We start from the raw sequence: 113,557 nt of genomic DNA on the forward strand, positions 1-113,557 counted from the left end.
TTCGTCAAATGTATAAAAATGTTTTCAAATTAAATACTTAAGGCTTGACGTTATGCCGTGGAGTAAAGACAAATTGTGATAGCTTAAATCGAAATTTGTCAAAATTTGTCTGAATTTTTATCAAACGATATTTGTTAATTTGTTGTGATTCAAAAAATATTAATTATAGGGACGCACAACTTTTCATTGCTACTAAAATTTTTCAATCATATTCAAATTAGAAAAGTTTAAGTGAAAAATTCTAAAATGAGAAATTGTTGTCGAAAAATCAATTTGTAGGAAGTAATGAGTATCATTTATTTTTAATTTGTTATGAACTTATAAAATGCATCTCCAAGGTTCATGCCAAAATTTGCTTCGTAATACTATACTTGTAACTATACTTTAAATACCATATAAAAATAATTGATTTCAATCAATATAACATGTATGTAGACGTCATCCAATGGATGTCAGGGCTAACACATTTATGAGTATGCCGCAGACGCGTAATAAATAGTAAATGCAATCAGTATAATTTTGCTAGTTTTATTGTTTTTTGTGTTGTAATTAACTATTTAGATAGATTTTTACTTAAGATATATTTAAAAATATTTTTGATATTTTAATTGAGTACCTACTAAATGCCATTACTTATTAGTTATTACGTAATAATATTACTCTGGTTCAAAATTACTCAAAAAAGTCGTTAAGTACCTATTGCGATTGATAAAAATTATCATAAACATTTATACTTCATATTGTGAAATATTATATTTTCGAGATCATTATTTTTGTATCATGATTATTCAACTTCGGAGTTCAACCAAATTCTGTAAACCATTAAGAACAATATTATGAAGTATGTATTAATAACATTTATATTTGTTTTTTTGTGTATATACATAATTTGAAATAATATGTTATATACTCCTGTGACCTCCTAATATTTTATTTTTATTTATTTTAATTAGTCATTATTCATTTTTAAAAATGTCATCGAGTATAATAAATTATAATAACATACGTAAGTTAAAGTTCCATGAATATGTTTTAATTCCAAAAAAATTACTTACACTTATTATTTATTTAAATGTAGAAGTCCGTCAAAATTTAAAATTCAAAATGTCTGTTAATAAATTGTAACATTAAACTTTTTTAGATTTTTGGGTTTTAGTAAGACCTACTTATGAGGAACCGTGTAGGTATCAAATATTAAATAGTCGAGCATTAGTTATAAAAATCTAAAAAATGTACACATTTTAACTACAAAATAATTTTCAAATAGGTATTCAGGAATTTGGTAATTTTTGAACTTAAATCACTTACTGTGCAAATTTTTTTTAATGCAATAATGGCTAAAGAAAAATGTATGCAGGATCTTGTATTGAGTATTCAATTTTTTCGACCAAGCCTAAAACTATATTTAAGAATAAAAATCAACTTGAAAAATAAAAATCCCTATAAATAGCTTACAATTAGTCTAAATATTTTTTAAATATTATTGAGTTTTGAATTTAAGTTATATTAGGTTTCATGTTTGTAAGGTTAATACTCTTCCAGTTATATAAAAACAAAACTTAAGTCTTTATTTTATGCGTCAGTATCATGGTATACTCCCACGGTGTTATTCGTCTAATACAAACGTGTTTCTGCACTCCTAATTATAATATATGGTTTTCTCCCATGAGGTTAAATTGCTCATAATTTTATTTTGGCTGCTCGTCTGCATTATATGTATTACCTCACGACCATAAGTGTCACTTTAAAATATTGAGTAGATACCTACCCAAATTCAAACACTTTAATAAATCCAATCGACGTATAGAGACCATACATACTTGAATTAAATACTCTAATAAATCTTTTATTTACTCTGCTTACCAAATTACCAAATTTATGTCACCCTAATTAAATCGTACCCGAATTATCGTTTTTTCAAGACTATTATAGATTCGCTGGTTTGCTAATGTAGCATCTATAAATGCAAGTATCCTTCAAGGTGGTATAACTACATCAATAATGTATAAAATATTTACCTTAAACTAGCCTACTACACCTACTATGCAAAAAGCTAAATTTTGCAAATGAAAAAGATTTATGATTTAAAAATGGACTCTCATACACATAAAAAAATATTAAAACCACTTGCATCTTGATAAAAATGGTAAAATGAGCCTAACATATTACATCAAATAGATTCTTATTGAACAACTGATTTTGCATGCAAAGCAATCTTTAAATAATAATAATTATACAAACTTCAGAATAAAAAAAAAATAATTTAAAAACCTTCTCTCCAAACTTAATGAACCTATGGCCTACACTCTACAGCTTACATCTCTGAAAAAATGCTAAAACTTCATTATTCAAAAATTTCATACTCTTAAAAATAGAAGTCTCAAAAAAGGTACTTATGTCCCATTCTAAATGTCTACCACACCCTCAATATAATTTCAGATTAATTCCAGTACACGACAGAGCTCAATTTTCTATAAAAGTTTTCACAAATGACGAATAAGTAATAACCAATGTTCGGGACTAAAACACCTAAAATCATTAAAATTAAAGCTTAAAAAAGAGCTTAAAGACATCATTATAAGTACTTGAATAAGCATTTGAAAAACTTAAATTCAGGGGGAAATATTTATTAAAGAAAAAAACCAAAAATTAAAAAATTAAAAAATAAATCTTTATCTTTATATTACAAAAAAAAATTAAACTTCACTTTTGAGACTAAAGATTTTATTAATTTTCCAAGGGATTTCTGAAAAATAAAATGTAAACAATATTTACAAATAGTTGAAATAAAGTTAATGAATTAATTAAGTACTTGGCAACGTAGATAAAATAAGAATTATTTTTAATTTTAATTCTACCAAAAACAACTTTGCAGGATAAAACCATAAAAAAGAAGAAAAACTGGTCATAAAGCAAAAATAATCAGAAAAACTGGAATTTTTTTGAAAAATCGCTGAAAAAAGCACTCTCAAATTTCATAATTGAAAGTGTTGCAACATGAAATACACTTTCTTAGCACGCTGCTACATTTTAAGTTAATCCATAAAAATAAGAAAATGTTTTGTGTCCCGAGTCCTGGTAATAACTATAGTCTATGACACCAATCTATCCTCAAATTAAAAAAATTATAGTTGTAATGCATTCCGAGAAATCTTCTTTTACGACCGAAACATAACATTGATTTATTGATTTTCTCGATGGCTTAACTAAAGGTATTAGAAAACTGTCACGGGAGTTGGCAAAAGGAGCCACGTTGAAAATCCAGAAACTAAAATTAATATAGCCATTTAATAAGTATAATTAATGTAAATATTATTCATTATCATTAAAGCGATTGAGGAAACAATAATGAAACACATGTGAACATTTGTATTAGTTTTATTTCTAGCACTCAAGTCATTATTATTATCACCCATATTGTATCCACATGTTCTTTCAATTTTTCAATTTCTTCTTAACAATTTCGGGGCTGTCAAAATAATCATGAACACACAAAGAATGAAAAAGTTTGAATATCTCTGTACTACACTACTACAAGTATAAGACTAATCCCAAGTAACTTGTCAAAAAAAGTAGTGTCACTGATAGGCAGCTTCTAATGCTTATCTTAAGTTTCAATTCAATAAATCGCCCCTTTACACATTCGCTTTTGTTCTCTACACATGGTGAATATCATATTATCATATAATATATAAACGTAGTTCGCTGAAAATTAAACTTAAGACGTCCATTGGAAAAAAATTGTGCAATTATAATCAAATTTTATTCAAAGTTTTCATACGCGAATCCTATATGAAATCTTGGATTAATTAATGTTAAATCCATGGGTATTAATACGAGTACTAAATATTGTATGCAATTTTAAATTTAAAATAATGTACAAAATATGAACTATGCCTGTATAATTATGCATAATTATTTGGTCTGAATAAAAAATGATCGTGAATTTACCGTACCAACCATAATTAAAACCACCGTACTTACATTAATTGTTCAAATCATAACTGTATCTCTAATGCATGGCGAATGCGGAATACATGGTTTTAAAGTGCAAGCCACTAAACACAAAAATGTTCATATTCAAACTTAAATATCAATATAATTATATGAATCATTTTAAAATTGACGATTAAATAAAACTACAACATTTCTAAAACTTAAATCCAACTCTAAAACTATAATTAAAAAATCTTTTATTAATTTATACAAAAACGAATCAAAATAAATATTTTTAGTTCATACTTGTACAATGTATGATACTAATTAATTGGTTTGAGTAAATATTCAAAATCAATTTTTAAAAATTGGGCAAGAAGGTAGGTAACCACTCTTATGTACAACAGTAGGTGTCGATACTCGATTGTACCTCGTCATTGAGTAGGTTACTGAAATGTACGTATTTTATTTGATTACAACCATAAATCGTTGCTTAAGAAAAACGATTCTTAGCGAGAACGGTCTATCAGCCTATATCATATTAAGTAAATTGTACTATAATATATTTAAAATTCTATCATAAAAGTATTTAATAATTATATCAAATATTAATTTTGTCACTCATTAAGTTTCGAGTCGATACAGACTTACCCTAAAATGGTGTGAATTAGTCCTCGGTATAAATAGACAATAGTTTAAAGTTAGTTTATAGTAAAAAATATCATATAAAAAAATGTAATTTTATAGAGTAAAGTATAATGATATTCGTAAAAGTTACAAGTCACCGCGAGCAATTTTTTTGAATTTCAACAAAAAAACTAAATTCATTATCTTTCGTTTAAGTATTCAATATTTCGTGGATTTTACAAAAATGTTAAATGTATATATTAGGTGACCTTAACGTCCTTAACTGATCAAAAAGTTCTCTCCTAATTATTACTGTTAATATACCACAGTTTCCATCGGCTCTTTGGTTCAAAAATACTGTTTGTATATAATTATAAATGACTTTATAATTGTAAGAAATTATTAACTATTATTTAGTGTTGTATAAATTTGTTGTACATTCAATTTAATATTTATTTAATTGATTCACGACTGTATAGTTTCTCTGAACTCAAAGTTAAAATAAAACACATGCACCTACGTCATTTATTTTCATTATATTTAAAAATTAAAATGAACATTTACAATTTTATCGAAATAAAACAACTCTTTTATCTACATTGACATAACAAACCTATACTTATGTCAAAGTCACAAAAGACATTAAATTCAACCATTATATAATATGGTTGGTATAGTAGGTAAAGTTATAGAACATTATATAACAAAAAATCCGGTCTTATCTAGGTACCTAATATAGAATTTTCTAGAGGTATAGAAACGAAATTTAAAGAGCAAAGTAAGTTATTAATTTGTTTTATGCACCAAGGATTTGTTACATAAAATTGTATACTGCATGTTTTTGAATACTTTAAGCACGTCATATTTTTAATGTTCTCACATTTCCAGTTTTACCTAGTGTTTTAGTAATGTGCATTTTATGTATTTTTTACTGAAAAATATGATTTATTTTTGTGTTTTTTATAAATCTTGTTAAATAATTGAATAAAAATATCATAACTTAATAAAGTATGCGAATAGATAAGTACTGTCTTTCACCCCATAATATTACTAGGTAAGAATATTTGATTTTATAATTGTGATTGTTTAGTAATTTATTTTACTATTAGGCACTAGTTGTACGGTAGGTTAAATACATTTTGACAAAAAAATTGCATTTAAAAATGATTATGTATTTAAAATATTATAATGTATTTTAAGAGTTTCAAGTGCAAAGAAATAATATTTTTTTAATTGCAGAGAACCAATTACAATCTTTATTCTTCGTTTAAATATCTATTTCCATCCAAATTTGAACTGAAAATGTCTACATAAAAAACTGTGTTTAGGTATTTTGCAAAATTGTTTGGTTACAACATTCTTTAACCCGGTCTAGATTATGAGGTAATTTTTCAATTTTTGACATTTTAACTTTTTTAATTGCTGTAATAACAGCTTACGTGCAACCTTGTACTAAATTTTCTAGCTTTTTGACAAAATTAAATTTTTTTTATGATATTCCTAAAAATAATCTAAATAAAATTAAAATTGAAAATGTCTGTAAATAGCTCAAAACGAATAAAAATATTTTAAATATGATATTATGTATAGAAAATGATAATACTTATAAACAATGTATATACATTTCAAACATCTAAAGTTATTATTTTTCGAATTACGACAAATAACAAAATCGTTGTATGAAAAATCGAGTGAATATTCGAAGTCGTAAAAATTTGAAATTCTAACTCTCATAAAAAAATTATTTGACCTTCTGGTAAACTTTTTTTTTATTATTAAAGGTAGGTGAACTTATGAGAAACATTTATTACAATATAAAATCTTAGATTTAAATATGAACATTTTTATGAATTCCCAACTCTAAATAATTTAGATTACGCTCAACTTTGTTTCAATTCAGACTAACAACTATTAAGAAAAATTCTATTAAATTTTTTAGCTCTTGAATGAGCAAAAAAATTCTTATAGACTTTACCTAGTTCAATAAAAACTAATGAAAATCGAAATTTGAATGACCTTACAGGCCTAGTCACGTTTACAAAAGAGTTAGGTTGCCTAAATCTGGAGGGTGAAGGGAACATAATTACTAAGTAATAATTGATAGAAAAATGTATTTTGAAAACTTTTCTCACGAATTTTTCATATGGGAAACAAAATTGTATATTTTAATTGTTCATAGTATAGGTAGTTATATAATACTCGTTTTAGTAGGATTATGCAATAAACTGCTATTGAATTAATTTCGGTCGTAAATAATACATTATTAAATAGAACTGAATATATTATTTAATATGATTTAAATGTTATTCAATGCCGAAGGCGTTATTTATAAATACCACGGATTTGTATTTTAATTTATTACTAAAACTCTGCCAACCACTCCAAGTTCAAAAATATATAATTTAACATTTTTGTAGAGTATTTAATAGTTATCTATTGGCTATGTTCGATGAAAGAATAATTTAGAACATTCCATGCGAATTAAAGGGATTTAGATTTATTGTTTATTATTAATTATAGGTCGTTAAAGAACTCTATGAATGGCCAACACGTCTTATTTGTTCCCTTCAAAAAACTTGATTAAGGAGATAAATGGGACCAACCAGATCAACAGAAATGATATTAATGCATGTACCTACACAGAAACAGTCAAATTGATATAAAAATAATAATACATTTGTCGATTTACCTAAAAAAAATTAAAGTGATACATACTTAATTATATAATTTATATTATGAACAACGCGCTTAAAATAACTATTTTATTTATTTTATTTTTCAATTTTTTTAACATACCTATAATATGTACCTATTCTAATTATATTTATACTGCATAATTTGTGCCTTTTTGTTGTGTGTGTACCAATTCATATTTTCTAGCTATAAAGTAAAATGTTCCAACTTAATACGATATTAATTAATGATGCATGTATAAAAAATACACTTTTTTACTTTTACCAGCTTTTAAATGTAATTATTGGATTAATATAGTTTCAACACTCAAATAAGAAAGTCTAGGGTCGCCCCTGCACTAACGTGAGGGAAGTTGTTGTTGCTAAAGTATTAGTGCGTTATATTATTTTACCATTTTCTATCATAGTTATACTGTCAGAAGAAAAAAAATACACGTGTAGCTATAATAGACTAACAAGTGCCATACATTTATTGCCCAGCCGGTCTGGTCCAAAAAAAATGTTATGAAAAAAACCCCAAAGCCGTTCCGTAAATCACCCTAAGCTTTAAAAAAGCCCGATCTGGTTCAACGATATTTCTTATAAGCCCTGTCCGATCTAGTCCAAAATATTTTGTTAAAAAAGCCCTGGCCCAGCCTGAAAATTATTCCAAGCTATTAAAAATTCAGTCCGGTCTGAGATTTATTTTTAGCCACAATTAGGACATGGTATTTAGTTACGTAGACCACCAACTAAATCAAAAAGAAAATACTTTTAAATTTCTTACTGAAAACCAAACACATAACCATTTTTATTTTAAATTATGATTATTTGTCACATAAATAACTTCAAGGTGAGCCAGAAAAGTTTTACCAAAAAAAAAGCTTGATCTAGTCCCCCTTCCTTTTTTTATGCGCTCAGTCTTAGTTCAGACCTGGTTTTTGTAGGCCTTTCTGGCCTGTAATATTTATGAACAAGGTGGTCGCAAAGTAATAATAAACATTTTTCTCGTTACAGTACTTGGTTGCTTTCAGATCAACGTTTATGTTATGTGCGTCAAATCTAGGCAGTTTCTTTTTTTTTTTTACCCTTAATATTAAGGGGATCGGTGGCGGTGACGACTGTGTTTGTCTAACACACGCGTTACATAAGAATTCAGAGGTGTTTTTTGGCAAACGTACCGATTGATAAAGTGAAGCGATAAGAATTCTGAAAACAGATTTGAATTTGTCGTCAAGTCTACTTGAGATTGGTCAGTCTACATTTTTTATTTTAGATTTTGAGTGAAACGATGAATGTTTTTTTATTTTTTTTTATCATTTCACTCAGATTCTAAAATCAAAAATGTAGACTGACCGATCTCATGTAGACTTGACGACAAATTCAAATCTGTTTTCAGAATTCTTATCGCTTCACTTTATCAATCAGTACGTTTGCCAAAAAAACACCTTTGAATTCTTATGTTGCGCGTGTGTTGGACAAAGACAGTCGTCACCGCCACCGATCCCCTTAAGAAAAAAACTAAATAGTCGACTGCAACTCTTTAGGTCAATTTTGAAGTCAAACTCTCAAAATGATTTAAAAATCGAAACGGTATGTCATTATAAGCTACCGAATACTATTCCAGATTTCCCTAAACATTTTGTACACATCAAAACCTTTGAATTTCGACACTCGTATAATTCTATTCATGAAAATTCAACTTACCGCTTCTCACGTAAACTTTAGACGGTCGATTCTACACTGTAGAGACTATTACTAAAGTCAAATTTTAATAAAATAAAAACCCCGTTGGATTCTATATCAACAGAGGCAGGTTTTCTTCGCAGCGTGTTTCTATGATATATTATTTGTTATTATTTGTACAATAGAACTATTTACTTATTGTGTTCGAAATGCAAATCGTTTATTGTACATAATTTATAATATTTTACATATTGCGTCACCACTTGGGTGAAAAAAAACCCAACTATTATCACGTAAATGTATCTGCGTATGAGGTAAAAAAGTCTATTGTCAATAAACATAATAAGCTATTATAATATTATACGCTAATGCACAACGGTTTGTATAGGTACAGTTAAAGTTCAATTGTTGAAAACTGAATCTCATTAAGGGATTGTTCTGCAACCGTATCGTAAGTACGACTCACAATCGAGACAAACTTAAAAGTTGAATAAAGCATAATATTATGCATGTATTGTCTATTTATATATTTATTATTACATATATTTTATGTTATTTTTGTACAGCTCGATTTGGTTACGTACAATACCATTGTGCAGATATTTGCTCGACATGAAAGATCGGTCGATAGGAAAAAAAACCCATTGTCACTTACTCACTTACGATATCTAAACAATTACCATTCAATATACATCCGTCTGAAAACGCACAGGCTAAAAATAAAATCCTTTGCCTCAGTGGTATTATTAGGTTATATACGACAGCTACAACAGGTGTCGTCGTCGTCATCATATTATTATTATAATGGTTATGTCTTATGTCATATCGTTGCCACTGCTGTGGTATATTATACACGTTGGCTTTTAATATGATTGCGCATTGGTATAATATAATAATTGATGTAAAACAGCAATTTTAAATAATTATACTATATTCTGGCTCGGAAAACAAAAACTACAATCAGTCACGTACACGGAAAATCGTTTTTTTTTTTTTAGAGGGGGAGGAGGGGGTGATTGATTCCCAAATTTCTTCCTTTCTTCCGTGTGTACATGCCCGATCTCCATAATCCATTTACTCATAATTATACATGCCGAACAATCATCGTTAATTTTATTCCAATCAACTCAAATCAACCGTTATTTTCGTTGCTGAAATAAAATAATAATATAATGCACACGAATCGTGTGCAAAGAATAACTGTATTCAAATAATAATATCGTTATTTTATTACTAAATTAATGTTATAGCAATCGATTTCTATGTTATTGAAATCACGGAAATAAAGGATGGATGTCGGATGAATGATAATATATAAGGCAAACCACAACTCCTCTCGTATATTCATATTAAATACAACGCATATTTTACACAACTATTACTGGTAGGTACTTAAGGTTATCACAATATTATATTACTATGTATATTAACTTTTAATATTATACATCATACACAAAAAAAATCCATAATTTATTATAATAAATAAATAATATAATATATTGTGTGCCTAAAATGTCTCTGTGTTCAAGGGCAATATTATTATAATATTTTAATGACGTTAACATTGTTCACCTATAATATTCTATTTGCTAGGTAACAACTGTTCATTTATTATAAATAAGTCATGTACATTTGCAACCAATAATTACCAAGGTATCTACTTTTTTAGCCAAACATAGCAGGATAAAACATTATAAAAATATGTAGGTACTAGATAGTTATGTTTATGTATATAATATTACGATCAGTCATTCATATGGAATCGATTACGTGTAAGCACTGTATCATTCAATATCGTAATAATTGATTGCTAGGCCGCTTTATCCACAAAAGTTACATCATTTTTCATGATAAAATTATATTTTTGTCCAAAAAACAACTATTTTCGTACATGTTCACTGTGTCATGTAATTGATGAAGTACACTGTTCAATTATTGAATTTTAATTGATTATCGATTTTGTAAGACAAAAAAAAAAATTGAAAACCTACTGCATAACTGGAAAAATCGAAAAAGTGTCTTAAAACAAATTATTAACAGAAAGGTGTGCTTAACGTTAAAATACTAAAAATTAGATGGTATTTTAAATAACATAAATCAAGTATTATGATTTTTAAGTTAAAATATGAACATAATGCATTTTTTTTAAACGATATCTTACATGGATCGTACTTTTTTGTACGAGTAATTTAAAAAAATAAAAAGTTAAATGAATCAAATTTTTTCAACAATATAATGTTCTTTTATAATTTATACTTGGAATATTTCAATACATAACACTGGAACTGGTTTATTTTTTACTGCAAGTGACAAAGAATCGTTAAGTATGTAATGTTTTATGTGAATATTATATTATATAATTACATAAAATCGTAATGCCGGTTTGACTTAATAGCTCTGTTACATAAATTATAATAATCAGTTATCATCTATCACACATAAATAATTGTTTATTTAATTCAGTCATATACCAACAGATTTTTAATTTATGAAAATTAAAAATAAAAAAATTGTTATTGAAAACTATTGCTATTATAATACTGAAATGATATTGACCTTGTGGATTTTCGGTGTTATTGTTCAAAGCAAATAAAAATATTATCAAAGAATAATTATAGCAACTATAGTCTATAGCATGGATTTGCGTCTTATAAATTTTATCAAAAACGCCTTAGAAGCATTCCATAAAGTAATTTATTTTTATAAATTGTATTCATCCGAACAGTTTTTTTTTAGTACAGCCAACATTTTTAATCTTAAAATAACGTCACTTTTTAAATTAAAATTTATGTTATTGAAGTACTAAAAAAATAAAACGATTAAACGACTCAATGACGAGAACATTGAAAGCTACTATTATAGGTAGTTCAGTATGGCTAGTTCATCAATTTTCAAGTTCTCGATGTTAGTAGCTGATATCGTATCGATGGAATAATGTCCCTGATTCTGAGTAGATCCTAATTTGCCATATTAGCCTATTTGCTGTAGATAAATTTTAAGGGTTATAATATATCATTCGTGCACAGCGTGTTTACCTGTGCCAATACTATATAGGTAAGTAAGGTAAACAGTCGATGAGCAAACGATGCTTTACCCAAAAAACTGTATACAATGCGCAACTGTCTTAAAAAATGGTCAAAACTAACATTAGTGATGTTCAAACGACAACAGGCAATTTTAATTTTAATTCTAAGTGTTAGTAAAGTACAAACTATAATGTTGGTGGAATATTTTTGTTTGGAACAATATTTTATTGCATGTATGGAAATAACTAATTTAAATACGACAAACGTCATTGATGTGTTCAGGTTTATGTTTTGAATAAAAAAAAAGTAAAACAATAAAAGTTTACAAAAAATTATTTTTGATAACTTGAAAGATAATTTAATATCCTAAAATATGTTATACTATAAATTGAATAAATCTTGGATGTAAATATAAACGAAAAAACTAAAAAGTAATAAATATACGACAAATTCGTCATGAAACTGAAATACAAAAATATTTTTGTCTTAATAAACTATAACTTCAGATGTACTTGAAAACATATCCCTACTGTTTGAAAAGTATGTAACGCTTTATGAAATCTAAAATAAATAATTATTATAATCAATGTCACGTCTTTAGGGATTAATGTTTTTTTCTTGCGTATAACAAAATTGGTAATTGAAATTAAGTTTACTCAAAACATATTTGTCATAACACACTGTGAGTTCATTAGTGTAGTAACTAAAATCGTAAGGTTTCGATAAAGATTTGATAATAGAATTTTGAATTTTTTTACTATCTTAAGTCGCTGATAAAATTATGAATACAAAAGTATTTTATGATTGAATGATTGAAATTTTGGTACATATTATATTATTAAGAGTGCTTAAAACAAATCTATTATGTATAAATATCATCTGTTCAACACGTTTTTCATCAATTAAATACATTTTAATTACAGCAGTATTGCATTTTAATATTTACTTAGAAATATCTTATAGAATGTGAAATTTATATTAGTAGAGTAACTAAAAACAAAAAATAAGTTGTATTTTTAATGTAGTCCTTTTCATAAATATTTTAATACTAAAAAACATTTATAAATAATTTATTATAACGTTTACATGTATGATATACTCATTATACCTTAGTGAAATTAGTAATAAAATTAAAATTAAAAACCTTTTATAACCCTTCGATACAATAAACTACCTATGTCATAATTGTGTTATTTTGAGATGATACACTAATTTAACTGTAATTTTAAACATACGATTGTGCAATACAGTATTAACTCAAAATAATACACTAATGCATAATGCGCATTTATTAATTTCCTTAATGTTATACTGCAGTTGTGGTCGAAATTCAATTTTTCCAGTAAGACATAATAATACACTAGTGCAGGGGTTGACAACCTTTTTGACGTCCGGAGTCAAAAAAAAAAAGTATACACTTTTTCACGAGCCATAATATTATTATACCTTATTTTATTTTAAACAAAAATATATTATGGTATTAATTTTAGTTTATTTAAGCTCATATTTTTTTTTTAATTTAAAAATACTCCTCAACTACCAGGGTTATTTTCGTTTCTGGAGAAACACATAACATTTTATAATTTCCAAATAAGCTCATTTCATTAATCTAACAAGATATCTACTGACTACTAGCAAACGGTGTTTTGATAAACATATAACAGTCCACACAAGCTTAGTTTGTGATTTTATACAAATTATAAATTTAAATCGCGGAACACATAAAATTGATATGATTGGCACATGTGGCCTGGGGGCTATTGGTTGCAGGCCCCTGCACTAAAGCTCTATAAATAATGCTATTTTTACCACAACAAAATATGTAAAACTCAAATTAGTCAATTGTTGAGTTAGTATACACCAATGTACTCACAGTGCTATAAACCTCACAGTTTTTTCGCTTTTCAAGCTTTTCACAATTTTTAAGAAAAGTATTGCACATTACTTCTTTAAATTACTGTTATTTTGTCCAATTTTTCTAAACTGTAAAAAGGAGAATCTTAGGTGCAAATAATACGCCATTGGAAAAACAATAGCTCAATTTGGAATCTAAAATACCAGTAACACATTAAGTACATGATAATTAAATAAAAATAAATCTAATTAATTTGCTTATGAAAAACTAGTTGACTTTTCTTAACCTAGATAATTGAGTCTTTAACTTTAAATGATTCAGAAAATAATAATATGAACACATAAGACACGTATTTTTTAAATTACGAATATTATGATTAACATAAAATCAGTGGAATTTTGAAATTGCAAGATTTTAAATGAACTATATACTTAAATTTGATCACATTTACACATATGTCACATAGTACCTATATTATAGGGTAACGAATAACAACAATACATTATTATAATAAATTTATAATTAATGTTAATGAAATACCTATCTAGTCATTTTACTCACATAATGAATAAATTGTGATGTTATAAAATTTCTATAACTCTCACGTATCGTTTTGAGGACAATCATTATTGCGATCGACGAAATTGTAAACGTCTGAAATGTTGGGTAGGCACATGATTCGTCATACATATATGTAACTTCTTTACCCGTTTTGTTCATCAGTAATATTGAGTAATCTAATCATGTCTTCAAAATAATAGCATCACCAGTCTTAGTTAATTGGTATTGTAAATAGGGATTCCCCTTGGTTAGGATTCGCTAATTGCAACACCTCCGGAATAAACAAAAAGACATTCAAATTCTGTTTTTGTTTCTTCTAATTTACAAAACTAAATAATTTTAAAAACTATACACACTTATTGATAAAATGTATTTAATGAAAAATGTTATGGTCATTCTCATAATCCTAATGTAGTATCAAACCTATTCTGGACAAAAATTATCATAGACCGTAATTTCATCATTATTCTAGGTAAAAATTAAATTTAAAATAGAGACGTACCAGTAACGAAAATATGAAATCAACAAGAATAATTTAAACATTATATAAGTTATTAACTTTTAATTCAATACATTTTAATAAAAGTGACGTCTTATATTGATGACGAGAAATTAAACCACGATGAACACTTGCACATGGAAATAAAGTATTTAAATAAGTAGCCTGAAAATTTGTTTTCTTTCTTAAAAACCTCGTCAAATGTGACCATTGGTCCGACAGTGACTTCATTTAATACTTTGTTTTAGAATTATTACGGTATAAAATATAAACGTTTAAATTTGTTTACCGAAATTGTAGTACTTACACGTAAAATAAATTATACCTGCACCTAGTCTATTATATTCTTAAGCTACTAGTATTTATATGGTTAAACCCGTTTAAATAAAATCTACTATGGAAAAAATCTAAAGAAAATTGCTCAACCTCGTAGTTAATAAAAAGTATTAAATTCTGTTCGTTTTTGATTTTTAAATATAATTTATTATTATTATTATTATATTTGAAATATAAAATTTAATTATGATATTTTCATGTATCATATTCGATTTAACAGTGTAATAAGGAGGCCAGTGAAAAGTATTTCGTCAAGTTCCTATGAAAATAATTTAAATAAATTTCATAATGAAATAGTACCTTACTCACCATGTCACCATGTCATTATGTAGCCATCATGGTTATTTAAAAAAATAAAAAAATAACTATTCGACCAGAGTCATTTGTTGCCAAAATAATCCTTCCAAAGGGAAGTCATCCTTGTATTAGTATTATAATTATTAAACGTTGTTATTACAGGAGTGCGGGTGTGAGATTTTGATACTTCATTTTTCTGACTTATGTGTGAATTGTGAAAACCAAAAAAAAAATACACTATTTTGTCGTCACCGTTCGTTTTTTGGCTCCTCTTCTTGTAGCATCCTCTTGAGAATTTCGAAAAAAAGACATACCATGATCAGGGTTGGGGCATTTCCATATTATTTTTGATAAATTTTATTGTAAAATCAAGGTATTTTTATTTTTAAAATAAATCTGATTTGTGAATCTCAAACATCAAAGTGAAAATTTAATGCAAAAAACCTTTTCACGTTTTATAAATAGTTATAAAATATAAGTACTATCTTTTAGTTTTACATGCTTTTTACAAGGCTGGGCATTAAAAATTTAAAAAGTTAAATTACTTTTAACTAAGTTACTTAACTAAGGAGTTACTTTTTCACTTTTAACTTAACGAGTTATCTTTCTTACCTTATGCTTAATTAATATTATTGTCACGTTAAGTCAATTTTTCTCACGACCGTAGATTTAAAATATATTATATTTTGAAAAATTTTGTTTTATATATAAAAAAAATAAATTACTTTCGGAGTATCAAATATTATTTATAAATATGATAATTATTAAATAATAATTTACAATAATTTTAATATAATATATTATATACATGTTAGAAACAGAAAAGTTATAAGAATAATCGGGTCATTGATAAAAAAAAAAAACTATTTACTTAGTATCCCATACAAGTTTGTAAAATCATTAATTTTAATTAATGTAAATATAAACGAAAATGATTATTATTAATTATTATATTTGCATTCATTCATAGAATAATATTTAATATTCTATGTATTGGTAATTCGTTATATTCTAATAATTAATTTGGTAATAGTATAATTTAGTATAGTTGCGGAGAATAAGTTAAAAAATTCAGAAAAAATAATTACTTTGTTGGATTTAGTCATTGATTAGAGTATATAAGTACACACTACACATAAGTATAAAAGTACTTCAGCAATTATTTTTCATACATACATTTATTTAAAACCGTGTGACCTCTATCAAATTACTGTGGTATTTGTTAGCTTTAAAAAAGGTATAGTTTTTAATTTTATATAAAAAAAAAAGTACTTAACTGATTTTTAACTGTATCATGTTACTCATATTTTCTTGTTAACTTGTAACTTTTACAAGCTTCAAAAAAATAAAAGCAACTTAAAATTTTAAACCTAACTTATATTTTTATTTAATAACTTAACGAGTTGAATTGCCCAACCTTGGTTTTTTATTTGTTTTGCATTTTAATTAAAATTTAAGACTTAAAAAAAAAAATTAGATGGAGTTAAAATAATAACAAATTCACACTTTTTTCTTAAGGTGCTTATTACTTATAATAACTAGTCGCAAAATTCGTACGACACATTATTTATATTCAATAATTTAATTTTTACTTTTTCAAATGACAAATGTAATGTATTTCTTATTTCATGTCTACTACACAGTAAGTTGTAACGTCTCGTGTTTATGATTTTAATTTTCTTATCAATATTAAAAATAAAATAATTTGGCTAAAAAAAAATGTATCCAAGTATCAACCATTTTAATGGTTTTTAGGACTGGTACAATACACATATTAAACAATTAAAAAGATGTTTCCCGAACCCTGATCATAATACTTTTCGGCCCAAGGTCTTATAACCAGCCAGACACGTTTTGTCGTGTCTATTTCCCTCAACAGTGGCGTTTTCGGTCTTCCTGCTGTAGCCGTGGTAGTCGGTGTAGGCGGTGCAAAGGCGGCAAATATAAAAAATTAAACACAAATATACCATCGGACGACGATGATCCACCGGACTGGCTGTCCGGATCGGTTGATCGTGCTCAGTAGAAATAAATCAAACATTTCACGTCGCACCGTGATACATGCACCGGAGAAATATATCGGAAAGACGTTAGAGTTTTGACTGATGAAAAAAAAAAGCCTTAAAAGTTATGAATCGGCGTTGGATTTAATTTTTTTTCTTTTATACTAGGTCTTTGTCGTACTACTGAATAGACGTAAATAGAACATCGCGAGGTATAACATTATAGTTTATCGTCCACACAAAGCGAACGGAATCGTTCTGACGTGAGTACATAGAAATTAATTTACATGTGAACAATATTACAACAATTATTTATATTTCTCAACGGTGTCAATGTATTCAAGTACATGCGACGCGGCAGTTTGTAGTTTTGTCTGGTGAAACGCCATCGATAATATTATTATAATAATGTTGGTGCGACGAAAACATATTTCGATCGCCGCACAACATATATTATGTGTGCGATACTGTGTTTTGGCTTTTAATTATTGTTTTCTTATTTTTCTCGATTTCGTGAAATCTAACGATAATCGATTTTCCATACAAACGCAGGATCGCGTCATTATAATCATTATAGTATAATAAGCATACAATAATATTATATCGTTAAAAGGTCACGTATTCGGCGGGTATCCAATAACATTATGCGTACCACCGACGAACGAGGCATCTCCATTCTCCACCAATGTGTGGTTGGAGTCAACCGTTTGCGAATTTTACGACTTAAAGTTTAGGTAGGTAATCGTAATAGAGGCGTGTAAACTGGCATGCTCGTGTATACGACGACTTTTGACGATTTAGACGACTATCTACTCGACTTGACGAGTTGCCCGTGTGTCACACCATGCCACGATTAATAGTGAATATTATGCACAAGCTGGACATACGTCGTGTTCGATAAGCGATATTATTATTTTCAATACTGGCCAAACTGGTGAAAAATCTATGTCATTGTATTGTGCGGTTGTTGCACACATTATTATACTATTTAAATTTAAATCGATTGCATGGGCTTATAATCAAGACGAGTCTACATTTTAGTTCTCGGCAATTTAATATTAAAATATAACGGTACGCCGTGGTGGGTTGTGCAGTCGAGTTCGACGCACGCTGTTTAAACGTAAGAGAAAGTCCAACTATTTTGGAGCCTTTTTCCGAGAAGTCGACGATATTTCAAATAATTATTAAGAGAAAATCGCGCGTCCAGACACATTCGTCCGACGCTAAAATGCGTAAAATGCTTGAAAATCGATTGGATCACCTAAATCGAGCACACTGTACAGGTAAGTAAAATTAGTGATTTATTAAGTATGCGTTTTATATGTAGCCAGTGTTGAATGAATCACTAATTACGTGTATGTAAAACATAATTGTATTAAACTTAATGTATTTAACTCTCATTCAAGACAATTAGTATAATTATGATTGTAATCGTCATCGACACTGGTCCTCGCGTGTAGAAATGCACACTGGTCACGAGATTATATTAAAATACTTAAATTTAAATTGTCCCTGGATACTTGTGACTAAAAGAATTCTTATATTAAACATTATTGTACCTTGAAAATGACTCGACGAGAGTGTAGGGAAAAAATAACTTCTTACCCATTGTAGCATGTTCATGCGCTTATCGCACACTATCAACTCCAGCGGTTTGTCTTGGTCCATCTCGAAGTGTGCGCCCTTCAATAATCCACGTCTGTTTTTTTTCATAGCTGTACTCAAAGCGGCGATCAATGGCGGCCTGTAAAGACAATAAAATATAATAATATTATAATGATACGTTGCCTGCAATATGGTTTTACTGCCAATAGTAATAATTCTATTGTTATTATTAGAACCACTGCGAGCGGTAATGACGTGTTTGCTTGTCGGGTAAGTGTATAAAATCATGTACAAATCGTACCGACTATAATTATTCCTACTCACTGCTCAATGTTGCAAATTATTTGAGCATTGATATTCAAATTATTTGTCGAATATAGCTATAAGTTATTAGTTAACGAATAATAAATTATAAAGTGTAACAACTAACAAACAAATACTAATAGTATTACTTAAGTACTCCTACCTAGCACCTGTTAAGTGAATAATTTAAATTTACTTGTAATACTTGAGCTACTCAGACAACTTAACTGATTCAAAAATAAGGAAAGGTATGATAACAAATAAGCATACATTATAATAACTTTAAAAAAATAGTATTTAAAATTTGGCTCAAATATACTTATGTAATGAAAAATTTTAATAATATATCATATTATATTCAATTTATATTTGTTTCTGCTACACCACACCTGAGAGCTTGACGTACTAACTGATAATAATTATAATTCACTTCCAATTCGTTATGTCAACTTCGATTTTAAATGACCCAATAAACACACCGTATATAGTTTTGACTGGACGTAATTCACTATTTTTTTTCATCATTTCAATTATTTGACAAAACAACGATTCCTAGTTCTCTTTTTGTTACACTTAAATTAATTTAAGTCTTGTTTGAATTTTTACAGAACGTACCAAAAAATCTGGGAGTTTTGAGGGAGGATCGCGTACCTGATTGTCATTAGTAAGATTATTTGGATAATTAAACTATTATAAATACGAGATTTCGAATGGGTTACTGTAATTCAATGGCGTATATTTAAGTAGTAAATACCTATATATATTCTTGACACTACACAAATCACGTTAAATGATTGTATGTTGCCTATACAATAAACCTTGTACTCACGATAGTATATTTAAAAAAAAAAATTTAAAACACGAACAATGTGGTTGTCATAAAAGTGTTGTATATTACTCTTATCATAATACATTTTAAAAACGGTATGATAAATCATGGTTAGTGGTTTAACGATCTCTTCCTACGATATTAATTGATTGGCGTAATAATAAGAATATAATACGATGGCCGTCACATTAAACGTTTTGCCGTGTTTCATATTTTTGTTTTTATTTTTCGGGAATATAATATTTTGAAAACTTCCTTCAAAATGTCTAAAGCACAGTAATTATTCCCAGATTTATAAATAGAATCCATCATTATTGATTTCTATAAAAACGCAGCACGAACCTTGTCCAACATTCGTGCATTCTCAAAACGAGGTTACCGAAAACGAAAGATGAGGAGAATATAATGATGAGCCCCTATAACGTGACCGACGTGCTTATCAAAAACCACATCATAGTATGATGATACATTTTCTACGACGACATTATTATACTGAAGAATCATTTTTATATAGAACTAGATTGGTCGATTTCGGCGTCACGATTAGTTCCTACTGCTACTGCGGTTTGGTATCCAAACGTGTTTTTATAACTTTTCAAGATTATCGAAAACGTATCAATTGTTTTCGTTTTGTAATAATTAAAATGTGTGTTGTGAATATTATGTAAACAAAAATACAAAAAAGCACCTTCCAGTATGTTTATAGCCTTTTTCATTTAGTCGTCATCGATGCACGCATTATCGTCGTATAATAATAAATATGATAATAATTTAGTTCTCAAATTGAGGGAGCCGCAAGAGGACAGAGTACTACTTTAAAAATAAACTATTTTGAAGTACCTCTTCTAATTATATCATAATCAAAAATTAAAAATTTGGGTAGGCAAATTTTTTTTTATCGTTGTGTACCACCCTACTATATTCTCCCAATTCAAGCACTTTGGATACCAAATACCAATGCCATTATATACAACCGTAGTATAATATATCTATTGTATAGTAGTCGTTTGAGCATATTTGAGCTTATTATGATGTCTCTATATGAACATTTGTCATGAAATCACGTTGCAGGTACCTGCCTATAACATGATTTATGTTTGTGGGCCAAGGGGTTTCAAATCTACCAGGACGATCGGTTTCGATAAGTTAAGCTTTTCGAACCGTCTCATCAAGCTAACTTATGTTTTGACCCTGAACTCCAAGATCCTGTGCCAATGTGTGTATCTGATTTGTTATTGTGAAAAACTCGGTCAAATTCAACAATAATAATATAATTACTATGTTTATCTTTCGTACGATATAATGCTGTGAAACGATATAATAAGTTAATTGTTTGGACATTCTCGGTAGACTAAAAAAAAAAAATAAGCCTATGCCAGAAAAACTGAAAACGTCGAAGTAGGCCTTCACCTTGGCGACTCGACGGTTATGGTTTAAATCACAATAATAACACAGCGACACTGGCTTGTTGGTCGGTTGAGCGGAGCGAGACGAGTGCCCGCAACGACAATCGTGCCGCCTAGGCCCAGTGCAGCAAGTCTCTGCATATTATTATATCGTTTTGGTGTCATTATAATAATAAAATATAATGTGTCTCGTTTACTTATTTAACATTCGACGTTACTTTCTACTCTGTCCCACATAATATTAATCCCGCGACGGTATGACCATAATAATAATATATAATAATATTATAATATTATAGTGTTATACCGACTCGATATAGGCACGAGATCGTTATTGTTGAGCCGTCAGTCTGTTGTCTGTTTTCATTGTGTACATGTACGATTTTTGAATGAGCGTGTAATATTGTGCAGATCATAAATTTAGACGTAAAATCTTACTATTGCTCGCTTTAATTATTTGTTGCTGTTTGCTGTGCCAGAGAATTCATACTTTAAAATCATTTTTACTAGGGACGGGTCTCCCGAAGTGGAACGAGGGGGTGGCATTGTCTCCCTCTAGAAAGGTTTTTAGTTATGTTTTCCCAAAAACGTATTTTATATTTGTATTACCACTAGCTGATACACTTTGTTGCCCGTTAAAAATGCCAACTCAATATAAGACTCCGCTTGTGATAATGCGAACAGTATATTATCGAGTAGGCAATCCTGCACCTGCAGTGGATTGATGACCCCGATATAGGTGTGATGTATGAATAATATGTTTTTTTTTTTTTATCGAAGACACGGTGATGAGCGGCTATAAGTAGGTGCAACTCGCCACCTTGGTACCTAACCTAACCTTGGTAGGCAGTATGTTTTAGATCTACCTATATATTATTATGCAATTGTAACCTAATATTAATGTTAAAGAGTGTTCTTGATAAAAAAAAATGGCCATTTAGTTTTTAAATGATCACTGCACCCTCCATCCCATAGAAAAATGTCTGAGAACGCCCTCATTGGCTTATATTATAAGATTATAAAGCCGCATACCTATAAAAATTAAAATACGCAACGTCAGTTCTGACGTTTTTCCTCGTCAAGAGAGACTGATGAATATTAATTGCTCAGGCAGTATCTTATATGTTTTTATAAGCACAACAATGTGAACACACGTGGTTATACTTACGGTTTTAATCCACCCTCATCATTGAAGTTTAGGATTATGCTCAATTTAGTCATTTTCGTGCAGTTTATCGAATTCTTTTGGTAATAGCAATTCGGCATTCCGCCGCACGGCCATAAATCATTTACGGATATCGAGAAGACTGTTTTGGAGACGCCATTGTTGCTAACACTGCCTGTTAAATCTTGGCAAGTATATGACACGATCTAAACAATATAATATATGCAAACAAAACAAGCGTTGATTATACATGGCATGCGGTGAAGTATAGGATTTGACGACATTTCAAAGGTACAGTAAGAATAAGGTAGGTCCATCGAAAAAACTGTTTTCATTATCCTACAGAAACTGTCCTCCAAGCGCATTTATATTTGTATGATTGTTATGTTTTAAAACTTATTAAAAATATTTACTGTTAATAATTATATTATTATAGTTATATACTATTGTTTTTATTGAAAAAATAAAAAAGTATATTGACGTAAAATAATTTTTTTAACTAATTAGTCCCACAGAGGGGACAACCGTCAAATAAATTGATTTACATGGTCAGTTTAAAAAAACCGTTAATCGCCAATTCGAAGTTTGATATAATTATAATAATAAAATAATATTATTATGAAATGTCGTACAAGAATCAATCATTTTAAATTTTAATGACTTGGTGTTAAAGTAATAAGGTACTAGTACTTAGCATATACATGATAGGTATATGGTGCGTATAATTGGTGTTGTACAATCGACATGTGTTTTTTCCTAAAATTTTTTATTAGGCTATCTGTTATATCATTTTGAACAATGATAAGCTAATTTGATGTTAATAAATAAAATAAAACAATGACATGGAAAACAGAGTAGAGAAGCCTTGCAGTGGAGGTACTTCTACGTGAAATATAATGTCCACATGTCAGAGGCATATAATATGACATATTTATTATTACTATTGTTGTTGTCGGCACGTGAATATTGTTTTAGTCAAATTGCATCACATCGGTGCATAACGCTGAGCGTGGTCGCTTTCTTTCAGGGAAACGCGTTTCAAAACGAAATAGAGAAACACTTCGAAAATACGAGTTAGGACTCGTTGAGTAATAATCGGTAGAACGCCGAGGTATAGGTATAGGAAGACTATACACGGTTTATACCGTACACGGTTCGTGGGGATATCGAACTAAACTTGAAAATCGAAACGGTTAGAGTATGTTGTAGTAAATGGTTAAAATATATTTTTATGATGATACTTTTGTATATTTCTAACAAAATAGTGAAATTATTATACTATAATATAATATTATACCTTGTGTATTATGTTGGTGGTCTTTGATGATTTTTTTTTCTGTATGGTGTTTTTTCTGGCATGAACTTTTTTACGGGGTATATTTTTCTTGTTATAAGTTATACCTTAATTATTCATTAATATATATATATACATATACATACACCATGTACTTTTAATAATTATGAACTAATTTTGCTACATTGATTATTTTGATTATTTCAAATTTATTGTTCCTTCTTAATTTTACGAAATTTTGTGCAATTTATTTTTAAAGAAGGGTACGAAAATTCTCAACACAAGTCTTGGCTTAGTTAAAATAGAAAATTCTGAGAACACGGAAAATCAGTATTAGTTGCAGTTATTATCTCTTGTAATTCTCATAATTGCATTTTAAGGCACTTTTTGACTTTTGACAGCATTGAGCCAAACGTTTATCGCAAGCAATAAAAATAAAAACCAACTTAATTTCATACCTTCATCATAACTATTATCAGGAAGAAAATCAAACATATCATTTTGTATTGAAACCGTTTGGAGACCACACTGTTTCTTTTTCTCTTTCTCTTTTTCTCAACAAAGTCCATTTTGGATGACTGAAAAAAAAAACATTATTTTCATAAATATATATTAATTATTGATCATTTTTTCTTATTTAGAAAACATAATTTTCAAAGTATTATGATATTACCAAAATCAAACGAATGACAAATAATACTATGTTTAAAACGTTCAGCACACTATAATGAATTTATGATGAATTATTATGATGACGCTGTGCGTACCTATTGGTTATACAATAATAATATACATCTGATATCTAAATCAATACCAATTAATAATACAACAATAAAAGTAATGTAATAATAATAAACTATCATGATGTCGCGTTGTTTCGCAGCCAAACGATCTGTTTAGCGTCGGTGTGCGGGCGGCGACCGTGGACGAGACAATCGATGCCATAACGATTTAGGACTTTGAACTTGAACCGGGGTTTCCCGTGTACGCCTGACACGGATAATATATAATATCGTATTATATATATCGCGGGTACTTTCACGGCCGACTTTCTTCAGGCGTCGACGACCGGGCGGGAGAACGTTTTCTCCGTAACGTCGTTTACGTAAACGAGTGTGTGTGTGTGTGTGTGTGTGTGTGAGAGAGAGAGAGAGAGAGAGAGAAATTATTGAAGAAAAAAAACCGTCTGCGGCGGGGCGGCGGTGAGTACCGGCAATATAATAATCTGTAATATTATGCGAACGAACGTGGCAAACTCGGGTCGACGACCCGGTAGTAGATATCTAGTCCGCGAAATCCTCGATGATGACGACGAGCGAATAGTGTCCCTCCGCGATCCGTACGCCCGCGTTACCACAGTGATAATTATTATATTCATTGATGACGGAGATGACGATGACGACGATGATCATCGATTGATTGATTCATGATGATGATGATGATGATGATGATGATGATGATGATGATGATGATGATGATACACAAGAGTAATAATGATGTGATTATAATGATGATAATAATATTATTATAAATACGCATGTATACATGTATTATGCTAATGTGCGATATGTGTGACGATAGAGTGCTATGGAATTATGTTATCATCTGTACGAGAGACCATAATATAATAAGCGTTTCCTATTTAAAATAACCGATGCACATGCGATTTATTACACGACTTCGCGGTCACTTTATAATAATATAATATTATACGACGATGATAATACACAGGTAATTCCGTATACGGACCGAGCGAACGGCGATTATTATTTTCGTTTGGCACGTATCTACCCCCACACCGTTGGGCATATCATTTCGTAGAGAATACTGCATTCGAGTCTCGATCACTCGAAAACCTCGATATAACTTGAATTTTTTATTGTCCCCTTAAGCTTGTTTTCAAGTTGAGTTTGAGGTGCAAACAAGTTTCTGATACACAAGTCGAATTTATACTTTTGTTCCCCTTGAAATTCGAGTTATCGAGACTCGACTGAAATAACATTTATTTCGATTATTTTACGTGAAAACTGACGGGGCGTCATCTCGAATATTGCGGGAGATCAACCCCAGACGATCTTCAACAATAATCGGGGGTTGCATATCAATCAAAACCTATTAGGATTACTAGTTATTTCGGGTGATAGACGTATTTGGATGCTGTTCAAACACTGGAATAAAACATTTTAAAAAAAAAGGTTGATTGTTAATTATGCTAGGCAATATTTGGGTTAAAATATTATGAATTTGGATATATGTTCGCTGGGTTAAAATCCGAGAAAAATAGAAAAAGTCATCAGGTACGTGACGTAAATTTTTTACATCACATAAGGAAGGAATTATTTAGGTATCATCAAAATAACTTAGTACCCACACTACTTGATAATATATGTGCCTATATAATTGCATTTAATGATTAATAACTATTTAATAATATTATTCATCTAAATAATTGTTATTTTTTCAAATTGTTATACACATTTGTAAAATAAAAAAAATGTCCTGGTTTATTCGGGTTAACCGAGAAATGTTTTATTCAAATTTCGGATAACTTGGGGGTTTTTAGAAAAAATAATCGTTCTGGTTATATCACGGGTTTTGTCATGGGTTTTTAGGCGTGTTTCGGGTTCAGGGCGATTCTGATGCAAAACCCTAACATATATTATGACTCGATTTTTGCAATTGTGCGCGAATTATAATAGGAATGCAGTCTTCGTCGAGTCGAACTCGAAAAAAAAATTAAATTACCCAATTTATTTTTCACATCGATTTTGTTCAGTTTGGAGGTGAATACCTAATGACGGTTAATAATTGTAATTGAACCTTTTAAATATAGGTTCGAAGCGCCGTTTACCGTTGATCCCATATGATTATAATATTTAATATACCGATTAAAGACGTCTTGTCATAACCTACACAATAACTATGTTGAAATATTATTATATTATACCGCTCGATAACGATCACAGTTGGCAGTGAAATTATGTCAAAATGATTTGAAAATCGATTCAGAACCACGCGACGGCAAGACGAGTAACAACCTGTAACCTGCTCCGGTCCACGACGGATGCGCCGACGTCATAACCGGCACATTGCACGTTTAGGGGGACATCGAGACGGTGTCGTCTCGTATACCGTATGCAAATACGTGTAGGTATACATATTATTATTATTATTATTGTAATGCGACGACGGAAACAATACAAACATTGTCGTTTCCGTCCGGTCGAAAACGGTCCCGTAGAAGATGATATGTAACATAATAATAATAATATATAATATCTGCACATAACATTATATACATTGTTATAGTACCTACGCGAACCGTGCACGATGACGTGGCTCGCGTATTGTGTTCCGGTTGTGCGTATTTTTTTCCGCTTCTCCACCTCCTCCTTCTGCTCGTCTATTCCTCGTCGCTCATTGACTCATATTCCTTCTCCTTCTCCTTCTTCTTTTTCTCCTTCTCATTCTCCTCCTTCTTCTTCTCTTACTCCTCCATTTCGTACATCTCCTACTCCTCGCGAGTTCGTCTTCCACCACCGCCCTGGGTACTCGGCTTCTCTCCCCCCGAAACGGGGTCAAACGCGGATCGGATCGGTTGCGGACCGCCGCCCGAGAGAAAGACGGTCAACGACCTTAACCGGGATATGTGACGCGAACGGCGGCGAGTTCACGAAACGCTATTATTAGGTGTGTGTGTGTGTGTGTGTGTGTGTGTGCGTACAGGCCGACGAGTATCGTAATACTTTCACCGGAGTAGGTGAAATTTCTTATATTATTCTATTTTTTTGCCGACGACGATTTTTTTGAAATCTTTATTTTCTTAGGAACTCGCGAGCGTTACACTTTTGCGTCCCCGCCGCCACCGTCGGCCGTAGGTTCGATGACGACACCAAAAAATCGTAAAATTTTCGACGGCACCGTGCACTACACGAGAGATCGTGAGTTGTACCACCCTACTCGTACATAATACGTCATAACGGGCGAAAACCCGTTCGTCGCGGACTAGTAAATGTAAAATAATAATTACAATATTGTAATGTATTATTACAGTGATAAATATTATACTGCCGACGTCGTACGATTCGCTTCCTGCTAGTAGTCGAGGTTTTTTTTTTTAAATTTTGGGTTTGGTTGCATACCAGTATTTTTTTCCTCGTCGTCGAATATGTATAAGTAGGTACTTACATCAGCCAAGTAGTATTTTAAGTGTAATGCCAACGACATCGAAGAGCCAAAGAGTAAATATTCAAAAATGTTTAGGTTCTCGAAAACTTATAACGACCCGAATGCCGTTTCTGCCTGCTGTGGGTTAGGTCAATTTTGGTGGTCAATTTTAACGAAACGATTAAGACATAATAATGATGTGGCAACTATAATTAAAAACATTTTCAAAGTTACATTACATTATATTATATTATATGGGTACCTATGATAGTCATTAGTCAGTTTAGGTACCGTTATTGGTATATTAGGTATATTATATAGGTTATTAAATGTTGAGCAACCGCGAAATTATGTATGGGAAAAATATTGCTTCACACCAAGTGTTTACACGATTTAATAATATCGAATACTCACCCATATAATATATTACAACTGGATAGCTTCAGAGTCGGCCAACGTGAAAATAGTATAGTTATTACAATCCGATAAAATAATAACTTGACCTGCAGTCGAGGTATACAAACTATATGATAATTCAATAATAACTATAATGTTATATTAAATAACAACTCATACCGCGGTATAATAACTTTTCCACGGCGAAGTGAACTGGCAGAATTTCTCCCCTCTGCGCGCTAATTATAATGCATATACATCATTGACTACCTGTTAGAAGACATTACGCAAATAATAATAACATATACCTGCTAACACACATAACAAATCGCCCCGAAGACGACGGCGACGATCTTAATATTCCATTTATAAACTACTATAACGAGCCATCGGTCAATGTACCTAATGTCCTAATCATTATTAGGTACATGTAGGACTGGGGTTTGATGCAATGTCATTTTTTTTTCTGTTGTCTGAAAACATAATTTATAGTTACGTGTACTTACTAACACTGATTATTTTAATGTAATTTTCACTCCGCATTTTTCAAGACATTTTTAATTTCTTCTAAAAATATTAAAAATATTTTAATGTAGAAAGATACATTGTGTCAACATTTTGTTGGTCGAACGTGAGTTAAATAATAACAGTTATTTTTAATTATACTGCACAACACGTTTCCCGAGTAAACTCATTCATGGATTATACTTTGCCCGGTAGTTAAACCTGATCAACAGCAAGACCAATCTATTTAATTGAAATATTAGTATTGTGTACCTATTTTATTTATGACATTACTATGTAGCCATAATATATAGGTATACTATACCGATTTATATATACATAGGTACATATTATGATAATCCGAATAATCACTTCGGTGTTCCGAATCATAATGCTCTTAGAGGATTAAAAAAAATAACGTCGTGGTACAGTTTTTCACGGATAGACATGTTTTTGACTTTGTTTTTTTTTTGACGTCAGCTGGAACATTATACATTTTAGTAGAGGTATCTCCACCATGCGTGTCCGACGTATATCACAAATATCATGACGATGTCGATAATAACAATAATGTGTACCGTCGATGTTAGGTTATACGGTAAACACGAAATGTACCCAAAACATTATATTATTATTGACCGCGTATCGTCAGTGGAGCTATTTTGACCTGCTCAATTATTTGGAACGCGTCGAGATCAGTGGGACGATGCGGAAAAAAAAAGCATATCGCGTATTACGACCGACAAGAATATTCGGCTGGCCGCCTTACGAGTTACGACGTTATAATAAACATTACATTTTGTAGACTCCGGAAGAGTGGGTTTATTATTATTATTATCGATCGTAACGCGTGGGTTTACAAGCCGATTATTTTTTATATCCCAAAAAGCATTAACTTTTTTTTCAACTTTTTTTTCACATTAAACGGAAAGATATTGTTAAACAACATTTCCAAAAAAAAAAAATGTTATGTTTTACACTTTTTATTTCTCTGAACGCAGCATACGTTTTTAATTTCACACTCTTAAGTTGAATATTTTCCTGTGATCAATATTATAGAAATAACGAATTTCGAAGGAGTATTGTTATAGTTACTTATTGATATTAGTAGACTGCAATATTTAAATTTTGGTTAAATGGAGTGGCGCTGGAGTCACCCGCTAAAGGTTGGTGCATTATTTCGCTCATCAAAACTTGAAATACTAATATAACCTACCTATATCTTTTAAATTAGATTTTATTTGTCCGTCTTACACCAGTTTCGACCCCGTTACAGTTTCCATTTCTTGCCCCGCGCAAGAGTAATCCTCCTGTAAGTTAACTTCTGAGTCCCGGTCTCTTCCGAGCACGTCATTTTGCATCTTTCTTTAATCAAATTAAATATAGTTCTGAGCATGACTAGGTATTTATTGAGATTATTGTAAGTCGCGTATATGGATTGGGTATACTGATTTATATCAAATCTCAAATGTAATTTTATATGATGTTCATAAAGCCACTGTAATTATTCAACTAGTCTCACTATTGTCCGTATGATGAAACTGACCAATAAGGACCCAAAATTCCTTAGTAATTAGTGTAATTATTATTGTCTGTTCATTCTTAAATATTTGTAATTTTATTGTTAATTATAATTTAATACATGCAATGCAATTTAATTGAGCTAATATAATGTATAAATAAATAAACAAACTTTTTTGTACTTAATGATTATTGCTATATTATGTTATTATTGTTATTATTGATACTGCATATTATATTATCATCATTATATGAATTGTATAAATTGTGTTTTATGAATTTTATCCGTATGAATTGGCTTCGTAATAATAAATCAAATCATTAATTATTAATCAACTACTTACTAGATATTAGTTTGAAATTTGATTTTTAATCATTGAAATCTTCAAAAAATTATTTCATTTGTGAATACGAAATCAAAAATGCATATGCTGTTCAAGGCGAGCAACGATGCAGATGAAAACATAGTATATAAATACAATTTATATTCAAACATGTTGTTTTATAATGACTTCAAATTATGTAAAAAGTATTTCCAAAAACGTTGCCTAATAATTTTCGAAAAATTAGCGTTTAGCTTTAAAAGAATCACCTTGTATGTTTATAATATGATACCAGTTACAGGTGTATTACATTAATGACGTGTGCGTTTCGAGTGTGGAATTTATGAGGTTATTGCCTAACAGCGAAAATGTTTTGTACCCAAATTCCAAACACTCGCGACGGACGTTTCTGGGTCGGAGGTACAAAGATAATATTATAAATATTATAATACTTATGTTTACGAATTATTTACGATTTGTATCCGACACGTCGTACCCACCTATACAGTAATATTGTATTTTTATCGACATGTAATGTTGTATATATATAATAGAATTTTGTATGAGACGTCCGAGAATGGCGTTGGAAAGGGCACGTGGCATCATTATTATTGCACTGGTTTTTCGAAATTCTACGGATTATTCGCAACAAGTATTTTACAACGAAACAGTATTTAAGCTCTGAATTCCGAAATACTCGACCCTCGAAAATTGTTTAGACGTTTTTTCACGTTACGAATATTATTGCAAAGAATCACATCGGAATTTGCATTAAGACTGAAAATAATACGCGTTGCGCTTTTCTCAACATAATTTCGTACACATTTTTGAATTTTTCTGGATAATTGCGTCAAATAAGGGCTATGGAAATGCTCACACAAATAATCACTTTAACGTTAAAATACAAATGCCAACGGAAATCCGACTTACGATTAGAATACTAATATTTCATTTCATTTCATCTCAAGATTTCAGCGAACAAAATTTTAGGCATTTTATTTATTTTTAGTGTGACAACAGGTCAAATAAAGTTGATATTGTTATACATAAATTCACATAACAAATATGCTAATTCTCTCTAATTAAACTGTATTAATTATATAACAGGTACTTGTATTGTTACATTAATGAAAATAATGTATTGTCACTTGTTTAATGAATATTATAACACATTATCAAGGGGTGATATATCAACCATCAAATCGTTATCATTATTAATTCAAATTTTGATTTTCAGAATTTTCTAGTACACTTAAAAATTATATCATAATTTTCAAATGGGTAATTTGATTTTTATACCATCATTTTATAGGGTCTGTCGACGATACAAGCTTCTTTTTTTCAAATTAAAATCACCCATTTTTACAGCTCATTGTTAAGCACGAGNTAATGACGGTTAATAATTGTAATTGAACCTTTTAAATATAGGTTCGAAGCGCCGTTTACCGTTGATCCCATATGATTATAATATTTAATATACCGATTAAAGACGTCTTGTCATAACCTACACAATAACTATGTTGAAATATTATTATATTATACCGCTCGATAACGATCACAGTTGGCAGTGAAATTATGTCAAAATGATTTGAAAATCGATTCAGAACCACGCGACGGCAAGACGAGTAACAACCTGTAACCTGCTCCGGTCCACGACGGATGCGCCGACGTCATAACCGGCACATTGCACGTTTAGGGGGACATCGAGACGGTGTCGTCTCGTATACCGTATGCAAATACGTGTAGGTATACATATTATTATTATTATTATTGTAATGCGACGACGGAAACAATACAAACATTGTCGTTTCCGTCCGGTCGAAAACGGTCCCGTAGAAGATGATATGTAACATAATAATAATAATATATAATATCTGCACATAACATTATATACATTGTTATAGTACCTACGCGAACCGTGCACGATGACGTGGCTCGCGTATTGTGTTCCGGTTGTGCGTATTTTTTTCCGCTTCTCCACCTCCTCCTTCTGCTCGTCTATTCCTCGTCGCTCATTGACTCATATTCCTTCTCCTTCTCCTTCTTCTTTTTCTCCTTCTCATTCTCCTCCTTCTTCTTCTCTTACTCCTCCATTTCGTACATCTCCTACTCCTCGCGAGTTCGTCTTCCACCACCGCCCTGGGTACTCGGCTTCTCTCCCCCCGAAACGGGGTCAAACGCGGATCGGATCGGTTGCGGACCGCCGCCCGAGAGAAAGACGGTCAACGACCTTAACCGGGATATGTGACGCGAACGGCGGCGAGTTCACGAAACGCTATTATTAGGTGTGTGTGTGTGTGTGTGTGTGTGTGTGCGTACAGGCCGACGAGTATCGTAATACTTTCACCGGAGTAGGTGAAATTTCTTATATTATTCTATTTTTTTGCCGACGACGATTTTTTTGAAATCTTTATTTTCTTAGGAACTCGCGAGCGTTACACTTTTGCGTCCCCGCCGCCACCGTCGGCCGTAGGTTCGATGACGACACCAAAAAATCGTAAAATTTTCGACGGCACCGTGCACTACACGAGAGATCGTGAGTTGTACCACCCTACTCGTACATAATACGTCATAACGGGCGAAAACCCGTTCGTCGCGGACTAGTAAATGTAAAATAATAATTACAATATTGTAATGTATTATTACAGTGATAAATATTATACTGCCGACGTCGTACGATTCGCTTCCTGCTAGTAGTCGAGGTTTTTTTTTTTAAATTTTGGGTTTGGTTGCATACCAGTATTTTTTTCCTCGTCGTCGAATATGTATAAGTAGGTACTTACATCAGCCAAGTAGTATTTTAAGTGTAATGCCAACGACATCGAAGAGCCAAAGAGTAAATATTCAAAAATGTTTAGGTTCTCGAAAACTTATAACGACCCGAATGCCGTTTCTGCCTGCTGTGGGTTAGGTCAATTTTGGTGGTCAATTTTAACGAAACGATTAAGACATAATAATGATGTGGCAACTATAATTAAAAACATTTTCAAAGTTACATTACATTATATTATATTATATGGGTACCTATGATAGTCATTAGTCAGTTTAGGTACCGTTATTGGTATATTAGGTATATTATATAGGTTATTAAATGTTGAGCAACCGCGAAATTATGTATGGGAAAAATATTGCTTCACACCAAGTGTTTACACGATTTAATAATATCGAATACTCACCCATATAATATATTACAACTGGATAGCTTCAGAGTCGGCCAACGTGAAAATAGTATAGTTATTACAATCCGATAAAATAATAACTTGACCTGCAGTCGAGGTATACAAACTATATGATAATTCAATAATAACTATAATGTTATATTAAATAACAACTCATACCGCGGTATAATAACTTTTCCACGGCGAAGTGAACTGGCAGAATTTCTCCCCTCTGCGCGCTAATTATAATGCATATACATCATTGACTACCTGTTAGAAGACATTACGCAAATAATAATAACATATACCTGCTAACACACATAACAAATCGCCCCGAAGACGACGGCGACGATCTTAATATTCCATTTATAAACTACTATAACGAGCCATCGGTCAATGTACCTAATGTCCTAATCATTATTAGGTACATGTAGGACTGGGGTTTGATGCAATGTCATTTTTTTTTCTGTTGTCTGAAAACATAATTTATAGTTACGTGTACTTACTAACACTGATTATTTTAATGTAATTTTCACTCCGCATTTTTCAAGACATTTTTAATTTCTTCTAAAAATATTAAAAATATTTTAATGTAGAAAGATACATTGTGTCAACATTTTGTTGGTCGAACGTGAGTTAAATAATAACAGTTATTTTTAATTATACTGCACAACACGTTTCCCGAGTAAACTCATTCATGGATTATACTTTGCCCGGTAGTTAAACCTGATCAACAGCAAGACCAATCTATTTAATTGAAATATTAGTATTGTGTACCTATTTTATTTATGACATTACTATGTAGCCATAATATATAGGTATACTATACCGATTTATATATACATAGGTACATATTATGATAATCCGAATAATCACTTCGGTGTTCCGAATCATAATGCTCTTAGAGGATTAAAAAAAATAACGTCGTGGTACAGTTTTTCACGGATAGACATGTTTTTGACTTTGTTTTTTTTTTGACGTCAGCTGGAACATTATACATTTTAGTAGAGGTATCTCCACCATGCGTGTCCGACGTATATCACAAATATCATGACGATGTCGATAATAACAATAATGTGTACCGTCGATGTTAGGTTATACGGTAAACACGAAATGTACCCAAAACATTATATTATTATTGACCGCGTATCGTCAGTGGAGCTATTTTGACCTGCTCAATTATTTGGAACGCGTCGAGATCAGTGGGACGATGCGGAAAAAAAAAGCATATCGCGTATTACGACCGACAAGAATATTCGGCTGGCCGCCTTACGAGTTACGACGTTATAATAAACATTACATTTTGTAGACTCCGGAAGAGTGGGTTTATTATTATTATTATCGATCGTAACGCGTGGGTTTACAAGCCGATTATTTTTTATATCCCAAAAAGCATTAACTTTTTTTTCAACTTTTTTTTCACATTAAACGGAAAGATATTGTTAAACAACATTTCCAAAAAAAAAAAATGTTATGTTTTACACTTTTTATTTCTCTGAACGCAGCATACGTTTTTAATTTCACACTCTTAAGTTGAATATTTTCCTGTGATCAATATTATAGAAATAACGAATTTCGAAGGAGTATTGTTATAGTTACTTATTGATATTAGTAGACTGCAATATTTAAATTTTGGTTAAATGGAGTGGCGCTGGAGTCACCCGCTAAAGGTTGGTGCATTATTTCGCTCATCAAAACTTGAAATACTAATATAACCTACCTATATCTTTTAAATTAGATTTTATTTGTCCGTCTTACACCAGTTTCGACCCCGTTACAGTTTCCATTTCTTGCCCCGCGCAAGAGTAATCCTCCTGTAAGTTAACTTCTGAGTCCCGGTCTCTTCCGAGCACGTCATTTTGCATCTTTCTTTAATCAAATTAAATATAGTTCTGAGCATGACTAGGTATTTATTGAGATTATTGTAAGTCGCGTATATGGATTGGGTATACTGATTTATATCAAATCTCAAATGTAATTTTATATGATGTTCATAAAGCCACTGTAATTATTCAACTAGTCTCACTATTGTCCGTATGATGAAACTGACCAATAAGGACCCAAAATTCCTTAGTAATTAGTGTAATTATTATTGTCTGTTCATTCTTAAATATTTGTAATTTTATTGTTAATTATAATTTAATACATGCAATGCAATTTAATTGAGCTAATATAATGTATAAATAAATAAATAAACAAACTTTTTTGTACTTAATGATTATTGCTATATTATGTTATTATTGTTATTATTGATACTGCATATTATATTATCATCATTATATGAATTGTATAAATTGTGTTTTATGAATTTTATCCGTATGAATTGACTTCGTAATAATAAATCAAATCATTAATTATTAATCAACTACTTACTAGATATTAGTTTGAAATTTGATTTTTAATCATTGAAATCTTCAAAAAATTATTTCATTTGTGAATACGAAATCAAAAATGCATATGCTGTTCAAGGCGAGCAACGATGCAGATGAAAACATAGTATATAAATACAATTTATATTCAAAAATGTTGTTTTATAATGACTTCAAATTATGTAAAAAGTATTTCCAAAAACGTTGCCTAATAATTTTCGAAAAATTAGCGTTTAGCTTTAAAAGAATCACCTTGTATGTTTATAATATGATACCAGTTACAGGTGTATTACATTAATGACGTGTGCGTTTCGAGTGTGGAATTTATGAGGTTATTGCCTAACAGCGAAAATGTTTTGTACCCAAATTCCAAACACTCGCGACGGACGTTTCTGGGTCGGAGGTACAAAGATAATATTATAAATATTATAATACTTATGTTTACGAATTATTTACGATTTGTATCCGACACGTCGTACCCACCTATACAGTAATATTGTATTTTTATCGACATGTAATGTTGTATATATATAATAGAATTTTGTATGAGACGTCCGAGAATGGCGTTGGAAAGGGCACGTGGCATCATTATTATTGCACTGGTTTTTCGAAATTCTACGGATTATTCGCAACAAGTATTTTACAACGAAACAGTATTTAAGCTCTGAATTCCGAAATACTCGACCCTCGAAAATTGTTTAGACGTTTTTTCACGTTACGAATATTATTGCAAAGAATCACATCGGAATTTGCATTAAGACTGAAAATAATACGCGTTGCGCTTTTCTCAACATAATTTCGTACACATTTTTGAATTTTTCTGGATAATTGCGTCAAATAAGGGCTATGGAAATGCTCACACAAATAATCACTTTAACGTTAAAATACAAATGCCAACGGAAATCCGACTTACGATTAGAATACTAATATTTCATTTCATTTCATCTCAAGATTTCAGCGAACAAAATTTTAGGCATTTTATTTATTTTTAGTGTGACAACAGGTCAAATAAAGTTGATATTGTTATACATAAATTCACATAACAAATATGCTAATTCTCTCTAATTAAACTGTATTAATTATATAACAGGTACTTGTATAGTTACATTAATGAAAATAATGTATTGTCACTTGTTTAATGAATATTATAACACATTATCAAGGGGTGATATATCAACCATCAAATCGTTATCATTATTAATTCAAATTTTGATTTTCAGAATTTTCTAGTACACTTAAAAATTATATCATAATTTTCAAATGGGTAATTTGATTTTTATACCATCATTTTATAGGGTCTGTCGACGATACAAGCTTCTTTTTTTCAAATTAAAATCACCCATTTTTACAGCTCATTGTTAAGCACGAGAGTTTTTCGAAATTCGAGTAGTGACAATGGGCAGTTTTTCTATATTATTAAACTCTGTTTAGGAAGGATTAATAGTCTTGCATAATGTCTACTTAGTAAATAAAATATATGTAATATTTTAGTGTAGCCTTTATTATTGTTAACAACATTTAACTAATAATTGTTACAATATTATAGTCAATTAGATAGTATTAATATAACTGAAACTGATAGACAATCATAAATGATAAATCACATGCACATTGAAAACCCGAGATCATGAACATTGTACTTTATTTAAACTACTTAATTATTTAAATTTATTTATATGCATAGACATTAGATATTATAGAATCATATAAGTATTATGTTTATAACAATAAATAGTATAGAAACTGCTTTTGTTGTTCGTAAGAAATGTGTGTATCGTTACAGTATACTCGTTAAATGGCATAAAAAAAAAATCTAAGTTTTTGAACTTAAATTTGACTTTATGGTCATAAAGTAGACGTAACTAATCCAAAAATCAGAATTTGAATGAGCATTAAACGAGCATAGTTAAAGGGAAAAAAATTGAAGGGAATGCTTAGTGAATCACACAGTTTAATCGCAAAGGAATCATTAAATTACTTATGTATTATATAGTGAAAATTTGTACGATACTTCCCTTATCTTAAATAATAATATTTACATATTAGTATGTACCTACTATAAAATATATGGCTGACATGACACAAGCTGCAGTTTTATACCAAGTACCAAATTATTTAATTATGTTTTTTATCAGCTTTAGTGGTTTTTACGATCATATTATTACATACCTAGGTAGGATTTATTTTATCAATTAGTCGGCTGAAGATTATGGGTCTTATTTTATTATAAGACAAACAAAACTATATCTGACTTTTTCATGATTTGGTTTTTCGGCTTCACATAATCAGTTAAAAAAATGCATTTACACCCTTGAAATGAATATCACACATCTAACAATACACTTGATACTAGCGTAGTCGAAAAAAAGACAAATGTTCATGGAAAAACCCATGACGAAAGAAAATAATGTTATGTAGTAAGTATCTGCCCTAAATCCTAGTAAATCTAATTGTTTTACTCAAAATTTCACATTTAAATTATGAAAATTGTATGCATTACTTATTAGTTATTACTTATTAGTTACTACGTAATGCCGATTGCACACTTCAGTTTAATGAAAATCACCAAATTTAATTAATTATAGTTTTAAGTACATGATTAATCTCTATACGCGTTTGTTGAGTGGAAATTAATTACATTTTCAATTGTATGTTTTTACAGTACCTACTGTTCATTTCATACAATATAATTAATAATCATGACTCGATTCTTGAGCTATATTTATTTTACATCGTTATAATTATGACTAATAGCAGGTATACACTGTGTGATCACCTCGCTTGACAACCCCTCGACACAAAACAAACGAGGAAATTTGTGAAAACGAACTTGTTAAACACACCAGTTGATTGGTATTTTTAACAAAATCTAAATTTAAAAAGAACTGCAAAATTTAAAATAACTTTTATCAAGTTGTAAATTTTAACAACGCTATTGACAAAATTTGAAATTCTACCTCATGACTATTGAGTTATTGTCATTATAAAAAATCACTTGATCCAATGTCAATGCTGAAATATCGTTGCAACTTTCCACGACAATTTACATTTGATTACTAAAGATTTATTTTTAGGCGTTTGATATAGGCAAAATAATATCAGTGTTCTCTGTGTCACATTTTTAAAATGATACAAACCGTAGTAAGCGTAGTACAATAAAACTTATTAAACTATAGCACACACCGGTTGCCTGATTAGTGATTATAAGTTTATGGGCACTACATTCAAACGTGTCCCATTGAGATTAGTTGCTTTAATAGTATTATTTAATTGGATTCATAAAACAATAAATCTACACATGAGTGAAAAATGTCAATTTTTCGTCAAAAATATTGCACAGAAAATTAATCTGGTAGACATAAATTCATACAGGTGTTAAATATGTATATCTAATAATATATTTGTTTTTTCTTTTCTTATATAAAAGTAACTAAAAACTCAAAATCCACTATTGGTGCGGACAGCGAATACTTGAATAACAACCGTGAGATTTAAGTTAAGGCTGCACATAATATGTAAGTATGTAATTAAACATGTACCTACAACAATCAATCATTTAGGACTGTTAGTTACCTATCGAAATCGGGAACATAAATTTCGGTGTTTATCACTACACCATTTGTGGATTTATTATATTATTGAGAACAAAATACGATCTCTTAGATTATCATAACAACTCACTGCGGGAATCTTCGGTAAAAAATGTTTGCATTAAAACTATTTATAAAGTCTGTTTCGCCGTACTTGATGTCAAACCTACCCGATTCCCCAACACGAGTTTGTTATTATAATCACCAACTATATTATATGGTTAATGGAAATTGGAAATTCAACTTTTAAAATACCTACATAAATCAGCTTTTTTAAATTAGCTGTCTCAAGTTTTCGTGAAATACGAAGTTGGATAATAATGTATGGATATCATTTTTTTTTCATTTCATGTTGTTGTAGATATAACATGGTATAAATACAATGTATGAATGAAATTAATAATTGTAGTCCTCAATTTAAACAGTTAAGATTTTTATATGGAACTAAAAAAACTAAATATTAACGGAAAATAAATTATCGATAAAGACAAACATGGTGAGATACCCTACACCTTAAAGACCATAAAGTATAAACAAAATAAATTATATTTACATTTTATATCATGTTTGGGTATTTATTTTCAGATGTACAAAGAGTAAAAAGAGAATGTAATTTATCAGTCGTTTCTACGGGAAGGAAACTATTGAAATAATCGCAGCTATACTCCGTTTTTAAGGAAATTGGCTTAATGATTTATGTGATTCAAAAAAACAATTACTCTTGTCTTGAAATATAATAGATGGAAAAATTTAGAAATTGTAAATTTGTTTTAAATTTCATTGTTCGAGAAATTCAGAATTTGTGACAAATGGTTAAATTATTGAACTATATGTTTGATAAATCACTTTTTCGATAATTTAAAGAAATATAACACTCAGGTATGTATTTTTTAAATTTAAATAATATAAATTGTATTATCTATAAGTAGATATGCTTAGGAATTTCAATAATCAGAATTTGAATAAATGCAAATAGAATACACACTAAAAGTTGGATGAGAATACTGCATAACCATGACTCTGTATAAAAATGTAATAAATAATCTAATATAAGTTATAACACAGTTGTTTGGTGACGAAAATAAAGTTGTTTTTGTATATAAATTTACATGATTACCTATACTTTTATAGTTTTACAGTCATAAATTAAAGGACAGCTGAGAAAGAGAGAAGACGTTCGTAGTTTAGAAACAGAGACTTTTTAAAATGTTTCAAAATGAATAGATCAATAGTATTTTTATTTTGTTTTATTTTATTTATTCAATTATTTAAGCGGCAGTTTTATTAGTAGACAACAAATAATATAATATTAAAAAAATAATAAAAATCAGTTACAAAGCGCCTACCTAAAATAATTGTACTTATTTAAATTATCAATATGATTATCCTCACAGGTTTTATCATAGTTACTAGTGAAATGGGAAGGATCAACAACTTCTTCTAAAATAGTGAGAAGGAACAAGCTGCAATATTCGATAATGTGTCGTTGGTAGTAAGTCCAACGAACAACTGAGTATTATATGAAAGACAATCATATAGTATTATTATTGATACAAGATCGTTTTTTGGGTGCACTATACTTATACCTCCTCAGTTTACGCTAAAAGTAGAAACTCTAAAAATGAAAGGCGTCTAGCAAGAATTAATGACGTATGTACTACTACTGCTGTGCACATGGAATGTTCAAAAATTTGGCGTTGTAGGTAAAAAGCTAAAACTAAAATAGTTCATTGTTTAGTGTATGATATCGCGCGTATTTGGCACTCGCTCGCTCACGCGAAAACATCAATCGGAGTGCTGCGAAATGCCGATACGCGATGGAACGCGGGGGAGGGGGGGGGGGCAAACAATTCCGTTGCACAGAGCAAACAACACTGAAATAAAACGATGAATGCCTAGAATAAAGAAAAAAAAATCCGATGGAATATTGTTGGAAAAAAATCTCGTCGGCTAGTCACACTAGTGAAGTCTGCAGCTGTGATTGGCCGAAGTATTATACACGTCAATGTGTGATTGACCGCCCGCCCCGAAGTCGGGACCTATTCGTAAATCGCTTAGATAATATTATTAATAACATGAACGCACGCGTCACTTTAATACGTACATATATATTACTATTATATTATAGATGTATTTATTATAATTTGTTGGAATAACGAAAAAAATACAAATCGTCCAGAAACGATTCAATACGCCAAACCGGGTACCTACTGCAGCTGTTTAGATAATAAATTACAAACATAACGTTAATGCGATGCAATTTGAAGTTAATTTTTTGAGAAAAATCTCATTCTTTATAATGTGATTAATATTTTATTATCATGTTCCCAATCACACGAGCCATCGGCTGACTTTTTTTTTTGCTGTCAGCTGCTTGTTTGCTATGCTCCAGCAGCTGTCATAACACACTCGTACACTGAAAGCCGTTCATTTCGTTTAGTACAGTTTTTTTTCAATAGTATATAAAATAAAAATAAACTTATATTATGATGTAAGTATAATAAAATGATATAATACACTAAGATATTATTATTCGTTTTAATAATATTGTATTAGAAAAACTGAAATATTGATATTTCACCGTACATTGTGCATGGGTAAGCACGTAGGTACTCGGAATCAGAGATTATGGCCATCATATTTATAAAACAATAAACAACACAGGAACCTACCTAGTTTTAGTTATTAGGCAATCGCACATAAATATTGACTACTGCTAACACTTTAATTTTATCGAAATAATTAGACACATCGGAGTCATTATTATTATGATAATTATTTCTAATTTAATAGATAACTATTTTAATTGTATCATTAATAATCAAAAGGAAAAAAAGGGTGTGTGTGAAACTATAATATTTAATTTAATGTTTAGACAACGATAAATATAAAATGCTCTAATTGAACAACTGTTTTGATGGATATGTTTAAGAGCAAACAAAATAATAACAATTAGAAGCAGATTTTATTTATAAATTAAACAGATAAAGAACACGGTTCAGCGATAGTTAAATTTGTAGATTATAACACATAATGTTATAGTATTGAAATGAAAAAAAAAAAACTTATAATTTATAATCAATGAACATATAATTAAATTGTTTTTAATTTGATTTAATTCATAGACTCATTAATACATTTAAATCATGTTTATATATATATATATATATACACCAACCGTTAGCTTATAACGGGTAATAAACGAAAATGACTTCCACAGTAAAAAGATTAGAGCCCGGCCGAGTTATTGAATCGTACACAAACGAGCATGCAGCAAGAAAAATGAAATAATGACGAAATATAGTTGAATTTTTTACAATACGATTCAATTAAAATTTAGTGATTGTAGTGATGACAATTATTTTATCCGTGTTTGATTTGAAAAAACAAACATCCTACTATAGTATTTGAATACAAATAGAAAATTATCGCAAACTGAATTGTAAAAAAAAATATTATGTTTGTTATTCGATTTCACTTTACCGTCTAAAGCTCAATATTCTGCAGCAGCTTACGTCGTCAAAAATTATAATTAATTGACTTGTAAACACAAGGCGGGCGGAATAAAAGTTATCGGTAAATTAATCCGACCAATGTTTGAATTTGAAACCATATCAAAAGATATACAACAATAATATATTGCAGTAGGTATTTTTATCAATCGGTTTCGACGCCCTTTCGTACGTATTATTATAATATGGAGGTACACGTAACACGAATCTCGGTTGTTTACAATTAATTTTTTTTTATTTAAAAGAACAAAACCACTATCTCCGCATTGTTATCTGTTATTTTTCAATTATTAGACTTGAAGGTTGAAATACATGTTATTTTGATTCGGGAATGTTCAATATTTGAGTTTCGAAATTGTGCCTAATCGTTTTGACTTTGAGCGATACCGAATATAATACCAAAGTGACGATAAGGTCGTTCGTGTAATGGGTCATCGTACCCCGGAATACTGCATAATAATAATATTATAAATATTTTAATTCCACCGCCTTACGTATAAATACATCATACTGCCATATCTCTATTAATACCTACTTTTTTCAAGCCTCCACGTCGGAGGTCGTGTGGCATCATAGCGTAGTTGCATTCAGATTATATCGAAATATTACGATTAATCAATATTAATATTAAAAGTACACTATTACGATAAGATATTATCCGCGTAAATGGGTGCGCGCTTGGCGTATATTTCGTTGGCGATTACAATTTCATAAATCCGTTCCGAAACGACTCGGCGAGATTACAAAAATATTAGCTATAATCGGTTTTTATTTTCCCAATGATCACTATGATATATGATACAAAATGCTCCAAAACGTACTGCGTGCGCGTTCGCCGGTGCAGGTGGTATCATAACATTTCATTGGTATAAACCGAGCTAACCAAATACGACGTACCACAGACCGATACTCGCGAATTTCTCGCCTACCACATATACTGTCTATGGTACACTGGTACACTACAGTGGTACCTATAGTTGACTGCAGAAGCAGTCGCCGATGACCTCGTGAAACGAAAACGAAATAGCAGAGCCGCGTTGGCGATTTAAAACGCTGAGAATAAGCTGCTCTTCAGAGGACCCGCCTGTACATCATTTATATTTTATTATATCGAGTAGTGGATGCTACGATGATATACTTATTATATTATATTATTATTATTATTATTATTATTATTATTATTAATTATTATTAATAATATTATTATTATTATTATTATTATTATTATTGCATGTGTGTGTTTGACGGTCGGTCTTTTTCGTCGTCGAAGTTATACCTATAGGCTATAACCTATATTGAGTTATTATTATATCGCAGTGTGGTATATATATATATATACATAAGTACAATGCTCTCATGATAGGTGCGATGGAAAAAAAAATACGCATAAAAACGTGATGCTCGAGATTCCGTCGAGTGGATTTTCGGTCATATATATTGTATTGTAGATATACACATATATGTACAGAGAGAGAGAGAGAGAGAGAGAGAGAGAGAGACAAACACGACGACACCGCGGTACGAGCAGCCTTTATTGCAGCACTATTTTTATATGGATAGGTATAATACGATGTGTATTATTATGAATTACGATTACATTGATTGTTATATTGTCATCGTTTCTTTACAATCATTATTTCGCTTGTCTAGTGTTGCACTACAAGGGCCTCTCGCGATTCAGTTCATCTCGGCGGTTGTGACAGTCAGATCCACCATCACGTGCTCAATTAATACCCGGCCGTGTTCCACATTATGATATAATACCTATATTATCGTACGAAACTAAACTTTTAATGCTAGTTTTGATGGTACTCACATAATATGTTATGTATATAAATATATAATATGCAGTGTGTCTACGATAATTGGAAACACTCGATTTTTATCTATCGGAGAGTACATAGAAATGTAAAATTTTGATCACGATTTTTTGTTTTTCGAGATAATACAAACCACGTACTACATAACTATGTTTCTTTTCTTCGTGTATGCGAGTTTTGTGCATGTGCAAAGAGACACCTTTTTTTCTAAAATGCAACAACTTTAACAACTGATAATTTTTCTCTGTATACTTTCTCATGGATTTTAGTGGTCAAAGTAACACTGTTATCTCTCATCGTAGATTTTGTTGCCATGTGTAAACATATAAAATATTATTTATCAATCGATCATCTTTTAATTGAGCGAGCTATGGGTCTCCTACTGATTTTCTAGATTCCTTCCATTGTGGCATAGTCTATTTGCTTATGATTGCAAATAATGTGATGAAAATAAGTTGATTATTAAGTTTAAGCAAAATGCATTACATCATAAAATCAAAATCAAATAAACGCCTAAATTAAAAATTAGATGAACTGTAATATTATTTTGAAGATATGATTAAAAAATATAATACCTAACTACAAAATAGTGTATTTTTGAGTATTCTTAAAAATGTATGTACAATATACATAGGTAATATCAAAAAGAGATTAGTAGGAAGCTGATTTCACTCGGTTAAAATATGTCCGATTAATCTAAATGATTCCACACGTTGCGCTTGTCAACAAGTTTTAAATTTGGTTTAAATTAAATAACTCTTCGTTGCGATGTTGAGTGTTTTCAGTCATTGTGGGCATACTGTAAAATATACTTTATATAATATAATATATTATAAAAAATGAGTGAGTTGTAGGTACCAAGACAATTCAAATTTTACAAAAGAGTATTATAATGTCTATCGTCAATATAAAAAATGTAGTTGTTAACTTTTTGCACGCTATTTTTTAAAACAGAAATAGCAATATTATATTAAATATTACAATTATTTCATTGTAATTTATTCAACGGATATAAAGTGTTTTGGGTGAGTGGATATAGTGTAACCATGTCTATAAATTGAACTCAGTTATCGTTCACAAGATGCAATGTCGTCTCGAATGGCAATTTTCATGTTCCTAATCAGAAAGTTGGAATTTTGAAAAAATCTAAAAATAAATAGGTATTAGAAGTTGGTGCCTGGTACGTTCGGGCCCAGCAAGTAGTGACTACTGACTTTAAGTACACCCAGAACACAAAGAGAACACAGGCAACTTCTGTAAGACGATTATATTATTATGTATGCCGATTGCCGAGTCGCCGAGTCAAACGAATTAAAAATAATTTAATATCAACAAAAGTACATAGCGAAGGCTAACTGGTATTTATGTGAGTACTTATAGTACGTCAAATGTTATAATAACTGAAATGTTTAAAGAAACTTAAGTACCCACGTATAATCGCTTTTAAAACATTTCAAAATACGAACAAATCGACGTTATTTTGTAAATATTGTCATTGACATTGAAAACGTTCTTGATATCATTACAAGAGGGCGAGTCGAAATAAATCGTGACACTAAACGACTCAAGTGAAAAGGTAAATAAAAAAATGTTAAATGTATATCATGGTTGCCATACGTACAGCAAACATAAACCATCACTATAAATCGTGACTATAAATTACTATCATTGTACATTTAACTGTATAATTTTTACAATAACTACGATGTAGAACCTAATCAACCACCTGCTTGTGGTTATAGGTACACTGTATAGGTACCAACTGTATTAATTCTCACTGTACGAATTATAAACGATTTATTCGAAATACGTAAGACTTTTGACTGCCGAAAGCCGTGTTCGCCGAAAAGCTTGGACTTAATAGCTGCAGTATATTACACGAGTCTCTTATTATTTGATTCGGAATAGCTCTTCTCGCTCACCAAAGTAATTTCGAAAATACATTTTGGTTTTCATGGGACTGTTAAAAATCTATTTCCGTACCTGCTGTATCAGCTTACGACCGTGTATATTATATGGTGTAGGTACTAGGTACCTATCTATTCGCTAGACTTACGTATTTCCGAGGAACGAATAAATGCATTTAAAAGTAATGGAACACTGACAAAGTGATTACAGTAAGAAAAAATACGTTGAAATAAAAATGAAACGAAATTATATGTATAAAAAAAATATGTGGTAGTAGCTTTATATGTATATACAGAGCTCACCTCTTCGTGTTTAGGAACTAAACAAACAATATCCGACGAAAAGCGTAATGTAATAAAAAGAAAAATTGGAAATGTTAAGATTTGTACCTACGTATATGGGTGTACCAGATCGTGTCGTGAAGGGGATTTCAAAGGAGGATAAATGCAGTGTATTAGAGAAGTTCCTTTTTTGTTCTGGAAATTTAATTACATTTCGAATTACTTTTCAAAATAATATTGTAATTAAATTATTCTTAAGATACCTTTTTTTTACTTGGTCAAGTAACATTACTTTTGAGTTTAGAAGTAACTTATTTAAAATAGATATGATAAGCAAAACTTTTATTTTTTATTTTCAAGAATATCACTATAGTTTAATATTACGTCGTATTTTAATATTATGTTTTCAATACATTAACTAAGTAATGGCATCCGACAATATACATGTATACTTTAATTTAAGAACCTTTTATGAAAATAATTAAAGTTATTTGCTTAGCACATTTTACTCTTTATTTTTTAAATTTATTTCAAATAATAAACGCATTTTTAAATTTCTACTCATTGAAAATAAAACTTTTTTCGTCAATTAGCTATAACAAAAATCTTACTTTCAGAAAATCGTGGTTACTTATATGGTGTATTAACATAAGGAAATACTATCAATTCGTTCGTAAAATGTGTTTATAAATATAAAGCAACTAGCAATCTGTTGATTTTGCATGTAAAAAAGTTTCATCAATCAACTACAATAAAATGCAATTAAATTACCGTCAAATTACGTCTTAAAAAATAATTTCCTCAAAGTTGTACTTGTCACCTAGTAAGGTACTCGCAAACACTGGACGATAAACGTGTGCACCAAACTCTCATGTCGACCATACACTGTTTACCTACATCTATACCTGTCTACTATTGAAACAGTGCTCAAAGTTGCCAGAAGGGCACATTGTCTGCTCGTGCATGGTCTACGGCGGTTTTACTTCGGCGAAAAACATTCAAAAAGCGACAATTTCATTAGATTCCTAGCACGCAACGAATAACAATAATATAATGTGTTAGTTTTAAGGCAATGACTACGCGGTCGTGTGCCTTTCTTCATCTCTGTTCCGAACGGAAAACTCCGTTTTCGAGGAAATTGAAAGAAAAAAAATGTCAAAAAAATGAGTGCGCATTGAAAACTCACGACGTCTGAAGGTGTGCCGGTAGCTATTGTCTTCGAGTCGACATTTTCATCTCTCGGTGTCTTTGTCAGGTCCAGTGGGTCGTTTATTTTAGCAGTTTTTGGCAGAAAAACACCGAAGCGACGTGACTTTGAACGTAGCATAATATAAATAAGACGTCTGCCTCCGTGACCCACCCGACTTCGACATTTTCAAAACGTACCGGATAGATGGTATATATTTTATTATATTCCTACTCTTCAGTCGAAAACAATAAGTACCTATAGAGGTATTTTTTTCTTTTATCTGACATCGAAATAACAAATGAACGCGGTGGAAAAAAAACACTGTATGCCCATCAAATCGAAATGGTGTACGAAAATTAATTGTTTTTGACAATTTGAAGTGCACGCACAGGTAGACTACTCCAAATGGAAAATAAAAAAATCCAATTTAAATCGTCAACATATACCAGAAAAGCTGGCGATGGCGGCAAAACGTTAAACGGATTAAGTCGTCTATAAATACGCTGTTATCGAATAATAATGATTATTGAACACGTCGAAATTTTGAAATCAAACACTTGAAGTAGGTATATAGAGTACACCTATACGGTAGGTATGTGTTATTATTATCATCGTGACGTATTTACCTATAGGTTATGATATTATTATGTGTAAACGGAGCAGAGAAATATCCTTATGCGTAAAACGTATTGCAAATGTTTACAGAATGAAAAAAAATATTGTAAATGTATGGGTGAGGCTAACCGCAGTAGTTAATCAGTTTTGAAACACTTGTAATCGTAAATTGCGATTGCTAATAATCATATTATTATTATATTAAACGGTTATCAAGATTGAGTGCCTACCTAATAATAATATGATACTGTGGCTCTCTTTATAACGACGTGCAGCAGAAGAAATGGCTAATGTGTGATAACATTATGAATATCCTTTATCCATATATTATCATCGTAATCAGACACGGTGTGAAAAATCACGCTCGATTTACCCGATTTTGAATTTTCCGCAAAACATTTAATATTAATACTATATTGTAACGAAATGTGCACAACAATAGATGTGTTATTTATTTTTCATTGATATTGCTATAGGTAACCTATAACGTAATGGGAACGATAATAATGGCGCCGAAGTTTTTAAAATGTGATCTGACAATCTAATATAGAGGTAGTCGAACATGCATTCGGGTGATTTGGTACTCGCTATCAAGGTTTCCAAATACTCGTGATCGTAAAAAAGTTATGGTATAAATAAAATGGGGCCACATTTTTCAAAAAAGAGGTGAGGCCTGCATAGCCCGACGTTAACACGGACTTCGGCGCCACTTAATCGATGAAACCGATGTACATAAATGTAACGATGTCGAGGTAGATTAAACAAGGTAAACTAATCGAGGAATCTGTCGTTGAATAACGATGGTGAGCAAACGGCACAGCTTATGAGTTTACGAAAAAAAGATCCATTCACTTATAATGATAATAAGTAAATCTATACCAACAATAATTAGTTAATTTAAGCAAACCCTGCAGATAATAATATGTGTAATATGCAGGTGGCCAATCGAAATAATCTTTGTTGGCCAACGCATTTCGGCTTACTTTAATTTTATTTACACATATTATGTATTCATAGCCAGGACCCGGAACTTTCTGCGTAAAAAACAATGAAATATGTGCGCGTGTAATACATACGCACTTAAAAAATCATAAATTTACAGAATAACGTGTAATTATTTTTTTTATCTTTAAGATTTGCATTTATATGGGCATAAACTTCAAAAAATGCATAATTATTGAAAAATAATAATAATATACAAAAATATCTATCTGATAGGATATACTATAATATTATTTTGTAATATCTATAATTAAAAAAAAAATTTACTTTAAATATAACAATGCACAGTAAATCTAATTATTAAGACTATTGTATGATTTAAAATATCAACTACCATAATAACACTTGAAGGCCCTTTAAAAAATTAAAAATTCTTTTAAACTCGATTTTTTTTTGTTTATTTATTTACAAAATGTACATTGATATTTATGTATAAAGTCATAAACATTTGGAAAATCAATTAAATTTAATAAAATATGCAACACACATTTTTGGATTTAAGTTGTATGTATTTTGAAACGAACTTGTGTCAAATCAGGTCATAATAATATGCAGCTTTCGTAGAAGTATTCAAATATATAAAGTTCCAAGCCCTGAAGTTATAACTTTTTTAAGTTTTGGTTATCTCAACATTATAGGCTGTCTGTTATTCATCCAAAAATGTTGACAAAATAAAAGTAATGTACCAAGTATACCAAATGGTCGAAAAATGTAAATAGCTTGACGATACCGTCAAAATATAATATATAAATCGAGGACTTTAGAATTTCGTGAGTTTATGTATATTAACACGTTTCATAAAGTGTTTTGTCAAGAAGTCCGTTGTAACTTTTAGCATAAAAAACTTGTATTGTATGAATTATTAAATGTACTTATCATAATAATATGTTTTCTATACGTTACAAAAATATCCTATCCAATATAATATATTATTATTTAATATTTTCCAAGTATAAGAAAACTATGAAAAAAAGCTGTTTAAATGTTGAACATAACCTAAACGTACTTTTACATCCATCGATATTGAAAACTTTAATAATTATGACCCCCGGGTATCGGATACAATGAAAATGTAATTCCAAACGCAAACCTATGTATTAGTTTTTGATAAGAATTTATGATATTATAGAGATAGCGTATTATAATTGTTTGTAATCAGAAGAATGTGAAAATTATACATTTTTTAACTACGGTTTATTGACAACAGTTAATATATATAATATTAAACATGTTATATTCGAGTTATCAACATACAGGTGCTGTATAATCATTGTTGATGTAACTTTTCACACGAGGAACAAAGAACAAATCACGGAATTGATGATATGATATTATATATTAACGTTCAAGGAGAAGTTCATATCTACCGAGGTGAATAACAATAATAATAATAATTGTAAATAATTTGACGGTAGGTCACACGTCGTAACATTTTACTTGTCCATTACAACTACATTATACCTGTTTTTACCACAGCCCGTGCGTTCGTTAAGTCTGCGCTGGTCTTGGCTATTCACGCTGTCTTTATAGCCAAAAATGCTATTTATTATATTTTTTTATCGTCGGCGAGAGCTGCAGACTTCATGAAATTGGTTTTGTGTCGCACTCAATCCCTATCGTGGCCTACACGCACTGTATATAGGTACACGCTGACACCGTGTTTATGTTTATGTTTAATTAATCGTGCCAATGCGTCAATAAGACAAACGACCAGTGCGATTTAATTTAAAAGTTAGTTTTACAGGGATTCGACGCACATCGCCATCGTAATGTTATTATACGTTGCATTTTAGCAGTGACGTATAATCCGACTTCACCAGGGAAAAATGAACAGACATGAGACACTGGGCTTTATCGGCGGAAATGTCGGTTTTAGAGTACCCTCAGCCCTCGGGTCGCGGGCCAATCGGAATCGGTGTTCATCTGGCTGTGTAAACTGGGTATTCGACCGGGGTGGGCAATTAGCCCGTGGCGGATCGGAAAATATACGACTCATTTTTGAACGCGGTTCAAACTATATACTTCTTAAACTTTTCTGATATCTCCGAGAGCGATCTGTGAAACTTTTGTCGTCGATATTTGTAGAGCAGTTGTTGAGTCTATAGGCTACAAACATACACAAATTGGAAATTGCTGTTTTCATACCTAACAAACAATTAATTAAATATTATTTTCTTGATTTCTTTTTTATTGAACCAAACGCTGCAATAGCAACTGTTACTATTTCGCTAAATTAAATTAAGTTATATAATTCTGACATTTTCAAAAAATGTACAACATAGGTGTTCGTTTCTCTACCGGGTCTCTGGATTTCGAATAGTCGTTTTATTTTCTAAATTCTTCGTATTTTAATTTAATTATAAATATTATGATAAATCATTTAAAAATAGTTCTTGCATCAATATCGAACCCAAAACGGTATTTTTAAAATAAAAATATTTAATGTGAAATTGTATATTATGAAAATATTCTGAAAACTGTAGGTTTCGTCACTATTATCAAACTAAGAGTGGGCGAATATGTATGAATTCGGAACTGCAAACTTTCTTAGCTGAATTTCAAATGTACGAAATAAATATTTATATTAAATTGGTTCGATATGAAAAATATTACATAATTATTTATCAGCTTAGTGTTGAAAAAAACACACCACGTCAGAAAATCAACGATTGTGAGTTTATATGAAAAAAAAATTTAGAAATCCTAATGGATCTTTAAAATAAAAAATAAATTTAAAAAAAGTTTTCGCAGTGCTTTGTAGTGCGTAAAAAATAGAACTCCGAACACCGAAACGTAAATTTTCTGAATGTGAATTATTAAAAAAAAATATATAAATGATATTAGTTTTTTTTGCTTTTCTTAATCTATCTAAAATTTGATTTTGATGACTTCATAACAGTAAACATCATGACCGCATTGTGACGGGTATTATTAATTATTAAATATTGTTCTCAGCGCTGTTGTGTGTATGTTTATTATTATAGTTATTACGCTGTCGTTTTAAACTTGTCGTACATAATATACTTTTTTGTTTGCAGAATTATAATACGCCACTGCAATGACACGGAATATGAACAACAATAGACACGAATTGAGCGTTCTCAGTTTGTTTTTCAATTTGCAAATGAATTGGCGGAATAAATTAATATAGCGGATAACGTTAAAAAAACAAGGAGAAATTTGACAACTCTCAATAAAAATTATTAAAATATTAGAACATAATGACATTGTAATTATGTCTTATTAAATTAGTGTCCGTCTAAAAAGAGGTAGGAACTATCATGAAAGAAATCCAAACAAGAGTCTTATCGAGATCGTTTGGTTTACATCCGCGCACGACAGTGAAGTCGCATATTATTATATTATTTTCTGGTTGTGTTAAGTTAGTCAAAAATCACCTGTTGGAAGTTCACCATACTATGCATCACTGAGAAAATCAAAAATTATCTTTTCAGAAAACGACCGAGCACCTTCGGCTGCCTAAAAAAAACTGTTGTAATAAGATACCCATGCACATTATTTTTACATGACTTTTTTCAGTATGGCTATTTATAAACCATAGCACGCTATCGTTATTTTTCCTTTACAAAGAAAATCTATGAATCATGAATATGTTTTTGTTAATAAGTAACCATAACAACGAAAACCGTACGAAAAATCAATCAGTCACATATTTATGTTAAAAAGTAAGAAAATATGCATAAAACAGTTTTAAACATCATCTCGACAGATCAATTTAAGAAAAATAAATTCATAATAAATTAATAAATATAAAATAGGTACTATTATATTATATCATATAAATTGGCTATTTGAAATTATTCACTGTGCATATTTTTCATTGAAACTATGTTACTATTATTATCTTATAGTGGCTCATAAATCTTTTTTGCCAAGTACATACATATAATTTATAATACAATATCCCCTCAATAAGAACTCGGCCCATGAATATTTTAAATATTATTCTTCGTGTATTTTATTACTATGGTTCTGCTTATATACACATAATATCGAATTCCAATCGATTCTTCTTTTCCGTCCATATTATAAAATATGATATAGGTACTTAATACGTAATTCGTATGTCTGAAGGCACGCGTTCAACAAACCCATTAATACACCGTATAACGAAACCACATGTTGCACGATTTTCGTATTATTAATTAATTGGGTACAGATGAGATGACTGAATAAAACGAATCCATTTTTCAAGACTTCGTGATGTGCTTAATGCCTCGTTTGGCAATAACGTATTGATAGAGTTTGCATTGCCTCATACATCATGTCATCTTTACGTCGACTGTTTTTAACTCCAAATCCATAATGATTGGTAATATATTATTATAATAATATTGTAACATATTGTAGGTACCTATAAACTCAACTACCAGTACGAAAACACTTTGTAATCAATGTTTGGCACGTTCCGTACAAAATTTTTTTTTCTTTCCTTCACGGGACATAAACGAGTTCCTTTTTTAGTTAAAACAAAAAATAATGGTTAAAATAATAGATATGTAAATTAGAAAATTAAATCTTCTATTTAATTTCTAGTTTTGAGTAAACTAACACAACATGTTTTACATATGAAACCTTTTATAAGTAACTGTTATAGGTTTATTTTACCTCCACGATCTTTATGACAATTTGAAAAAAAATAGATATCACTTGGTGTTATGTGCTTGCAGCCTGCACTTTAGAATATTTAAATGTTTGTATATTAGTGCCAGAAATTGATTCATATATTTTGATCTGTTGGTATTGATCTGTAATTGACCGAAAACATGTTATAATTATTTATACCTATTTTCCTTGATAAAATAATTTTGTTCCGTTTCTCTTTCTTTTTATAAAAATCAATTTGTTCAACATGTCTACTCTCTTAAAAGGAACTCATTTCTTCCAAACAGTAGCATCAAACTTCTTAAAATGAACTCAGTCCAAATGAAAATAAAACGGATACAAGCCGCCACAATAAGTCTACATTTTATATTTCATAAAAAAAAAACAATTTGTGAAAGTCTAACTTGCTTAACTCCCAAAGGAAACGTCGATAACGAAATACATTGTCATTCATCACACGTAATTCGATTTGTGCCGTGTACGAAATATCTATAACGGTATGTATACAATTAGTACCTATTATAATAGTAATTAGACACGTCTTATTGTCTGAACTGAATAAATAAGTATTTATCATTTCTTGATTGCAATCCATCTGGTGATGAATCGCCGTTCGTCCAGCTATAAGATATCTTCAGTCAACAACCACATTTAAAAATTAAAGTGCAATCCCTAACATCGAGTTACACTGCAACTTCCAAACAATGATTTTTTATTATACATTTTAAACCGTTCATATAAGTAAATTGCACAAGAATTGTGATTATTATGTAATTATTATGTTATATAGTGCGATTTTGTCTCAAGTCCCGAGGAATTCCACCTTATATTACGGTGTATTATTACTGTCTCGTGTCAGTCTCGTGTCACTGTTTTAGATTCTAAATGGTCAAGTGGAACAATCAATGAATGTATTGATTGTACAATTATGTGTGTTTTGTTTTTGTGAATACGTGATTTAAAGTAGAAAAAATACTTTGATTTTCAACATTAAGGGGTGGTTTCTGGTAGAAAATTGGATCTAGCTAGTACTTTTGAGGGATGGAAATTTAACTTCTAGTATTTTTCAAAATATAATCGATGAAAACAAGAACAAAAAAATAAGGACAAACACGGAATTTTCCGTGAGTCCTCTTAAAGATCTTCATCTACCAACCTCATATGAAAATCAGTGGTCAGGTCGTGCGGCCTAAACCTAAACATTGAGTGCCATTGCTCCCAAACACTGATTTATGAGACGTTTTAAAACGAAGGTCTAGGTACATAAAGTACATTGCACTGGGATTTATTGTGATGATGTCATAATTATGACGTTATGTAGTGCAATTTCGTTGCACGTGCCGAGGAATTTCGTCGTGTACCTATACAATGTATTATATTACTGCTTTTCAGTATCATATCACCGTTTTAGATTCTGAGCGGAACAATGAATGTTTAGATTTTACAACGATGTGTGTAATTTTTTTTTGTGTATTCATCAACGTGATTTATAGTTGAAAAAATTCTTCAATTTTCAACAATAGGGGAAGTTTCTGCTGAAAAATTGGATCTAGTTAGTACTTTTCAAAATAATCGGATTTTTTTTGATGTACCAAACACAAAAACGAATAAACATAAATTCTTTAAATTACGACCAAATTTTTGTATTAGCATTTTGTATACATGATACATTTTTTAAAATCTTTTGATACTTTTTGAGCTACATTCATAGTCATTTGAAATTGTTTTTATTTATAAATGTTGATAAAAAAAAATTGTTTTGGTAAAGAACCTTGAAAATTAAATAGAAGGTTCCTCATAAATTGTTATTGGTGGGATGAAAAAAAATAATTTAGTGTAAATCCATAATTATTTTTTATGAATGTCTGAAGTTAAATATTGAAGACATTAAAGTGATATGGTCTTGATAAGGTAATTATTACTTTTAACATATTATATTAGTATACTTTATGCACATAATTACACTGGGAAATGCAATGTTATCGGCAACAATTAATTCAACACAAGTCGTATTCCTATAAATGTAAAATAAAATATAACTGTGTAGCTAAATTATCTTAAAATATATTTAGTTTACTTTGTCTGATGGACACTCTCCTCTCAGAATTGTTTTTCATATTATGCATTGATACTCTGCTCTGAAACATTGTTAGTAACACTGAATTCAATTTAACACACCCATTACAGTGTCCTATACTGAATGACGATAGGTACTCATGGGAACACCCACGATGTGGCGCGGAATACCCCAAAATATAGAACGATATTATTCAATATCGTTACATCGATATGCTCAAATACACCTCTGCATAAGACATAAAAGCAATGTGCAATTTGGTTGCACCGTGCCGAGGAATTCCGCCGTACATTACAGTTTATTATATTCTATGTCATATGTGTACCTACTGCATTTCAGTCTCGTGTCACAATTTTTGTTGTTTTTTTTTTTATATATATATTTTTAATTTATATTTTTTTTTACCTATAAAGTCGTTTTCACGTCGAATCAAATCCTGTTACACTCGACTGTTTTTTACCTGCGTCGGAATCGCCTTCGAGTTCGATCGACCGCGACTAATCACCGTGTAACCACCAATAATATAATATTATTATAAAACTGTATACGACATACGTATTAAGCCGAACATTATATATATTATCATTATTATTGTGTAATATCTGTACGAACGTAACGATGTATAATATACTTGTAACGATAGTTGGCAACGATTACAATACACTATGTAACGAGGAAAAAATCAATACCGACTTGTATATTATACTCGGACCTAAAAAATAAGCGATGATGATAATGATAATGATGATGCAATATAATAGGAGATGATACAAAGATAGAGAGCGAATAAACTTGGTGAAATTAGACAAATAATATATTTTATAAATAGTCGGTAAATAATCATATTGACAGAAAACGAAATATGGATTAAAAATAGATGATAACGTAGAAAAATTAACCATAATCACTCGTACTCACCAAGTGTCGGAAATATGGCCACTAGATAAAAAGCTAAAAGCTGATGATGAACTAGCTGAGTAGCTGACAACTTCACGACATATTGTACTGCAAGGACCAAACGTACAGTAAAGTCACCTGCAAAAACAAAAAAATCATAAGTATTGAAAAAAAATCGGAATCGTGCCAATTGTTTTGGTCAAGGTTTTATTAAAAAAATATTATAAATATACAAAAATATAATATGTAAAATGAAAATAATAAAAATAAGTGTATTATAAAACTAATGAGTTATGCTCATTCGTGACCATAATTATATTATAGAAACTCTAACACTCGAATGAAAAAATGTACTATGATTATTAAATATTATGATTTTAATACACTGGAAAGTCGGTGTACATTGCGGAAGAGTACCCACGCGAGTATGTCGCATACTCGCATAATATATTTGAAGCCACTTCGTCTGCAGATAATAATATTAAGTCACCGAAATACGATATATTTTGTTTTTTTGCCAATATTTCGATATTGTGTTCTCGGAGGTCGTATAGTTTTCTCACACAAGGTACAACGTACAAAGTGCAATATTGAAAGTGCCTATAATCGATTGATACTAAATATTTGTTCTACATAAAAAACTGGCATTCTCTCCCATAACACAACTGAAGAAAATATTGATTTTTTCAACAGTGGTAATATTAATAAGTTCAAACCGTGTTTAATTTTATATAAAAATAAGAATTCAAAATGTCGTAGCTATATCTATTAATGAATGTTATTTTTAATTTGGTCTAGTATATTAATATATATTTTATTTTGCACAGGGAATACGGTCACTTAGAAGGTCAAGGGAAGAAAACGTCAAAGAAAGAAAGTGAGACCCGGGATGGGTTGGAATGAGTTAGCATTGGATAGGGAAATCTGGAGACAAATTTGTTGAACGACATGGTCTTGAAGGGAGAAGTCACAGAAGAAGTAGTACCTATATTAACATATTTTTAAATATTTTAAGCTATTATTGGCTTATTCTATACATAATATGTTATTGCTATTATTATTATTATTATTAAATACGCTGAAGACTGTGGCTGTTAATAATAAAATCAAGATAATAGACAGATTTAAAAACCCATTCTAGCCCATTGACTATGTTGACTATGAATAATACAATACTAAACCCGAGTTTAACCAAGGTCTAAGAATTAAACCAAGTTTTTTGAAACATAGGTTAAACCTTAGTTTTTGACAATGACTATGGACAACGCTGAAATAGTTCGGGTGGTCCATGGACGTGATGGAAACCTCGATGGCACATTAATGGCGAATTTCACAAGACGTGCACGATTCGGACTTAGGGTGCATATATTATAATATGTATTTGAATTGTCCACATGGAAGTCGAATCGCTTCAAACGGACTTGTGTGCGTTTGTCTCAGTTAATTTCGAAATGCAACTAGTGAAACGATAATTGGATTATTATATTATTTGACGCATGCCGTCGTCCGTACAACAGGTCGATAATGATATTATGTTTTGCGCACTTTTCACCCACAGTTACGAAAAATAGTAAGTACCTTAGAATAATAAATAATATTGTAATATCGTAAAACGTATACGTCCGATACAATATTATTACGATATGTTTTCCGTCTAAAATGTTGCATCACTCATTCGTGGCACTTGTTCCAAATAGGTTTTCGTGTTTATTTACAATACAAATTGCACATATATTATTATTAATAATTTGTGTTTACTCTTTACAAATGTACAATAACTAGACACCTGCTCATCGAACATTAAGCACTCGAGTCCGTAACAAGATACTTTTGAGCGACCGTATCAAATTATTTGTCAAATCGATTCTTTAAAAAGGTTTTTCATAAAATGTCAACCCGTGTGTTTTAAACTAAAAATTCTGAAACTGAATAGAGTTCTATGAAATGGTCGGTAAAAAAAATGTACTCAAAAAGGGACAGAATAGTATCCATAAAAATTTCAAAATTTAGATAAATTATAGTAGAGATATCTTATAGAGACTTCAGACTACAGACTATAGTGTATCTGACAATACAGGGCGATTCGCCAAGCACCCCTTTTCCCTCTAATTATGTAGTTATCAAAAACTGATTTTCGGAACTTTTAAATACACCTACTATAGAACCGTATTTTTAAGTTCTTAAGATTTTTCGAACTTCGGAGTGTTTTGGAGAGATATAAACTCCTAGCTGTTTTTCAAATGAGAAAAACCCCCTTTTCTATTATAGATAAAATTACCTATTAAAAGTTAGTTTTTCCGAATATTTTATAGCATCAAAATCGATGTTTAGATAACTTTTAAATTATTTAATGTTGTGGACTAAGAATAAGGCTTGGAAGATAATATGAGGTCTATGAGGTGGTTTGAAATTTTTAGTGAGTTATATTAACCGATCAATTTTGAAATATAAATACATCAAAATTTTAAGCAACAAATGTCCACTCAATAAAATTTACGGTAAAAAATGATGGTTCTCTTTTGGGAAAACAGAAATTTGTATTTCCACAATAAATTTACATTAAATCACGTTATGTACGGAACGGATTCGGAAACTATTGGTTAATGGTTTCTGTTACCAAAATTCAAAGTCTATTAATTATTCTTGATTTTCCCACTTTCTACATATACCTACCTACATAGATATTAGGTACCACTGTTAGGTATAGGTATGTAAGAATATACCACGATCTAATGCAAAATATATAATCATTATCATTCTTCAAAAATACGTGCATTGCACCAGTATAGTAATGCGTGTAAATGAAAACTCTTATAGTAACACGATATTAAATTACATTTAAACGAATGAAACGCCTATTGCATTAAAAATTTATAAAAAGTGCCTCAAAAGAAACTGTGCGTGACCGGTAGTGTACCACCGACTACATTTTTACTATTATATACACGCCTCGATTAAAAATTACGAAATCGTTTCTGCACCAATACCTAGAATACGCATACAATATGTTTATTGTATAAGTATGTATACTAAATTGATTTTACCGAAATCGGTGTGGGTCAAAATCAACTCTCAGACTTTAGATGCCTAGCACTAAAAATAACTATAATAATTCATGATATAATATATGCTTTAATAGTCCCTAAAAATATACAAAAAATATCCGAAAAAAAAGTTTTGTGTATAGTAAATAATATTATGGTATAAGCATCTCATAAAAGGTATACCTATGCAATTATTGACATTTTTAATTTGTTATATTGTTACAAAAAAATGAATAAATGATTCACTTTAATTAATGTTGAAAGCAATACTCATCTGAAAAACGTAATATACAAAACTTCCCATTACTAAACTACGATTTAATGAAAAACAAAATTATGAATGTGTACTAATTACATGTTATTAAATGTCTTTATAAACTAAAGATAAATATGAATCAAAACACAAATCATAAAAAATAGCTCCAAAATTGGGAAATGGCACATCAAAGTTCAAATTTAAAATGCGTAAAATATACCCAATAACATTTTATACATATTTGGAATCCTTGATACATATAACAAATATATAATTATTACCATGGTACTTTTATCTGTATTTTATAGTAAAAAGCAACAATTCTATAGAACTAGTCAGAGCCCTGGTCATATTATTACTACTTAAAACGAGTTCTCAAAGGACAAAAAGTTTTGCTTGAAAAATTTCATGATATATTATTATATTATAAATAACATATTAATATGTTTTTAAATGATAAGTCAGTAAGCGATATTTGTTAGTTTTTCAACATAATATTATGGTTTTCGTTTGAAAATTGTTTTTCTGACGTAACTACGTTTTTGAAAACCAATTATTATGTTTAGGTATAATATAGTTTATTATAACAACTATGACCGTCGACCAACATACCCTCCCCCAAGAGAAATATGTTCAGAAAATTAAATTCCTTCAACCATGACTAGATATGGTGATATTTTTACGTTAAAGGAAATCATAGTGGCTTTATGCCATAAGCCAGCTCCAATATGATTTTCAAGTCCTATGACTTAAAAAATAAATGTTATACTTTTTCTTTACGAATTCTGTCCATTATATAACAGACATTTAAATATTTTTTTTGTAGGAGTAGAAAATATTTTGAGTTTTTACTTAAAAGGTATTCCTATTGATGCTTGCGTAAAACGGCAACCGTCGATTTAGTCTTAAAAATGAATTCCGAAAAAATGTATTGAAAAAATCACTATTGATTAATAAATTAACAAATTTATGCATATTATATAAGCATCTATTAGAACAAAAGTATTTTTTTAAATACTTATATTATTAACAGTAATGAAAATATAACAATACTATCGCATATCATTGTTTTTTTTCGAGTGAAGCAAGAACATTCTCTTATAGTTACGTATTATTTTGGTGTGTCAAAATGTTAGCCACACCGAATAATGATTGCAGTGATCGATTTTAGTCTAATAAACCAAAGTCTAAAGCAATGCATATTGACTCGAAACAAACAAACTTACCTAATCTACAAAATTAACAGTTATAATAATTAGGATTTCTGTTTGATTAATATTTAGCGGAACGATAAAATCCGGATAGATTTGTAATTTTGTAAATAATGTCGGTCAATGAGATAACGTAATACAAATAATAATTTTTTTAAAAAGACCAAAACGTTATGTTATCATCATTGTGTAAATCCAGATATAACAGACGAATAAACACAAACCATTTTAATGGGAATAGTTTAATAATACACGAGTTTAATTATTTAGTTAACTTCAAAGTAATATAACAGCGTTAATTGTAAGTAAATACTTAGTCTGGTCGATATTATTTTTTCTCAGAGGAATATTTCTACTGATTACAATTTTCTATTGATATAGTCGTCAGTCTCACTGATAATCTTAGAAAATAATGTTATGATCGATCATGTTGTTTGACATAATATCATAAAAGCCAAGACAAGACGATAAAGAATTGTCCGATCGCCTCGGCACAGACGCATCGTGCCCAGTGTCTTATTATTATTACTAAATAATGAATTTAATAGCAATAATAAATCATGGCATTCGAAAAAAATGACTGAATAAACTATCTGATATAGATTTTTGTATATTGACTTTTCGAAATCAAAGGGCTTATAAAAATAATTTGAAATTTTCAAAATATATTCAATATTCTTATTAAAAATATATTATGATTTAAGCAACCTTGTATTAAAATCTCAAGTATTTAGAAAATCACAAAGTGAATTATAAATAAAAAAATATTTAAGCTAGATGATTTTTCTACGTTTTAAAGTTAGAAAAATATCCTCTGACCAACGAAAGAATGGCACTTATTAAAAATTTTGCAATTATTGCACATAATATATAAACGTAAATCATTTATCACGCACCACACTACCGTAATTTTAGCTTGTAGGGGGAAAGAGTTTTGGCTTCTGATTTAACTGGAAATAAAAATTATCTTATAGCTTGATTTTAAATTAAAATAATATACGATAACGAGTCGCGTATATAAAAAAAAAATATAATTTTATATTTACATATGACACATCATGGAAATAAGAGAAGAATTTATTGTATTTTTATCCCTATACTATATGGACCAACGATGACGCTGAACATGGTTCCTGTAATTAGTTCCAACGGTGAAAAAACACAGACGAGTTAAGCGTGAAATTCGCGGTGTTATCCAAACAAAATATTATGAATGTGGTCTTTTTTTGGGGGAGCGGGGAGAGAGGTGCTTGTCCGTTTTGCAATAGATCGTTTTCACCAAAATACGCTTCACGACTAACGTTTGTTACTGACGCAGTTGGACGAGAGATATTTTGTTCTTCAAATTTTGCTTGAACCCTAAAGTACACATTCGTTTAAATATTATCACAATAATTGTATTATTGTTATAAATACGAACCGTTGTAGTATTTTATTCATGAAGTTGTACGTTTCGTGAGCGCGACGAATATGTCTGCATAGGTCGTTATTATTATACTCACAAGACGGATACGATAATATTATATTTTAATCACGTCTCCCTTACGGACACGCGTCAGAGTGACCCTCCCCACCCCCCTCGTCCAAAAAAAAATAAAACTTTTGAAAATATTATCGAAAACCACGGGTAACATAAAGTAGTAGTAGTATACTTTCGTACCGAACTGTTTTCCTCGTCAAATCAAAAATTATTATTATTATTTTTACTATTGATTACAAAGTATTATCGAATTGCTTATAATTGGGCAAATCGGTCATTATGTAGTGTATTATAATAATACGCACAATAAATAATAATAAAATATTATCATACAATAAAATATAATTCGTTCGACATTTGGAGTGCGGTAACGGACGTATTTGTATTCGGTACAATTAAAAGGATATCAGCACACTTTTTGTTTTTTCTCTCTGACCCAACATATAGTAAGTAAATATATGTTTAACAGAACTAACAATGTGTTGTAACTTTTAATATTATAGTGAATTAATGATTATTTTTTTGTTCTAGTACAAGAAATAATAAATAGTATAACGACATGAGAAATACTAGTAGAAGTTACTCTACACTGAAGAAGGACCTCGAGTCGTAGAGTTAGAGTAGGTTCTTATTTGGTGACAATATAGTAGATAAATGAAAAAGATTAAATTAAACATAGTTAAGTTAAAATGATTGAATATAATAAGACATTTTATAAGCCGTAAAATATAAATATATATATAAAATAAAAAACATTATCACCTAATAAATATCATCAACCTTTAAGCTAAGAACATTAACTGTGTTACGATATTTAAATTGTTATGCAGGTTAGATTAGGTATACATTTAATTACATTAAATTGCACTGACTTACAAACAGATTAAAATAGCATTAAATAATCAAAAGTAGGGACACGGGTAATGTTCTTAACTTGAAGTTTAATAATATAGGTGCAACCACTTAGATATTAAAAGTTATAACACGGAAATTGGTTCTGCTAGACGTAAATTTGCTTTGTGCCAGAGAGAGAAAACCAATAGTGCCCTGACATCTTCTTAAAATATTTAATAATAATATTATTACAATTATTATTCTATTCCTAAACTGATACCGAAAACAAACCTTAAATCGTTTTTTAGGCTTGTAAGTGAAACGCACATTGTACAGTACGCATTAAGCATATTACGTCGGTGCAATCATCGCGCTTCGAATATTATATATTATGATAATATTATAGTGAAATTAAAATGTGAGAATAATAATAATGTAATATATTTTGCAAATAATTCCGTTTCGTACATGGATAACATGGCTCACAGCTGTGTATAGAATATAGATATAACAAAATACAAAATTATAAAAGTAAGAGTTTTTTTTTTATTCAACGTCAGCTTTGGTGACAAGGGCCGTTAGCTTTATAAGTAAGCGAATTTGAAATACTTGCGACCCTCCGATAATCTGATAGCTGATGTAGTGGAGGGTTTGACAGAGAGTTCACTGCGCAGTAACACAAAATAGTACTATTTTGATGTAAAATATTTTTGCAATATCACAACATCATATTATATATTTATGTGTTTTGAATTCAGTTTAAAATATTGTGATGGGACATTGATCGTCGTCCAACTTCACCGCGCTCTTTTTATCGATCGAGCCTGCAAACGTCTTATGCGACTTTTCATTTTCTGCAAATAACGCTGCAGCAATCAAACCGTCACGAAAAACCCGTTATTGATAATTCCACGTTTTATGGATTTCACGTTGAAATGTGACTCGAAACGATATTGTGTGTGTGTTCTATTTCGTGTAAAAATGCACAGCCAATCTAATAAAAAGCGAACGCGGTGTTCAACAGCGCCGATAGTCCTTGTCGACACGATTGAATTTCAGCTGACGTTTTATTTATTATTATTATTATTATTATTATTATTATTATTATTATTATTTCGAGTGCGACGTCGTAATATTATTGAACCTAATACCTACGCGGACAGGTAAAATATTCGTCGTCAATGATTGACATTCGCTTATAAAAAACGTACATTATTATTACCAATATAATATTATATTATAGCGCTACGAATTGTTTTACACGTCGACGTACGCTCACTTAAATTTCCACGACGAAACATCAACGCCGACAGCAATGCTCCTGCCGATAATAATGGAAACGTACCACACGAGTTATTATTTTCAACCGTTTATTTTTCGACTGTCTTTGGGAAGGCGATGAGTTTCGTCCAACTGCGCCAAGTAGATAACGATATAGTGTGCACTTATTTGATATTTTATAGGTGATCCACCTCCCGTCTACTATGAGCCAAGCTGCCGGTGTACATTGCACGAGATATAGAAATAGAAAATTGATGAGAGTTTTTGGAGTTACTCAGGTGAACTCGAAAGAGGAATATATATGAAAATATCGGGATTGAAAATGGGAGCTAATGTTTTGTTTGAAACTCAGTCAAGTTAAGGGGGTAAATTGGGAAAACAGGTTTCTCTGTACATCTAAATGACAACAATTCCGCCTTAAAATAGACATTACACCTACGAATATGTGGTCTGGCAAAGGCCATATTGGGTGTCGATATTTTGTACAAGTGCATGCTAGAGGGTGATGTACATTTCACATTCATTTTTTAGCTCAAAACATGCGCCATGTAAAACTTAAAAGTAAAGATATTTGAAAAAGTCGCTGTCGACAACAAAGACCATGGAACTTTTTTTACTCTAATGTTAGCATAGTGTAGCATGATGTGGTTCGGCACTGGCGTTCAAACGTATTTGTAAATAATTATAATCGTAACGGTTAACAACAAAATTGCTGTGCTAAAGTCCCAACCAGGACTCAGGAACGTTGCTTTGCATATTTAAAAAACTAAAAGAACCTAATCTAATTTTGTAATATGGGATTAATAATATTAGATATCATTATTTTTTACCCTTTGATATTATAAAACATTTTGGACAAAAAATAAATAATAATTAATTTGAATTCAGAATTATTAAACAAAGCTAAAAATGTTTCATTTTAAAATTATACTACAGTAGTTTTATTCATTGTAATTTATTGTTGAAGTAATACTTGTTTCTGTATGTTATATATATTTACTTTATGTTTAAAGAATTAATATCAAACTTACATTGGTCTTATATTTTTCTTTTTGTTATTAAAAAAGAATGAATGGAATTTGAATACAGTTTTATCTCTACAAAATATCTTAAAAAAGTTACAATATCATTCATTGAAATGGCATTACTCAATATATGATGTTTAATATTCACAGGAAACACTTTGATGTTTAGTTCAACAAAGAGAATACAAATATGTATTATTATTATGCTGTTCTGTATTTATTTATTTATTTATATAGGTATTCGTTTGATGAAAGTGCACCCACAACCTACGTGAGCAATATGGTACAATGTGTTTACAATACATGATAGAAGCGAGAATTATAATTATTGTTAATATAATAATATGCAATATGCTTAACATCGTTAAATGAATTTAAAAGATGATAAAACCGAAACTGATAAATCCCGTCACGGTGGCCATGGTATCTCGTGATCATAATAATAATATTCTGGAATGCAAAACTTTCGATGAAAATCTTATTCATATAACGACTGGAGAGTTGAAAGGCGTGAGCGGGTGGTTACCTCTGGTATCAAATGTGCGACTTTGAAACCAATATACGCGCTATTCGATCTATTTAAATTATAATTTATAATTAATAATATAGTTGCACTAAAAAAAAAAAGTACACATCGAAACCTTACCTGTCGATTAAAACTGAAAACCAGGTTGTGAATGGATCTTGAATTTATGAACAACCGCGAGATTACCAAGTTTGTTAACCAACATGGCGCGGTCCACTGAATCGAATGTTTTTCTTGAGTCTGTAAAATTTACATCAACTTAGCTACCACCGGAAAGTACGGAAACATGTGAATAAATTATGTAAATGGTAACGTTAAAGCTGTATCGCGTTACACGCAGTTGTTTGTCCACAAAAAAAAAAATATTATTTTCGGAATTTGTCGATTTCTTCTAAGTATTGTTATTAATACTATACCAAAATTGTTTATAATTTATATAAATACATGTATTAGATGACAGATTTGTTGGACTGAATTTTAACACAAAACATTTTCGGCTTAATGATCGTTCAAAATATTCATTCAGTCATGAATTAAATGATTATTTATTTAACTGTTTGCAGACAGGGATGCACTCGGCTGTGTAATGTACAGTTCAACTATGAGATTATTAAGGCATAGAACCGCCGCAAGAAAATCACAACTATTAAAATATTGATAGTTATTATTTTCTACCACGAAATTATAATGATTAAATTAAATTTTACATTCTCACTTTTGTTGTTAATGAGAGCATACCTAAACTTTTAATTAAACTGGACATAATATTGTTATATTATGAACAAAAATCATACAACATTTTTTGTAAACGGAGAAATAGAAAAAAACAACTATACTTAGGTAAATACTATAATATTAAATTATAATCAAAATAGAGCAGTTTATTTTTTATTTTAAATATTTTAAACTTATTGATATATGGAAGATCATTCATCGTTAATCGGATGAAAAGAAAACAATTATTATTATTTTTTTAATTACCACCTGGGTCACAAATAGTGATTGTGCAACTTTCAGAGTATGAAAGACTACCTCAGAAAATATAATAAAAGTTCAAATAAGTTTAAAAATGTATCCTACTATTGGTTGTTTTTGTTTATATTGCACTCAACAATTGTAGTTTCTTAAGAATTACAAGTTATTATCAATTAAATCATTTAATCAATAAATACTTATTAGCTTATTCTTATTTAAAACTTTGTAGGTACAGAGTTGATTAAACTAAAAATTATCAATTCATTGTTTTTAACTAAAATTTATATAACCTCGAATGGTATAACTAAACGTAATTTTTCTTTGAATTAACTTTAAAAATCTAATTTATTACAATAATCGTAAATTAGCCATTAAACGTTTTTAAAAAATGATACAATTTCTTAACTGTTCAAAATGATTTTGTGATTACTTATTATTGTAGTGTTCAAAATATGATATTATATTAATTAATATATTGAGCAATATGAAATTGACCAAGAACGCGTTTTTAATAGGAATCGACTTGTATTATTAATATTAGTGCAACACTACAACCGATGCTGGTGAGTTTAAAATTATAAGTTTTATAATAATATACAAACATGTGCATGCCTAGTTACCTACTAACCGATTTAATTCAGAAAGTTCGTAGCCGGCAATATGATGATGCAAAACTAAAAGAGCAAAACCGATGTTTGAAAAAATTTAGTTATTTTAGATAAGTGTAAGTTGTTATTAATTGTTTAATGAGTTTTCTTACGAAACCACGAGTACAAATATCATGTCAAAACCAATTTGTCCCTTTCTCAAGCTCCATACGAGTTTTACAAATTTCAAGATAGTCGCCTATGTTATGTTGTTATTATTATTATTAAGTTATAAGACAACACACAAAATTTGATAAAACCGTGAAAGTTTATATAATATTATGTACTAACGTACCGTCTTAATATGACATTATGACTTTATCAACAATGATTTTGAGTCAGTGGCCAAGTATGGTGCAGTGGTTGGCTCCAGTAACAGAAACGTGCTCCAAAGTCAAGCATCAGCCGGTTCCACTAGTCCTCGGATGGGTGACCACCAGGGTTTAGTGACAAATCCTTGCCTCATATTCACACTTGTTCTAACCAACCATAAACTACCCCACATTTAAAAACCTACTAAAAATAACAACCCAGTGGCTTATTTTTCTGAAGGTTGATCAATTAAAAAAAAAATAGTAATAATTTTGAGTGAACTTCAAAAATTACTTTTTTAACCCAAAGGATTAATATTTCATTTTCATTTTGCAATAATTAAATGATTATAAATACTATTCTAAAGGTAGGTTTATGTCTGTTTCCCACGCTTTTTGCATCAGTCATAACTTATGTAGTTTAAAATTATCAATTTTTTTATTTATTTAAACACATTGTTATAATAATATAATGTTAACCGTTGACAGTTAGATGTAAATATTGTCACTTCTTATATTGATGTATGTTGTAAGTACCCGTATATTGTTTCTCTGTGATATCTCGATAACTGCTATAAATAATTGAGTTAATATTGTTAGAAAAACAAAGCACACAAACGTCATTTAAATTTACAAAATTTATCAAAAAATGATTTTAGCATTTTATCTATGTTGCACTTTGGTCTGAGAGAGGAAACGAATATTGCACTGACATCTCTTAATTGAAATATTTGGCTTTCAACAATATTTCGTTTTAGTTAAAATATTTTTTTTTTATATTGTTACATACTCTTTGCTCTTTGATAACATTTCAAATGTAAAGACAAAATCAAAAACTGTTTTCCGGGAACCAACAATAAAATGATAATATTATATACATAATTATAGTGTTATTTCATTTATTTTAAGTACAGTTATCCAAAACAAATAATTTGATAAACTTATTTAATGTTAATGAGTTTTAAATTATGTATGTGAAATATTGATAATTTTCAAAGCGGATAAAGTATGCATTTTTAAAAGTGGTTATTGTTTGAAAATACCAAGTACAGTTGTTCTGACGAGATTAAATAAAATGACTTATTTGTTCCGGCATGGACATACGTTTAACTATTCAAGTCGCACGATAGTTTATTTGATTACCTAATCGTTGAAGTCGAAATCGAATTTGTTTTTAATCAATGTTATTATTAATATATGTTTATGCAACAAATAATAGAATATACGCAGGTACAAATATTTAAATGACAACTTGTCGCGGTTTTATTTACCGATCGGATTCGAATTCGGAATTGTTTATCCATCACTATTTGCTATCCCACGTATTCGATGTCAGAGAATCGGTTCGCACTGTGCATACGTGTACAGCCGACTGCCTGCCGATTGGCAATTTATTCTAACTGTGAAATGTATAAATTCAACTTTATTTCCCCGCACCTGCAGTCGTGAATGTTACCTAATAATAATTAAAAGTCAAGTTCGTGCTATTGAAAATTCCGAACGTAAAATAAAGTAAACGTGTACATTTGCCGACAGATAATAAAAAAATAAAATAAAAAAATTACGTAATAAATTGTATACACGAATCATTATTATTGTACTATTACCTACGACTACCATTATCGAAGTATTACATTTTTTTTTCAAACCGAATCGCTACCGAATAATTAAAATAGTAACTACCTAATTCAATGTGTATTTTATAATATTACGTAATTTTCAATTCTCAATAAGACGTGATATTATATCGTTATTAGGTCATACACACTTTCAACACTACACGCAGCAAAATGAGTGGGGGGGAAGCGTGTTTTTCCTGGAAAACACGTTTACGTAATCAATGAATTTATTCGAAACGGTTGAAATGACTCGAGTAACGAGTTTTAATGTCAGCTCGTGTGTTCTAATTTTCGTGGGCAAACCAAACTCGGGTAGGTAGTTTGTCAGGTAAAGCATGATGTTCGGAAGAGCGTGAGTCGTGGGTGAAGTAATTATAGAAGTTTACTAGTAACTGGGGAGCAACTGATTGATGATAATAATAACCTGTTGTGATTTGCAGTGTAAATGACGCTTAGTATTAGTACTTTTACTCAAATGTAACATTGAAAATAAACGTCGAACACACGTAATAATAATATAATATACACATTAACCTGAACATTATCCCGAACTTGTAGATATCGATCAATTCTTTAAAGGTTACAATCGAAGTTTCCTGACCTATTTTATTTCATTAGTCTTGATAAAAAAATAACATCGATGCCGATGAAGAGAATTGCCCCCCCCCCCTTAAACTTAGCGTCTACTGCAATTACCGCTATAACAATTATTGAGACAAAACTTTTATACCGCATGTGATTAGAATATAAAATGTTGTAATTTTTAGGGTCATCGAAATAAAAATCAAAACAATTAATTGTATTAGGTGTATTATGGCATGGCGGTGACTTATGTGGGGTTGTGAGTGACCACTAGAACAGTGACGGACATGTGTGGACAGTGATGGACAGTGATGGACAGGGATGGACTGAGTGCAAAGAGGCGTAGAGTATTTTCTGTTGGATAATAAGATTTCGTTTTAAAATGTGATGTATTATTACCAATATTATAGGATTGCCATAGAAAAGTAATTTTTGGGTTTGCTGTCGTATTGCTTTGATTTCTTAACTCGATAGTACGCGTATGAATAGACACACTGATAGCAGTACTTGTATACAATTCAATATTATCAGTTAGAATAAATTATGATAGCATCTATATTATATAGATTATATGACATTTTATATATATAGACTATATAATATATTATGGAAAATGCATTTCAATACTTTTGATTCAGTACAAAACATTATTATACAGCCTTGACGTTACTGAAGTGTGCATAATTATTCAAAACATTTTCGAATGCAACGAAATTTGGAAATTAGGAAACAATATTATTAGTAACAAATAACAATATTATAATATCTTTATAATGATGTGTAGTTTATTGAATATTAAGGTGAAAATAATTTTGGCATATATTTTATCTACCGAAATATTAAGGTCTTATTTATAGAATCCGACATTGCCATTAGAATACATACCAATAATAAATGTAGCTATATGATAGCTCAATAAAAAAAAGTAACTTATTATAATAGTATATAGGTACCTGTACTAACGAAAGTACATTAAAGTTTTAGTTTTAGTTCATGATTTTGGAAAAAAATGTATGAAATCGAGGTAGCTAATTAATAATGCTATACCTACCAATAAAATTGAAATATTGTAACGGTGACCGATTATGGTGGGGAGGGGGGGTCTCAGTGCAAATCTCCCGTCCACGACCCCACGGCTTAGCTCTTTATGTATATAGCCGCGAAAAAATTCTTAGTGGTCAGAAGGCTTTAACCTACCCAGTTCACCGCTGTAGGACATTGATGAGTTCGGACGATGGACTTTTCGGAGATTGTCCAAACAAAAACCCCGCCGGCGGAGGTGGTTGATCGAGATTATATATAATTGTGTTGTATTTGAGTTCGGATTTGACAGTTTGAATTATTTTCGACGCCATTCGAGTGTTCAGCGGATTATTGCTGTGAATCGAACGGAAGCAAATCCACCCATAAATCCCGTGTAAGTCAAGTACACATTATTTCGACGGAGATAATTGTAAGTAATGAGTCGTGATGTCGATTTATAGTGTATACATATAACGTCAATACGATATTTTGTAATTCGGTTTGAAACACACTCCAAACTCTCATACCGTTATGTATGTATAAGCGCATTTGTTTGCTTACAATATTATTTAAGCTTTCAAGCTGTTGGGGCGTATTATGAAGATTATAGAAAATCGTATTTTGATAAAGTGAAGAGTTCGTGACAATCAAGAGCTCTGATATTATTTTTCGTCAAAACGTCGACCGTAGATTTTAGTCTCAAAATGTCTTATTTTTATTTTGATGTTATTGTAGTATTATTGTATTATTATTGTTCATCATGTATTTGTTTCCCCACGGCATTGGGCAAAATATCCAACAAGTATAGGATTAACAATTCATATTGAATAATACATTGAAAATAACGCGATTAGAAAAAATATTAATAATACCATTATTTTTGTGAATCTTAAATAATTCTGAAAACTTAATTCAATCAATCGAGTTGAAAACAAATTTGAAAAAATATTTAATCTGCCAATATGATAACTAGGGCTCGGATTTATATGTATTTATTTAACCAGAGTATGTATTTATGCAGCAAAAATATGTACATAAATATGTGCTAAAAAATTTATAATATGTATTATCAAAAAAAAAAATATTATTATTAATTAAAATGAAATGTAATAAAAAAAATTATTTATCTAACTATCTAATTATTATGGTTACAATTAATAATGACATGCATTTTTAAATTTTCGAATTCGAAAGATGGCCGATTATGTCGTAAAATTGATCTATATCGACTGAAAGATCTCTCAACTTCGACTGATGTTATAGGACAATATTGCACGTTGACTATGTCTGAAGGAGAAAGTTCTACAGTATTATTTTGTACTTTTTAAACATGGGCAAGTCTGTATTAATAAATAATAAATCGTAAATGAACAAATTATCGAAATATGTAGGAAAAATGGAATTATTGAGAAATATGTAAAAACATGTACTTATGGCAAAATATGTAAAAATATGTAAAATAAAATATAGTTCATTTTATTGGAAATCCCTTGAAACGAATTTATCACTTACCTAAATTAATTTATCAAATCACAGTAAAAATATGTATTTACATATAAATCCGAGCCCTAATGATAACCAAATGTCAACAATAGTCATTATATTCGTATAAAAAGTAGTTTTTCATAAAATAATAATTTATTATAATATATAGTCGTTATTATAAACTTTTAACAATCATATTCACACAATCTAAACATAATGAATATTTTTTTAAACTTTGTATTCTCCATATTTCGTTTTTAATTGCATTTTTTTCTATCGGTTGGTTTTTAACCCTGGATTTTTTATAATCAAATATATTTTGACTTGAATATTTTAGTATTCACCAGGATATTTTTTTCTGGATATTTTTACCGGGATTTTCCTTTTATATGCATAATAGCTCTTTCTAAATATAAAATACGAATTAAGACTGTGTTGCTCGTGATTCTCTCGATCGTGTAACAATATTATTCTGCAGATAAACAAAATTCAAAATTCGAAATAAAACGATTTGCGCTTTGGGTACTACATAGGAGTCTAATGTAACCAGAATGGATCCCCCACGAAAACAATGAAGAACACAATAATATAATACTATTATTACTATGCCTGTCAATTATCACGCAATAAAATTATCATAAATTTATTTTATTATAATATTGTTATTTGTTATGAGTCACGGTATAGACCAGCATACCGGTATGTTGACCTTCAAAAGTCGAGTAACGTCTATCGAAAAGTCAATTGAGAAAATACGTATAATACCGGGGAAGTTTGAAGACTGCAGACAAAGATTATTGCAAATTTATACCGAAAGTGTTGGCAACTCAAAGAAAACTCGTATAGTCACTTCACACTCTTCGACCTACACGCTTGTCGATATTATTTTGAACAAACGCTTTTTTTTATATATAAAACCCACACAGGAGGTACCAGTATAATCGACAGCCAGACGCGCTCGTCGTGACGATTGTCCAATTTATGCAAAATGAAAAAAAAAATGTTATTATTAATGTTAATTATTTACGCGATGCCCATTATTGTTCGTCGTCGAACTGTGTTTTTTTTTTTATTATCAACTGCATTATTGTTTTTATTTTTTATTGGGCACGGATCGTTGATTTTGAAACAGATTTGACGCCGATACCTACAAATGCCCCAATTATCTCACTTTCGTTTTTCACATACTATAATATTACATAGGCACTCGTTGTTAACCTTCAACCATATCGAAAAGCCGATAGAGAAAAAAACTTAAAATAGGAATTTACGCACCGGGAAATTTTGAAGACGAACAAAATTTGTGTCAAGTTTACATAGAAAGTGCGACTTTAAGACAAATTATTACGGTCGCTATACCTACATAATATTATACTGTACGACCCAAACACGTCTTCAACCATGCTTGTCAATAATATTTTGGACACTCGTTTTTTTTTTATAAGACCCGTATTATAATAGATACCTATATAGTCATAGTATAATCGATAGCCAGTCGCGCTCGTCTTCACTCGTAACGACTGTCCAATTTATGCAGGATAGGAAAAAAAAAGGTTAGGTTAGGATAAAAAAAAAGTTGAGGATTAATTATTTACGCGGCGCCCGCTATTGTTCGTCCTTTCACTGGGGGTTTTTTTTTTATCAACTATACGTGTAATTTTTATTTTTGTTATAGGTCCTTGATGTTCAATAAATTTGACATGTTCTACGCCAATATTTACACGTGTTTTTTTTGTTTCACACATTGTCATGTATACCTTGGTATCCTATAATAATCTAACCTAGGTATATTAGCTGTGGTAGACGCGCGGATGATAATAATATTATTATACGTACACTTTTATTTTATTATTCAACTCGCACATACCAACGATCGGATTTTACAAGCAACAAAAATGTTTTGTTTTTAATTTTTGCCCTTTTGTAAACAGCGAAGATACGTGGAGTTCATAAACATTAAACAAAGTTATGAATGCGTGTCTTGAGAGGAGTATAATATGCGAATAATCTCAGTAATCTCACAAGTGAATACCTATATCATTTTACCACCAAAAATGATTAATAATTTCAATTTTCGAAAACAGTTTGGATACGCCATTATACTTGAATATTGTATGATAACACACACATACATGTCGAGTTAATTAATATCTATTTAGAGTATTTAGACTGTTGTAGGAATACGACCGAAAATAATGATGGTCAGTCCACCGTAATATTAGATAAAGGATGGATAAAATAATAATCTTAAAGGATTTGTGTATAATGTTGTCCTGGAAGAAATAATGTTTTGTAATAGAAATTATGATACACCAAATAAATAAATGAGTTGATAAAATAATAATTTCTGTATTTTTGAACAATAGACATAATTTACTTTTAAAAACGATTGGTTATTACTTATTATATAGGTATACACTGTAAGTACACATTTCTTTTTTAAATATTTTTGAGGAATTCATTTTTATTATAAGTTATAACAATAATTTTTAATATTTTTAAAAACATGATATTAGCAAGTATAAAAAAATGAAATTAACTTTTTAAAGTGTACATCACTTTGTTTGTAACATTTGATTTAAACTATCCATTGCACTTTTATATATTTTTATTTTATAACAACCTTTAACGTAATAATACAAAATTTATAAAAATCAAATATGTACATTGAAAATATTTGTATGTACTAAAATGAATAAAAATACCAACTAAAACATTCTGTGAAAGGTTTTCATCAATTTCCAATAGATAAAAACTATGGTGAAAAAATATTTTTTTTTTAATGCGAAGTATTATCAAAAATGATAAAATACTAATATTAACATAGATCTATAAAATACGTAGATATTTTTTTAATGTTTAACATCTCTCAAATGCATATTTTATTTTAAGCAATCAATAATAATTTAAATATTATATTTATGTATTTATTATTTAAATTAATATCAATAGATTAAAACAAATATATCTAATAGATTCAAATAATTTAAAGTACAAAATGACAATATGATGTTATGTTGGTAATTATTTTTTTTTGTAACACAATACTTTATTTTTGTATTTAAAAAAAAATGAAACTTTCTGTTAGTATCATATTTTTTTATTTTGACTGAAAATGTCAAAAAAAAACTATTTATTAAAACTTGATAACCTGCTACTGAAATAATATAGGTATTATTATATTAGTATAAAAATATAATTTTTGAGGTCATGTTCTCAATCTGCAGCAACGCTCGCAGCCCGTACCGTCCCTTGTTGCTAGCACTCGGATGATTGACCACGCGGGTTTTTTGTACACATCAATGCCACACTTACAAACTTGTTCCCACCAACCATCCCCCCACACAGTACTAGGCTAATGACTTAAGTAGTTGAAGCCTAAATCCAATATATATATATGTTATATAATATTACCTACTATTATGTACCTACTTACAACAGTATAATAATATTTTATAGGCACTCAAGAATCAAATATTATAATAACCTACATGTATTATATTATTCAAATAACAATGAGAAAAATAAATAAATAATTCTTAAGTCCAAAGGTATTGTGTTTTTTTTTGTGAACATGTTTTTAAAACTATTTCCGATTTAAGAGGTTAAGTCAAGTATTGATAGCTTATTTGCATTAACAGGAAAAAAATCAAACATATTTTATGGTATAACAGCAATTTATAAGTATATTTTATATCGTATTATATAAAAATAAAATTTAATAATAATATTTATAAGTCATATTACCGAGGTTTGTCGTCACAGTTGCAACAGATGGTGTGGAGTGTTTGACGATGTGACAGCTTGGTCGTCGTTTGTCGACTGTGGATCTCGGTGAAGCTGTGGACCGATTACGGCTCTTGGTGGACGGGCGTTAGTCGCTTCGTTGTCGCCCAGAACGCCCGGATGGTCCTATGGGAACGCACGAACTCCCGGCTGGCGGGTTGGGGTGGCCGCACCCTCCACCCTCAGCACCCCACGCGATCTCTACCCCCGACCCCTGACCATACACCCACCGACTGTCTATATGGTGCGCACGCACCCGCCACCGCCGTTGCGTTGTGCCCGGGACCCATACCCACCTGCAGTCATCATCCCTTGTCATAACCCTTTCTTCCACGGCCACCACCGCTGCAGCCTACGCATAAAGGTACAATATTTTAACAATTTAATAAATATTAGTATAAGTACTTTATGCCTGCAGTATATGTGGAATGATTTCGCAGAGTTTTGGATGGGTTTTTTTTCTCTCGCGATGCCATGTTGCACCCCCCCCCCCCCCCCCTGATTCGAATGGTGTAACACGTTTCGGGTGTATGTACATTCGAGTTGACTTCTTTGTTTGGCGTCATCGTTATTTTGACGTTTTATTGACTTCTATTTATGCTATATACACATTATGAGCAATAGCATATAATAATGAGCCGCAATGGACCTATAGTGGCTTTATACGGGTCCTATTCGTTTCCGACTACAAAATTCAAATAAACTCTATTTTATTTACGTCTCCTGGAATTTATTTCAACGGATCATTTTATCATTTTGTCAATTATTTTCTTACATCCAAATTATAATAGATAATACAATTTTAATTTCCATCAGGCACCAGGCGTAGAGTTGAGTAGTTGACCATCAATCTTGCAAACATAAAGTCACCTGGTGCTATGTATACCATCCACTAATACTGATCTCAATTATTTCTATTATAAATCTAAATATATAAACACAATGATAGATACAAATGTATACAAATTGGTACACTAAAAAATCGATTGATTAAATCCTAAGTTAGAATAATGTAATATTGTGCTTTTTATATGCGTTATCAGAACATAACTTCAACTTTATACATTTTACGTTCTTGTATTACTATCTCAATCTACACGATGATACCTAGAAAATTCAAATACTTACACAATTAAAATGTTAAGTCTATGACATTGAACGATCTGTGTGAAACATGTTAGTCTTAAATTGGAAGGCAAATATGTGCCATAAATGATCAAATTTAATTTTAACTAACAATTAAAAAACAAAAATTATAAGAATTAAATCTGTCAAAAAAAATAATGTCTGTGAAACTTGCGTTTATGTTAAGGGTAAAAAATAACGGTGCAGGTAGAAGTTACAAAAAAAATATATAATCGTTGGCATTAAAAATCACCTTGTTTTGATATATCAATGTTTTATCCTCGACCTACTTGGCCTTCGTCAATATAATCGTATAGGAAGTTTACTTATTACTTAAATTTATCATTACCAAATATTGTAATATTATTATTTGTCCGTATACAATACATAATAGGTAATATAATATTATGATTAACAGGTGGTTTCGGCGGTGTCGGTTATTCCAGAATTATTCCGTACCCGCTAACATTGGACGATATGAATGTGTGATACTTATAATAATTATAATGAATTCTAAACTAATTAATAATCGTTAACCATAATGTTTTAGATTCTGATCAGAGCTATGAATGTATTGATTTATATAAAATGGTGTGTGTATTTTTTAAGAATAATTAGGAAAAATTATGAAAATTGGGGACAGCGACTATACCAATATTAGACAAAACTTATACTTATTGTTTTTTAGGTCGAACTCAAAAACTAATAACGTTACCTACATATTTAAATTCCCCAATTGTTTATATTAAGATTTTCACATTTTTACATTTAATATCATTTCAATATTTTAATGAAGAATAACGATTTTAGGTAGTTTTGTTTTTGATTTTAAAATATTGTAAATTGTACTAGAAAAACTTAACGCAGATTAATGTGTTCTATTTTATATTTTATACACTCAATGATTTTTTCAGATGCATTGTTTTTGGTAATAATTAATTCAACTTACTCGGTGTGAAATAAGTTACAACACACAACTTACTTTAATAGCAATACAAAAAAAACCAAATCATTAAACTTACTTGATATAGAGCAGAGGGCTGTCTTCGCTCAGAATCTGTTTTTGTATGTACAGTTCAAATTTAACTCGTCCATTACAGTGGCCCACAGTACAAGAGAAGGCGGTACTCACTTAACCACCTTTTTTAGATTCTGAGCTGTGCAATAAATGTATTGATTTTACAATGAAATGTGTGTGTGTGTTTGGTATAAACGGAAAGTAATCGAAATAAGTCTTTGATTTTAAACTTCAGTGTCTTTTATGGTGGGGAAGTGAATCAAGTTGGTACATTAGAGAGGTCAAAACGAAAAATTCCCCGAAGATTTCATAAGCCTTGAATAACCAACCAAAAATAATAAGGAAAATTAGAGGGTATACTGCATACTACGACTTACTTTGCATATACTGCAGTATTTGGCAAAATCGGTTCAGTTTTTTTTGTGTCACCAAAAAACTAATTACCTAATTACCGTAATACATTTAATTTTCATGAGATTTTAAGATTGTCATTTTCAATACACCATTACATTTGTGAATATTTATATTTTATATTTTGATTCTTTTTGAGCTATTTATAAGTACCTTTAAGAAAATTTCGATTTTTTAATTATTGTCGTAAATGTTTTTCGATTGGTCAAAATACTTGTTAATTTAAATCTTCCTCATAAGTTGTTGTTCATGAAAGTTAAAATAAAAAGTTGATCGTGAATTCACAATATTTTTTTATGAACGCCTGAAATTAGAATTTTGACAATATTTTCTTTTAAGTTAAAAACAAATAACAGTACCTAGATACATGATATTTTCACCAAAATATGTATGCTTATTTTATCATTTTCAAATTATTAAACCATTATTAAATCATTGTCGTTTTAGTTTTGAGCAATTTATAAAAATGTTTAATGCATCTTTTGTTCATAAATGTCAATTAAATTATTTTTGTTAGGGCAAAATACTTGAACACAAACAAAGTTCTACATAATTTATTTCAATCTTAGTTAAAAAGAAATATATTATAGACACATAGAATCTTTTTTTAAGTATTTAATGTTTAAAATTTCCCGAAATTGGTGTCCAAATCTTTAAAAATTTTCAAGTTATTTTGAAGTCGCAAGCTTATAATGTAATTAAATAATTCATAGCCAATAATTGAAAATTTAAAACAAAGTAACTCTTAATAAAAATCAATAGTCAACAAAAAATCTAAAAAATATATTATATGAATACACAGTTTTTCGTATTGTCATTTTAAGTTCAAATTTGGACGAAATTAGATATTATTAAACTAAGAATATCGATCTTAGTTATTTTGTTATAATTAACAAATAGTATTATAATATAGGTTAACTAATAACATGCAGTCTCTACTCAAAATCGTTTTTTGTATGAAATGATATTATAGCATTGAATTCAAATTTAACGCCTTCCATCAGGATTATTGTATTCTATTTACTCTACAACGTTAACTATAACTCTAATCATTAATCAATTTTTTTATTTATTAATTTTTTTTTTCATAAAAATCAAACCATTTTTAATTTTAACTTCAGCATTTTAGGTATTCATTATCGGGGTCAGCCACTGCTGAGATTATTGAGCGTTGACGGACTTGCCTTTTCAGTAAGCGTATTTATAATCATATTCCAAACAACATTTAATCTTCTATAATGTGTAAAAATGCGTCAGGGTCACCGATAGGTGATAATATCTGGGGTAGCATTTGTCGTTGCGTGTTATTATGTATCATCGTCCCTTCCCTTAATTTCGGGCTTATTTTTATTTCTTGTGTGAATAATTATTACCGTTTAATTGAAGGGTACATTATTGTTTTGTTTCTTATTATTTACGGTGCATTCGAATTGAGCCCCCCCCCCCCCCAAAAAAAAACACAATTTGAGTTTGTACTGGTTGAGTACTGCAACTTATATTTTTTTCATCTGAATCAAGTCCTGAGTTTTTCAATTTCTTGTCTGAATTGGGTCCCGATTTATATAACAGTATATATTCGTTGACTTTCGGCTTATTGAATTATAATAAATACGATGTTAAATTATTAATAGAACATATTGATAATAAAGAATTGAAAAGAAAAGCTAAAGACAATATTTGTGAAAGGTCATCTAATCTAAATTTATACAAATATTGAGATTGCTACTAATGATATTGATACTAATTAGAAAAAGGTCTTCGTTATCAGCTATTAGTTATTACCAATTATACATTTTATTTGAATATGTATAGTCAACATCTATAAGGAGAACTCATTTGTTATATCCATAGTCAGTTTTATTTTATGGAACTTAACTGTTATAAACAGAATGTTTTTCTGATATTCAATTACCTAGTACGTTTTTTATAGTTTTGGTATGCTAAACGTTTGAATTTTAAATGTCGAGATTAAAAAACCCTTCTTAAGTATTTAAATTTCAATTAAATATTCACACATTATAGTTTACAAAAACGCTGAACAAGGGTAAAATGGCAAATTTTTAGATATCCAAGTTTAAAGATCAAACTTAATTAAATAATAGAAAAGTCGTTCAGAAACATAAATCGAATCGTATGAATGCTGCTGTGTGGATGGTTTGACCAACACAGTTACTCAACATTGAAGAAAGCTTCTAAATCGTTAATCCGTGTCAAATAAACTACCCCACCCCTCCCTAGGGAAAACAACTCTTGGATTGTCACTGACAATATTTCAACACTTCGAATATTGTTTTTTTCCAAATTGTCAAAACGTCTCTTAAAATCGCTCGTCCAATATCATGTTTACCTATAAGTACTTCTACCGTTGAAATAAACCATAATATTACTAAGAGCTTACCAAATAAAAATCTACTGTTCGAGTTTTAAAATCTCCAGTTATCCTTTTTAGCAATGGAATCATGCTTTGATAAGAGTTGAAAGTGTATAAGATACGTAAATATTGAAATATTTTGTTAGATTTCTAGACAATTTTAGTATTAATCTTGCAGAAAATAATTATTTAATTATTACTATTAATATATTATTCATGACTACTTTAATGTGTATGCCATTTTTTATTTCACATCGTATTATTGTACCCAGTATACATTGTAAGATGTTTTTTGATATGGTTTTTAATTTGTATTGCTAGAACCTGAAAATATAATGGCAAAGCTCCATAGTACAACTTGAAACATTAAGAAGATAAAACATAGTTTAAAGTTTGAATTTTGACTACATACAATGTTTATTTTTAATAATGGTGATAATAGTGATACATAATTACCTATATTATTTTATTTGTATTATAACTAGATTACATATAAAACTTTAATGTCATTAGAATATTTTAAAAATAAAATAATCAACCTTATATAAACGAGTCAATTTATGATTTCTATGATAATTTATCTGCTAGGCTCAAATACATGAAGATTAAAACACGTGATTCTCAATCAGTGCGATTCGAATTCCAACGCAGTTCAGAATAGTCTTTCAAATTCGACGAGCTTATCGATAATAATTATTTAGATAATAATATTATATCGGTATCTTTTGCGCCCTAATGAGCGGAAGTGAGCCAGCTACTGTGGATTATATTTTTTTGTTTTTATCCAATTACTGTAGCTGTTTGATACTATATACATTTAATTTTTATATTTTATATTTTATCTAGAGCACCATCACTGCCTCTTAACTCGTAAGTCGTAGTTATACATTTATTGTCTGACAGATTTTGTGTTGCTAGCTTCTCAGCATGGTTGGATTTTGGTCGGGGGTGTCACTTCAGAATTTATTTCGCGTCGAATGCAAAACATATTTAGGAATAGCTAATCATGGTTTAAGTATTTATATATTTTTTTGTATTCTAAATTATTTTCAAATACATTTAGACAAAATTATTTCGAATAACATTTTTTTTTTTATGTAAAAATATGAAGTAAAAAAAAAAAATATGTAAAATAATATCCGTTAAGATTTAATGCATTTAACCATTTGGTATTAAGTAATTCTGTACGTAGGTATCAGGAGTTTCTATAAATTCAATAAATAGTAACTAAAACGTTTTAATAGTTGTGTAAATATCATATTATAAATAATATTTACCTTTATTTATTTCAAACTCAGACCTAAGAATAAATAAGCTAACACGGGCCAGTTATATTGTAAAATATATTGTAAAAACATATTGTGTTCGTATTTAAAAAGGATTTAGTAAAAAGTAGCTTAGAAGATAATTTAAGATAGTTAATATCTAGATATTTATGATGTCAAGGTGAGGAAAATTTAAATTAAAAAAAAAAATGATCACTTTTCAAAAAACATTATAGAAACCATCAAAATTATATTATTTGCGGTGTTCGAAACTTGGAAATACGTTTTTAAATTTCAATAACTAATACGTTTAAATTTAAAGAGCATCCGTGGGAAGCAAATAATGCAAAACCCTTGCTTAAAATTATGTATCTGGTTTTGGATCTATTTTATCGTTTATAATATAGATTATTCTAATACTGTACGTTAATACGTATAACGTTTAAATAACAGTGTTTGTTGGGATTTATAATTACTGCCAAATGGCTGACCGACCGTGTATTCAAATTTAATTAATTCACATTATTGTATTAAATAGGGTGTTTTCGCAGATAATATTATGCCACCGGTATTAAATCTCGCTTCACCATTTTTTTCCCCCTCACGACATTTGATAGCCCCGGCGCGATTTTCGAGTGATTTTAGATGGAATCTGGACTTAACGGATACCTATCTCGAGGAAAAACATAGTTAAGACCAGAAAAAAAATGTATAGGTATTCCAATGTATTTCGGCCTGTCTATAACGGACAGTAACATTCCTCCCCAAAACCTTCGAAACGGACAACCATCTTGGTCGGAACTCAAATTTAATGGCACACTTACATACTCGTACCAGCGTCACTGGTCGTGACGTCAAGACTCGGAAAACTGTTTATTACACGTAACATGAATGTATGCATTTTTTCTATTTTCATAAAAGTACAATATTTTCATTAAATAATTACGTAGGTGGTGTGTATAATGCATATCTATGTGAGTTCGACTAAAATAATGTTAAATTCTTTCTGCAGCGGATACCTCTCTCGGCGGACAAATCGTTAAATACCCGGCGAAAACTGTTATTAAAATGTAGATGTTTCGACCTTTCTAAAACGAACTCTTTCTATTTCGGGCACGGACAGTAATATTTCTCCCCTGACCTACGGACCACAATCTCAGTTCAATCTTAGTTCACTCTAATTGAATTACATACGTCGAGGCTTGAATTATGACCGATAGCGTACACTTCTATATCCCCGATAACTATATGTAACATTAACTGCGTGTATTTATAATTGTTAATTATATATAATTTATCATGTGCGTATGCTTTTTTTCTTCATAAATGTACAGTAGTTTCATTAAATAGAATTGTGAGTTTGACTAAAATAATACCTAAATTCCGTTTATAACGGACACCTGCCCATAACGAATACTTTTAATGGTAATCTGTCTCTATTATTCTATATTCTAGAAGACGTCATGTGGTTCAAACATGATTAGGAGACATATTATGTCACACATCCTTCGAGATTGTTGCTTAACAGCATAAATATTATTATTTCTTTAACGAGTTATAATATTATGTTTGCAATGCCGCACAATAGTTACAAATTTAAAGAGATGACCATAATTGATTTTTGAAATTCTCAAAAAATTAAAAGCTATTGTATAAAAATACTTCACATGTTTCAGCAGACAGTGGGTATTCAAAAATGTATCACTTCATTAAAACAGTCACATTTTTAATATTCAAATTTATTAATGTTTAAATAAGAAAAATAGAAATTTTTTTTACCCATAAAATTTTTGTAAATTCCATAATACTTTAAAGTTTTTGTGCTCTATATGAAATACTTTAGAAATGCAATTAATATCAGTTTTTTATATATTAATATATATTAGTATAACTATTAAAGTACTTATCATCATTATTATTATCTGTAAAATAAATAACTGTAGCGATAGCGAATTAATACTCATTATAGCTTCAGTTATCTTACAGACTGGATAACAGTGGACGATTTAATACAATATAATATACACATTTTATTTAATTAATTAAGAGATAGCAATTATACAAGTCTGGTTGGTTATTTCAGACAAATGAGAAGGTTGGATATGAAGTAATTATGGAAAATAGAAAAATTAAAATACAGAATGAATTTGGAGAAATATTGGGATTACTTGTTGATTTTTCAAAAACAGGATTTGGCAGCAGTATAATGATTGCTAAATAGTTTTTTATAAACTATAATATTATATCTTCAGACATAACTGATATCGACAAAAATCTTATTATTCTCTAGTAATTATCTAGTACCTACTCATAATATTAATAAAACATCTTTTTTTTTAATTTTGAACCACCGTGTGCCACTCAGGTATGTGGATATATTATAGGAAATTATCTTTCACAAGTAATCCTCGGAGATTTTGCTGAATACTAATAGCTTATAAATATTTTCGACTTCATTAAAATTTTCCGTTCAATATAATTTTTAAAATCCGGTGCTTTGTCTGAGTCACTGCTCCTGTTTACATAACCTTGTTCTAGCCCACTTGTAGGTAATTTACTTTTCAATTTCGAGCTTTTGGACGTATTTTAAATTGTACCTGTAGTTGCTACACTGCCTATTCACTAATTATTTAAAATCTATGATAATCAATGACAACTCTATAACGACAATCACATGATGAGAAAATAAAGATTAGAAGATTCTTTGAAAAAAGGAAATTATTTCATATAGTAATTGAAAATAAAATAAAGACATTTAATACAAGCCCAAATGTCATGTACGAACGATTGAAACGCGGTACATCATGGTCACCGAACGGCTACCATTACCGATATTACAGTCGGTCCAACAATAGATTTTAATGTTCGACACAAAATCAAACCAAAAAATTTAACAATAACTGCACAAACTAATTCGGTATATTTACTATATCCGTACCTATACTTATATTATTTTAACAACGTTTCCTATAAGCTGTATTGTAATAATACCGGATATGTGTTTTCGGAGATCCTAAAAAGTGCAAAATTAAATGTTAACGTTTGAGTCAAATCTATAACGACGCTACCGTCAAACATAGCTGTTGACCGGTCTTTTTGTTTGCGGTGTTTGTACCTACTTACTATAATTGCCTATTATTATAAACGCAACAGGTCGTGTGGTAATCGCTGCCATGGTCGTTCCCAACTTACTGATGTAATCTGTTTCAAATCGTACACACACCTAATAACCACCTTGAATTATTGTATTTATTATGATCGGCTGAACACGTGTATTATTGTACACAAGAAAAATAACAATATTATTAAGGGGGTACCTCTCCCATACAGGCTATACGGAAACGTATCATTTTCTCATTTCTATGAGATGCTGACCATTAACCAAGTACATTTTAGAACTATAAATGAAACGACCATCCTAAATTCATGCTCCGATCTCACCGACAGCGATACCTATATAATATATATATTATACTGTAGTTCCTTATTATAGTTATTAGTGTTATTTGCATTTGTAGTAATTCGATCGAATGTGAGAGGGGCTTGATGTGTTTACTCATTGACCATTGTCGAAACTAAGCAGACTTCAACCTTCAATTGTCTACCCCCTGCAAACTTGTAGAGGTGTATATTACACCTAAATGTAAATAAATAAAATATAATATGTTTATTTAAATGTTATGAATATATTAGATTAATATTCAGTGCTATGGGTTAGGTAAGAAAAAATTAAGTTTTGTCTTAAAAAAATACTCCCAAAAAGCCAAAACCCGTATAATATAAAACTCAAACTATCACACGTGTAAAACCCTACCATTCTTTCCCCCTACAAACCAACAAACCTACAAACCTACAGAACAGCTAATGGCCATAGTTGCCGGGCTTAGGATCAATTAAGCAAAAAAAAAACTCAAATTGGGAGCTTAGATTTATCGACTAGGTATGTAAATATTACATTATGATATAATGTTCAATACATTTTTATCATATTAACAGAGAAGTTTGAATATTTAGCTGTTTCTCATAATTCTTTCTAACCACCATAAAAAAATATCAGAAGTGCATATTTTTTTTAAAAGCTGTTAAAGATCGATTTTTTTTTTTTAAATTCATCTAAATTAAGAAATATGTTAATTGCTTTGTAGTCAGATACTCAGATGCATAACATTATTAATTTTAACATCAAAGGTTTGAAATCCGTTAGAGGTTCCTCATAAGTTTTTATTAGAATAATTATAAAAATAATGTAATGTAAAACATCGTTATAACAATAATGGTATACATTTCTTATAAGCGACTGAACTTTACATTTTTCCGAAATTTCATGTTTCATATTTTTCAACTATTAACGATTATTAACTATTTTCAACTGGGAAACGATTTATTATTTATTTAACGAATTTCGTCATTTTGCTATAATTCAAAAAGCATCAATCGTATGAAAACTTGAAACATTTCGCTATAAATAGAATAAATATTTTTTATGTACAATAAACTTTTCAACATTTTTAGATAATATGTATAGGGATTATTTGGTTTTTTCAAAATTGTATTATTTTAAAATTATTTAATTTCCCATATTTTCTAGTGCTCTGAGAAGAAAATATTATATTCCGAAATATTATCGTTATTTTAATTCTTAGTGCTGTACATTAATGATAACAATATCATATAATCACAGAATAATATAATAATTTATTCTGTGATATAATATGGATAGGTATAACAGACAATTTTGGTTTTTATCGAGTTTTCGTTCAAATAATGATTAATCATTTCTATAATGCACTTAAAACATAAATATGTCGCAGTATTTAAGAATTACGCTTGCATATTAATTACAATTTATTTTTAATTTGTCGGTTATTTAATTGATAGAGTTTTTTTTTCAGTTACATATATTATATTATACTATCAATAATCGCTGGTTATCATAATATTGAATAGGTACGTATTTGATACCGATTAATCTATTCCGGAAATATTATTTCAGAAAATAGAAGAGAATATGTCATATTTTATCACTACGGCGTTAACCCTCGTCTTGCGTACAATGTTTGAGCACTAGGTGTGCCGAAATCCAGCCAAACTGCGTCCGCTATCGGGAGGTATAGCCGTATAGGACAGGGGTCTTGAACCTGCGGCTCTTTGGACAATTCATCAATTAAACAACTACAACTAAAAAAAAGGTTGTTCAAACTTGTGTGGCTCCCTGGACATCGTGGTTTTGTAATTTTTCGAAAAAATGGGTTTTTCTTACGAAAAGGTTCCCGACCCCTGGTAAGGACCATAGGCTTGCAGCTGAAGATTCGCATGTGCTACATCAGCAACATTCTTTTGACCGATCGATTGGACTGTGGCCGTTGCGAGTTCTTAGTCTGTACGGTCAGCAACGGAAAATTCATTATTTATTATAAGTAGATATGGACATTTTTTCCATTAGATAATTGATACTTTGTACAATATTGTACCTAGCTTATGACAGAATAGAGGGTCAGTGTTATTTTATTTTGACCACTGCCTACCCCAACATACAATTAAATAATTTCGGCTGTTCAAATTGTAATCGACCGATTGTGAACAAATTGGCCAGCTTGTTTATACTGTTCACTGCATCTGCAGTTGAAGTCTGCGCACGCCCATGAATGCGCAGTACTACTTCGCACTCACTATTTATCACTTTATTATCGTAGGTACTTGGTCGAAAAAACTCAATAGACATTTTCACTTTTTTCATAGGTATTTTCTTTCTTGAAATAAACTATAGTGTAAATAGCGAACTGCATATTATATAATTATTAAATCATGCACCTACATAATATTATCATCTACATATAAATTTTTTTAATCAGGTCCCGCGGTTACGGGTTATTTACTTATCTTAGGTGGTTTTATCAAATAACCATAGGTACTTTGTGTTAAATAATGATAAGGTTTGCCTTCATTTTTTTTTTAATATTCAAATAATATAATAATATTTATTTCACTTTTGAAACTTTGAATTATAATAATTCTATTACAGTATAATATTATATCATTAAAATGTAAGTGAATAAATCGTTTTTAATACGTTTGTTGATTTTGTATAAATGCTAGCTATAAAGTCAGCCAATATTGTCCAGGCTTAAATATTTTGAGCAGACATTAATATTATTACTCATTCAATGGTTATCATTAGGGAAAGGATTTTTATGTAAATACATGTACGTATGCGGATATAAGCAGCTATTTGACATTTTATGAGAATTTTCCCCGCTTTAGATAATTCTTATTAAAAATATATGTAATAACGCTGATTGTATTTCGCATAATTTGTATGTTTAATATATGTTTTTAATTTTATAGTGCACATTTTTATTTATAGCCCATATTTTCATCTTATGTTTTCACTTTCACAGTCGTATGAACTTATCATTTATCAAATTTATCATGAAAGTGGGTATTAATTTACTTATTACTAGATTAAATAATAATATGGATATCGGTCTACAATATTTATAACGATGCATTACGACCAGTCGTCAAAGACAAGATTTTAAGATAAGAAAACTTTTGATCATCCAGTGCAATAAGGTAAAGTATGAACTAAATTTTTTTTTTCACTTTTCATCGAGGCGGATTAAGAATGGTTTTAGTGAAGAACGAGTGAAGATAGCGAAAATACGAAACTTCATTTTTAATAGATGCTTACAATTAACACTTGTTTCATAGTTTTAAATGTTTTTGATTAAATTTTATGTACACATTTTGTATTATAAATTATAACACAATATTTTTAAAAGCATATTTTGAGGATTTTTTGCGCATTTACAACCGTTCTCTAGTTATCATATCATTATTTATTTTTATTTTATTTTAGCCAAATCAATTACAGTTAAATAATTACAATAAATTACATCAATAATAGCTGATACGTATGCCGACTGAGCTATTAGTTCGTATCTGGTATACAGAGTTCGTGGATGTAAATTACGTATTGTTTTATAATAAAATATTTATACAAAATAAAAAAATACGACTTCATTATTAATATAACATAGAAGATAGATATTTTAGAAGGAAGAAAGAAAAAAAAATTAACAAAAGTGTGTAATAACATAGATTAGATATTATCTGACTTTTTATAATTTTACTAATGCACATAATATTATTATCATCAAGTTTACTACTTATTTTATTAATTGAATTTTTTATTTGATTTTTATTAATTATATCATTGGTATAATTATTGGATTGACTTCCACATGCAAATATTAACCAAGAATATTAGGCATATTCGGTATATTTGCAAAAAATTTGGGATATGGGATGTTCAAACACTATTCTCTTGGAGTACCTACAATATAGATTTTTCTCTTAACATTTAGGGAAAATTTTCTGAAACATATTATACACCTATTTACAATAATATATAGTTACTTAAATACATTATGTGTTAATATTTATGAGATTATTGAGACTGCATTGTGTGAAATCATCGGGTTTTTATTTTCAATGTGAATTTAGAACCATACCGTTTTCTCTCCCCCCCCCGCTCCCGCCCCTAGATACCTGATTAATGAAAAAAAAATGTATTTAATTAAAATAACTAACTTTTCACTCATTCGTCATTAATTTAAATTATAAAATATTATAATATTACTTACTAAATTAAATTACAACATAACAACATCATGTGGACATCATACGGTACACCTCACCACGCGCAGCGATATCATCACGATATCATTATATTTTGGGCCGGCGAAGACTTTGTCGAAACGCACAGTACGCGTAGGTACCAGCTGAATTATGTTATCCGGTGGGATTTTTTTACTCTCTCCGAGCCGCACACCGTCGTTGTATATTGCGTCATCCACGCGATATCAACACTGGGTTGGTCGTGAATAATCGCATACGACTTAACGAGTATAATACAATACAATAATATTATACGTTTTCAATAACACACGCACACAACGGCATATAGACGCATACATAATGTATTATTAGTGTTATTATTAGAACGATATCGTAACGTTAAACATTTTACAATGTTAAAATATGAAAAATGATAATATTTTAATATCATATATGTTATTATAATAATAATCGGTAACATAATAACACCGACACATAATATTATGCGTGCAGTATAATTATTAATATAAATATTATGCAACGCGTATGCTGGTGTTGTTTTTTTTTTCACCGGAAACTAGCGCACTATATTATAACAATGTTGTGAAAAAAACGATACTTATTGCTTAATTACAAAAATCGGTAGAGAAACACACTGCATGTAGCGTTGTAGTTGGCTGACGACGTGACGTTGTATAGTTAGGTTCAATCTGCGATTTGCACAAACAATTTTGAAACGTATTTACGATTTGCACCAAAATTCAAATCTATCGTTGTTTCGATAGACTAGTATCTAAGTAGGAACAAGTTTCGATAGTAGACGAGTTCAATAATAAACTGAGATATGAAAATCTAAAAAATAACACAGCAGAACATTTCGATTAAGATTCTGAATGCCGAATGGTGATTTTACTTATAAATGACATCGCTCTGCGGTAGGACCATCAGCATTTACTACCTTACAACAATAATATGTTTGTCATATTTCATTGTTGTTGAATTATTTTAGGTAAAAATAAAATTTTAAAACACGAATTAATGATTTGAAATTATTTGTACACAACTCAGATTTTGATTTTAAAAAAAGGCCAAATCAGTATCATATTCCTAACACAAAACAGTAATAACTTATTATTGGTTTTTGTTTAGAAAATAGGTAGGAAAACAGCTAGACTATACATAAATCAAGGTTCTATTTAGAACATAACTCTCCCTACACAAGTTCAGCATACATAGGTTGTTGCAGCTATGTATAGTATGTCGTAAGTGTAATTAATTTATAAGCATGTATTTTTGTCTTAATATTATAAACAATAATTGTCAGTCGAATAGTCAGCATAATGAACATCAAATAGTTGACGAATAATCGGATACACAGATAATCAACCGATGCAAATTACAATTACTATTTTCTACTACTCACGATGGTGCAAATACCATACCCTTATTTTTGTGCATATTACAAACATTGTTTTCGGTTACCTATAGTGGCGCAAATTACAAACTCCCAAGTAAAAAGTCAATGTTATTTTAGTTTTGAGCTCCTTAATTTTCTAATTCATTGAATAACTTAAAAAGATAAATACCTATTATTGTAATAACTTAGCTTTATTTAGTTGATTTGGAAAGTATAATGTACGTTAAGTTAAAATCATGTTTATGATCGTATCAACAAATGAAGTTAAAATTAATTAAGTATCTAATTATTTTTTATTTCATCATGATGCGTACAATGCTTGTATATAGGAACAAATAAAATGTAATCCTTGATTGAGTATAATTTGGTTGACACAAACATTGAAATGCTCATATACCACAAATTACAACAAGTAACAACTCTATAGTGAGCGATAATAATTAATAGTATGATGAAAATAATTATAATATATTTATATATTTGAAAGTCGCATAATCACCAAAGTGTTATACCCATGTGGTAATTTGAAAAAAATTAATTCACCGTTTTTAAATAAACAAAAGTTAAATTATTTAAGTTTTTTTCATTATCCCTAGTTAAAATGTATAGGTAAAACAATAAAGCACCATAGCAGATAGTTGTTAATCACTAATCATTATTCCACAGAGAGTAATAATTATAGTAATTATATAACTGCAGATGTCAGTGTGTTAGACCAAACTGCAACCACGCTACAGCAAAAAACCACATTTTAATAGAAGTCATACTTTTGGATTCTAATCAATAACTCAAAAATAAAGCCTAAACCAATAGAAAAGAATGTTGGTTTATTTTCAAGGCTATTTAAGTTTAGAAATAATATGGAATAATTATCGGTAAAAAATAATAAATGTATATTTTAGTGTTTTTTACCTATGACTTTGATAGTAAAAACCTGCTAGTGCACCGTTACTTATACAGTATTCACATTATGTCATAAATCATAATCGAATATTCAGAATTTGAAAAAAGAAATGTCCATTTAATGAACAAATCGCCAATCGAATTCTTTAAATTGCTATATTACTACAATTATATTGCTTTTTATATAATTTTGATAATAGAAACGATTGTTCAATGGTTCGCTGAGAATACATAATATTATTTAATAAATAATTTTAAAAAGTAGCTTATATTATATAGGTGTCAACCGCATATCAATTTTATTTATTTTTATAATATTTTGGTTTTAAACAAATTTAATAGGACAACAATTAGAAGACGTCGACTCTAAATATTTCCAAAAGTATTTTGACATATTATTATTGTTTGCATCATTGAAAAACACATTTCATAAAATATAAAAATATATATAATTTCAATCATTAATATAATATCCAAAATTATGTTTATGTACTTATATTATGATTATTTTCAGTATAAAATCTCATTTAAGACATTTGTATGAAAATTAAGAAATGACGTTAAAGGTTAACGATGTGTTACTGCAATAATACAGGAAATAAATAAATTATATAACTTTTCCAAAGTCTTTTATTCTGAAAAACATAAATTTGTTCTAATTAGATTAGCTATAAATTATAATAGTCTGCAGTGAAAATAGCATCATCTCTATAAAAAACATTTTTGTAGACCAAGTTTCGTGTTAAATCTCATTGGTTGACATTAACTGAATTCGGTATATACCTACTTGTGGCTTTCAAGAATGAAGCAATTAAAACAAGTCGGACTTAGGTTAAAAAATAGTTTCAAGTTATCGATACCCATGTAAGTTACTAATACATTCTATTAGTAGGTATAGTAAAATACTTTTCGCCGTCGTCGGTAATTCGATTTTAATTAACTTAATGATGGAATTTCATTTATCCGACATACGTGCTACGCGCAGGGCATAGGAAGACACGGAAAATGCAATAAATCAAAAGCGAATGTGGATGTGTAATGTACTTCATATATTATATAGGACACATATATGCACTATATATTAAGATATTAGTCACAGACACACGCAAGAGAATGGAATTTGAAAATTTTAATTTCGATTTATATGATATATAATTCTACATCAAAAAAGAGGGAAAATAGATAACCACTGAGTTGTACGGTCAGAATCGAGTGTATCTCGTCGTTGAGTCGGCACTTTAGTTGATGTGTTAAATTTGTATTCAATGATAAATCATTGTTTATTATTAAAAAGCGATTTTAAGCTGACAGTCTAACTTTTTGGTTACCAATAGGTGTAACCAAACAATTATTTTAATAGTAATATTAACAAATGTTCGTAATTTTTTTTTAGTTTTTCCTGAATATTTGAAAATTTGGTGAGAACTATCAATTTAAAGCACCCAAAAGTTGAAAAAAGTATTAACGAAATAAAATTTACTTCAAGAAATCATCATCAAAGTTGACCGTCAGAGGATTTTTTTTTTCTACTAGAAATAATGTCTCCAGATTCAAAAAACACATATCATTCTCTCCGTTCAAAATCTAAAATGTTATGTAATTCTCGTGTTATATCAGACTACACAAACTCATTCATGTTTGGTTTTCCATTTTTCCAATTCGAAATCATGACCCGGCTGAATTAAATAAGCTTTCGATTGATAAGATAACATTTAATAATATAGACGACATGCTGCGATAAGATTACAAACAGCAGGACAAGAAGATTATTTCTAGATTTTTTTTTTCATAATAGTTCACACACAGATTAGCCATACTAGATAACTGCTGTGAGTTTTAGACGATAGTCGTAAATCAAATAAAATAATGCAAACAATGACGAGAGTTAATATGATAATAATATGTCGTTTGTTCTTATTTGTTTTGTTTATTTAATTTCAATCAAAATGTATTGAAAATATAGTAATAATTTACTATGGGCTATAAATTGACATATAATAATATACTCTGATGAACGCTACGCTGCAAGCCAGTCCAATAGCCGTGGTGGGCATTGGCGAAAATCAGGCGGGCTAAAGCACGACTCAAAAAGCCTTCTAAGACCCATCAAAATTAATTTTCTTATTTCCCTAAATGAAAATTATGGTCCTAAATAACAATAGAAAATTACTATGAAAACAATGAGAAAATTTTAACGAAAAAAATTTTTAATTTTTGTGAACTGACTAAACTCTAATTACCTGTAATTATTTAAAAAAAATAATAACAAAATAAACCGGAAACCTCGATCTGTTAAATACCTTGTGTATAGTATGTTCCGGTTTTGTGTATATCATCAATTGCACGTCATAAGATTGTATTTGTATAAACATGTTTAATCTTTATAAACCGATGAAAACTATAACATGATATAATTAAGAAAATATTATTATTGCCAGTAATTTTAAAATTAAAAATATAAAATGGGGTTTTAAGGTACCTAATACATGATATAGATATAAGATATTATTATGTAAGCCACGAAAATTCAACAGTTGAGAAATTCGTAAAAACATATCAGTTAAATTCACTTTTGGTATACTTTGATTTTGATTGGTCCTCTAGCAGATAAAAGTAATGAATGTGTTAAATTAATTCAATGAAAACAATTCTGAACCGAATTCAAACATCAACTAAAATCAACACATATTATTTTCTAAGGATATTAAAGTAAATGTTATATCATTATTTGGATATTCTTAATTCAATTGGTTTAGTTAATTTTTGACAAAAACATACAATACAACGAATAACTTATAAGTCATTACCAATATGTTTCACACTATGGTGTCTTAAGATTCGTGTTGTAACTTATATCCAGTGTTGGGTATTAAGATATAAGCATAGGTAACGTAGCTAATATTATTTTATTCGTCATACTTAACTTCCATGTACATTTTAATAACAGTTATTTTCGATAAGAAATTCATAAAATGAAACCCGTTATTTTCCTATAAAAGAGAATAAGAAAAAAAACAACTAATTAATTTAAAAAAAATTATAACACTATAAGTTATTTATTTTTATATATTATTTATAGTATAATAATATATATTTGTATACATTTTAACACAGTCACATTACTCACATTTTTAATGTTTTGGATAACGCAAAGTTACATGTCTTATTAAAAAGTAAAGGAACAACATTAAAATTGTATTCAAGTAACTTTATTACTTCCATCTCTAAGGCAACGAGTACAATTAAAGTATTCAATTTTTAAAAGTAACTTAACCAACGTACGCGTAAAGATAGCTTAAAATTAATCTAAATAGTTTTTAAATTAAATAAGTGTATAAAAATCTTCTTTACCTAGGTATTTAATTATAGAATTTCAAGTCTCTATGATAAATGTTTTATGAATGACAACAACATAACTAAGATCGTTTGAGAAAAAATTGTTATTTTCCGCTTAAATTGCATATTGTCAAAGCTTGGACTTCTAATATTTATAAAAAACAAATGTTGACTATTTATTTTCAAGAGTCTTAACTGCTGTAAGAAAAACTTATGAAAACCACGTGTTAAATTGTCAAGCTTTTTGGCCGAGGAAAAAAATGGTTATTACAATTTTCAAATGTCTACAAATAAATCAAAAATAACCAACAATTTTTGAAAACAATATTTGCCCAGACAATTTTAATAAAAATATTTTGAAAAAATTGCCAAATTAAAGTCTCCGGAAGCTCTACTTAGCGTCTAAAACGTACTGATTTATTTTGTATATATCACAGTTGTTACACAAATAATCTCGGACTTCAGTTCACTTGAAATGGTCATATTGTGCGTCTGTCGACTATCGTTTGAGGATTATGCTACACTTAATTTATTTATTTAATCGAATAGACGCCATGTAGCTTTGAGAACAATATTAAAAATACAAAATCAACAGATCTTATGATTATTTATAAATTAAAAATTTCACTTTAATATAATTATATTGTTGTGTATTAGTGATTCGCATTACCAATATCGGCTAACAGTCATTTTCAGTAGTTATTACGTAGGTAGTCATTATGCTGACAACAGTGAATCCAGTTAGGCAATGTACACATTGAATGGATGATAAATAAAATGATTTAAATTGATAATTTAGATATTGATATGGATTATAACTAATATTTTATTTATTTATTAGAATATGAAGTACGTAAATAATTACCATAAAATACTTATAATTTGACAAAATCATGTAACTATTATTTTATTATAATTTATACTTATCGGTATAGTTATTAACAAAGTCATGGTTATATTATCATTGAAAAAAATTTATTTATTTTTATAAGGCAAATTACTAGGTACTTAAAGACACAGGAACATACGTTTTCATAACTGAACAATGAAAATTTCAAAATATTTAGTATGTATTTATACGACTAGTTCCAAAGTTTACCGTTACCTGTTTGTTCACAAAACTCATTTTTATTTTCTTCTTCTGAAACCCCTGGTATATATATATATTTTTTTTTTATACCTTATCTATAGTTGATCTGTTCAGTTTATCATCACAGATACTGGTAATAAAGTAATTGTCAGAACAAGGCCACACGAACGGCCCTTATTTTTTTTTAAGATTGAAACGGTACTTACTATGAAGTAGAATAGCCGTTTACCAAGAATATAAATACATCTGTTTTATATATAAATAATTAGTGCTTTATTTCTATTCAAACTTTTATGTTTACAATATTCGGGGATGGAAAATGTTGTTTTTCCCGTTAATCTCTTATATAATATGAAAGGAGTTTTTTTGTTATCATACAATATTAGGGACGGAACAGATAATTGTATTAGGCCCGCTCAATTAAGTGGCGTCTAATCACAATCTCTGTTCGGGTCGAGCGAGGCCTAGGCAGGCGCGCTTGGGGGGACTTTCTTTTAATCAGTATTGTCCTGAAACGGACAATTTATTACCCAATGTCATCCAGTTGGTTATCCAATTGATAAGTTCTTGCCCCTGGTTGATTACTCTTCTCTGCGTCCTGTAAGGTCCCTGTTGCTAGTCGATCCGCCTGATCAAAATATCATTTAGTTAGTCCCGTGGACAAAGATATATATAGGCCGATGGGTTGGAATGCAGCTGACCGTACGATCGATTTTGTGGCGATGCTCAAAGAGAGTTGCACACGGGATCGAACCGGTCGTCGTTCGTCGGTCGGGGCTCTTGAATGCCGTGGACCGTAATCGGTGTCGTCGTTGGACCGCACGATAAATTAGTGGCGATACTCTGTGGGAGTTGCACACGGGATCGTACCGGTCGTCGGTCGGGGCACTTGAACGCCGTAGACCGGAATCGGTGTCGTCGTTGGTCCGTACGATCAATTAGTGGCGATACTCTGTGGGAGTGGCACACGGGATCGTACCGGTCGTCGTTCGCTGGTTGAATATTCTTGAGGTTTCTTCGGGTCTTCAGTCTTCGTTGTAGTTTGGTTGAAGTGTGAAGAAGGAGTGAGAGTATAATGTTTCTATGCCGAATCTTACTAGTAGAAGTACTACTATCCGTACCGACTAGTAAACCAATCAACTATCCGGGTGCCTGTTGTGTTTTCTCTCGTGGTAGATTTGATTATATCTCCGAAGTTTATGGGGTTACAACCACGGGGAAGGTATTGTTGTCTTCGTCTTCACTTCCCCTATCCGTAGATGTACTTTTGATGTTTATATGATGTACGGAAGTGCTTGTAATTCCTTTCTAAGTCCAAAATGTGGTGTTTTACTCTTGTTCTGTCCTGTGATTGGTTGTGCTCGTCCTACGTTGCAATTATCTGTCGTGAAAAATAATTGTTGGCTCTGTTAAGAGCCTTTTTCGTAATAATTATATTTATGTTCCGTAACAAGATAAACGGACAATTTTGATTTTGTTGAACCGACGCAAACAACATCATGCTCTTTCAGTTTATTTACAAAAACAAAAACAAAATTATTGGTCCCATGTCATGGATAATAATATCATTAGAGTTCATCACTTTTAGTTCTATTGTGATAAGCCTTGATGAATTTTCAGTTTTACATTCCATTAATATTACATCTGTGATCACATACATAGTACGGAGTCAATATTCATGTAGACATAGGTTTCTAGAGCCTACTGATAACATGAAAAATTGAGCTTGACACAGACACCAATGTATCTCACCCAACACCCGTGGATGAAAAAGGACTTTGTATAATAGTCCTAGGTGGTTTCCTGTATGGTTTCTTGTATATGAACACGGCAATAATAATCAGACGAACGTTTAACATAAATTATGATTATTATATATTTCATAATATACCACGCAAACGTCTACGGGAGAGCAAGAATATTATAATATTATGATGTGCAACGGAGTTCAGTGAAACTTCGTCGTCTGAGAATATTATCCGTACCATTGTTGTTTATGATAATAATGCTTAACGATATGAAATGCATATAATTTATTATTATAATTTATTTCGGATAACATTCTTGTCCGTAACACATCATATAACCTACTTACTATTACACGAGTGACGAGAATTAATACATGCAAAGCACTTGTCTTATTACTGTTTCATGACATAATATTGATCTGACTGCGATCATGATATATAAGAAGGCGGTATTCACTATATTTATGAACCTAACCTATACTGAGCACCTACCGGATTTTGGTTACACCGTTTTTAATTTTGAAAACGGACCGTCCGGATTCGTCGAGAAGTCAAATAACTATCGTGTGTTGTATTCGAAATTATTTTGTATACTTCAGTTTTTCACTTTCATATCAATTATTATTATACTAAACAGTTTTTGGAGTGTTAAAAATCGTTTCGGTTATAGAACATCGTGTTTCAAATACGAGGGGACTCGAGATCAGAGATCAATGTGATAACTTAAGTATATATAGGTAATTATAAGTAAAAAGGAATCAGAAAAAAATTACTTCACTCGGACGAGGATCGCAGCTACTTTTTGTTAGTATAGGTACATATAATTAAAAAAAATATGGCTATAATATTATGCAACTATGATAATATTATATGTTACAAATACGCTTTTACGAAATAGTACGGCAGATGGTCCTTATAAAGTAGGTACAATAATATATTAGTAATTAATACACAAGTATTACGAGAATCTCAAGAATGCTGACCAGTGCCTCTATTATAAATTATGTTAGACATAAATATCATTGCAAGGAGGTTAAACGTCGCATAAAAAAAAATACATAAAATGTTTTCTCCGTGCACTGCTCCCCCGTATAAAAATGGTCTAACTGATTCGCGATTTCTAGATGATTTCGTATTTCTTTCGAAAAATACGATATTGTCGAGGAAACTTTTAAATCGTCAGCTGGCATTACCACCGAGTGAAAACTAAATAATATAATATCGTAGAATAATAATTATCGTCAGCAACGGAGAATAAAATAAATAATACACCTTATAAGCTATAAGTAGGTAGTTACTATTACTACTTATACAATATATACACAATATATGTATACAATGAACCTTCCGTTCAAAGAAATTCTATTTCAGGAAATGTTTTTGAAAACCATAACCGAATGAATTTTGACGAATTCCTCAATAGTACGAATTTTTATTTTTGTTTTGTTACCCACGATGACTCGTGAGACTTTGCACCTTGAGCAAGTTTCACTGACTACGTTTATTATTATTGCGCACGCAGAGGGAAAATACGATTAAGAACTAAATAATATTATACATTATAATATAGGTAGTGACTTCGACGTGTTGTCAATATGGGCTTTGACTGCGTTTATGTCTCTGGTTATTACTCTATGATGTGCGGCCGTATTGTGTTCACTCGTCATTCATGATATTAAAATAATATACAATCAGCTCTGCAAGAACAGTAGTCGCGCATAGTTATAGGAAAAAAGAAAAATAATACCCAGTCTTACGCGGATTCATTGAGTTCGGAAAATTTCTTCTCCCATAATAGCAGCACAATGTTTGTGGGAAACCCCTCGTTTTTCGGGTAGTAAAAAAGAAAAAAGTTCACCAAAGGGGTAATTATTTCGTTAGAGGGCTAACTAATATAACTTCTTGAAGGTCCAGCCGATGATGGAATCGTCTCAACATTCACATAAATGAAAAATCCAAAATGGCACGGTATAGGCACTACTATACATAATAATATAACGAGGAACGCACGCAATTCTCGTTTGTCACCCATTGCGTGTGGTCAATAATAATTTGTAATGAATGACCACTTAGACTGATTGGAGTAAAAATTTGACTCTCGGAATTATTAACTTTTACGACTAAAAAATAATTCGCAGCTGACCACAATCGCTTCGCGATTCGCAAGTCGTCCACCCACGTCTTGTACCTAAATTTTTCTAGATCATATTATTTTATTTGAAACTATACAAACATATTTATTTGATCACATCAACTATCAAGGCTCAGCCGAAAATATTTTTTCGATTTCGATTTTGGATAAAAGTATTGATTTTTTTCGATTTATATTACTCGTATTTTTGCTTCCACTACACTAAACACATAGTATGATGATACTAATAATACATCGAGTGGTAAATAATTCAACAGCTGCAAGTGTAATATTATTAAATTCACAACGAAGAAAAGTGTTTATTTCAGGATCTCCGAACATCATCCTTATATTATTATATTTATTATAATTGTAACCCATATTGCGTATTCGCGGTACATGACGATGACGGATCGTTAGAGTATACTTTAATATCATTATGAAGTTTATTTCCCACGTATTGACGTAATAATAATTATTAGATATTATTAATAAGCTCCTTTCCAAGTTTAAATACTGGACAAAATTGAAAATATCAACCCTGATGCTGTTGAAAGACGCCCTAAGGTAGTATTAAACGCATCTATTTAGAGTTAAGGAACTAATGCCATTAAATAATAGATATAAATAAGCAGGTATGCTTTTAATTCCTAAAAATTTATAAATTACGTATGAATTTGTACGTACATAGTTTTATTTTAAATAATTTTCTTTATTGATATACCTTATTGTGAGTTAATCGACAGTGTTAACCTATAAAAACATTTAAGCTAAATGTTTTTCTTAGACTTCCTTATGCATTAATTAAATAATTCTTATGATTGGTTAATGGTTATTGATATTAATTATAAAGTATTTTTTTTTCTCAAAAATAGTTATTATGATATTCACGATATTAATTGTTATTTATTATTATTTTTTTTTTATTATTGGAACTCTTGTTATTAAAAAATAGACAAATAAGTGTTTATAGCAGATATGTACTTGTAAATAATATGCACTCATAATATCTCTAAACTAACCAAATGTGCACTTATGAGCGAAAAAAGGTCAAATGTGTAAAACACGGAAAATAAAATTGAAAATATAAACTCTCATTGTGTAATTAAAAACATCTGCAGGTACAATAGCATGATGATTTATTTTTGGAATGCTTAACAAATTACTGACCTATCTGACCTAACTGGCTAACTACCTAATAATATAAAGTGATTCTTTAAAAGTTTAACACATTTTCTAAACAATTTTAAGATTTTCGAAAAAAATATTCTTCTTACACATAATTAATACGTATTTGTATACCTTTAATTTGAAATCATCAACATTAGGTACGTATTAACTACATATTTTTACAAAATTTTTAAATTCTTTACGTTTTTGAGTGACAGCATGCATTTTTGATCATACATATTCCTGCAATGTACAATGTCTTTCTTAGAGCTTAAGTACATAAAAATCGAACTTCAGGTGAGTAAATTTAGGAAACGCTTTTTAATAATAATAAACTATTTAAAGCGGGCATCGCTATAATAAATGTAGTTAAGCAAAGTAGAAGACTAATTGTTTTCGGAGCACTCCAATCCACTCATCTGAACCTTAAAAACTCTTAAAAATAACCACTCCGTATAAACAGAGAGATATGGACAAATAATAAAATTGTCTATAAGATTATCACAGATGTGACCAACATATTGTTCATATTATATCATGGTGAAACGTTAGGTGTTTCTCTCGCTGAATTGTATACACATTTTAATATTTTATATTTGTTCACGTAATATACTCATAAAGAATAACGTGCAATGTCAAGCACATTTTTTATACGATATTTTTTTATCCGATCCGTAGGTGATTTTTGTAATAACGCTGCAAAAATAGAATAAATGTAAAATTATAAAAGAATAAAATGAGATAGAGAAACCGTAAATATTAATACGACGCCTGCCGATACTAATATTTAAAATGATCTAAATTTACGCTATTGCCTTCCTCCTGGTCGTCGAAGGGCTTTCGAGGTCGTGTATTCGAGAATTTGATCAAATACACTGTACAATATAAATGTAAATGGTATACGCATATAGTTTAATATAATGCCGTCAATAATACTATATTTTATATTATAATATGTCTTACCTGACTCGCAGCCGTCTCTGGGTTATGCAGTAGGAGTTTTAGGTGACACAAATTAATTATTTAAATACTCGAATAAAAATAAAGAAATACGCTGATTATTGCTCGTCAAAAGAAGTCCAGTTGTCGCTCGTAGAATTCGGTATAAAGAGGTTGTTTATCTGTTTGGTGGTGCGCCTGCACTCGTGAGAGGTTGTTGAATTGGAGAGAGGTGCTCATGCACTGGTGAGAGGTGACGACGCGGTCAAGTCAGCCAGATTCGCAGGCGGTCCCATCAAAGGCCTCCGTGTTTCTAAAGATTGACCGTTATCCTTAGTGATAGAGACCCTGATTGGACCATCCCTTGTATCCGGCTTCGTAAGAAATAGATCACACAAGTGGCGGCAGATGGTCACAACTATGAGTGAGTTTCTACGTGACCAAATAATGCGAATCGTTCCTTTCATCAGTGATTGATGGTATTTATTGGATTTTTAGCGACTTTCTAAGTGCGACAACTCGACCATTATTTATTTTATTGAATAAATAAATATATACAATTATGATATGTGAGCATATCATTACATCCACCCTACGCTTTTTTGTGTTGTGCCCTCACAACACCACTCACAGATGAGTGTCAGCGCAATACATCAATTGATATGTTAGAGAGAGAGAAAAAAAAAGTGCAAAGTTTGAAAATTGAAAGTTTGAATATAAAGTAAGTGGGTGACGTCTTTGTTTATACAAAATTTAAGGGTTGATGATAATATACTTTGAGCTCACAAATATAATGGGAATGGTGTAAGTGTAGGACTGAAGCTTGAGTTCCCATTCCACCATTGCTCTATTTGTATTAGTGTTACTGTTTTATTTTTAAATTTAAATTTTCTAACTTGTGGATTGTAATGATTGCTATGCAATTGTTTCTTAAAGTGTAACATTGTTGCATAATATATAATGCCATATTGTGACTTTTGCCTAGTTTATAATCTTATATGATATTAACTTATTATTTAGAGCTAGTAATATTTGTCTTAAAGTTAATAATTAATTATAGAGTAGTCCTATCCCTCTTCTTTTTTTGTTTTTTATCTTAATTATATTGGTACTTTTTATTTACCTCTGGTTGATTTTACATCTAATGGCGTTAGCCTAATTTGAGCTTTTTTGCTTTATATTTCATTAATTTATTTGTTGTTTATTTGTTTATTTTAGTATTATTTGTATTTGATTCATAGATAAATGGTAGTGCCCCTTTTTTTTTAGTAAAACTTATGCTAGCTTAATTATTTGTACAGTTTTTTTTACAAATAATTATTTCCTATCACTCTAACTTAACTTAGATAATTTTTGGTTTTTTTTTTTTTTATATGAACATTTATTATTATACAAACAAATATTGCTCAACGTTTTTAACTTAACTTAGGTTATTTTTACAGTTTTTTTTTTACAGTTTTTTGTGAGAACGTTTATTCTAAAGCTTATACTAACTTAATTATTTTTAAATTTTTTTTTTATTGATGTACAAATAATTATTACTTAACATTTTAACTTAATATAAATTATTTTTGCAGTTTTTTTTTTTTATATGAACATTAATTATTATACAAACAAATATTACTTAACGTTTCTTAACTTAGGTAATTTTTACATTTTTTTTTTACAACTATCATAGCTTAATTAACTAGATTATAGTTTTTTTTTTTGAGAATGTTTATTCTAAAACTTATACTAACTTAATTATTTTTAAAGTTTTTTTTTATTTATTTTTTTATTAATGTACAAATAATTATTACTTAACATTTTACTACTCTTAATACTGAGAGTCTTCTGTGGTATGGAATTAGTGGTGCTTTGGTTTTCTTATTTTTTGTTTCTGTTTCTATTATTGTATATTCTGAATTTTTAGGATTATAATGTTTTTTGTGTTTATTATGCATTCAGTGGTGAGTTACATTGTCTTGCTCAGTGGCTAGAAATCATACGTGGGGGCTCCTCTCTGTCTCGATCATCGATGGACCACTCTACCATCGTATATACGAAGGATTTACGACCGTCGTATAATTATTGATAATTATTAATAATGCTTACGGACGATTTTTTTTCACCTGTTGACCTTCTCCCCTACTAGGTACGCTATGTACGCACTGCAGGTATATTGTACTAAACACCGATACTAAAAAAAATTTTTAATTAGCAATAATAACAATAATATACATAGTATAGTTTGATGGCTGCTGCAAAGAAGTCGAATGTATTGTAATTTGTATACGTCCATTTTTTTTTTCAAAATCGTTTAAGAGTCCATTAGGTAAATCAAGGTCGATTTTATCATTTTGCGAAAATACTGTAAAACTTGAACTACAGTTTTTTTTTTAAATTTAACTATCGTCGATTCGTATCTATAGACTCCAGACGATACGTATTTATATTGTATAGTACACAAATAACAATATTTTAAAGTATGTAATAAAAAATTGAACACAAAATAATGTATACAATGTAAATTTCAAAAAAATATTTACCTCGACGTAAACATATAAAGGCCACAATAATATGACCGTACTTGTTTTTTTTCAAATATACTTACGACACAGCTAATTTTGGAATTGTTATGTTATAAATAAATTGAATTACTATCTTATAACAATGTGACGCTGTGTAATACGCCAAGACAATAGTATTAACATTTAATAAAAATCAATATTTTATTGTCAACAATATTAGTATAGGTAGGTACTTACCTATTTTTTATCAGAACCATGTGTGTCATGTATAAAATAATTCTGTTATAGAGAAAAAACATAAATGTATAGTGTTAATCAATTAATTAAGTAATTAATATGGTTATTCATATTCATAGAAAAATAGGAAGATGTAAGTTAACACTCTGCTGTACCCAAACCTGTCGAATGTGCCTTTGGTGTCGTCGTTGAGGAACAAGTCACTGTAATGAATATGTGTTTATAATTTGAATTCAATGATGTCATTGCATACGAAAAACAAATCTAAGCATTTGTCAGCATATTTATTACCAAATTTATTAAGCAAATATTTATATTTCTGTCAAAGTACTTTATTTTACTATTATTTATAGTAACACAAAAGTTTAAATACATTTTTGCGAAAAATCAACATTGCATTTTGAAATGTTATTGTGTGTGCAAAATTTAATAAAAATATATATTTAATGATTCGAGCACACACAAATATATTATTTTAAGTTACAACAAAATTAGGTACTCAAATTGTTATTCTTTATAGGTTTTTTATTTTGTGTATATTTTAGCTTAAAATGTATAAAAAAAAATTCATTTTTAGATTTTTTGGTTAAATTATGAACATAATATTTACATAACATTTTCATAATCCTCTAGTTCTTAGATATTATAATTTATAATAATTAAACATATTTTTATACATTTTCAACTAGAAAGTAATTTGAAAATTTACTTGGTTTCGAAAAAATGTAAAATTCAAATTCTTTTTTAAAAAAAATCGTGCCATGGTATTAGGTACATCTTTAATATTTTTTAATTTGTATAATAACAACAAATGAGAAATGATGCATTAAACTGCCAAGCTTTTTGACACAGAAAATTTCTTTTATTGATATTTCAAACTTTTATTAGAGAACTTCCATTTTAAATTTTGTTAAAATTTTTTTTATTTTAAATATCAATAAAAAAATGTAATAAAGAAAACGGAAAAGCACTATACACAGTTAAAAATAAATATTTCGAAATATTTTGAAAATGTTTTACATTTTGAGGAAAATATTAGTTAATTTAAGGGTGAAATCCTATTTCTAAAAATTTGAACTGTATCCCTCAAATAAAATGATATGACCTTCCATTTAACTTTTTTTTTTTTATTGAACATAAACACATCGGCTACTAGGCCATTACTTATTGAAGTACATTTTAGTTAAGGCTTAAATTAGGTTACGTAATTTAATTTATTACTAGTTAAGTAAAGGGAAAATAAAAACTTCCCGAACAAAAATTACAAATCGAAATTTTATTGATTGACCAACTTTACTAAAAATACCACTTTGTATAATATAATACTATGTAATATATACAATTTAATTGGATTTAGTAGTACTACTTAAAACTGATAACTGTTTAAAATGATGAAATATTAATTTATTCAAAGAGTACCTATAATGAATTATTGCTTATATTTAATAACTTTAAATGGATATTTTGATTTTAATTATCAGATGCCCGGTAAAAGATTTGTGATTTCGTAAATTACGCTATAGTACCTATATTATTTTAAATATACATTTCGAGGGGGGGGGGGCTGGTGAAATGTACGTCATTTTGGGTAATATACATGTGTATTTACACTCTTTTTTTTTTATTAAAGTGACCATTTGCTTGTATTACATAATATCGTCTTAAATAATTGTACAGTCCATAAAGTGTTTCAAGAGTAAAATTATATTTTCGATGGATTCTTCGTCGGGGCCCAGTGCGTCATGAAGGTGTTCAGGTATATTGTATTTTTGTCGAGCCTCTTTATCTACACTTTTATATACACTGTTATGTGGAATATACATTTTATGTTGGTACTTGGGAGCGAAAAATTAATTCTAAACATTTAAACCTACGTCTGATATTTCATAATTTTAAAGTTACAATGTGTATAAAAATGAACAAATATTATATAATACCATTAGCATAACTATCAAAGAGAATATTATGCTAAACAGATGTAAATTTATTTTTAATTAATCACCAAAGTTAAGGAGTAACCTGCCGGATGACCGCGGATAAAAAATTGGGTAGGTATAATATTATGTGGTGGGAGCGATGGGTCGTTTTAAAATTAAAAATTGTATCCAAGTACCTGTACCGGCGGAATACACGAGTGTGTCACTGTTATATTACGTAACATAATATATTTTATAATATTATTATTCAGATACCTACAACTATAGCAGCAAACAATGCTAATGACGTATAGGTTTATCATTATTATATATTTTATTTATCGGCTCGGCACGACCGTGACGCGTCTGCCGCAAAAACGTGTTTGTAATCTGCGGGATTGCGAAAAGTCGTCTTCGAGCGGCAGCCACATTAACAATATAACGGGACATTTTCGCACAAAACGGCACCCCCTCCACACCCAAAATCCCACGCCCGGTAAGACGAGACGCCGAAAATACATAGCGGATTTGCCAAAACCGGCTGCTGAAAACCCGAGGCCACGCGGGGTCGAGCAGTAAATCCGCAGCGAGACGACTACAACAATATTATAATACTTAGCGAGGGGAGATCTGCGGCCGATTCATCGTATAAACTGCAAAATAATAATAATAAAATATTAGGTTAGGTGTATAAAATATATTATGGTATATCGGGTAATATGATAGACACCGACTATAGACAGCTGCAGCGTCGCCCAAAAGCACAAATCATTCAGTTTTTTCGGCAGCCAAAAACCGTACAAACAATGACGTGATGAACATCACATATGAGTAATGAGTACCTTGTATTATTATTTTATTTTTCTAGCCGAGCACATCAACATTTTTACGATTAAATTTAAGGTATAATTATCATAGAAAATGTAAATCTTTGTAGAAGTCCGGACAACATAACTCGTTTTTTTTCAAACAGGAAAATATCGTCTGTTGTGTTTTTGAAAATTTACTAATACTCTACGCCATATCTACTGTGGTGACGTGCCGAGTATCATATATTATTTTATCCTTCACTGAAAGAGTCAGTTGATCGATGTTAACAATCATATAGTAACAGGCTGGAAGACGAGTGCAACTAAGCTTCAATTTCAAAAGATAATTTGCTTAAAGTGCCTATTGTAATAACTATTGGCTTTCTGAGGTTAATTTTAAAAAAAAATACTCTACCTACCTAATACATATTATCTTATACATTTATAACTTTTTAATTCATTTTTTTTCATCTAGGTGTACCCAATTTTATAAACAAAAATTAACAACTACCTATATGTATTGGATTAATAATATTATAAGTTTTACTGAAACGTGTAATAATTGTCGAAATCACAAAAACAGATAATATCCAATAATAGAAGGATTTATAAAGAATACATAGATATTATATGGCGTATATACTGATTGTTAAGTAATTATTTAAAAATAAATGTTAAAATGCACAGTCAATTTGTGACCCAAGTGATGGTTTTATTAAAACAATATGGTCAACTTATTAATTTAATCTGGGTCAAGTCGATATTTTTTTGCACATTAACTTTAAACTTTTAGAGCTGAATGAATTATTGTTAGCAGCTATCAAATTGTTTCTTAAATTAATTGTGTTCATTAACTTGTCCTGCACCTTTTAATACACTTAACGAATGTTCGACAATCGATTTTCATTTTTTTAGGTATATATAATATATTAAATATTTACTAGGGAATATTCCCAGTGTACAAAGTCATATTCCATAGATATTCAAGCGATGTTTCATAAAAACATGGAACTCATGCTCTCAGCCCAAGCTGTTTCTTTTATTCGGAATTTCTATATTTATAATTTGAAACGCCACAATCTTAATAACATTACAGGTACTAAGTTGTAATATTATGATTTATGTTTTAAATTTTTAAATTTTTCTCGAGTTTGGGTAGGTAGTGCACGGGCACGTGTACACATAAACACGTGTGCCACCACTGATTGCTCTGTTCAAACACAGGTCATATTTTATTGACTGAATTGCAGCCATTCGGTTCAGTGCAGCTTAAACTTAAAAACAGATACATAGGAACTCGAGATCTGACGATCGTCACTCAAAATACCTACCTCGAACGATATCACGATTACTTTGGCGGCAAGTTGGTCAACCGTACAGGCGTACAGCAAACGTGGCTATATATAGGCTTTAATATACATATAAGTTGCAGCTATAGTTGGCAAACTCACGCTGAAAGTAAAAACAACGTCCCGAACTGTTAATTATTGTTTGGTTAGGTGTATCTACTGAGGTGTATAATCGATTAAATTGATTATTTGTACTCCAAGTCGCTCAATTTGTTTTTCACAACTATTAGTGCGAGCGATAGGTAGTTGAAACTATTCACTCACTAGCTGCTCGCGGTCTCGTGTTTTCGTAACGAGTTTTCCCGGTTCTCGGGAAAACGAAACGATTGGTTTTCAATCTCCAATATAGTATACTAATATACATAATATATTACCTTGGTTAGGCGAAAAGTCACAGAGTTGACGTCTAGTAAAATAAATATCGGTCGCATTCAGAGCCCCCCAAAATAGATTGATTGGGTTCTATCCGCACTTTGTATATTGAGTATAAAATACTTACTTTATATCGATTGCCAAAGTGTACAGCAATATACTGGTTTTTAGAATACCCACATTTTCAATATTTTTTTTCAAGTTTCTAATAATATATATTAACACCAGTACTGCAATACAGACTGCAATGAGTAATCGCTTCATTTTCGTTTAATAAACGTTTGCGCATCTATGATAGCTAACTGAAGCTAAGCCCGTAGTTGACCCATATTCGTATATTCATGTTCATGCATCATCATACGACCTAGGTACCACTGATAATGTAATATAAAAAGAAATTTAAATGTTAATTTATTTAGTTTAAATCAATATTATTTAGTCTGCGATATGGCTGTATATGCAGCCAGAACTTGCAGTATATTATCAAGTGAGACCTGTAGATAGTTAAATACATTTTGATGTTGAATAAAGAAAACAATATAGTTAAAAATATAATAAGCAGTACTTACCTATCTGAACTGGTAAATATTTATTTGCCAATAACTTAGCAACTTGCAAGATATAGCTTAAGTGCAAGTGTGTTACAAATTACGTTTAATAATGTGTTTCTATAAATCGAAAGAATTATATTTCATCTAATAATAGATAGGTGTATAATAGTATTAAATATAAATTATTTATAAGCCATTCAATGTATTTTTTTTTAATGCCTACCCATATATTATATGCCATTGCCCATTATGGTAATATATTATTTGATCGCAGTCTATTGAATTCGGCTGATGCGCTTCATTTGCATATATATATTTCCGTAAAATAAAAATTATAATTTATATAATTTTTCTCCATTTAAAGACTTTTATTCTTTTTTTTTATTTTTAACCTGCTAAGCCGATTGAAAACATTCGTTTGTCTTATATTTGTGTCATTTGAAACCAGTTAGACTCGTACGGTTACCCGTAGTAGCCGGTCCGTTTAATATTAAATATTTTGTTCGAAATAGGTACTTTTATTACTCAAAAGCGAACCAAAGACGAAGTGTCCTGACATCAACAATATATTTGCCAGTTGGATAACGAGTAAATTGAGATAGAGGTCGCGATTAAAAGGTCGCCTTAATAGTGACCGATGCACATAGGCAGTTGTACAGGGTGATTCGACGAGCAAGGCCAACCAACTTTTCACCTTAAATAATGCCGCTGTTATTCAAAAAAGGATTTTTTTAATTTGAAAACATATAGGTACTTAAAAGTTAAGTCCCGTATACTCGAATATTTCATGTTTTAAAGAGTTTAAGAACACAAGTTTTGTGTCGACAAGAAGTGGTACACAAAATCTCGAGTATACAAAAATAATTTTTTTTTTTAAGTAGGTAACTCTATTTTGAAAATTTCAAAAATCTGAATTCGAATAACTGCTTCATCATAACATCCGGGATAAAAATCTTATGGACTTGGCACGGTATATTATTATAATAATAATATTTTTGAACTTTACAACCACCTGCACCCCGACCCCTTCTATCGCCAACCCGAATTCGCTCGGCCGGTCATCCATACGATATATAGTCGAAGTGTCAAGTACAATAATTACATAATATTATAATATTATGAACGACCG

General features: G+C 29.9%; 1 protein-coding gene across 1 annotated transcript; it reads right to left on the reverse strand.

Annotated features, from left to right (window-relative positions):
- Nucleotides 1–16,551: 16,551 nt before the first annotated feature.
- LOC111036341 lies at nucleotides 16,552–78,298 on the reverse strand. The gene is made up of 6 exons (XM_022318336.1): nucleotides 78,102–78,298; nucleotides 67,833–67,952; nucleotides 58,077–58,193; nucleotides 24,559–24,678; nucleotides 22,810–23,012; nucleotides 16,552–19,242 (listed from the first exon to the last, which is right to left on the reverse strand). The coding sequence occupies exons 4-6, from the start codon at nucleotides 24,667–24,669 to the stop codon at nucleotides 18,972–18,974; spliced, it is 585 nt and encodes a 194-aa protein (XP_022174028.1). The 5' UTR covers nucleotides 24,670–24,678; nucleotides 58,077–58,193; nucleotides 67,833–67,952; nucleotides 78,102–78,298; the 3' UTR covers nucleotides 16,552–18,971.
- Nucleotides 78,299–113,557: the final 35,259 nt, after the last annotated feature.

This window comes from Myzus persicae, unplaced genomic scaffold, assembly GCF_001856785.1.
Source record: "Myzus persicae strain clone G006 unplaced genomic scaffold, MPER_G0061.0, whole genome shotgun sequence".
Lineage (NCBI taxonomy): Eukaryota > Metazoa > Arthropoda > Insecta > Hemiptera > Aphididae > Myzus > Myzus persicae.

Coding starts and splice junctions, on each gene's coding strand:
- LOC111036341 (XM_022318336.1), bottom strand. CDS start 24,669: ATGGACTTTGTTGAGAAAAAGAGAAAGAGAAAAAGAAACAGTGTGGTC. Junction 23,013..24,558: donor TGATAATAGTTATGATGAAG/GTATGAAATTAA, acceptor TATATTGTTTAG/ATCGTGTCATATACTTGCCA. Junction 19,243..22,809: donor GATGAGGGTGGATTAAAACC/GTAAGTATAACC, acceptor TTGTCTTTACAG/GCCGCCATTGATCGCCGCTT.